Consider the following 144,179-nt stretch of genomic DNA (forward strand, 5'->3'; position numbering starts at 1 on the left):
TAGATTTATATAACGGGTATCAAGGGCACATGTGCACATCAGTATAAATATTGCTCAGTTTACCTTTTGGATGTATTATAATCAGCATGTGTCAAGTCAAAACTGTGTTCAGTACCATTATCAGGGCAGAAAAAAGCTAAATTGAAAACTGATTTTATACAAAACATGTACGGAAAATAAAGAAAGGAAAGATTGAAGTTAATATTTCCTTAGACTCTGCAATGAAATAAATCACTTTATAAAGTTAATTTGTGAATTAATTTATTCTTTTAGAGTAAAGGATAATTTGTCAGAAGCATTTACATCCGACAAATTCTGTAAGATTTATTACACAATTCAAACCCCCCCGAAGTAATGAGGATACTGTGAGGCATTATCGTGGGTATCATGATGCTCAGCCCCAATCAAGGGTATTTGGGTAGTTGCTGCTGGTGTAGTTCAGGCTTGTATCCCGTTATCTGATCCCAACCCTTCCGACAGGTCCGGACTATCCATTCATGCTCATCATCATCTGAAAGTACAGACAGACGTTTCCTTGTAATTTGTCAGATGAAAGTGAAACTTTGCCAGTAAAGTTCAGACTGCAGCATGCTGCAATTAGATTTAAATTGACTCAATCCCCGAGACCCAAACATTTGTATTTTTTGTATGTCCAATCAGGGAAGGTTCCAATAATGCACCCTTTGTTATTTTCTGACTTATGATGGGCATCATGTCAGACCAACCTCCTCCTTGTTACATCAATTACATCGGCTAACTTGCATTTTTTTGTTGGATGCAGCATTCTGCTCAGGGTGGCCATGTACTGTCTTATTATGCTGGATGATAAACATATTCCAGCTTCAGTAGAACCCTGTCGGATAATTGCAGTAGGTTTTCTGGCTAATTTGAATCAGTGCAGCTGCAACCTCTTCAGTGGTAACCCATGAAACAAGATGAACTAGGCTATTGTCATGAACAAGGCTTAAATCCTTCCCTGATTGTTCATAATTGGTGACGATGGCCTTAACAGCCACTTGACTAGCCTTTTCACACTCTACCTGGCTGTGTGGCCACCAAATTAAATCCCAGATGCCCAGGCTGATTCCTGCCAGCTGCATGGAAACTAACTACTTTCTCTTATTCTCCCTCGTCCTGTGACACTAGGTCAAACTCAAGAAACAGATTTTATCACTTTTTAAAGCGCAATTAATCCTTGTGGTTTCATTTGTACTAGCTACCAGCTAACCATAATTGCCATTTAGCTTAACTGCAATTGTTTGCATATGGTAATTAAAGCTTAAATACAATTGCTCTGCATATTCTCACCTTTTATATAATTTACTCTTTGAGACTGCAGCTACATTTTCTCCTTTTAACATAACAGAACTCTATAATCAACTGGAAATTGTTATTTGGCTGGGATTTGATCATTGGCAGGATCTTAATCTTACCATTCTATCTTTGCAAAGGAATACAAAACCATATATTCAAATGCGTTTTCCAAACATTTGGGTAAATAATGAGTCAAATATGTATTCTCTGATATAAGAGAATTTAAATATAATAAGTTGTATGATTTCCTTTTTAAATGTTGCCATAAAAATTAATTATATCATAAAATACACTCTTCATAATATATAGTCTCCCCCTCCTGTTAAAGAGCAGGACTGGGGTGAAAGCAGGCTTTTACTTTCCCGTGTAACACTCTGCTCAAATCATTTTATGATTTAACAAGTGGCAGGGTACATTATTGTAATATATCCCAAAGTTAGAACCTAAAGGTTAATTTTCTAATCTTGGTAATTTAATTTTAAGTTAATCTTAGTAATAAATAATAAGTATAATATAAGTTTTCCCTTTATGCTTTCTATCTAAAGTGGTGACATGATAAAACATAGTCATTAGTACCGACTGCAATATATATGTTTTCAATGTCTAATGCTATATTTTATATTACTGCACAATTTTTGCTAGCAGGTCTGAATTTCCACTCCCGCACCATTACATTTGGAGTTTCCCTAGGATCTCTCTTAGGGCTCCTTTCAATTTCTCATCTACACTCCTTGGTACCAGGATCCAAAACACATCAGGTTCCATATGCACTCTGTTGCTACCCAGCCCTACCACGCCATCAGTACTCTCAACCCATCCTCTGTCTCTGATTTGTTACGCTGATTGTCCGATATGTGCTATTGGATGAGCAGAGGTTTCCTCCAGCTAATTGGTGGGAATACAGAAGCCATTTCTTTTGTACCCAGCACAAACTCCATCCTTCAGCTGCTGACTCCATACCTCCCCCTGATGGCTGTTGGAAATGGAATCAGATTGTTCACAACTCTGGCAGCCTATCTGACCCGAAGATGAGCTTCTAATCATCACCAATGCCATACTTACCTCACCTCCACTTCCTCTACCCCTGCCTCAGTTCACCTGCTTCTAAAATCCTCACCCATTCCTTTGTTTCTTGTAGGCCATTATTCCAATTCTGTCCTAGCCAGCCTCTCGTTCTCTGCCCTCCATAAATTTGGGTTCATCCAAAGGTCTGGTGCCTATATCCTAATTCACAGTTAGTCCTGTGCTCACTGACTTACATTGGCTCCTGGTTAAGCAACGTCGTGATTTTAAAATTCTCATTCCTGTTTTCAAATACTTTATGGCTTTGCTCCCCTTAATCTCTATAATCTCCTTCAGTCTCCCAACCCTCTGAGATATTTGGTTTACTCTAATTCTGGCCTCCATCATTGGTGGCCTGCCTTCAGTTAGCTAGGGTCCAAGCTCTGGAATACCTTCCTGACACCTCTCTATCAAGCTCGCCTCCTAAGACACTCCTGAAATCTTTCTGGTCATCTGACCTAATATTACCATGGCTCAGTGTAAATTTTTTGTTTGATAATGCTCCTGTGAAGCATTTTGGGATGTTTTTGCTACATTAAAGGCATTATAGAAATGCAAGTTGTTGTATGAGGGCAGTTCTGCAGTACTACTGTCTACCAATTCATGCAGTATCATCTGAAAATACATGTGCCTTCTCCTTACATCACTGTGGCACAGTGCCCAAACGCAATGAAAATTGGCAGTAAAAAAGAACACTAAAAGAATTAAACACTGCCCTGGAGGAGGGTCTAAGATAAAAGCCTGCAGATGTTTTGGTTGGGTATGAAGTAAATAAGCACCATGCTATCTAGAGCACCTCTACTTGCTAATCAGGGTCTTTGGGGTAACACATAAGATCCAGCATAATATTTCCCATTGTGACATCACTTCTAGTCATGTTGCTATGCTATCATTTCACAGTGACGTGTGGAAGTGCTGCCAAAAATGACAACAAACTCAGCTGGCATAAGGTGTGCAGAACTGCTTTGTCCCTGGGCAACAAGGGGAGCACGGTAGCATTGTGGATAGCACAATTGCTTCACAGCTCCAGGGTCCCAGGTTCGATTCCAGCTTGGGTCACTGTCTGTGCGGAGTCTGCACATCCTCCCTGTGTGTGCGTGGGTTTCCTCCGGGTGCTCCGGTTTCCTCCCACAGTCCAAAGATGTGCAGGTTAGGTGGATTGGCCTTGCTAAATTGCCCTTAGTGTCCAAAATTGCCCTTAGTGTTGGGTGGGGTTACTGGGTTATGGGGATAGGGTGGAGGTGTTGACCTTGGGTAGGGTGCTCTTTCCAAGAGCCGGTGCAGACTTGATGGGCCGAATGGCCTCCTTCTGCACTGTAAATTCTATGAAGCAGTGTCTGCTGACTGCGCATTAGACTATCTTTAAGGCACCTTAGATCATTACTTCACATTCTGTTTCTCCTCCTTTATCAACGCCTTCTGCCTTAAATAAATAGAGGAAACTTTACCTGTAAAGAATGAATGAACATTCATAGAAACATGCAAATGGTTATGGCAAGCAAGTTCCGATGCATTGTCAATTTTTCACCAACTCCCACCTCACAACATACCTAACACATTTTCCCAATCTGTTTCTTGTATAAAGGGTAAAGCAACAGACAATATTGCTTTGAAAGAAAATACGTGTCACAATTCTCTGAATTGACAAACAGACAAAGGTTGTAGCACACAACATACTCTAGAACTATGGTATGTCTCACTTTGAAGCTATATGAGAGGCAGGATCCAGATCGCGACGTCTTGTGAGATCCCTTTAGGTATGTGAGAGATATAGATTGTATGTAAAGGAGGTAACTACCACTTTCACTGTTGCTATACCCAGCTGAGATATTCAAAATATGATAAACAGCCCCTTGTTTAGCAACATAGCTTATCTGGTTCTCAGTTACTACTTCTATTTATTATAGATGATAGGTGTTGGAATCAACCCAAAAAATAGCCACATTATGCAAGTGCAGATGTAAGTAATTGCTAACTCTTGATTAATTCAGAGAAAAACAGGTATCCCTCTTAAATGGGACAAATAATATATTGTTAAGGTACCGTACAATAATAAAGATCAAAAACCCTTTACAAAAAGTATATTTTCTGTAACAAAGGGCAGAGAGTCAGTGAGATTTGATAGTGTAAGCAATTTATTTCAATTATAAAATTAAGTTTCATGGTTGAATTCTCTTTGAGTTTTACACCACTAAGGTTTGTTATCCTTGGCCAGACTGGACACCGATTTGTGAAGAGGGTTTGGGTGGGGAGGAATCAGTGGAAAATTGACATAATGCATCAGAACTGTGCTTGTTGTTACCATTGATATTGCGTGGCATTAACAAAAACCACAAATCCTCTGCCTGCTGGGATGATGATGCATAGCGTACAGCAGCAATATAGGGATACTGTGTTCATGAGGGAAGAAAAGAGAATGAGCGCAAATACCATTTAAGAATATATTACTTCTAAATCTCTACTTTTGAAACATCTGGACTCAAAACTATTCTAAATTGCTTCAAATATCCTGAATGGCCTCTACTTCGCACATAAAGCTTTAGGAACTTTCAGTGATTTTAATGATAATTTACAGCAACAGTTTACAGTTGGCCAAAAATCTTCTGGAGTGGACAGTCTCACAGCATGCCCTGTTAGTTAGACTTTTCCTACAAACTTCAGATTTTCCAACAAAATTTCTGGGAGTACATGCACGCTGATAACTGTATGGCAAAGCCAGTAGGATTTCTTGGACCATGATGGGTGCAACATACAGCTTATCTCCTTAACCAATGAGATTTAACGATTGGGAAATAAACAGGGAAGGACGGTGAATTAGAGTGCCTGAGTTAATGTCAAATCAGACAAAGAGAGAGAGAAAAAAGAAAGGGAAGAAAGATTGGACTGAAGGGAAGAGAACAAAATAGGCAGAAAGGAAAAAGAAAAAACATATGTCTCTCAACAGCAAATCACTACTTGAAATATAGAAACATGGAAAATGGGAGCAAGAGTAGGCCATTTGTTCATTCTAGCCTGCTCTACCAGTCAACACGATTATGGCTGATCCTCTATCTCAATGCCATACTCCAGCGCACTCTCCATTCTCCATGACACCGTTAGTCTAGGGGAACGATTTATCAAAAAGTAAGAGTCCCGAGCCGCCCCCCCCCCCCCCCCCAACTCACCCCATCTCATAAGGGCACGTCCGGGCCCGATCCTAGGCGTGAATAAAATACCACCATGGCACTGCCAACCTGGCACCCTGGCACTGCCAACCTGGCACCTTGGCAGTGCCAACCTGGCAGTGCCAACCTGGCACCCTGGCAGTGCCAACCTGGCACCATGGCAGTGCCAACCTGGCACCCTGGCAGTGCCAACCTGGCACCCTGGCAGTGCCAACCTGGCACCCTGGCAGTGCCAGGGTGTCCAAGTGACATCAGCAGTGCCCAGACGCCAATCATCAGGGTCCTCCAATCGCCTGGGAGACCCCCAAGTGTTGTTTCGCCTGATCCCCGTTTGTGGCAACCAGTGCTAAACGGCGCCCGGCTGGGGTTTCCTCGGAGAGGCCATTAGATCCCGGGGGCTGGTTAGCGTTGGCGAACACATATTTAAGTGTGCCTAACTGAACACTTAAATATGCACATTTAGACCCCAAACATTGTGGGCAGTATCCAGATCGCGACGTCTTGTGAGATCCCTTTAGATCTCGCAAGGCACGGCGAACTGGGTAAATCTCACGAGAGCCCTCCCGCGAGATTTATCGGCCGCGTCGCATTCAGAGTCAAGCGCGACGCGGCTGTTAATTTGTGCCTTAGAAATTTAATTCCTTCTTAGATATGTTAAAGGAATGAGACTCCTCAGTTTTCATTGTTCACTTTCTGGGTAAGAGAAGTTGTTTGGCAGGCATTAATAATTATCACATTGTCACGGCGCCGAGGACCCAGGTTCAATCCCTGTCCACTGTGTGGAGTTTGCACATTCTCCCTGGGTCTGCGTGGGTCTCACCCACAACCCAAAAGGATGAGCAAGATAGGTGAATTTGCCATGCTAAATTTCCCCTTAATTGGAAAAAAAGGAATTGGATACACTAAATTTCTAAATAAAAATTTTGCACATTGTTCATAAGGTAATAATGCTATTCTATTAATTTTTTTTAATTTTCAAAAATATTCTTTCATAATTTAAAGTGCCCAATTCATTTTTACCAATTAAGGGGCAAATTAGCGTGGCCAATCCACCGACCCTGCACATCTTTGGGTTGTGGGGGCGAAACCCACGCAAACACAAGAAGAATGTTGAGTTGGAGTTTCAGCGGGAGCGGAGTGCAGAGGCTGGTGGTGGGTGAGTACTGTGATTTAAAGTAACTTACCTTACAGGAGCAGATCTTGGAGTTTCAGCGGGAGCGGAGCGCAGAGGCAGCTGGTAGGTGAGTATTTAAGTAAACACTTACCTGGTCCCGTTTTCGGTCCCTCTTTGCTGTTGTTTTTTTAAAAAAATTTATTATTTAAGGCGGGAACAGGAAGTTCGACCAGCGGACTTCTGGGAAGTCCCTCACCAATAAATTCAGGTGGAGAGGAAACCCGAGACACTACACATGTAGTGTCTCCCACCCGCCCTCCTCCTCTAACCTAATAATAAAACCCATTGGTGTGAGGTAAGTACCATATTGTATTATTATTATTATTTTTAAAAAAAAATTTAATTTAGTTGTTAGCCAGATCTTGGTAGAAAGTTAGAGGGATGGCAGGGAAGGGAGTGCAATGTTCCTCCTGCAGGATGTTTGAGGTGAGGGATGCCGTTAGTGTCCCTGCTGATTTTACCTGCAGGAAGTGCTGCCATCTCCAGCTCCTCCAAGACCGAGTTAGGGAACTGGAGCTGGAGTTGGAAGAACTTCGGATCATTCGGGAGGCAGAGGGGGTCATAGATAGCAGCTTCAGGGAATTAGTTACACCAAAGATTGGAGATAGATGGGTAACTGTAAGAGGGACTGGGAAGAAGCAGTCAGTGCAGGGATCCCCTGCGGTCGTTCCCCTGAGAAACAAGTATACCGCTTTGGATACTTGTGGGGGGGGGGACTTACCAGGGGTAAGCCATGGGGTACGGGCCTCTGGCACGGAGTCTGTCCCTGTTGCTCAGAAGGGAAGGGGGGAGAGGAGCAGAGCATTAGTAATTGGGGACTCGATAGTCAGGGGCACAGGTAGGAGATTTTGTGGGAGCGTGAGAGACTCACGTTTGGTATGTTGCCTCCCAGGTGCAAGGGTACGTGATGTCTCGGATCGTGTTTTCCGGGTCCTTAAGGGGGAGGGGGAGCAGCCCCAAGTCGTGGTCCACATTGGCACTAACGACATAGGTAGGAAAGGGGACAAGGATGTCAGGCAGGCTTTCAGGGAGCTAGGATGGAAGTTCAGAACTAGAACAAACAGAGTTGTTATCTCTGGGTTGTTGCCCGTGCCACATGATAGTGAGATGAGGAATAGGGAAAGAGAGCAATTAAACACGTGGCTACAGGGATGGTGCAGGCGGGAGGGATTCAGATTTCTGGATAACTGGGGCTCTTTCTGGGGAAGGTGGGACCTCTACAGACAGGATGGTCTACATCTGAACCTGAGGGGCACAAATATCCTGGGGGGGAGATTTGTTAGTGCTCTTTGGGGGGGGTTTAAACTAATGCAGCAGGGACATGGGAACCTGGATTGTAGTTTTAGGGTAAGGGAGAATGAGAGTATAGAGGTCAGGAGCACAGGTTTGACGTCGCAGGAGGGGGCCAGTGTTCAGGTAGGTGGTTTGAAGTGTGCCTACTTCAATGCCAGGAGTATATGAAATAAGGCAGGGGAACTGGCAGCATGGGTTGGTACCTGGGACTTCGATGTTGTGGCCATTTCGGAGACATGGATAGAGCAGGGACAGGAATGGATGTTGCAGGTTCTGGGGTTTAGGTGTTTTAGTAAGCTCAGAGAAGGAGGCAAAAGAGGGGGAGGTGTGGCGCTGCTAGTCAAGAGCAGTATTACGGTGGCGGAGAGGATGCTAGATGGGGACTCATCTTCCGAGGTAGTATGGGCTGAGGTTAGAAACAGGAAAGGAGAGGTCACCCGGTTGGGAGTTTTCTATAGGCCTCCAAATATTTCTAGGGATGTAGAGGAAAGGATGGCGAGGATGATCCTGGATAAGAGCGAAAGTAACAGGGTAGTTATTATGGGAGACTTTAACTTTCCAAATATTGACTGGAAAATATATAGTTCGAGTACATTAGATGGGTTGTTTTTTGTACACTGTGTAGAGGAGGGTTTCCTGACACAATATGTTGACAGGCCAACAAGAGGCGAGGCTACGTTGGATTTGGTTTTGGGTAATGAACCAGGCCAGGTGTTGGATTTGGAGGTAGGAGAGCACTTTGGGGACAGTGACCACAATTCGATGACGTTTATGTTAATGATGGAAAGGGATAAGTATACACCGCAGGGCAAGATTTATAGCTGGGGGAAGGGCAATTATGATGCCATTAGACGTGACTTGGGGGGGGATAGGTTGGAGAAGTAGGCTGCAAGTGTTGGGCACACTGGATAAGTGGAGCTTGTTCAAGGATCAGCTACTGCGTGTTCTTGATAAGTACGTACCGGTCAGGCAGGGAGGAAGGCGTACAGTGAGGGAACCGTGGTTTAGCAAAGAAGTGGAATCTCTTGTTAAGAGGAAGAAGGAGGCCTATGTGAAGATGAGGTGTGAAGTTTCAGTTGGGGCGATGGATAGTTACAAGGTAGCGAGGAAGGATCTAAAGAGAGAGCTAAGACGAGCAAGGAGGGGACATGAGAAGTATTTGGCAGGTAGGATCAAGGAAAACCCAAAAGCTTTCTAAGGTATGTCAGGAATAAGCGAATGACTAGGGAAAGAGTAGGACCAGTCAAGGACAGGGATGGGAAGTTGTGTGTGGAGTCTGAAGAGATAGGCGAGATACTAAATGAATATTTTTCGTCAGTATTCACTCAGGAAAAATATAATGTTGTGGAGGAGAATGCTGAGACCCAGGCTATTAGAATAGATGGCATTGAGGTACGTAGGGAAGAGGTGTTGGCAATTCTGGACAGGCTGAAAATAGATAAGTCCCCGGGGTCTGATGGGATTTATCCTAGGATTCTCTGGGAGGCCAGGGAAGAGATTGCTGGACCTTTGGCTTTGATTTTTATGTCATCATTGGCTACAGGAATAGTGCCAGAGGACTGGAGGATAGCAAATGTGGTCCCTTTGTTCAAAAAGGGGAGCAGAGACAACCCCGGCAACTATAGACCGGTGAGCCTCACGTCTGTAGCGGGTAAAGTCTTGGAGGGGATTATAAGAGACAAGATTTATAATCATCTAGATAGGAATAATATGATCAGGGATAGTCAGCATGGCTTTGTGAAGGGTAGGTCATGCCTCACAAACCTTATCGAGTTCTTCGAGAAGGTGACTGAACAGGTAGACACGAGGGTAGAGCAGTTGATGTGGTGTATATGGATTTCAGTAAAGCGTTTGACAAGGTTCCCCACGGTAGGCTATTGCAGAAAATACGGAGGCTGGGGATTGAGGGTGATTTACAGATGTGGATCAGAAATTGGCTAGCTGAAAGAAGACAGAGGGTGGTGGTTGATGGGAAATGTTCAGAATGGAGTTCAGTTACAAGTGGCGTACCACAAGGATCTGTTCTGGGGCCGTTGCTGTTTGTCATTATTATCAATGACCTAGAGGAAGGCGCAGAAGGGTGGGTGAGTAAATTTGCAGACGACACTAAAGTCGGTGGTGTTGTCGACAGTGTGGAAGGATGTAGCAGGTTACAGAGGGATATAGATAAGCTGCAGAGCTGGGCTGAGAGATGGCAAATGGAGTTTAATGTAGAGAAGTGTGAGGTGATTCACTTTGGAAGGAATAACAGGAATGCGGAATATTTGGCTAATGGTAAAGTTCTTGGAAGTGTGGATGAACAGAGGGATCTAGGTGTCCATGTACATAGATCCCTGAAAGTTGCCACCCAGGTTGATAGGGTTGTGAAGAAGGCCTATGGAGTGTTGGCCTTTATTGGTAGAGGGATTGAGTTCCGGAGTCAGGAGGTCATGTTGCAGCTGTACAAAACTCTGGTTCGGCCGCATTTGGAGTATTGCGTACAGTTCTGGTCACCGCATTATAGGAAGGACGTGGAGGCTTTGGAGCGGATGCAGAGGAGATTTATCAGGATGTTGCCTGGTATGGAGGGAAAATCTTATGAGGAAAGGCTGATGGACTTGAGGTTGTTTTCGTTGGAGAGAAGAAGGTTAAGAGGAGACTTAATAGAGGCATACAAAATGATCAGGGGGTTAGATAGGGTGGACAGTGAGAGCCTTCTCCCGCGGATGGAAATGGCTGGCACGAGGGGACATAGCTTTAAACTGAGGGGTAATAGATATAGGACAGAGGTCAGAGGTAGGTTCTTTACGCAAAGAGTAGTGAGGCCGTGGAATGCCCTACCTGCAACAGTAGTGAATTCGCCAACATTGAGGGCATTTAAAAGTTTATTGGCTAAACATATGGATGATAATGGCATAGTGTAGGTTAGATGGCTTTTGTTTTGGTGCAACATCGTGGGCCGAAGGGCCTGTACTGCGCTGTATCGTTCTATGTTCTTTGTTCTAATGTTTAAACTCCACATGGACAGTGACCCAGAGCCGGGATTGACCCTGGGACCTCGGCGCCGTGGTGCAGCAGTGCTAACCACTGCGCTACCGTGCTGCCCATGCTATGCTATTAATGAATAAACTTAGCTTTCAACTTAAAGTGGCAACTTTAAAGTACAAATGCAGCAATTTCATGAAAACCACAAGAAGGTTAAGGGCAAGATGCTGTTTCACGAAGTTGAAGACAGAGCAGTGCAAACTATCCATGAACTTGTCGGGACTTATAATTCATATCTCTCCCTTATCAAAATGTGCTGGCTAATTTGCATATTAATAATGGCATCCGCCATTCACATGCCAGTACGCTTTCAATAAATTCTGGGCCCATATGCTTGTCTCACAACATGTACTTTTATTAGTTGTAAAAGTTAAAGAGGGGGTATTCGTTAGATTTTCATTTGCATTTAAAAGTAATCACGTTCTTAAATTAGCTTCCTGCATTTGAAATAAACGTGAGGAATAAAAACTGTTCCACTTTTGATGGCGATGCTGTACATTAGAAAACTCAGCCTTTTCCTTGTCAAGAACAAATTAAGCAGAGGATTGCCAAAGGAGGGACTGTTTTACACCCTGTTTATCAGTGAACAAAACACCAGTCTCTACAGAGAATATTCAAGCACGTGGGTTAAAGGCCGAGGAACCTGTGCATCCTTTTAAGCCACTCCCAGGCCAAAGAGAGAGACAGCAACACTTTCTGCGAACCTGTCTGGTCTTTGGAGTTGAGTAAAGAGCTTCCTGAATGTTTCCTACCATCTGCTTTTGCTAGCTTCAAGCCCTGGCCAGTGTTTCCTGTCCCTTCCTGCAATGTCTACACAGAAGTAGCTCGAGGTCTGTCCCTTTTATCCCAGCCTTCTTCCTCAGTTCCTCCCGTCTGCAGCTGTTCATTTACTCTTCCTCTACAGCCCTGGCCTTCTGGCCCATACTATCTCTCTCAAGGGAGTCCAGTTCCTCTGCATATTGGATACCAGCTACCTCCCAATTGTTTTCTTTCTTGAAGGAACGTTGTTGGCATATATCTTTTGTAACACACCCTGCTGATGGGTTTGACTTTTATAAATCGAGAATGAGCTCGAGACAATTTGATGTACAAAATAAAATTCTTCTATTTTTGTGAAGACAAGAGTAGAATTAGACATGGAACATTACACAATAGTTGCTTCTGTACACGAACAAGACAGAAATGTCAGACAGGAAAACATACATCTTATTAGTCCCAGAAATAAATATTATTTAAAGTGCATAGATTGTCCATTCTGTCTGAACTCACAGTAAGAATTTGTTGAATTGTGGAGATAAGCAATAAGATTCATTTGACTTATGAAATTATGTTGATTTCAATGTACTTCAATATTATTCAATGTACTTCAGCATCCATGTAAAACAGTCAAAATGGCACTACACTTGTGGCGTGTTGTGCAAAATTCACTATTATTGCAAAAACATGAATCTGTACAGATGTTTATGATGGGTGACGACAAACAGAGAAATAAGAATGAGACAGTGTCATATGACTGATGCCTGTCAAACAATAGCACTGTGGCTTCACAGCGCCAGGGTCCCAGGTTCGATTTCCCCACTGGGACACTGTCTGTGCGGAGTCTGCACGTTCTCCCCGTGTCTGCGTGGGTTTCCTCCCACAGTCCAAAGATGTGCAGGTTAGGTGGATTGGCCATGCTAAATTGCCCTTAGTGTCCAAAAAAGGTGAGGAGGGGTTATTGGGTTACGGAGATAGGGTGGAAGTGAGGGCTTAAATGGGTTGGTGCAGACTCGATGGACCGAATGGCCTCCTTCTGCACTGTATGTTCTATGTTCTAATAGATTAAAGATTAGTACAAACAATACTGCAGATGCTGGCAATCTGAAATGAAAACAGAAATTGCTGAAAATGCTTAGCAGGTCACAGAACTGTAATCCGGAGACCCAGGGCAATTCTCTGCGGACCCGGGATATAAATCCCATCAAGGCAGGTGGTGACATTTGAATTCATGAAAATCTGAAATTTATAAAAAAGTCTGATGATGACCATGTAGCCATTGTAGATTGTCATAAAAACCCAACCTTTGAGGGAAGGGAACCTGCCTTCCTCACCCGGCCCGGCCCGCATGTGACTCCACATCCACACCAATGTGGTTGACTCTTACATGCCCTGTGAAATGGCTGAGCTGACCACTCAGTTCCATGGCAATTAGGGATGGGCAATAAATGCTAGCCCAGCACACGGCACGTCCACATCCCATAAATGAATGAAAAAAAGGTCAGGCAGCCTCTGCGGAGGGAGTAACAGAGTTATGAAATATTAAAGGTAACTGCTAAACTCCATGGTGTATTAGTAATGGAAAGGAACAGATTACCAGTTCATATTTCAAATCTGCAGATTACATTAGATTAGGAAACTTACCAGCATTACGAAGAAATTTATTGTTGTAACCAGTGATTACTCTGGTTACAGGGTTATAGAAACCATCACCACAGTCATAATGTCCTTCCGGAATTGTTCTCGGCGGATCCAGGTTTGTGAGTTGGGAACGACCTAAGCCAAATGCAGAAATATTAACAGATTACAATAACATCTATTATATATACATATCTTATGTATAGGATGTTAGATGGTTGGCAGTGAGTTCAGCACTAATGCAGTCAAACCTAATTATGTTGCAAAACATGAGAGCAAAGCTTGAATTGTTTGTGAAAAAACTTCCAAGGTCTTATATGGTTATTAACCTTTATCATGTGTTTTTTCTTTTGGGTTAATATCTTGAATATCCTGAGCATGAAATGGGTGAGGAATGGCACAATGCAACAGGAAGGGCAGAATAAACCATGTAGTAAGTATAGAATATCAGTAATTCCAGTCACATATCAAGAAATATTTTAATCCTACAAGTATACTTATTATTTATTATTTGCTCTTTTCTTTGTGAAAAATCATGGTCTCTTATAACATACCTGCTGGTTTCAATCCATTACATATTTCAGTGTAAAAGCGCCTGTCATAACTATCACAATATGTCCAGTCTTCTTCATATTCCAATCCATCTGCAAATATGTAGTCACCCTAAAATGTAAGTATAACTAATCAACAAGCGCCAACTGAGGCTGCAAACACTGCACACCCATATCAGAGAAACAGCTCCTGGAAAACATTTTTGATCAGGTGTAAAAACTTGAAAGGGTGTAAAATTGCTTACTGCACAAAGTTGTCACCTTTCTGACTAATAAACATGAAAATACGTGCAAATCAGTTTGAATTATTGTCATTCCAAACAAATTATAAAATTCTGGTACTCTTCAAAAAGATTCAAATCAGACCTCTATTATGGCTCCACTGTCCCAGGTGGCTACATATTTGCTTCCATTCGGAAAGTATAAGGTTCCTTGACCATGAAACATGCCATCTTTCATTCCTCCCTCATATCTTGTTTCTGTCGGGAGGGTATACACCCCATAGCCCTCCATCCTGAAAGAAAACAGAAAACAAGAAGGAAAGAAAGAAACAGGAAACAGAGGAGGGGGGGGGGGGGGGAGAAACGGTTGTACCATTATTGGCTGGCTTTCCACTGTGGTAGCGGTAATGAATGTGACAGAATAACAGTCCCCTCGTGATATGTCTTCTCAAATTCATTCACGTGGAACTAGGTCTCAATCGAAGTGATAATTAGATGAGCAAAAAACAAAATATGTGTCCCCCTTTGGCCTTGCACTACCAATTCTCGTGTCATTTAATCCCTCCTGCCCTCCACTCTGTCATAGATTTGCCCTCTTTCAGTTGCTTTAAACCTATTAGATCTCTAGGTCATGGAGCTGAACATTGACAGTGTTTCTCTCTCCACAGATGCTGCCTGGCCTGCAGAGTAGCATTTTCTGTTTTTATTTCAGATTTCCAACACTTGCAATATTTTGCTTTTGCATATTTGATCAGTTGAAAGGAAGGGATTTGAAGAAAATTGGCAAATAGTTCCAGAGACAACTAGATAAGTCTCTCAGAAAATATCAGGTATATCAGGCGGCACGGTAACACAGTGGTTAGCACTATTACATCACAGCACCAGGGACCCATGTTTGATTCCGGCCTTGGGTGCCTGTCTGTGTGGAATTTGCACTTTCTCCCCGTGTCTGCATGGGTTTCCTCTGAGTGCTCCGGTTTCCTCCACAGTCCAAACATGTGCAGCTAAGGTAGACTGGCTATGCTACATTGCCCCTTAGTGTCCGAAGGTTAGGTGGGGTTACGGGGATAGGGCGGGGGAGTGGGCCTAGGTTAGGGTGCTCTTTCAAAGTTCAGTGCAGACTTGATGGGCTGAATGGCCTTCTTCTGCACTGTAGGGATTCCATGATCATGGACAAGTGGTACTTGGATCAACTGTAAAAGTCAGCCCCAGATTTAAATAGTCTTTTGATCAGGAAGACTTGAAAGGGTGTGCCAATATTTACCACATTCATCAACATAGGAAAGAAAAGGGCTGGTAGGCAAGATTCACTTGACTAGAACATCATTGGGTTTTTTAACACCCTTTAGAGTTTACAGTGCTGAAAGTTTGGTGTCGACATAGTTTTCTTCAGTTGATGTCTCTGGTGCAATCGTGGAATAGTAACTTACTATACAGCCTTTTTAAGTAGAGCTAGTAGCATTCTTTACAAAAAAAAATCTGTTTTCTTGGAAATGATCAATCTACCAATAAACTCGGGAGTCTCAAAAATCATGCGTCAACATTCCACACACCGCAACATTAGCCAGGGACCAAAACAGGTCATTCTCCAGCTTCTCATTAAAAGAGGAATTTCAGACCCCAGCTACTGGCAGCAAATTGGTACTGCATCAATCATTTTTTTTAGTTAGTGTGACCCCCCATTGTTGAACAGTGCCGCCAACATTGCACAAGACATGAACTTCAATTGTTAAAAGTTAATTCAAAAACGTGAAGAAATGCTGATGTTCAAAAAAGTTGGGAATATGTAAAAAGCTCCGAGTGACTGAATTAGTTTGATTTGATTTTTCTTCATCTGAGCCAAGTATCCTGAAATGTCACATGCCTGAACTGGTTCTCGGCTCTGTGTTGTGCCCATATCATCACAATGATTTTTCACTTTGATGCGTTGGGATTGAACAGTGGTTCAGTCTCCTCGTCTAAACAGTACAGTAAGACAACGCATTCTGATTCTCTTTTTTTAAAATGCTGTTTTCGAGAGTTTGTAGTCATATTCTATGAAGCCACCGATGTCTAAGTGCTGTCAATCTATGCAGAGCATTGATTTGGGGCCAACGTATTAACAACCAAAAACAGGATAAAGTAAAGTCGCCATAGTCCCAGATGACCATAGGCTGCTTTCCCATTTGAGGGGCAGAGCTGACTGGTGCTGATTTAACCTGACGGTCACCACACCCCAGGTGAGGGGCAAGTTTGAGAAGGTGAGCCTTCATGAATAACCTCTGCAGTCATTCGATAAACTGAGAAAATATTAGCCCAGAAATTACTGTTGCAAATATTTGCGTATCAACACAATAACGCATTCATTCTCATGACATTCAACTTTTCCCTACAATGACAGAGGCATTAACCATTACAGTAAAGACCAGTTACTTTAAACTAATTTATGGAGAAATTTCTTCAAGCATGGGCACATTGGAATGATGCACAGTGAAACTAGTCTTTTTCTCCACACTGAGGTTGTGGATCTGCAGAAGCCCGTCATTCACACATACATGGAATCCAGACTAATATCATCACACAGCAAACCATTTGAAGGATCACCACTTGAGCTCCAACCTCATGGGAAAGGGTAGCCCTGAGGATAAAACTTATTGGGCGGATTTCTAACCAGGCATGGGTGATTTAATGAGTAAGTTTGGAGATGTTTGGCCAGTTAAGTTTTTTTTTGCAATGAGAAAATGTTGACAAAGTAACATTTTTAAAAACTAAATTTCGAGTACCCAATTCTTTTTTCCAATTAAGGGCAATTTAGCGTGGCCAATTCACCTACGCTGCACATCTTTTTGGGTTGTGGGGGTGAGACCCACATAGACACGGAGAGCACGTGCAAACTCCACACCGACAGTGAATTGGGGCAGGGATTGAACCCTGGTCCTCAGTGCCATGAGGCAGCAGTGCTAACCACTGTGCCACCGTGCTGCCCTAGGCAAAGCAACATTTTGAATGATTTAATTTGCTCCCTTTCCATCTTTTGCAAATTATTTGCTGGTAGATTTCTGTTGATTCTTCATGAGTGGCTTCCCTACGTAACTTCATGTCAACATCATCCACTTAACAGAGATTTATTTTCATTTTTTTTACTGAATAACATTTAATTCAATCAAAACCATAAAATGTGCTGTTGGACATGCTCATAACATCTAAATAGTGCAAGACAGCTATTTTGTATCTCTTCCCACACTGCATGGTGCACAAGGCAGACTTTCATCTGATTCCATAGCTAGTTTTTCCCCCCGGAGCAGGTCACTAGCCTGTTTCATGAGGCTTATAGCTTGAGGGACGACACTCCACATCAAACATGACTGACAAGGAGTCTCTCCTGCTCTTACCACGTGCCATTGGCATGTGTTGGTAGGTTGCAGGTAGATACTCAACCTGTTTGACCGCGATATGAATGCCATCAATCTTGGCGTGGAACTCGAACCCAGAGCTTCTGGCTCAGAAGCAGGGACACTACCCACTGCACCACAAGACCGCCATAAGGACACAATAAACAGAGCAAAAATGATGCTGGGTATTGCTAAATCAATAAGTTGAAATTTCCAGAATTATGATGGAGCTCTCGTCAGGTTGCAGCTGGAATATGGAATTCTTGCAATGTAAGATTGCAGCACGGTAGCCTTGTGGATAGCACAATTGCTTCACAGCTCCAGGGTCCCAGGTTCGATTCCCGGCTTGGGTCACTGTCTGTGCGGAGTTTGCACATCCTCCCCGTGTGCGCGTGGGTTTCCTCCGGGTGCTCTGGTTTCCTCCCACAGTCCAAAGATGTGCAGGTTCGGTGGATTGGCCATGGTAAATTGCCCTTAGTGTCCAAAATTGCCCTTAGTGTTGGGTGGGGTTACTGGGTTATGGGGATGGGATGGCGGTGTTGACCTTGGGTAGGGTGCTCTTTCCAAGAGCCGGTGCAGACTCGATGGGCCGAATGGCCTCCTTCTGCGCTGTAAATTCTAAAAAGGGGCAGCACGGTAGCATGGTGGTTAGCACAATTGCTTCACAGCTCCAGGGTCCCAGGTTCGATTCCAGCTTGGGTCACTGTCTGTGCGGAGTCTGCACATCCTCCCCGTGTGTGCGTGGGTTTCCTCCGGGTGCTCCGGTTTCCTCCCACAGTCCAAAGATGTGCAGGTTAGGTGGATTGGCCATGATAAATTGCCCTTAGTGTCCAAAATTGCCCTTAGTGTTGGTTGGGGTTTCTGGGTTATGGGGATAGGGTGGCGGTGTTGGCCTTGGGTAGGGTGCACTTTCCAAGAGCCGGTGCAGACTCGATGGGCCGAATGGCCTCCTTCTGCACTGTAAATTCTAGAAGATGGGGATTCATCTCCGGAGGGAAGCAGCATGGTTGATTCTCAGTGACCAATAGAAAAATATTATTAACTAGGGCTTCATAAGCTTAAAAAAGATACTTCATAGGATATCATAGAAGCTTAGTTACCATTGCAATTCAGGAAAAACATCTTTACTCAGAGAGAGAGGTTAGAGTATGGAACTTTCTACAGAGTGTACTTGTGGTAAATATCACAGATGAATTCAAGGGGAAGCCAGCTAAGCTTCTGGAAGACCCTTTTATTCCCACTCTTGCCTTCTGCTAGTCAGCCAATCTCTATCCATGCATGACCTTGCTCCTAACATAGGCTCTTATCTTATTTAGCAGCACCTGTACGGCACCTTGTCAAAGGCATTCTGGAAATCCAAATAGATTACAATACGTCCACTGGCTCTCCTTTGTCTAACTTCCTCGTTACCTCCTCAAAGTAGTCTAACAGATTTGTCAGGCATGATGTCCCCTTGACCGAAGCCATGCTGACTCAGCCCTATTTTACCATGCATTGCCAAGTACTCTGCAATCTCATCCTTAATAATTGACCTGCATGTATCTAAATATTTCCCCCTGCTCCAGCCCATACTTCGCTCCCAGCTCCTTCAATCCTGCAAATCGACCCCCAAGAATCAAATCTTTTTTTGTCCTAATTCTGTTCTCCTCCCATCTCTGAAAATTTCCATCCCACTTCCCAGGCTCAAATCTATGGTTCCCCTGAATCGGCATTTCCCTTAAGCCTGCCCCCAACCCAAAGTGTTGCCAAAACTGCCTCCAAATTCTCAATGAAGCTATTACGACTGGACTCCCAGAGTATTTCCCCGGGGCCTTCGGGAGCTTGTATGCTTTTTCTTTTATGCTGTCCCTGATTTCCCTTGTCAGCCATGATTGCCTCGACCTCCCCTTAGCATGTATCCTTCTCCTTGGGATGAATTAATGTTGTGCCTCCCGAATAACCCCCAAAAACCTCTGCCATTACCGTTCTTCCCCACTAGGCTCCCTTTCCAATCAACTCTGGCCAGCTCTTCCCTCATGTCTTTGTAGTTACTTTTACTCAATTGTAATACATGTTGCATCTGATTCCAGCTTCTCTCTCTGAAACTGCAAATTCTATGATATTGTGGTCACTGCCACCAAAGAGTTCCTTCACCTTAAGTTCCCTAATCACATTTCACATCACCAAATCCAGAATTGTCTGTTCCTTAATGGCCTCTACCACAAGTTGCTCAAAAAAACCCAACGCATAGACATTCCATGAATTCCTTTTGTTGGGAACTGCATCCCAGTGCATCTGCATATAGAAGTCCCCCATGATTATTATTGTCTTTTTTATATGCCTTTTTCCATCACCTCATTTATTTTCTGGCCCACATTCTGACTACTGTTTGGGTGCTTGTACATAACTCCCGTCAGGGTCTTTTTTCCTTTGTGATTCCTCAACTGTACCCCCACAGCCTTCTGAGCCTATATCACTTCTTTCTATCGCTTTAATTTATTTTCTTACTAACAAGACAACCCTGCCCCCTCTACCTATCCACCCATCCTTGGATATTTAGATCCCAGGCCTGATCCCCCTACAGCCACGTATCTTTGATGCCCACAACTTCGTACCTGCCAATTTCAGTGGGCGCTACAAGTTCATTTACCTTGTTTCGTATAGTATTTAGGTACAGCACCGTCAGTCCTGTGTTGACTGTCCCTCTTTTCATAGTGATCCCCTTATCTGATGTGCCTGTCCTCCCTCAGTACTGCACTGGAGTATATGCTCAAGTCACTGCAGTGAATCTACAAACGCACCATCTTCTGACTCAAGAGTGCTCTCTGGCAAGCACCAGGAAATAGAAAACTCGAGAAACACAAGGCACCTGAAGGGGGTAACAAAGACGGCAGGCAAAGATTTCCATTTACCCAGCAAGTGCTAATCTGTGTTCAGCTGTTGTCAACCCCCATGGTAACTTGCTGGTGAATAGGCAACCAGCTCCCCTGCTGACTGCATAATGGGCACACTCCCGAGCGAAACCAACGCCACTGCTCCAGCGCAGTACTGAGGGAAATGTGGCGTTGTCCCAGAGGTGCTGATTTCTGAGACCCCCAAATCCTATGGCTCTATTCAAAGAGCAAGATGGGGGATGGATGGGGGGGGGGGGTTAACCCTCAAACAATTCTAACCCTCAAACAATTCTAACCCTCAATGTGACATGGTATGCGTGTTAGTCTGAAACCCAGCTCCCTTCAAATATCTTTCCCAATTCCTTTACTTCCTGTTTTGTCAACCAGCTTGTTTGCCATCCTAGCTACTGTTGAGGCCCCCTTCTCCGAGGGTCAGAAACCAGCTGACTTCTCCCATACCTGCCATTTTGGTAGTCCCCAACATAGCTGCTGCCTGTGTACTCCATGGCCTGGGAGGAGGGGGGGGGGGGGGAAACAACAGCGTCACCATGGCAACGCCCTTTCACCCCTCTCCATGGAAAGAAAAAGTAGAGAGCCACAAAATCCTGATAAATTAGTTGAGCGCAGCGGAACAATCAATATTTTCAATATATACACAAATTAACGAGTTGAAAGTTGGAGGGGGAACCCTGAACGGATTTGTCATCTGAAAGTCAGCCGCGCCGAGATTCAACTAAACATGCTGGCCGGCGCTGATTGACGGTCGGATTGGCCAATCGCCCCCCGGTACTCGGCGCCGTCCGACCAGACTGGACCAATGGGTGTGAGAGGGACGGGGCTTCCTCGATCTGTCAGGTTAGGGTGCGCGGGATGGCGCATGCGCGTCGCTGTGACCTTCCTCCGGCGGTTTGGGCCTGGGGCGCCGCAGCCGCAGCTTTGTTCCCCCCCTTTTGGATGTGAGCCGGGGGGAAAAAAATGGCCGCGACCGAGCTGCCCGAACTGAAGGAGCTAAATGTGCAAGAGGTGAACGTGTCGTCGGCGGTGCTGAAGGCGGCCGCCCACCACTACGGCTCGCAGTGCGACAAGCCCAACAAGGAGTTCATGCTGTGCCGCTGGGAGGAGAAGGACCCGCGGAAATGTCTGCAGGAAGGGAGGAAGGTCAACGAGTGCGCGCTGGACTTCTTCAGGTACTGGCAGCCTCCCCAGGGCAACCCCCTTCCCTCCGACCCACAGCCAGGGGCTCGCAGCCGGCTCCTTCACCGCGCCCTCGGCCCGCCCGCTTTGCGATGAAGGCCGCAAAGCCTCGGGCTTGATGGATTTCAGCCGCCATCGAAGTGGGAGCCAACCCCACCGTTGGCTGGGGAAGTTGGCTTTCATTCGGAGCTGTTTGATAAAAGACGAGAAGAATGCCTTATTGAATGCCTTTCCTAACATTTTCAAAACGGCACCATCAATTTTGAGTTTACCGTGAATTGGTAAATGGGTTAAATGTTAAGGATAGTTCCATGCCACATCGAAACGTTGCTGGATGAAAATTCCAATTTATCAAATGTTTTGTCTATGTCATTAACTAATATTCAATTTTATTTGGTAATTTGTTTGGGCTCTATTGCCATCTTATTTCCCCTGCTACCTCTCAAAAAGCCATAATGCCCGGGATGGTAATCTGATGTACTGGGGTGTGTGTTTGTGAGTTCACCTCCAACAACACTCAAAGATCAATTCCATCCAGGGCAAAGCTACCTGCTGGATTCACATCCCTTCCACAAACATTCAATCCCTCCACTGATGAACACTGGCAGCCCTGTGTGCCATTTACAAGATGAACTGAGCAATGTTCCTCAGACCACACCTTCCAAATCTCTTCTAAGTCACTCACTATCCTGACTGCAGTGGTTCAAGACAATGGCTCACCACCACCTTCTTAAGGGACTTCAACTGTTCACATTATATATTAATGATTTTGAGGAGGGAACTAAATGTATTATCTCCAAATTTACAGATGATACAAAGTTGAGTGGGAGGGTGAGCTGTGAGGAGGATGCAGAGATGTTTCAGTGGGATTTGGGCAAGCTGAGTGAATGGGCACGTATGTTACAGATGCAGTGTAATGTGGATAAATGTGAGATTGTCCACTTGGTAGCAAAAAATGCAGATTATTATTTGAATGGTGTAAATTGAGAGCTGGGTACTCAGCGAGATCTTCATGTCCTAGTGCTTAAGATGCTGAAAGTAAGTGTGCAGGTACAGCAGGCAAATGGCCTCCACAATGAGAGGATTTGAGTAATCTTTATTAATGTCACAAGTAGGCTTACATTAACACTGCAATGAAGTTACTATGAAAATCTAATGGCGCACTCAGTCGCCTGTTTGGTATATTGAGGGAGAATTCAAAATCCAATTCACCTGACAAGCATTTCTTTCGGGACTTATGGGAGAAAACCAGAGTACCTGGAGGAAATATACCCACACCCCACACAGACAGTGGCCCAAGCCAGCAATCGAACCTGGGTAACTGGAGCTGTAAAGCAACAGTGCTAACCACTGTGCTACTGTGCCACCCACGTATAGGAATAGCGATGTTTTACAGCAATTGTATAGGGCATTGGTGAGGCCACACCTGGAGTATTGCGTGCAGTTTTGGTGACCTTATCTGAGGAAGGATGTTCTTGCTATGGAGGGAGTGCAGCGACGGTTTACCAGGCTGGTTCCTGGGGCGGTGAGACTGTTCTATGAGGAGAGTCTAAATCGGTTAGGACAATATTCATTGAAGTTTAGAAGAGTGAGAGAGGATGTCCGAAACATACTAAATTCTAACAGGATTAAACAGGGTGGATTCAGAAAGAATGTTCCCGATGGTGGGCGAGTTCAGAACTAGTGGTCATAGTTTAAGGATAAGGGGTAAACATTTTAGGACTGAGGTGAGGAGAAATTTCTTCACCCACAGTGGTGAATCTGTGGAATTCGCTACCACAGATAGTAGTCGAGGCCAAAATGTTCAAGAGGGAATTAGATATAGCTCTTGGGGCTAAAGGGATATGGGGGGAGGTAGGATCAGGGCATTGAACTTGATGATCAGCCATGTTCATAATGAATGGCGGAACAGGCTTGAATGGGCTCCTGCTTCTATTTTTTATGTAACTAGGGAAGGACCATAAATGCTGGTCTAGCCAGTGACACCCATAATCCCGTAAATTAAATTTTTTAAAAAGTAACTCGCCACCTGCCTCTCCCAGGCCTGTCCATGTTTGCAGGACACCTGTCAGGAATTTGATGGAATACTCTCCACTTCCCTGGGTGAGTGCAGTTTAGCTCCAACAACACTCCAGCTCATCACCATTCAATACAAAGTACCTAGCATAATCAACACTCCATCCACCAACTTGACCTTTTGCTCCTTCCACCAACTCATGGTGGCAGCTGCGTACCATCCAGAAAATGCCTGACGAGTTGTGACAATGCTTCTTTGGCATTATCTAAACTGGCAACTTCTCCCACATAGCAATATCAGGGCAGGAGGTGCATTGGAAGATCATTCACCAGGGCAGGAGGTACATTGGAAGACCATTCACCAGGGCAGGGGGTACATTGGAAGACCATTCACCAGGGCAGGGGGTACATTGGAAGACTATTCACCAGGGCAGGGGGTACATTGGAAGACCATTCACCAAGGCAGGAAGTACATTGGAGGGCCATCCACCAGGGCAGGAGGTACATTGGAACATCGGAAAATAGGTGGCAGGTTTAGATAAAGGATCTGGATCGGCACAGGCTGGGAGGCTGAAGGGCCTGTTCCTGTGCAGTAATTTTCTTTGTTCGTTCTTGTTCTATCACCCATCTGCATTTTACCCTTCAAGTCACATACCATCTTGACTTGGAACTGCATCACTACTTCACTGTCACTGGATCAAAATCTTCCTAACTGTTTCCCTAACAGCACTGTGGGTGCACCTAGAGCGCAGGGTTGAAGAAGATGGCTCATTGCCCATCCTAATTGTCCTTGACAAGGTGGCAATAAATGCCGACCTTGCTAGCTGTGTTTCCACCTCATCACTGTTGAATAAAGCCCTTCAGCTGTGCCGCTTAGTGTGCTTCAGGACAGCAGCTTTTGCTGCAGCAGTGATATTTTTCTATTTTCCACTGCAGCTATCCTGTGACCTCTGTGAGATTGGCAATTAGTGGCAGTTTTGTGCTCAGGGTGGATTGAGTTTAGCCAAAGTGATTTCAGGTACAGCTCTTAGAGCTAGAAGACAGGAACTTTTGTTTCACTAAATAGGATTGGACTCCGACCAGGTCTCAAGAGGTGAGAGACCAGTAGCTAACTTAATATTCTACTCAGTTTGCCATAGTGAATATTTTAAATTGTTTTTCTTCTACGTGAGACAGGTTAAAGGAAAAATTGTTCAATGACCAATCAGTGGGATTATATAACTGCTGCATGTACCTCCCAAATATAATATTTTCATGTTGAGTAGTATTTGTTTCATTTTTCAGCTTTTGACAATGTTAATTGACGCATGGGACAAAGTGAAGGTGAATCTATATCACGCTATAAGAATGTTTCAATTGACAAACATTTTAATGCTGTATAAGGCATGTGAGAATTATTTGAACCTTTATGATGGAAAGTTTAATATCTTGCCATCTTCCAGTTGTTTCTCTTGCTGTCCATAACATCACGTGTTTACTTTAATTTAATGTAGAACTGTCTTAATATAGAACATAGAACAATACAGCACAGAACAGGCCCTTCGGCCCTCGATGTTGTGCCGAGCTTTGTCCGAAACCAAGATCAAGCTATCCCACTCCCTGTCATTCTGGTGTGCTCCATGTGCCTATCCAATAACTGCTTGAAAGTTCCGACTCTTATCACAGCAGGCAGTCCATTCCACACTCTAACCGCACTGAGTAAAGAACCTACCTCGGACATCCCTCCTATATCTCCCACCCCGAACCTTATAGTTATGCCCCCTTGTAACAGCTACATCCACCCAAGGAAGTAGTCTCTGAACGTCCACTCTATCTATCCCCCTCATCATCTTATAAACCTCTATTAAGTCGCCTCTCACCCTCCTTCGCTCCAATGAGAAAAGCCCAAGCTCCCTCAACCGTTCCTCATTAGACCTCTCCTCCAATCCAGGCAGCATCCTGGTAAATCTCCGTTGCACCCTTTCCAATGCTTCCACATCCTTCCTGCACACAATACTCCAAATGTGGTCTGACCAGGGTCCTGTACAGTTGCAGCATAACCCCACGGCTCTTAAACTCAAGCCCACTGTTAATAAACGCTAACACACTATAGGCCTTCTTCTGTGGCTGATTTAGCACACTGGGCTAAATAGCTGGCTTTTAAAGCAGACCAAGGCAGGCCAGCAGCCCGGTTCAATTCCCGTACCAGCCTCCCCGAACAGGCGCCGGAATGTGGCGACTAGGGGCTTTTCACAGTAACTTCATTGAAGCCTACTTGTGACAGGCGATTTTCATTTTCATTTCATTCATGGCTCTATCCACTTGAGTGGCAACCTTCAGAGATCTGTGGACATGAACCCCAAGATCTCTCTGTTCCTCCACATTCCTCAGAACCCTGACATTGACCCTGTAATCCGCATTCAAATTTGTCCGACCAAAATGAATCACCTCTCACTTATCAGGGTTGAACTCCATCTGTTTTTCAGCCCAGCTCTGCATCCTATCAATGTCTCTTTGCAGCCTACAACAGCCCTCCACCTCATCCACTACTCCACCAATCTTGGTGTCATCAGCAAATTTACTGACCCACCCTTCAGCCCCCTCCAAGTCATTTATAAAAATCACAAATAGCAGAGGACCCAGCACTGATCCCTGTGGTACACCGCTGGTAACTGGTCCTTATGTTGACTTATTTTCATTTGAAACAGAAATGCTCATTTTTGAAATGTTTTTCTCGTGTAGGAAGGTAAAAATCCACTGCAGCGAGCCCTTCACAGAGTACTGGACATGCCTTGATTATAGCAACCTGCAAGAGCTCCGTCGATGCCGCAAGCAACAAGATGCTTTTGATAACTGTGTGCTGGACAAACTGGGCTGGGTTCGACCAGACCTAGGAGAACTCTCAAAGGTAAGGTTAATAATTTTAACTTTACCAAAAACTGAGAATTACAGACAGTTGGAGTTTTCCCCTTTATTGTGAGGAGAATGGTAGAAAGATGAACTTGAGTTTTAAAGTTCCTTGCATTGGAACATAGGAATTCGGAGCAGAAGTAGGCAATTCAGCCCTTTGAGCCTGCTCCGCCATTCAATCAGATCATGGCTAATCTCTTTCTGGTCTCAAATCCACCTCCCCACCTGTTCATATCCCTTTAACCTATTTTTTAATCCAAAATATATCTATCTCTTTTGAAAACATTTAATGACTCCGATTCCACCGCACTGTGGGGCTCAGAACAAGGTGGTTCAGAAAGTGGAAGAGGCAGTGGGGGGGGTCACAAAGAGCGGATGGCCTCGTTGAGACGGAGTTGGGGATGGTTTTGGACAGCCGGAAGAAGCTGAGAGAAATTGGAGGACCTGGAGAATCGCTCCAGGAGACCGATCTTGAGCATCGTCTGGATGCCTGAGGGCATTAAATGGAGCGGAGGCAGGGATGCTGGAGCAGTTGATGGCCCCTTGAGGTGGATGGGCCCACAGGGCTCTGAGAAGAAGGTCACAGGTGCTGGAGCACCCGAGGGCGATGGTTTTACAGCTGCATCGTTCCTTGGACAAAGAAAAGATCCTGAAATGGGTGAGACAGGCCAGGAGGTGCACCTGAGAAGGGAGTGAGTTGCAGGTCTGCCAAGACCTGGGTGCGGAGTTGGCAAAGAGGCTAGTGTTCAACAGGATAAAGGCTATCCTCTTCAAGAAGGGGGTGAAATTTGGAGTTTTGTACCCTGCCCGCTTAGAACATAGAACAATACAGCGCAGTACAGGCCCTTCGGCCCACGATGTTGCACCGAAACAAAAGCCATCTAACCTACACTATACCATTATCATCCATATGTTTATCCAATAAACTTTTAAATGCCCTTGTGGGTGACTCATCAGATGCAGGAGTTTTAGTTTGACTTGCCAGATTGGCATTGAGGGACCATGGACTGGAAGGAGTGTAAGAACTTTGGAGATACATTTTGTGCCAATGGTTAAGTGTATGGGGTGGTTATTTTACTGTTGGTTTCGACGGGGGAGCGGTGATGGTGAGTGTGCTTTTTTGTTCTTTGTTCGTTGGTGTAGGGGGGAGCTGGAGGCCTTTGTTTGAGGCCACCATGCCAGCTGGGCTGGCTAGTTAACAGAAGTAAAGCGGGGGGGGGGGGGGGTCGGCAGGAGGAATGTGGGGGGCGGGTTGGCAGAAGAAATGTGGGGGGGGGTAGATGGGGTTGATTCTTTGGGAGTGAAGGGGGGGGGTGTTGCTAACTTTCCAGTTGGTTCAATTGCTCTGTTGATTACCTTTGCTCTTGAGTCGCCAGGTATCTTTATGATACCGCCACGAGGTTCAAGTTCAATAACTCAATACACCAATTAGTAAGATTCAAATCAAAGCACATTTATTATACACAGTAATCGCTACTCATGCACAAATTCTACATCTAAGCTACTTCTACAACTAACAGGCCTATACTTAGCTTCGGACTAGCACACCAGGTCAGGGGAACAAATGGCCTTTTGTTCGGGTTCTGAGTCTGCGGGATTCGAAGTTGGTACGGATTGGTAGCTAGGAGCGCCTATCTCGTAGCGAGCGTTGAATTAAGACTTCTTTCGGTGGTCACTGCACCGGTCAAGGTTGGTTTGCGTTGCTGGGTGACCCGGGCAGGACGAAGAGACGAAGAAGAATGAGTTGCACTTGGGGGCTTAACTTTATAGTCCCCAGTGGCTTCCCACCTTTCAGGGCGGACCCTGTACCTGGTTCTAGGTGATTGGACTTTGTTCCAATCGTTTGGTTCGATTTCTCCAATACTGGAGCGGTTCCCTGATCGATGGGCGGTCTTGAGGTGTTCGTTAACCTCTTTTGTGTTGGCTCCTGCTGGCGCCGGGGAGTCTGGCTTAGTTTTGAGTGTCCCAAATGTTGCTATTGTTCCCGGGGATTGCTCATCAGTATGTAGATGGCTGCTACATTGTTATGCTGATGGTCGCTGGTATCGATGCTGTCTGGGCTTTTGCAGAGTTAAATACACAGCAAACCTGCACCTGCTGGTTTCTGCCTGTGTTGGCTGAATTTCCCATCAGCCTTTGCCGTTTGCCATTTTAAATCGGGAGTTGGCCAATTTAGGTGGCTACAGGGGGAAGAGGGTTGCTGACATGGGTCCAGTTGGTGTGGCGCAGTTGTGAAGGGAGAGATGGTGGCAGACATCCGAGGGCAGGCTCGGAGGAGTGCATAATGCAGTCCGGGGGCTGGCTCAAAAAGGAGTATGGCTGATTGGCAGGGTAAGGGGGCGGGGACCCCCCTGACCAGGCTAGTCATGAGACAAGTGAGGCTATGTGGGTCGGTTAAACAGTCATGTGTGTTCGCGCATTTGAGGAACTTGAAGACGGACATGGTGTTTTCACAGCAGACACACCTAAAGCTTGGTGATCAGATGCGGCTGAGGAAGGGATAGGTGTGATAGGTGTTTCACTCGGGGCTGGATATGAAGACGAGTGAAGTGTTGATTAACAAGTGGGTGGTGTTTGAGCTGGGGAGCACTGTGGCAGATCCGGGGGTCGATATGTGGTGGTTCGTGGGAAATTGGAAGGGATGCCGGTGGTCTTGGTAAGCGTTTATGCCCCGAATTGGGATGAAGTGCATTTTATGAGGCAGGTGTTGGGAAAGACTCCAGACATAGACACATACACCGGTTGATTATGGGGGTAGAATTCAATACTGTCCTGGACCCAAGTCTGATTGAGTCAGTGTTGGCAGTGGCTAGGGAGCTGAGGGGGTCCATGGAGTGCATTGGCGGGGGGGGGGGGGGGGGTGTGTCTATGCCCAGATCAATGTTTCATGATCGGTAAGGTGCTGCAAGCAGGCAAGGCCGACGAGGAGTACATGCCGATTTCAGACCATGTGCCGCATTGGGTGGATTTGTGGGTGGTTCAGGGGGTGGCCCAACAGCTGCAATGGAGGTTGGATATGGGGATTCTGGCAGATGAGGGGATGTGAGAGCAAACGGGGCTTCTATTCGGGGCTATGTGAATGACACGTGGGAGGTCACAGCCACCACATTGTGAGAGGCACTCAGGCTGTAGTCAGAGGGGTGTTATATTTTGATTTGTGCGCACAGGGGAGGGTGGAGCAGGAGGAGAGGGCAAGACTGGTTGAGAAGATCTTGATGGTGGATAGGAGGTGTTCAGTAGAGCTGGAGCTGAAGGAGAGACAGAGACTCCTGATGGAGTTTGGGTTATTGTCTCCGGGGGAGGGGGTGGGCAGTTGCGGAGGGCCAGTTTATGAGAACAGGGAGAAGGCTTGGGATGCTGGCCAATTGAGGGAGAAGGCTTGGGATGCTGGCCAATTGAGGAAGCAAGTGGCTAGGAGGTCTGTAGAGTGAGAGACGAGGGGGGTTATGGTGGTAATGGACGCGGAGGGGGTGAATGGGGTATTTGCGGCCTTTTTATAGGAGGCTCAGAGTCGGAGCCACTGATGGGGGAAGAGGGGATGGGGCGGTTCCTGAAGGGGTTGGGAGTTCTCCAAGGGTGAAGGGCCCGGGGGCCCCGATTGGGTTGAGGGAGGTGGTGGATGACATGGGGACAATGCAGGCGGGAAGGTCCCAGAGTCGGATTTGCTTCAGTTGAGTTTTATAAAATGTATGGGGCGGAGCTGGAGCCACTGCTGGTGAGGACCTATAACGAGGCGAGGGAGAATGTGAACTCCCCCCAACTCTATCGCAGGCATCGATCTCCCTGATCTTAAAGAATGTGGTGTAGGTTGTACCGCCTGCTATCATTACTGAATGTCAATGCCAAGTTATTGCCGACGGTGCTTGCATCGCGGATTGAGGACTGTGTGCAGGGGTGATGGGAACGACTAGACCGGTTTTGTGAAGGGAAGGCAGTTGTCGGTGAATGTGCAGAGGCTACTTACCATGATTATGATATGGGCAGGAGGTTTGAGGTGGTGGTGGCAATGGATGCGGAACAGGCATTTGACAGTGTGTAGTGGGTGTATCTGTTTTGAGGTGCGAGGGCAGTTCAGGTTCGAACAGGGGTTTGTGGATTGGGTCCGATTGCTGTACAAGATGTCGGCAGCGAAAATGAAATGGAAATCGCTTATTGTCAAAAGTAGGCTTCAAATGAAGTTACTGTGAAAAGCCCCTAGTCGCCACATTCCAGCGCCTGTTTGGGGAGGCTGGTATGGAATTGAACCGTGCTGCTGGCCTGCCTTGGTCTGCTTTCAAAGCCAGCGATTTAGCCCTGTGCTAAACCAGCCCCTTGCAGATTAACTGGGGGAGTTTGGGATATTTTGGACTTTATCACAGGACGATGCAGTGGTGCCTACTCTCCCTGATGTTGTTAGCCTTGACAATGGCACTTAGGGCGTCAAAGAATTGGAGAGGGTTGGGGGGCTGCTGAACATGGTGTTTCGCTGTTTGCGAATGACGTATATATTTCAGACCCGTTGGGCAGCATTGGGGGGGGGGGGGGGGGGGGGATGATTACGGAGATCTTGGGTGAATTTGACCAGTTCTTGGGTACAAATTGAACTTGGGACAGTGTGAGGTGTTCCCGATCAATGCCAGAGGGCAGGAGAGGAGATTAGTGGAGCTGCCGTTTAGGGTGGTGGGGACAAGTTTTAGGTACCTTGGTATTCAGGTGGCATGGAGCTGGGCCCAGTTGCATAGATTGAGCTTGGCTCGATTGGTGAAGGGGATGAAGGTGGATTTTAAGAGGTGGGTGTTTTACTGCTGTTGCTGGCTGGGTGGGTGCAGGCAGTAAAAATGCTGCCTAGTGTTTCAGAACCTCCCTGTCTTTGTCCCAAGTCTTATTTTTAGGAAAGTCAGTGGGTTGATCTCGATGGGTGGAGAAGGTCTGCGAATGAGGTGGGCTTTTTTGGATCAGTGGGAGGAGGAGGTGCTGGCATTGTTGAACTTGATAAATTATTATTGGGAGGCAAACATTGCGATGGTGAGGAAATGGGCAATGGAGGAGAGATTGGTTTGGGGGTGGGTGGATACGGCATTGTGTAGGAGAACGGGTTTGAGGGCTTTGTTGTTGGTGCTTTTGCCGTTCTCACCAGCCACGTACTCCGTGAGCCCAGTGGTGGTGTCAGCTTTGAAGTTGTGGGGACAGTGTAGGCAGCAATTGGGGTTGGAGGCTATGTGCCGATATGTGACAACCATAGGTTCGTGCCGGCGAGGCTAGGTGCAAAGTTCCGGGGGTGGCAGCAGATGGGGTTCGAGTACTTTAGGGACTTGTTTGTAGGGGGAACATTTGTGTGGCTGGAGGAGTTGGAGGGATTGTTGGAGGGATTGTATGAGTTGCCCAAGGAGAAAGGTTTTGGGTACCTGCAGGTTTGGGATTTTGTGAGGAGAGGTGCCGTCCTTCCCAGGGCTGCTGTCTCCGGTCCTGCACGGCAAGCTCTTGACGGCGGACAAATTAGGGGAAGGAAAGGTGTCGGGTATTTATAAGGAACTGATGGAGAGGTAGGGTGCCCTGGTGGAGGATGTTGAGCACAAATAGGAAGAGGTGCTGGATATGGGCTGAGTTCTTGCGGAGGGTGAATGTGTCCTCATATGCAAAGTTAAGCCATAATCATTTTAAAGTGGTACATAGGATAGATGTGGGTGGTGAGCGTGGAAGGGGGGGGCCTGCGAATCAGGTCCACAAGTTCTGGGCGTGTCTAAGACTGAGGGGTTGTTTATTGGGTTGATGTGTTCTTTTGATATTTTGTATTACTTTGTATATTTTTATTAAATGCCTTGAATAAAAATATATTTTTTAAAAATAGTGTAACTAGGGAAGAGGCTGTACTGGACTTGATGTTGAGGAATGAGTCTGGCCAGGTGGTTGAAGGGGAGCATTTTGGGAACAGTGACCATGATTCCGTAAGTTTTATTTTTTTATAAATTTAGAGTACCCAATTCATTTTTTTCCAATTAAGGGCAATTTAGCATGTTCAATCCACCTACCTTGCGCATCTTTGGATTGTGGGAGCGAAACCCACGCAAACATGTGGAGAATGTGCAAACTCCACACGGACAGTGACCCAGAGCCGGGATCGAACCTGGGACCTCAGCGCTGTGATCCGTAAGTTTTAAGGTACTTGTGGATAAGGATAAGAGTAGTCATCAGGTGAAGGTGCTAAATTTGGGGAGACTAATTACAACAATATTAGGCAGGAACTGAAGAATTTAATTTGGTGGCGGCTGTTTAAGGGTAAATCAACATCTGACATATATGGGAGTCTTTCAAACATCAGTTGATGAGAATTCAGGACTGGCATGTTCCTGTGAGGATGACTGATAAGTATGGCAAGTTTTGGGAACCTTGGATGACGAGGGATATTCTGAGCCTAGTCAAAAAGAAAAGCATTCGTAAGGTCTAGAAGGCAGAGAACAGACAAAGCCCTTGAAGAATATGAAGAAAGTAGGAAGGAACTTAACCGAAGAGTCAGGAGGGCTAAGTTCTTGGCAAACAGGATTGAGGAGAATTCCAAAGCATTCTATACGTTTTTAAAGAGAAAGGTGGCCAGGGAAAGTGTTGGCCCACTCCAGGACAAGAGGGAATCTATGCATGGAGCCAGAGCCAGAGGAAATGGGCAAGGTACTAAATGAGTACTTTGCATCACCAAAGAGAAGGACCTGGTGGATGATGAGTCTAGGGATGGGTGTGTAGATAGTCTGGGTCATGTCGATATCAAAGAGGAGGCGGTGTTGGGCGTCTTGCATTAAGGTAGATAAATCCCCAGGGCCTGGTGGGAATACTGAGGGTGGCAAAGGAGGGAATTGCTGGGGCCTTGACAGAAATCTTTGTCTCCTCATTTGCTACAGGTGAGGTTGCAGAGACTGGAGAATAGCCAATGTTTAAGAAGGGTAACCGGGATAATCCAGGAAATTATAGGCCGCCTTACGTCAGTGATAGGGAAATTATTGGAGAGGATTCTTAGCGACAGAATTTACTCACATTTGGAAACAAATGGACTTATTATTGATAGGCACATGGTTTTGTGAAGGGAGAGATCGTGTCTCATTAACTTGATCGAATTTATTTTGAGAAAGTGACGTAGATGATTGAAGGAAGGGAACGGGATGTTGCCTACATGGACCTCAGTAAAGCCTTTGTCAAGGTCCCTCATGGCAGACTGGTACAAAAGGAGACGTCACACAGGATCAGAGACGAGCTGGCAAGATGGATACAGAACTGGTTCAGTCATAGAAGACGGAGGGTAGCGGTGGAAGGGTGCTTTTCTGAATGGAAGGTTGTGGCTAGTGTTCTGCTGGGATCAGTGCTTGGGCCTTTGTTGCTTGTAGTGTATATAAATGATTTGGAGGAAGATGTAGCTGGTCTGATTAAGTTTGCGGATGACACAAAGGTTGAAGTTGATAGTGATGAGGATTGTTAGAGGATACAGCGGGATATAGATCAGTTGGAGACTTGGGCGGAGAAATGCAGATGGAGTTTAAACCCAACAAATGTGAGGTAATGCATTTTGGAAGGTTTAATAGGTGGGAATTATTCAGTAAATGGCAGAACCCTGAGGGGTATTAACAGGCAGAGAGATATGTGCATACAGGTCCATAGATCACTGAAAATGACAATGCAGGTGGATAAGGTTGTCAAGAAGGCAGACAGCATGCAGACAACAGGACGTTGAGTCTAAAAATTCGCCAGTCATGCTGCAGCTGTACAGAACCTTGGGTTACATACAATTCTGGTCGCTACACTACCAGAATGATGTGGAGGATATAGAAGAGGTTTACCAGGATGCTGCCTGGTCTGGAGGGTATTAGCCATGAAGAGAGGTTGGATAAACTCAGATTATTTTCACTGGAACGACAGAGGTTGAGGGGTGATCTGATAGCGATTTACATGAGTGGCATGGACAGATGCTTTTTACCAGGGTGGAAAAGTCAATTACTAATGGTCATAGGTTTAAGGTGCGAGGGGTAAAGTTTAAGGGACGTGTACGAGACACTCATTTTAAACAGAGGGTGGTGAGTGCCTGGAATGTGCTGCCGGGGAAGTGGGTGAAAGCAGACACTATAGTGACGTTTAAGAGGCATCTTGACAAATACATGAATAGGGTGGGACCCGGAAGTGCAGAAGGTTTTAGTTTAAACAGGTGTCATGATCGGCGCAGGCTTGGAGGGCCAAGGGACCTATGTTGTACTGTTTTTTGTAGCTTTAGTCCCATTAATTTCTCCAGTACTATTTATTTACTTGTACTAATTTCTTTAAATTCCTCACTCTCATTTAAGCTTTGGTTTCCCATTATTTTCAACATTTGTTTTTGCTTTTCTATCCAGAAAACAAGGGGTGTTTGTTTAATAATCTCTTGCCACTTCTTTATTCTCATTCATAATTTCTCCTGTTTTTGCCTGTTAAGAAACCCATGTTTTTCTTTCAATAATCTATTTTTAATACCATAGAAGCTTTTGCTACCTATTTTAATGTCTCTTTAGTTAATTCGTCTTCCATTTTCTCTCTGTCAATTTCTCGATCATCCTTTACTAAATTCTAAAATCCTTCCAGTCCTCTGGATTACTATTTGTTGGCAATGCTTTAGCCTCTTCCTTGATTTTAATGTTATCTTTAATGTCAAAGCCACGATAGGACCACCTTCCTCATGGGGGTATTTATTACTCAACAAAATTCATATTGTTTTGAGCTATGAATTAATATTTTTAAATGTTTGCACTTATCTGCCATTCTTTTCATCGAACTTCCCAATTTACCTTTGCCAGTGTGCCCCTCATACCCATGTCTTTTACTTTGTTCAGATTTAAGACCAAGTATTGGAGTTAACTAAATTGCTTGCAAATTCAATATAAAATGCATATTGTGATCATTCCACATCTGAGGCTTCTGAACTGTATGGTTAGTTTAACCCTGTCCGATTGTACAGTTTGAGATCTGAAATAGTCTGTTTCCTCGTTGGTTTCTTGGTATATTCATCCAGAAAACTGTCTTTAATGTGTTCAATTAACTCATCCTCCTCATTATTACTGCAAATTTGGTTTGCCCACTCCATATGGGGATCAAAGTCCCCCATGATTACTCCTTGTCACATGCATCTCTACTTTCAAGATTTAAACTACCCATCACTGCAACCACTGTTTAGGCTAATAAACTATTTCCACCAGAGATTTTTTTTTTTTTATTAAATATATTTTATTGAAATTTTTTTCCCCTGAGCAACATTTTTCCCGCTTACAAAACAAGCGAAACGATAACAGTAACAAAACAGAATTTTTAAAACTTTTTAACAATAATAATAATAATAATATACAAGTAACAAAACCTCATACTCTATTGACCTATACTCAACTGAGCCTCCTCCCCCCCCCCCCACCCCCCGCTGGGTTGCTGCTGCTGGTCATCCGTCTTCCCTCTAACGTTCCCCTAGGTAGTCGAGAAATGGCTGCCACCGTCTGGTGAACCCTTGAGCCGATCCTCTCAGGGCGAACTTTATCTGCTCCAGTTTAATAAACCCCGTCATATCGTTTACCCAGGCCTCCAGTCTGGGGGGTTTCGCCTCCTTCCACATGAGTAGGATCCAGCGCCGGGCTACGAGGGACGCAAAGGCCACGACATCGGCCTCTTTCGCCTCCTGCACTCCCGGCTCTTCCGCAACTCCAAATAGAGCTAACCCCCAGCCTGGTTTGACCCGGGCCTTCACCACCTGTGAAATCACTCCTGTCACTCCCTTCCAATGCCCTTCCAGTGCCGGGCACACCCAAAACATATCTGCGTGGTTTGCCGGGCTCCCGCCACACCTCCCACATTTGTCCTCCACTCCAAAGAACCTGCTCAATCTTGCCCCCGTTATGTGTGCTCTATGTAGCACCTTAAATTGAATCAGGCTAAGCCTGGCGCATGAGGAAGAGGAATTTACCCTGCTTAGGGCATCAGCCCACATACCCTCCTCTATCTCCTCCCCTAATTCTTCTTCCCACTTTCTTTTTAGTTCGCCCACCGACTCCTCCTCCCCCTCTTCCCTCATCTCACTATAAATCTCTGACACCTTGCCCTCTCCGACCCACACCCCTGAAAGTACCCTGTCCTGTATCCCCTGTGTCGGGAGCCGCGGAAATTCCCTCACCTGTTGCCTAGTAAACGCCCTCACCTGCATATATCTCAAGAAATTCCCCCGGGGTAACTTATACTTTTCCTCCAGTGCTCCCAAGCTCGCAAAAGTCCCATCTATGAATAAATCTCCCACCTTCCTAATTCCCAACTGGTACCAGCTTTGAAATCCTCCATCCATTCTTCCTGGGGCGAACCTATGGTTGTTCCTGATAGGGGACCCCACCAGAGCTCCCCGCACCCCTCTCTGTTGCCTCCACTGTCCCCATATGTTCAGTGTTGCCGCCACCACCGGGTTCGTGGTGTACTTTTTCGGTGAGAACGGTAGCAGCGCCGTCACCAGCGCCTCTAGACTCGTCCCTTTACAGGACCTTCTCTCCAGCCTTTTCCACGCCGCTCCCTCACCCTCCATCATCCATCTACGTATCATTGCCACATTGGCGGCCCAATAATAATCTCCCAAGTTCGGTAGTGCCAGTCCTCCTCTGTCCCTCCTGCGCTGAAGGAACCCCCTCCTTACTCTCGGAACTTTCCCTGCCCACACAAAGCTCGTAATGCTCCTATCTATTTTATTGAAAAAGGTCCTGGTGATTAAAATAGGGAGACATTGAAATACAAATAAGAACCTCGGGAGGACCATCATCTTAATTGCTTGCACCCTGCCCGCCAGCGATAAAGGCTGCATGTCCCACCTCTTAAAGTTCTCCATTTGTTACTACCAGCCGTGTCAGATTAAGTCTGTGCAAGGTTCCCCAGCTCCTAGCGATCTGAATCCCCAAGTATCGGAAGTTTCTTTCCACTTTCCTTAGCGGTAAGCCTTCTATCTCTCTACTCTGGTCCCCTGGATGTATCATATATAATTCACTCTTCCCCATGTTTAACCTATGCCCCGAAAATTCCCCGAACCTCCTCAAGATTCGCATAACCTCTATCATCCCCCCCGCTGGGTCTGACACGTATAGCAATAGGTCACCTGCGTATAACGAGACTCTGTGTTCTTCTCCCCCTCTAATCACCCCTCTCCATTTCCTGGAGTCTCTCAGCGCCATGGCCAGAGGTTCAATTGCCAGCGCAAACAACAATGGAGACAGCGGGCATCCCTGTCTTGTTCCCCTATATAATCGGAAATACTCCGATCTATGTCGATCCACCAGAGATTTCTAACCCTCACTGTTTCTCAGCTCCTGCCAAATCTGAATTGGCATCTTGATTTTCTGAACTCCAATCCTTTCTCTCAGCTGCCTTTATCCCATCCTTTGCGTATCAGTGATACGTCCACCACCATTTTTCTATTTTGCCTAACTCTTCTGCAAAACAAGTATCCTGAATATATTTGGTTTACAACCTTGGTCACTACAACCATATCTCTCACTGATAATTAGATCAAATCCATTTAATGCCATATCTGCTATTAATTACGAATGCTTCATACATTCAAATGCTTTTCAAATTAACTTTTTTCTGTTAATCCTTGATGTCAACTTTGTCACTTTTGTTGTTAAGCTCTTTGCCCATTCCTGACACATACAGCTTATTTTCCCCCGAATTGCTCGTTGCTGCACAGCCTTCTTGCTGCCGTTGAATTTACTCTTTCATTTGAATCCTCTCATCTGAATGTATGAAAGGCTACAGGTGTTTAAATCCCTAATATTTAATGTTCTAAGACCATATCTTGGGAAGTAAATTCTGCTGTGCACTGTTAAAGTATTTTTAAATGTCAATTTTAATTGCCATTAACCAATGGATAGATTATTTAGTGTGTAGTAATTTAGCCCCCTTAACTGCCCAATCAGTACTTGTTTGTCCACAGTGATGGTAAAGCACTGAATTTTTTTAACACGTCAGTAAAATTGCCAGAATTTTAAATTATTCTTTTCAACATGAGTATGTTAACATTTGCGGTATTTACTGTACTGACAGGCACTCAGTTATGGCTGTTTTAAATAGCACACAACTTTTCCTGTACCATTTTAAGGTGATCCGGAAGACACTTGTTCCAAACTCGTGGATTACATGAAAATAAAGATGTGTTGTATATAATGATACAAGTGATGAGTCCTGCCACTGGGTCAGTGCAAGGTTTAATCCCTGATATTTTACATCTACCACCAAGTAGTGATTTGCATTGATTACTGACCCTTTAAAAAAACTTAGAGTACCCAATTTTTTTCCAATTAAGGGACAACTTGGCGTGGCCAATCTCTCAACACTGCACACCTTTGGGTTGTGGGGGTGAGATCCATGCAGGCACGGGGAGAATGTGCAAACTACACATGGACAGTGACCCGGGGCAGGGATTAAACCCGGGTGCTCGGCGCCGTGCTAACCACTGCACCACCGTGTCGCCCTTGACGCTTTTACCTGAATGGATTTCTGAACCTTTTTTACCTGAATGGATTTCTTTTGGGGCAACTTTTTTTTAACTTGCAATGAGAAATGTTTCTCTCTTTCTGTTTTTCTCCTTTCTTTCTCCCCCCCCCCCCCCCCCCCCCCCCCCCAATCAAGATATTTTCTGTTCTTTTGATGTGTGAACTAGGAATGTTTGCTTCTTTCATACATTCTCTTTTAAATCAGTGGGCCCTGTGGCATATTGCTAGCAGACTCATGTACATCCCATTTCAGAGTGCCTCAGCTGGCTTGTCTTATCCAGCTATAAATATTTTTTGGAATTTTCAGGAACCATTTGCCAGTGCGCTCTTCCTCAGAGAACTGAACCCAATGTTAATAGTTGTGAGAAAAACAATTCTGTGCTAACATTGGGCATCAAGCCAAAGTTTTGCTTCATTTCATATTACTAGGCTTTACTATTTATATGTTTAATATTATATTTAGTGAAATTGTGACTATTTGTTATATTTAACCTGTTAAACTACAGTAACATTGAGCATGATTTGAATTTTAAGATGTACAACTAAGTTCAACACAAACTGGACCGGTTTAGCTCAGTTGGCTGGACAGCTGGTTTGTGATGCAGAGTGAGGCCAGCAGCGCGGGCTTAATTCCCGTACCCACTGAGGTTATTCATGAAGGTCCTGCTTTCTCAACCTTGCCCCTCACCAGAGTTGTGGTGATCCTCGAGCTAAATCCCCACCAGTCAGCTCTCCCCCTCAAAGGGGACAGCAGCCTATGGTCATCTGGAACTATGGCGACTTTACATTTGGTAGTAATGGTGGCATTGCTATTTTGTGTATAGTCAAACTTCTGTCCCTGATCTGTCCTTCCCTCCAAATGCTCGAAAATGGCCTGTGTGGTTACCATGAAACTTGATAAATATATACAGCTTTTTTAAGCACAAGATGGCAACTGAACTGGGAGAGAGATTTATTGAACAGAACCGTCCGGGACCAGACGTGTGAGATCACAGCAAAATTGCATGGGAAAAAGTTAGATTGCAGTTCTGGTATTATCCTTGTAAATGTGCGAAGTTAAACATGTTGAGGAAAGTTAGCAGGCTGTGTCTCTTTTTCATGAAGAGCGAAAGCTGAAGGGGGACCTTTCCACCCCCCCCCCCCCCCCCCCTCCTCTCGCTTTAACCCCATTTCTCGCTTTTCCACCCTCCTCTCGCTTTTCTCCCCCTCCTCTCTCTTTTCTCCCCCCAATTCTCACTTTTCCACCCTCCTCGCTTTCCTCTCCCTCCTCTCGCTTTCCTCCCCCTCCTCGGGCTTTCCTCCCCCTCCTCGGGCTTTCCTCCCCCTCCTCGGGCTTTCCTCCCCCTCCTCGGGCTTTCCTCCCCCTCCTCGGGCTTTCCTCCCCCTCCTCGGGCTTTCCTCCCCCTCCTCCTCGGGCTTTCCTCCCCCCCCTCCTCGGGCTTTCCTCCCCCCCCTCCTCGGGCTTTCCTCCCCCCCCTCCTCGGGCTTTCCTCCCCCCCCTCCTCGGGCTTTCCTCCCCCCCCCCTCCTCGGGCTTTCCTCCCCCCCCCCCTCCTTGGGCTTTCCTCCCCCCCCTCCTTGGGCTTTCCTCCCCCCCCTCCTTGGGCTTTCCTCCCCCCCTCCTTGGGCTTTCCTCCCCCCCTCCTCGGGCTTTCCTCCCCCCCTCCTCGGGCTTTCCTCCCCCCCTCCTCGGGATTTCCTCCCCCCCTCCTCGGGATTTCCTCCCCCCCTCCTCGGGCTTTCCTCCCCCCCCTCCTCGGGCTTCCTCCCCCCCCCCCCCCCTCTCCTCGGGCTTTCCTCCCCCCCCTCCTCGGGCTTTCCTCCCCCCCTCCTCGGGCTTTCCTCCCCCCCCCCCCCCCCCCCTCGGGCTTTCCCCCCCCCCCCCCCCTCCTCGTGCTTTCCTCCCCCCCCCCCCCTCCTCGGGCTTTCCTGCCCCCCCCTCCTCGGGCTTTCCTCCCCCCCCCCCTCCTCGGGCTTTCCTCCCCCCCCCCCCTCCTCGGGCTTTCCTCCCCCCCCCCTCCTCGGGCTTTCCTCCCCCCCCCTCCTCGCGCTTTCCTCCCCCCCCCCCCTCCTCGCGCTTTCCTCCCCCCCTCCTCGCGCTTTCCTCCCCCCCTCCTCGCGCTTTCCTCCCCCTCCTCGGGCTTTCCTCCCCCCCCCTCCTCGGGCTTCCTCCCCCCCCCCCCCTCGGGCTTTCCTCCCCCCCTCCTCGTGCTTTCCTCCCCCCCCCTCGTGCTTTCCTCCCCCCCCTCCTCGGGCTTTCCTCCCCCCCCCCCCCCCTCCTCGGGCTTTCCTCCCCCCCCCTCCTCGCGCTTTCCTCCCCCCCCCCCCTCCTCGCGCTTTCCTCCCCCCCTCCTCGCGCTTTCCTCCCCCCCTCCTCGCGCTTTCCTCCCCCTCCTCGGGCTTTCCTCCCCCCCCCTCCTCGGGCTTCCTCCCCCCCCCCCCCCCTCGGGCTTTCCTCCCCCCCTCCTCGTGCTTTCCTCCCCCCCCCTCGTGCTTTCCTCCCCCCCCTCCTCGGGCTTTCCTCCCCCCCCCCCCCCCCTCCTCGGGCTTTCCTCCCCCCCCCCCTCCTCGGGCTTTCCTCCCCCCCCCCCCCTCCTCGGGCTTTCCTCCCCCCCCCCTCCTCGGGCTTTCCTCCCCCCCCCCTCCTCGCGCTTTCCTCCCCCGCCCTCCTCGCGCTTTCCTCCCCCCCCCCTCCTCGCGCTTTCCTCCCCCCCCCCTCGCGCTTTCCTCCCCCTCCTCGCGCTTTCCTCCCCCCCCCTCGCGCTTTCCTCCCCCCCCCCTCGCGCTTTCCTCCCCCCCCCTCGTGCTTTCCTCCCCCCCCCCTCGCGCTTTCCTCCCCCCCCTCGCGCTTTCCTCCCCCCTCGCGCTTTCCTCCCCCCCCTCGCGCTTTCCTCCCCCCCCTCGCGCTTTCCTCCCCCCCCCTCGCGCTTTCCTCCCCCCCTCGCGCTTTCCTCCCCCCCCTCGCGCTTTCCTCCCCCCCTCGCGCTTTCCTCCCCCCCTCGCGCTTTCCTCCCCCCCTCGCGCTTTCCTCCCCCCCTCGCGCTTTCCTCCCCCCCTCGCGCTTTCCTCCCCCCCCCGCGCTTTCCTCCCCCCCTCGCGCTTTCCTCCCCCCCTCGCGCTTTCCTCCCCCCCCCGCGCTTTCCTCTCCCCCCCCCCTTCTCGCGCTTTCCTCTTCCCCCCCCTCGCGCTTTCCTCTCCCCCCCCCCCCTCCTCGCGCTTTCCTCTCTTCCCCCCCCCCTCCTCGCGCTTTCCTCTCTTCCCCCCCCTCGCGCTTTCCTCTCTCCCCCCCCCCCTTTCCTCTCTTCCCCCCCCCCCCCTTCGCGCTTTCCCCTCTCCCCCCTCGCGCTTTCCTCTCTCCTCTCCCCCTCCTCGCGCTTTCCTCTCCCCCTCCTCGCGCTTTCCTCTCTCCCCCCCCTCCTCGCGCTTTCCTCTCTCCCCCCCCTCGCGCTTTCCTCTCTCCTCGCGCTTTCCTCTCTCCGCCCCCCCCTCCTCGCGCTTTCCTCTCTCCCCCCCCCCCCTCGCGCTTTCCTCTCTTCCCCCCCCCTCCTCGCGCTTTCCTCTTCCCCCCCCTCCTCGCGCTTTCCTCTCTCTCCCCCCCCCCTCCTCGCGCTTTCCTCTCTTCCCCCCCCCTCGCGCTTTCCTCTCCCCCCCCCTCGCGCTTTCCTCTCTCCCCCCCTCCTCGCGCTTTCCTCTCTCTCCCCCCCCCCTCCTCGCGCTTTCCTCTCTCTTCCCCCCCCCCCCTCCTCGCGCTTTCCTCTCTCTCCCCCCCCCCCCTCCTCGCGCTTTCCTCTTCCCCCCTCCCTCCTCGCGCTTTCCTTCCCCCCCCTCGCGCTTTCCTCCCCCCCTCCCTCGTGCTTTCCTCCCCCCTCCTCCGCTCTGCTTTTTGGACTGGTCAGCAAAACGCATAACAGGTCATCAAATGAACTGTATTTTAGAAGCTATGGCAAATCTTCAGAGCTCAGAGTCATCGCTTTGACAAGGAACCAGTTTCAGAATGGTTTTACTATTTGTATTTCTAAGCGTTTCCTTTCTACTAATGTTTTAGTGAAATCTAGCAAATGATCTGTGTTATTAACTTTTAGTACTGAAGTCTTTTGTACTTTCTGAAATTCAATGTTTTCACTTGTTCTGGCCTTGCATCTGAGGCATGCAATTCAATGGGAGTGTATTTGAGGAATGGGTATATTTGAACATACAGCTTACAGACATATTAAAATCTGAAGTTTGGGCCAAGATGTGACAAATTGTACCATTCCATACTGTTTTTAGCAGTACTCGTCATCATTCACTCATAACCTGGAGTTAAGTTTGTAGTTTTCCTAATATCTACATACCTTGATGGATTGATGAATTTTCCCCAGCAGCTCTTGTAATTGTACAAATTCTCCAGGGGCTTTCTGTGGTGCAGTAAATTTGTTATTTAGCTTTAAAATAGGAGGGGTGTTGCTTCAGAAGTTCTTTCTATACTTTGGCATATGTCCATGATAGCACTTTATAAACCTATGCAAGAACTCTCATAAAAGGCATTTTACAATTGAATGAATAGTATTGATGTAAATTGGGTCTGTTATATAAAAGATATGATGACCTCTATTGTACGCTAGGTTGTAAATCAATCACTTCATGGCCCACGGGAAAAAATGTTGTGCCAGATGACTAGATTTAACATGTTTCAATGCAAGACTGGGTCAGTTTCCTAAGCAAACATCTTCCACTTGGATATAGAGTATTTTCAGTTTGCTGTAGTACAGTGCTAGTTACTGAGCTTTACAGCCTCAAATTGCCGTGTGGGTTGGGTATTAATCATTAAATGGTTCAAAAGTTGAACTGGCATATCCAAATGGCAATAACTTAATTATAAACTGTCATTGCTGGGAATTTGGTATGTGTCTTTAATCTTTGTAATGAACCTTTTGTCAGGGCTGAAGATAGGAGGGCTGGACTGTATTGTTCAACATCCTCCGGTCCTCCCCAAAAAATGAGGTGCAAGTAGTACTGGTTTTTTTTTAAGTTGCTTGCATGGGTAAACTTTAGCAATAGCCAGTGCCCTGCAATATAAAGTGATCATTCCCTGGATGCTGCTTTACATTTCAGTCAAGCATCATCAAATAACGCACAACTTTTTTTTTCTTGCAAATGATCTGTTTTCAGTAGTAACCAAGATTTGACTGACCAAGTGACCCTGTCAACACCGATATTTGACTGACCAAGTTAGTGTAGATTGATAAGTGCAGGCAATGTGGCTCTCACTAATCTTAATTCAGATTTGATCTGGTGTGAGAATTAATTGTGTGTAAGAGTGTTGCAGTAAAGGAAATTTGTGTTTGACGTGGTTTCACAGTTATTGATCTTTGTTGCAATATTGTTAAAGATTAGTTAATGCTTCCTAATAGGTGATTTCCCACATTTCATTATATTAAGGAAAAGAACACTCTTTTGTGTGACATAGGTGTATGAATTATGTGCATCTTTGTGAAGAATTTTCATCGTTGGTTCAATTTGTTGTTTGTTTTGTATTCCATAGGTTACCAAGGTGCAGACAGATCGGCCAATTCCTGAGAATGTCTATCACTCCAGGCCAAGGCCAGAGCCCAACCCAGTCATTGAAGGGGAGTTACAACCTGCCAAATATGGCAGCAGATTCTTCTTCTGGAACTGGTGAAGGATGAAGCAATGCCACACATTCAGAGACTGAAGAATTTAAATAATGTTGTGATTGCAGAAAGCCAAGTGGGTGTTAAAATACCTGGGGCTGGTTGTACCACAGGCATCCTTATCATTGATGTATACAAATAATGTTGAGAGAAATAAAAATATTTAACAATGCCTTTGAAGTTATGTTTTACTTATTGGATGTGGGCCAGCTTTTGTTGCCCATCCCTTATTGCCTTAAGTGGCTTGCTGACCATTTCAGAATCTGGAGTAACATGTAGGCCAGACCAGGTAAGGATGGCAGACTTCCTTCCCTAAAGGATATTCGTGAACCTGGTGGGGTTTTATGACAATGGTTATCATTAGACTTTTAATTTTATTGAATTCAAATTTTGCCAACTGTGGCGAGATTCAAACCCAGGACCCCAGAGCAATACTCTGGATTACTAGTGCAGTGACAATACCACTACACCACACTTCCCTACTATGATTCTCTCTTTCCACTTCCCCACCATGCATAAACTCAACAAAACCTGCTAGCATTTATATAGTAACTTTAACCTAGTCAAGTGTCCCAAGGCACTTAGCATTGTCAACCAGATTTGACACTTGAGAAACACAAGGAGATATTAGAACATGCAGTCAGAAGCAGGTTTTAAGCAATGTTTCAATAGAGGTAGAGAGGTTTATGGAGGGAATTCCAGAGCTTTCGGCTTCTGCAGCTGAAGACACGGCGACCAATAGTGGAACAATCAAAATTAGGGATGCTCAAGAGTCCAGAATTGGGGAAGGTTAAAAAGATGGGGATGCATGAGGCTATAGAGGAACTTGAAAATGAGAAAGCTCAGCATTGGCACTGAAGTTGTAAAAGCACTGTTTGAACCTTGTGTTAAGCATGTGCAAAACTAAATACATCTTTTGGACTTGGACCTGAAATACATTGGTGTTTTAGTTCTGGAAATATCAAATGAGCATTTGTATATTTCAAAAAAAGTTCATGGACAAGAGTTTAATATTTCTATTAAAATTTAAAATGGATTGAAATAATTCCATTTGAATAGGGATTTTGTATGGTGCGTATATAGAAATACATAAAACTTTTCGAAACAATTCACCTTATATATTTGTTTTTATGTAATTGTTCGATAGCAATCTCCTAAACAGAAATCTGGGCCGGGATTCTCCGCTACCCGGTGGGATGGAGTGGCGGGAACCACTCCGGCGTCGGGCCGCCCCAAAGGTGCGGATTTCTCCGCACCTGTAGGGGCCAAGCCCTCACCTTGAGGGGCAAGGCGGGGCCGAAAGGACTTCGCCGGCCAGCGTAAGTCCGCGCATGCGCGGCAGCAGGTGCTGACGTCATCCCCCGCATGTGCAGGGGGGTCACTTTCGTGCCGGCCATCGCGGAGGCCATGGCCGAGGCGGAGAGTGCCCCCACAGGCCCGCCCGTGGATCGGTGGGACCCTTTCGCGGGCCAGGCCACCGTGGGGGCCCTGCGCACCCTCCCCCCCCCCCCCCCCCCAGGACCCCGGAGCCCGCCCACGCCGCCAGTCCAGCTGGTAAGACGTGGTTTAATCCCCGCCGGCGGGACTGGCATGACAGCAGCGGGACTTCGGCCCATCGCGGGCCGGAGAGTCGCCGGGAGGGGCCTGCCGACCGGCGCAGCTCGATTCCCGCCCCCGCCGAATCTCTGGCGCCGGAGAATTCTGCGGGGGCGGGATTCACGCCGCGCCTCTCTTTCCCCCCCCCCCCCCCCGGCAATTCTCCGACCCGGCCGGAGGATCGGAGAATCCTACCCTTGATCTCTCAACTCTGCTTTGGCATTTTTGGAGCAATCTGAAATGAATCACATTTTCCATCTTTCACCCATTAGCCCTCTAACTGCAAATATTAGCCACCTTATCCTTAAAAGATGCAAATTGTGTCTAACTCACCCATTTCCTGACACACAGCACTCCACACTGTAACAACTACCTACAAAGAAATCAAACATACTTGGTGACAATCTTCATCCATGATTCCACAAGCAGATGGAATTAGTGTTAATTATTACCAAATTTAAAAATCTCCATCTTTGCTTTGGAACTAGTCACAATATTTTGAGTCTGATAATTACAGCTTCTCATTCCTGGGGCCATCCTGCTGAAGTTTTGCTCTTTGCTATCTGTAGATTTAATGTCCTTTTCATAAGTTGGGCTGGTGATGTAACCGTTTAGCTATTTCATTAATTTATACAACTCAATTCTGTTATTCTAGTCTGATTTATGAGCAAAAACACTGCAAATGTTTGACAAAGGAAACCTAAACGTTTAATGTTCCTGAATGGCACTCTTAAGAATGCGCCAGAACTCCGAACAACTCATTAGAACTGACATTCAGTATTGTCTAGCCAAGTTGATTGGATTGACTCAACAACTACACTGGTGCGCATCATTGTGCTGCAATATATTAATCAGTTTCAACTCCTGGAAACGAAAGGCAGAAATTCAGCAGTTCTAAAGTCTTCAACCCATTAATTTTTATGATAGGCTATTCTGACAATATAAGTAATGCATTAAGCTATTTATGTGAAATGTATTTACTGTCCTGTACACTTTGAGTAACGCAGCTTTGCTCATGTTATTTTTTGAAATATATTTTGGTTATGATCAGGTAAAGATGGGTCTCCCTTTTCTCATTTGACCGTATTGGTTTTTTAAAAAATGTTATGTTTGCAAATTCAGCACGTGCTGTGATTTTAAAGACACAGACAGGCTTTCTTGAGTTTTGTGAAATGAAAATTTATTGTACTTAACCTGGTTTAAGAAATATGATAATGCTCCAGTCTTCTCACACACCAATAAGTTGGTGTGGGAGGATAGAATAAATGACACTTTAAAATCCAGTAAAGATTAAAATGATATGGTTCTCGTAGGTTGGCGACTTGGGTGGATCCAGATTGGTCTTGGCTGTCCTGTTGGTTTCAGTGCCGAGGTGGTTAAAAGATGTAGATGGATGATTTGTCTGTTCTCTTGGAGACAGCAGAGTTGGAATGGGATGGTGAGTTTAAGCAGTTTTCTCCTCTGAAGGTTTTTTAAAAATTGTGGCTGGGGAAAGGTTTGTTATCGAGGTTAACAATTCAACAGCTTCAGCTGACGTAGAGTGATTGGTCATGATGCCCCTCAGGAATGGATCTCTCGGTGCAGGAGTTTAGCTTAAGGGGCATCTTGACAAATGAATAGAGGGATACGGACCCAGGAAGTGTAGAAGATTGTAGTTTTGTCGGACAGCATGGTCGGCACGGGCTTGGAGGGCCGAAGGACCTGTTCCTGTGCTGTACTTTTCTTTGTTCTTTGTGGGCGTTTGTCTGACTTGACGATCTGGAGCAGGCCTTAATTCTGCTCCTATGTCTTATGGATGGGCGCAGTCAGAGGTTGAGTTCTTCCTAATGTTCACTTGTGGGGAAAGTGGCCACATCATCTCTGGCCCATCCTTAAGTGATTGAGGATTGTCCAGATTTTCCGTGGACGGTTGAAACCTGGAACGTTATAATCGCGGGTCAGTTCCCAGGTCACAATATCCCAGAAATAATCCTCATGACTTCCTAGAGCGTGCCTATTATGTTTGTATGACGGTGCCTAAGGGACGAAAGTACCTCAATCCTATTAGGATACTAAGTGAAATAGATCGATTCAGTCCTAGTGGACCAGCACAGAGCTATCCTTAATTCTTTGTAATTTTACTTTTAAAAAAAAAAAAGTTCAGGAAATGGAAAAACTTCCAATTTTAGATAAGGGCAGTTTAATGGGATCGTTCCCCTCATCTATGGTCTGCATTTCCCCGATGTACTCTATACTATTACTGAGAGATTTCCCAACAATGATATAATTCAAGTTCAACAAAAAGTAAATTTAATCATTATTTGTTTCAGTTGGAATATAATCACTAGTAAATTGGCCTCGGTATTTAAAGTTCAGCAGAATCCCTCAATTACCTAGCTGGGCAGATAATTAAAATGGGGAAACTACGTTATTTTATGTCTTATATTATAAATTCAGGTTTAATTTAGAACACTATTAGATTTCCAAACAACCCTATCAGTCCATTTTGAATATTATGTCGACTCATATTAAACTCGCACTGGTACTTTGTGTCACATGGAGGCCAAATGTCCAACATATTCAACACCCTATGTTGGTATTAAAGGTAAAGGTGATCTCTGGCTGCACATCAACTGCTGCTGAGTATTAAAAAGTGCCGAATTTCTACGATCCCATTGCTGTGGAAGAACTGACTCCAGCCAGCAGCATAACGGATCTCGTTAGTTCTCTCCCAATTTGTCCATACGTACACAGGCCACAGAACAGCAGGCAGTGAATTTCTGCTAAACAATTATTTGGTTAAAAAAAAAGTTTTATATAAAACAATTACCTGAGCAATCTTTAAAAACAACTGAACTGCTGAAAACATTATATAGGAAGCAACTTCAAGAGGGAATTATGCGAAATGCCTATGAAAATATCCGAATGGTAAAAGGGACATTATTTTATTCGTTCAGGATATGTTTAGCCTATCCCTAATTGCCCTTGAACTGGCTTGCGAGGCCATTTCAGAAGTCAACTTGCTGTGGATCCGGTGTCTCATGCAGGCCAGACCAGGATGGCAGATTTCCTTCCCCAAAAGATATTCGTGAACTAGATGGGGTTTTACTACAATGGTCAATAGTTTCATAGTCCTCATTAGATTTGTTAATCTGCCGTGGTGGGACTCGAATCCAGGTTCCTGGGTCTGCTGAATTATTACCCTGTGGCAATACGACAGCGCCCCCCTAATCATCAGGCCAATCGTAGCAAGCAAACACTAGTCTTCAAACAGACGGAAGATGTTGCACAAGATGAGTAGGTGAGTGTGATCAAAGTTCCTGGATTGGAGTGAAGTGTCTTGATTTGGAAGTGCTCTGTTTTGCTATGATGCTCCTCTACCCTGCTGATTAAATGACTGGAGAAGGTGACATTAAAATACTCAGTTGACAGGGGCAGGCCGAGGTCAGTGAGCACGGTGGCCCACCTGTTTTCAAATGGGCAGAAAACGGCATCTGAAGTGTATCCTGGGGTTTCTCAGTAGACAATAAAGAACAAAGCAGCTGGTTTGGATTTCCTGGGAATATTTTAACAGCTTTAATAAAATGCACTGACCATGCAACATTACAGTTTGCCTGGAGGGCTTGCAGTCCAACTGAGATATCTTTACACTTTCTGTAAATCATTCTGACACTCCCACTATCACAAGAGTGGAAATACTGAACGCCATTCGTGTAGCTAGAAGTATGTTTATTAATAACGATTAAAGACACTTATCGCATATCTTTCCGAGGTAGGTCGCATATGAAGTCCTGTTTAACACTGCTGATTGATAATGTGTCGGTGTAAAGCATTTCATCATTATACAACGCAAGACTTTGGATTGAAAGTGACAGCTTGGATGCTCCTTTTTGACAAGTTCGTTTTCAAAATATTTCGTTGAGATTGTCGACGAGGTAGAATACACCATGCGTTTAAGCGTTAGGTTATCAAAGTTCCCTTTCCACATTTATTCAAACTGTTGCTGAAGCCCAGTATAATTGGATAGCTCAATTGAGGATTTGTATAAAAAAGAGACTCTGACACAATGTATATCCAGGTTTGAGACCTTCTCATTGAAGCCGAGATTGGGTCGGGGGCTGTTATGTGTTAAAATGTCCCCCCCAACCGCCCCTACTTGATTGACATGGTGCTACTTGAAGAGTTGTGGGTGGGCAGGAGAGAGTGGAGGGGGTGTTCTGTACAAAGAGTAGGGAAATTGCTATTCACAGATCTCAGAGAACATCTATCTACCACACGTGAAGGAAGAAACACTGCGAGATTTGTGAAATAACGTATATGACTCTATTGCGCGGCTTCTGATCGCTTGTTCGTCAATGAATTATGAGATAGTGCTACGCTATCTCCCTGATTTGTTATATTTTTTCTAGATGGGGAGGACCCGCTATTGTTGAGCTCTTCCAAAATCTCTGACCCCCAAAGCCTAGCTCCGCAGTGTCTCCTTCACTCCCTTGTGCAGGCTCATCGACTTTGACACCCCATCCAACAACATCAGGATTTTAAACTCCCCATGGTAACTGGACACCCTGGTGACTGGACCCCTGGTGTCTGGACGGACCGCCCCCCTCCCCCCAGGTCTGGCCTCCACCATCAGTAGTCCTGCCTTGGGATGCTGGGGCCTCACTCCTTGTTTGGGAGGCCCCATCAGTCTATTGCTTTGACAGACCTCGTGATAATCGGTCCTAATATCATCTTATGTTGGCCATGATGTTGCGTAGCCATGGCTACTACAGTGTCAGACTTTGCTGGAGAACGCTCATGTGAGCAGATTGTACTAGGTTAAAGGCGCTATTTAAATGCAAGTTACTGTTTCTAATTGTCTACTTGTGAGATGGTGCTGGTGTCTACAGGATGAGGTTTAGACTTTGTTAAGCTGCAAAGCACGGAGAATTAAGGAGCTGTGCAGAATCCATGGTATGGTAAAGGAGCTCTATCAACCCTGAGCTGTAGTCAGTAACCAAGGACTAACGAGGCCTATATTTCAAGAGGGAATTGCTGATGTTGGGCTGGTAATTTGCAGTTGATTTTCCCTCCACTGACACAGTTCTGATGAACATAGCGAAAGGAACACAGGTCAGGAGTGGACTGGAATACTCCCCACTTGTCTAGTTGAGTGCAGCTCCAACAACATTCAAGAAGCTTGACACCATCCAGGACAAAGCAGCCCTGCTTAATTGACACCCGATCCACCATCTTCAACATCCCGTCCATCCACCACTGACACACAGTGGCAGCCACGTGTACCATCTACCAGGTGCACTGCAGGAATTCACCAAGGATCTTTGAACAGAACCTTCCAAACTCACAACCACTACCATCTAGAAGGACATGGGCAGCAGATACCTGGGAACCCCACCACCTTAAAGTTCCCCTCCAAGCCACACACCATCCTGACTTGGAAATATATCGTTCCTCCACTGTTGCTGGTTGGAAATCCTGAAACTCCCTCCCTAACAGCACTGTGGGTGTACCTACGCCACATGGACTGCAGCGGTTCAAGAAGGCAGCTCACCACCACCTTCTCAGGGTAATTAGGGTCGGACAATAAATGCTGGCCTGGCCGTCACATCCACTACCTGTGGAGAAACGTTAGTTTTGTTCCTCTCTCCACAGATGCTGGGGTTTTCCAGCACTTTCTCTTTTTATCCCCAACGACTGATCAGGCCGTCACACATTTTGCAGCGCCATTCTCGACGATTGTTCGCGTGAAAATTGCCCCCTTGGCAACTGGTCTTACAAATTTAAAAAAAAACTTCTTTGTGGACAACATCCAGTACTATCAAAATCCGGTTGTAGTGAAGAATAAATTGTTTGGAGAAGCTGGTTAAAAGGGAGGCCATTGGCCCGGGACTTGCACAGCACATATCGAGAGGCTGAGTTACCTGGATTTAGAAAACAGGCGCGTTTCATTCCGATCGTCAAGCCGCATTCTGACTGAAATAGTTCGATATTTATTAATCGCAAGTGGAGAAGGAATGGAATTTGTCACAAGTCAAATGATTGGCTGATGAAAAACCAATAGAAATGAGAGTTTTGAACATTAAGTTTAGCTTTGGGAGAAAGCGAGATACCATTAAAGGGGTTGATTCAGATAAGAAAAATTTTATGCATAATTTCAGTTTCACCAGAGTGCAATTTCTCTGTCGCATATTTTGCTGCCAAATCGCTCTCCAGCAAAGGACGTAACAGTATATTCTTTAAATAGCCCTCCTCAGCAGTTCAATCAGGAGCCAGGGTCCTTTACAGATTGTTGTGGGCTACCTATATTTCTATCCTTGATAGAGGAATCGCCCCTTGGGCACTGCATCCGTCTCTCTTGCTGGGCAATGTCTTTATCCCATTGCAGAGTGCGCTCAGTTCAGGATGTCATCGTCGGCCAGGCCACCATTGATTTATAGCCATTCCTAACCACTTCAGCCATAAATTCTGCCTTATGAATAACACACATAGTTCAAATGTAACTCTTTAATTCTTTGACAACTTAATAGCCGCGGCCAAATTCCCGGTACTTGAAATATGATTGATCAAGGCCACGGATGTGCGGAGTACGTGAAAAGATGCACGCGGTTGTAGATTATCACTCGCCAAATCCCCGCACTCCCATATTCGGGGGGGGGAAACACGTTTGATTTATTTCATTACCATAAACCGAAGGGACTAATCAATAATACTTAGATTTATGCAACGGGACCCTGAAAGCTCCAGTTTAAAAAAATGTAATTAAAATGCAATTTGACTTGGTCGTTTAGTATAAAACAATACGTTTTACTGGTGACCTTGCTCTCACTAGTTTTGGCTAGCCCTTACATACGCCATTCCACATAACAACATCCTTACAATATGTTCCAAACATTCACGCCTGAGCCAAAACAATGCCTTTAAACAAAAATAAGTCTATGTAAACACGCACCTGGGCTTTGTGTCACCTTGCTGTGGAGCTCTGTGGCCTCTTAACTGAGGCACATTTTAGATTTCCCTCCCCGTTCACTACATGAACCATTGCCCCGAAATCAATCTGTTATGTAGAACAGGATACCTGGGTTGTATTAGAATCTGATTCCAAGTAATTAAAAGTGGCTAGTTACTGGGAGTTAGATTGCAACATGGCTGATTCAGTGGAGTTCAAACACTCGGGAGTGACTCCATTTCCAAGCTAGCCTCTATTGAAGTCGATGATACATTACATCACCATAAGAGACCTACTATAGTGGATTGAATTCAGTACTTTGAGGCTTTATTTATACAGTAGCTTATAGCCAAGGGTATCAAATTATCCCGTAAAGAAGTTAGGTTGGAATTTAGGGCGCTAATTTTGGTTTACATATGTATATCAAATATTTATTTGATCTTAACAGAAAACACAAGCATTTCCTTACTGATAGTATCTGGCTTTTTTAAAGAATTAGTTTGGGTTCTTGTGATAGGTTTCCGTCAGTTCTATCAGCTGTTCTATGAGGTTACCGTTAATTTGTGTTGTAGCAGTGATGGGAAACAATACATGTTCACCTGAAATACACCCGTGACTCAAGATTGTATGTAATAATACGAATCTTTATTATCACAAGTAGGCTTACATTAACACTGCAATGAAGTTACTGTGAAAAGCTCCTAGTCGCCACATTCCAGTGCCTGTTAGGGTACACAAAGGGAGAATTCAGAATGTCCCATTCACCTAACAGCACATCTTTCGGGATTTGTGGGAGGAAACCGGAGCACCAAGAAAAAAACCAGTAAAGTGACCCCTGCAAGATATGAAATTCCACTGCCCTGTGTTTCTTGAAATCTTTGATATTTCTGAAAGCTAATGCGAAAATACAGCAACAGAAGTACCAAGGCCACCAAATTGCTCCATTATGTTCTTAAGGAGCAACACAATACATTGTTAAGCGTGGAGTGAAAGAGTTGATATGGTGTCACAATGGTTAGCACTGCTACCTCACAGCGCCAGGGATACGGATTCAGTTTCGACTTTGGGTGTCTGCGTGGGTTCCCTCCGGGTGCTCTGGTTTCCTCCCACAGTTAAAGATGTACAGGTTAGGTGGATTTGCCGTGCTAGATTACCCTTTAGTCTCCAGGTTAGGTGGGGTTTTGGGGTTAGAGAGATAGGGTGGGGAAGTGGGCCTATGTAGCATGCTCTTTCAGTGTGTTGGTGTAAGCTTGATTGGCCAAATCACCTCCTTTGCACTGTAAGCATTTTATCACCTTCTGTCTGCCCTGGGGCAAGCTCTCTGCATCATTTTAAGTTGCAGAAAGACAAGATTTAGACGGAAACCGATAGAAGGCTAAAATCATGTTCAGTTATCATTTCCCTTTTACAGCTCTGGCAATGTTTCTCATATACCACAGGCATTTCTCAGATATGGTAATGATCCATCGCAAAGTGGTGTACTGAAGAAAACTTATACCCTTATGTTTCTTGATGTGCATTAGCCACACCTGGAATTGTAAATCAGCCAATTCTCATTGTGATTTTAAAAAAAAATTCAGATTGCAAATGACTAAACATTGGGATATTATTCTTTTCAGGAAACCTCGTGCAGTTGAAATTCACATTTTAATGAGGCTGCAATACATCAGGGTGTCAAACAATGAACCCATAACATAAGATTCAAAATTGTCATGGAGCCCAACAATCCTCCTGCAATTAAAGGGATAGGGGAAAGATTCACTGATTGATCAATTTTGTCATCCTATACGCTAACAATTCTGACAATGTATCAATTCGGCAGCAAGTTCATCCATTCTGCACTAGTCAGAAGACTGCACGATGGAATATGTAAGTGTTACAATTATGATCATAGAATCCCGAAAGTGCAGTTGGAGACCATTCGGCCCATCATGTCTGCACCGACCCTCTGAAGAGCACTCTATCCAGGTCCACTCCTCCGTCCACCCCTATCTCCGTATCCTGACCTGAACATCCCTGGACACTAACGGGGAATTTAGCATGGCCAATCCAGCTAACCCAACCATCTTTGGACAGCAGGAGGAAACCAGAGCACCTGGAGAAAACCCACGCAGATGCAGGGTGAACATGCAAACTCCACACAGACTGTTACCCAAGGCTGGATTTGAAAACAGGTCCCTGGTGCTATGAGGCAGCAGTGCTAACCACTGTGCCACCCACTGTGCCACCGTGCCACCCATGTGCCACTGTGGCACCCATGTGCCACCCATGTGCCACCATGCTGTCCTTTCTGGCTTTTCTTTCTAGTAACTCAATGGTTTGCTCGGCCATCTCAGAGGGCAGTTAAGAGTTAGACATATACAGGCTAGACAAGGTTTAGAATATTAGTATATTTTGGGAATGGAGCTTCAAAATCTATGGTGAATGAGCTGCTCTGACATTTGCCTGACAGTAAGCCATGGTGGGGGTTTGATTGTTAGACTTCAAAGGAGAGTTTAGATTTTTTTCACTGAGGAGAATATGCACAATGTTTATGCTTGGAGACAGTGGAGACAATGGCAGCAGTTTCTGAGCTTACCAATGAGCAGACCCTGAAATCTCGATAAAAATCCAAAAAGGTGTTATAGGTATTCCTTTTAAAAGTTATGCTAGTAGGCTGTTCATTTAATTTGATGATCAAAGGGAGTCAAGGTCATGAATAGCTAGTTGGTATTTTTGCCTAGATTCATAGTTAATGTGTTTCCCAGTGCCATGGGGAAGAAGATAGAAGAAGCCATTGTTGAGATCAGGTTACAGACTTCCCTAAATAGTCCTTCTGCAGCGTCCCCATTTCCTCAACAGCTAGCTTTGTATCATCTGCAAACTTAGCAACAATGCCCTCAGTTCCTACTTCCAGATTGTTAATGTATATTGTGAATGGTTATGGTCCCAACACTGACCCCAGTGGAACACCACTAGTTACCGGCTGCCATCCTGAAAAAGACCCCTTTATCTCCACTCACTGCCTTCTGCCAGTCAGCCAATCCTCTATCCATGCCAGTACCTTGTCCCTGACATCATGGGCTCTGATCTTATTAACCCTGTACGGCACCTTGTCGGAGGCCTTCTAGATATCCAAATAGATCATATCCACTGGCTTTCCTTTGTCTAACTTCTTCATTACCTCCTAAAAGAATTCTAACAGATTTGTCAGGCGTAGCCTCCCCTTGACTAAGCCGTGCTGACTAAGCAGTAAATATAAGTATAAGTTGCCTACAAACAGAAAATAGTGTTTAGTTAATAAATTTAGGTAATTTGATAGTGGAAGTTGAAAAAAACATGAAATCTTGTTGGGTTCTTAACAAAAGCAAAAGATAATTCTGCTATATATAAAACACTTTAAACATCATTAATGTAACTCCGTTTTCCATCACTTGGATTTTTCCTAAGATAAACTCATATGGGTTCATAATTTTCTGTCAAATTAATAGTGAGGCTATTCACACTCACTATTATGTATGCCATAGGAGAGGGTAGCATTGGCACAGTGGTTAGCACTGGGACTGTGGCACTGAGAATCCCGGCCCTGGGTCATTGTCCATGTGGAGTTTTCACAATCTCCCCATGTCTGCGCGGGTTCACCCCCACAACCCAAAGATGTGCAGGTTAGGTGGATTAAACTCGCTAAATTGCCCCTTAATTGAAGAAAAAAATAATTGGGTACTCTAAATTTAAAAGAAAAAAAAAACCCCAAATGTATGCCATAGGAGCTTCGGAGAAGGACAGATGCAATGTTAAATGCAGCAATTCAGTAGATACGTTTCTGGTTGTGGCAGTCTGCCATTCCTTCACAAAAATAAATTTCATGGGCGGCCCAGTCGCGCAGTGGTTAGCACTGTTGCCTACAATGTGGAGGACCATGTTCGATCCTGGACCTGGGTCACTGTCTGTGTGGAGTTTGCACATTCTACCCATGTGTACGGGGATTTCACCCCCACAACCCAAAGATGTGCAGGTTAGGTGGATTAGCCACATTAAATTGCCCCTTAATTGGAAAAAAATAATTGGGTACTCTAAATTTATATTTAAAAAAAATTATTGAACAGCATGGAGTTGCTGTATTTGTGTGTTGGATACAAACAAAACATGCTGCAGAAAAAAGTTTCCACTTCACTCTAATACTTCTTTAATTATGTGACAAATGTTAATTACTGCCACTCAACCTTGCTGGCGCTGACAATTAAGTACACGTGTGGAGACACATCCATTCAGATTTTAATTGTTGTTAGAGACCTTAAGAATGTAAAACTATTTTGTTTCTGTCTTAATCTAATTTATTTATCGTCTCTTTGTTTTCCTTCAATTGATTTGGGATTGAATTTGCCCATTCTAATTTACACATCCTTCTTAGCCTTTGCGCCATTTATTTTGCAATTCTTCAACCTGGTTAATGAAGGGAATATTCAGTTGTGTTATGGGCCAGGGTTTAGAGAATCCCAGAGTGTATCATGGAGTTCACCTGAGCCACAACTTTTAATAGATTGTGGTATGGGGAGCACACGGCTTACTCTATATGTATGGGACAGCAGAAAATGGACCAGTGGTTTTTAAAACAAAACAATGTTTATTCTATGAACTCAAGTTAACCTTTCTAAAACAAACAGTGAACATCTTAGCAACCAGTAAACCAAGTACACCCCCCAAAGAATACAACACTAAAGAACCTGTATGCTGTCCTTTTACCATCCAAAAGACTTAACAAACCTTCAAACAGGAGCACATTAGGGTTTACATTCAAGACTGAAAACATTGAAAATTCTTCTGAATTCACCAAATGATTAAGTGATTGGAGCACAATCACCAGAGAGGAGTTAAGGACAGGGAAAAGAGATACAGAGAGGTCTCAAAGAAGGCTGAGACAGGGAACAATGAGAGGGGCTAGGGAGAGGTCCCAAATGTGAGTCCTAGTTAAGGAACAGGGATCGGTCCCAGTTACGAAGAAAGAGACAGGAGTATTGAAAAAGGCCCCAAGCAGAAAAAAAGGACCGAATTTGGCAAACTTTAAGTAGTCGGTGCTCAGGGGAAACCCTGGAAATTAAAAAAGGCAGCAGAACGTTGGTGAATCTGTATTCCGGGCTGTTGTGACAAAGATGTGACTTTGCAGCTGTGGTATTCAGCTCAGGATGGCTGAAGAGCTGGTGTTGTGCTTGTGAGTTGGTGCTGGAGTGCAGACTTGGGAGAACGGACCTGAGATTGAATTCCTGAAAGGTAAGCTGTCGTTGGGCCATACAAGTTAGAACAACGATTGGAGAGGATTACAAGGCGAGATCTTTTAAGGTGAAGACTTAAATCTCTCAACAGACAGACAGAGTTCCAGCAACATTGGTTGACTCATGGTCTTTACTGACCTCTGGATGGGTTGCGGAGAGACCCATGGGATTTGTCTTGGTCACATCTGCGATTTAATGTGTAGTGTATTGTATTCAACCATAGTTTGCCTTTTAGTTCACATGTACTTCATATTAACCTTGAATGCTACAGTCCAAATGTCACGAACCACACTGATGTTATCTGTGAGGGTATCCCAACTTGGAACACCAGTTTGTGGGGGTGTTTAGATTTGTTTTTGGAATGGTATGAGGAGCCAAATGAAACCCGTGAGAATAAGCAGTTCAGTCATTTGTGTAACAATTATTAAAAACTATTTATTAATAAAGAAAAGGCAAAGACACACACACAGGACTACACTACAGGACAATTAAGTATATGAATGACGAAACATACACACAGTTTATGTAGAAAGTACCCCTTGTTCCAAAATATATCTATGATCCCTGAACTCCTTAAGACTTTCCTGTACCCCAAACAACATTCAAGTTAAATAGATCTATCAGTCAAATTCATCTTAGAATTACCACACAATACAAGGTTGATAATCAAGTCTGGAAACATCTTTTCCTGGTCCAGTGAAGATAGTTAAACTCCATTTACAAAGGTTTCTGCATTGCCTTAGAAGCTGTTAAATGTAAAATTAGACTTTCTGCTTCTGAGGCTGCTAGATTTAAACTGACCTCTCTTGCTTCTGGTGGTCCTGGCAATTATACCTTTGTTCATCTTTGATTCTGCCTACTGTGTATTTGACTATCTTCCCCCTAAAATTTCCTGCCTCTAGAAATTAGCATGTGTATGCCTCACTGATCTCCCAATCATGTCGATAAGCTGTTTCTACTATTAGGAGATTCACACCTGATTCTATCTGCTAACCTCATTACTGGCAATGGTGCATCTCATCCTGTATTTGTAGTTTGGCTACTGCTGTTGCTAGGCAGATTTCTACCTGTTGTTGGGTATATCACATCCTATTATGTCTTGTTAAATCCATGCTGTTACTAGGCAAATACATCATGCTGCGATAGTTATTGTAAATTGTTTTATTTCTCTGGCCTCGTATTGTAAAATGTAATTTGTTTGTTCAAAGTCATGGAAATTTGTGGCTATTCACTAAGCAACCTCTCGAACCTCAAACATTGTCTATTTTAAACAAACTGTTACTGATCCCCAAGACCCTGTGTCCAAGATCATAACAGTAAGAGTGTGAACCTTAGTAACTGACTGTATCATTAATAAAGGACAGATTAGTTTGTTGATTCTCTAGGAAAGGTTGTTCAGGGAACAATATTTCCATTAGACACAGCTGTCAACCAAAACTCTAAATGTACAAGCCAAAGAGCTATGCAGCAAACAATACCAAACTATTCTGATAATATCCAAGGAAATAGTTAAGAAACAATCGTAAGAGAAATCTCTAATATGATCCTCAAAACCAAAGAGAAAATTGAATGAGTGACATGGAGCAGAGCAGAGACCACATGTAGTCTAGTTTTTTTGAATATACATAATAAATGATGCAAAAGACGACCTTCATTGAATAAAAGCAAATGACTGCGGATGCTGGAATCTGAAACCAAAGAGAAAATGCTGGAAAATCTCAGCAGGTCTGGCAGCATCTGAAGGGAGAGAAAAGTGCTAACGTTTCGAGTCCAGATGACTCAAAAGCTTTGACAAAGGGTCATCTGGACTCGAAACGTTAGCTCTTTTCTCTCCCTACAGATGCTGCCAGACCTGCTGAGATTTTCCAGTATTTCACCTTCATAGAATGCATTGCGTACAAAGCCAGAAAAATCATTCCACGATATCACTTGGACCAAGTGCTATTTATGAAGGCACTTGCCTATCTGCATGCAGTTTTATTACCATCCTTAACCAGAATGGAGATAATTAGATACGTCTCCTATATATATATTTCAATCGCTGGCCCAGCCAAGAGCCAGCTCAACTACCTCTTTATAGCACTGTTTTGGGTGGCATGGTAGCACAGTGGTTAGCACTGTTACTTCACAATGCCAGGGTCCCAGGTTTGATTCCAGCTTGAGTCACTGTCTGTGCGGAGTCTGCACGTTCTCCCTGCATTTGCGTGGGTTTCCTCTGGGTGCTCCGATCTTCTCCCATAAGTGCCAAAGGACGTGCTTGTTAGGTGAATTGGACATTCTGAATTCTCCCTCTGTGTACCCAAACAGGCGGAGTGTGGCGACTGGGGGATTTTCACAGTAACTTCATTACAGTGTTATTGTAAGCCTACTTGTGACAATAATTAAAACATTTTTTTTTTAGAGTAGCCAATTCTTTTTTTTTCCAATTAAGGGGAAATTTAGCGTGGCCAATCCACCTATCCTGCATATCTTTGAGTTGTGGGGGCGAAACCCATGCAAACATGAGGAGAATGTGCAAACTCCACACAGACAGTGACCCAGAGCTGGGATTGAACCTGGGACCTTGGTGCCCTGAGGCAGCAGTGTACTTGTGACAATAATAAAGATTATTGTAATTACCGCATTACTGGCAATGTGTTCCAAAGGCTCACTACACAGAAAAGAAGAATCGGCTAACATCTAGTCTATTCCTACACATGCGTATATTAACTGTTAGAAATATCTGTGTTGCCCATCAACAATCCTACAGATCCCTAACAAGAATTGAAACCACAGCTATCATGCAGCAAGTTTGGGATTGATCTAGTAATATTGCCAACACTGACATAATGAGCTGAATTACCTCCTCCTGTTTTGTAAATATCTATATCTAATTCTTACAGAATAGACAAAGCCAAGTGAACTCAAATGGAAAAATGTCTTCTGTGGAATTTCGTGTCTATATAATAACTGCAAAGCACGCGAAGGGATTGATGCTACCATAAATATTAAATAAAGTGATCATACCATTTTAAATGGATGAAAATTAATGTCATACCTGAGCCATGTTAGAGAACAGATCAAAACTGCAGGAGATTAAGTTAGTAGTGGTAGGCTATCTGGGAGCAAAAGCTGAAGATACAAAATAGTTACTCAGGAATACAAGGATCTACTTCAGAGTAACATTGAATCAGAATTGATAAATAATTACCCCATTTATGCACCTCTTAGAAATACATTACATGCTGCGTGGGAATAACTAAAACAGAATTTTTTTAAATTCAGAAGTCACGGCTTATTAAAAATAAATAAACTAAATGAACTAACGGGATAGATAAATTAATTTGTAATTATTGATAAAGGGAATGGTAAATTCCAAATTTGTTTGTATCCCAGAGAACTGGACAAGCCTCTTATAAAAGGACATTTGAGATTCCAAACTCATGTAGAAGCCATGGCAATTTTTCTTTAATATAAAATATTTGAGAAAGTTAAGTCAATGCACACGTTTCTGACTAATGAAACTGGGTAAAATAAATTTTATGCAATCTTAAAGCTTTATTTTGGTTTTGATTTGGCTCTGGAAGTATATCAGAAAACCATCTCTATGATCTATGACATTCACTGAAAATGAACTCCCATTTTGGAAAATAATAAACTGAAGAAGTAAATGTGTATTTAGAGCCTTTATTTAGAACCACCTGGGGCTAGTTTAGCACTGGGCTAAATCGCTGGCTTTGAAAGCAGACCAAGGCAGGCCAGCAGCACGGTTCAATTCCCGTACCAGCCTCCCCGAACAGGCGGCAGAATGTGGCAACTAGGGGCTTTTCACAGTAACTTCATTTGAAGCCTACTTGTGACAATAAGCGATTTACTACTTTAAGCTGATATTTGTTGACAGCATAATCATTAATGAAGACATTAAGTTTGAAAAGATAAAAGTTTCAACGATTGAACGCCACCAGACAGGGGAAGAAACCGAGAGACAAATCACTACTTATAAAACTATTAGAAAAGGATAGAACTGCACTCGCAAACAGGAAGAAAGTTGGGAAACATTTACTGAGACAAGTTAACTAGTTTGGAATCTCTATGCTCCTGCATCGTAGGCAAGTTTGGGAGCCCTGCTGTTGCAAGCACACAAAGAGTGGTGAAAATCCCTTTTGCAATCATCATATGCCTTGACTTGATGCAGAGAGATGTGCACAGATCAGGGAGGAACTGTTATTTGTACATGTGAAAGAGTTCTATGCTCTTTGTGTTATTTTGGGTGACAAGACACTGACTGGTCTATTTTGAAATCTTTGAATGATTATTCCTGACAAGTACCAAGAATGCTGTTCAAGTCACAGACGCGTGTGCTGTTGACATTTGATTATGTGGGAGGGACTAAATAAAAACAAGAATGGAAAAATTGGTGAAGATATTCAACCTTGCATTAATTTGATTGAGTGGCGAGAAAGGGACTAAATGGGCAGTTAGATGCCAATGGTCAGCAGGGGGAGAAACCAGATTACTGGGCGTGTGTCCACAACTCTCAAAGGTAGGGATTGCGCACAGAATAAACAGGCAAACAAATAATGTTCTCAGGATTGTAGTAGATCGTTTACCCAGAAGATGAGTTGGACAAAGTCAGCTAGAAACATTGATGTAGTAATGAAGGCACACTGATATATCAGTCGTGGTCAGGGTTAAAGAAGTAGAGCAATCTATATACAGGGCAGCACTATGGCACAGTGGTTAGCACTGCTGCCTCAAGGCGCCGAGGTCCCAGGTTCAATCCCAACTCTGGGTCACTGTCCGTGTGGAGTTTGCACATTCTCCCCGTGTTTGCGTGGGATTCGCCCACACAACCCAAAAGATGTGCAGGGTAGGTGGATTGGCCACGCTAAATTGGCCCTTAATTCAAAAAAATGAATAGGGCACTCTAAAATTATTTTTAAAAGAGCAATCTATATACACTGTTCAGGCTTTGTTAAGGACAATTTGGATGATCGGGGTCTTATGGCTAATCTAGATACAGACTCAAAGTCAGTCGAAGGCCATGGAGCCAAGGCAAATGAAAGTGGAGACAGTACAACCCATGTGAGAATTTAGCGGGGTTCAGGTTTTACACCAGCTTGAATTTCCCACGGGACTTTCTGCTGGTGCCCGCCATCTCGGATTGGGAAACGCGTGGAGGCAAGCAGAAAACTGATTTGCATCCAGGTAATGCAATGCAGCTGAAGGCCTGACCCAAAACTATCACCTCTGCCAATTCTCCTGCCAATGACACCAGCAGGAAAACATGCTGGCCCAGAATTTGGAGCAGCATGTGTCACGATAGGGAGATATTAGGAGCTTGGATTCAGAAATGGTGTTCAGGATTTGGCAGGCAATTGAGGGGTGAAACAAATTGAGGAAAAAGACTGTTAGTAGCAGAGTCAGAGGACCTGAGTTACCTTGCCCCATTCAGATATAACCTCATTACAAAGGATGCCCCAGTTCAGCCAGAATGAGCTACTCAAGATCCATTGTCATTCAGGACAACCTTGTTTGACCAGCCATCATCCCATCACAAAATCTGATTACCTATTTCTCTGTCAATGTAAGGTTATATATGAATGACATAGCTCAGTTTTTTCTAGAAATAGGAGTGCTAAATCAGACATGCAAGTTAACGATAACGGATTCAAGTGGACACCTCAGGTGAGAACCTTTGTTTGAGTGAGTGGGTGGAGCTCAGAGAGAGAGAGAAAGAATACTGTTCTGGAAATTGACCAGAGAAGTCATGAAAGTTGCCACTGAGGCAGGCTTTGGAAAAGGGTTCTGAACGAATGTTCTTAACAGAAGACAAATTACTGTATAAATGCAAGTACTGCCTTGGCCTGCCTGTGAAAGCGTCATGAGAGTGGCATGGTTCTTTAAAGTGATGTGTAATGGGAACAAAAGAAGCATAAACAATATTTCAACTTTTATTTCAGCTCTAACACTAACAGATTACATGCAGTTTCTTAACCTTAGTGTTAGAGCTGAAGAAAAGTTTAAATATTGTTTTTGTTTCTTTTGTTTTAGTTTTTTTATAAAATAACCAAGCCGCATTTCTTATGCTGTCACTTATACTGGAATGAATTGATCTCGGGACCCTGGAACACCACAGCAGTGAGTGGGGGGAACATCTACAGGTGGAGTTTTGAGATTCAATGTCATTTAGGAGGCCCATTTTCCAGCCTCAAAATATTCCTGGAGATCCATCTTTTTCAGGAGGTCCATCTACTTTCTTCAATGATGGGTCAGTGATGTTGGGTGCCTTTTCAATATGCCACCCAGATATAATACTGGGACATGCACCATCATGGAATACGGTGCTAAACCTCTTGGTGCATAATTAATAAGGCTGGGGCTGGAAGACATGGCGTGGTTTCTCGCTGGCTTCCGCAGCAGGAAACACTCCCCATTCCTGACCACAACACGTGACTTAGTTACAGATGGGAGAATTTCACCCACGATCAAGACTTTCATGGCTCCCAAAACAAAAAATTTCAAAGTACTGTCACAATAGCAACAAAGGCGATTTCTGTTCTCATCAGTATTTAATCTGAAAGAGTGGAGTGATATTACAAAAAAAAAAATCCATTGATTTCAGATTGAAATTTATGTTTATTCCTGTACGATACAATGGAAGTTAAAAGCCCACATTAGTCACAGAAATTTATTTGAGCTCATTTCATTACGATTAGTCTAAAGTCAAATGCCTGAGAGAATCATTCAATTCAAAATAGAAATCTCCTATGCAGTTTGTTCAAAAAAGTGTTTAGCAAGTTGTTTTTTTACATTTAACAGACTTATGTCATTTTTTGAATGCATTTACTAATCTATTTTCTTTTCAAATCAGTGAGTAAGTCTGGAGTCTTTAAAAGAGATGCAGCTCCTACCGATGACCAGTGAAGGGACAGAACAGCTATGGAACAAAGTGATACCATAGTTGAGCACTGTAGTCACAAACAATTTATTTTATACAATTTTGAGGAGCTGACAAAGGGTCATTTGAAAATCTAATTGGTTGTCTACTTGTTCTACTCTTCCAATTAATGTTAATGTCGGAAGAAAAAAAGAGCATACGAGGGCTTGTGATAAGACAAATCATTGTATTTAATTGAAGAGACATCTCTGTTTCCTGGCCACATGCTGGTTATCTGGACAGGTAAAGACATTCTCTGGGATAATATGACCGACAGATTACCTGCAAAAGTGGTAAACAAAAATATTTGTAGTAAAAAATAGTCTGAAGAAACCCCAAGACCAAGTTAATAAGCAACTGGTGATTTTCTTTTTACTCCAAAAGGCAGTTTAAAATCAATTTTGTAGATTGTTTTCAAATCATTGGGAATAAACAATATACTATGAATGTGTTTTGGCCTGAAGAAAGACACAAGTCACATTTGCACTAGGATAAGTACTTTTTCTATAAAAATCATTCATTAAAAAAAACCTCCCAGTGTAAACAATAGGCATTAAAGAGTTTTCTCTATTTCTCCACGCTCTGCCATCTCTCATAAGTAAATACTGGGGATTCAATAATAGTTTTAAAAATGAACCTTCACCTGAAGTAAAGTACTTTAAAAAAAATTAATTTGCCAACTTGTTTCCAAATCGTTTGAAAAGAAAAAAATTCAAAAATCCCTTTACAGCAAAACTGCATACTGAAAAGTTCTGTGTACTGTGTATGAGATTATGAAATTCGAGGCACAGGCTCGCATTTTCAGCTGGCTGAGTGATAAGTTTCTGGGAAACATTCAACTGTAAGATAAGAGCTTTTGAGAGAGCCTGAGGGTTCGAAGTAGAAACTTTAATGAAATGCTCAAAGACAATTTTATAGGCACAGGGCTAAATCGCTGGCTTTGAAAGCAGACCAAGGCAGGCCAGCAGCACGGTTCAATTCCCGTAACAGCCTCCCTGAACAGGCGCCAGAATGTGGCGACGAGGGGCTTTTCACAGTAACTTCATTGAAGCCTACTTGTGACAATAAGCGATTTTCATTTTTCATTTCATTTTCATCATGTTTCAATGATAATGTACTTTTTATACTGTATTGCGCTAAAACAATTATTCTGATCCCTAAACGTTCATGCTTGCGGGAGATGAAAAATTGAAGGATGTTTTTGTCTTTGAAAAATCAATTTGAGCAAATTAAGTCGCATTTTTGATCACTTCTCATAGTTACTGAGTTCTGATTTGCTGCAGTTTTAAGAGTGAAATCAAGTGAAAGTGCGGCACACAGGAACTGTCACCGACAAATGGAAATGTGATGGACAAGAAGTTTAAAGTGATGAACAGGCATAAACAAATATGTTTTAATAACCATCACTAGTTGACCTTCAATAGCATTGCATATGTGGAACCACGATTCAAGTGGAGTGAGGTTAGAGAGTTGGGAGGTAATAGGACCTGATTAAACAGGTACAATTCAATCTTAGTTTAAAGTCACACATTATTCCTTATTTTTATATTATATTTTGATTTAACCTTATTATTTATTCTTATAAATGGATGTTGGAGGGAATAGCATCTCAGAGAAACTGGGAGGTAAAAAACAGTGGTGCTCCAGAATCAACACTAGCAGAAGCGTCTAATTACACCCTCCAAAAGTTACGTTGGCATTTTCCATTCTTAAATGTAGACATAACGATTTATTTTAAATATATATATTTTTATTAAGCTTTTGTCATTTTATACAAAAATACAAACAACTACAATAACTGTAAACTAAGAAAAACAATAAACTAATCTACCCAACCCCTCCCTCTCGAAACAATCACAGCCCCCCAGTATTCTCTCCTGTCCCCGCACCCGTCCACAACTCTGGCACATCCAAGACCCCAAATATAGCCGCTAAAGGACAGGGCTCCCGCTCAGTGTTCAGGATCACCAACATGCTGCTAAAAAAGAAGACCCAAAAACCTACAAGCTTGGGACAGGACCAGAACATGTGTGTGTGATTAGCGGGCCCCCTGAAGCAGTGCTTGTACCTATCCTCAACGCAAAGAAATGTCCCATTTCTGGCTTTAGCAAGGTGCCCTAAACACTATCTTGAGCTGGATCAGGCTCAGCCTCGCACACGATGAATTGGCATTCACCCTATAAAGGGCATCAGACCACATCTCTTCCTCCAATCTAGGCTCCAGCTCTACCTCCCATTTGGCCTTCATCCCCTCCACCGAGACCCTATCCTTCCCCAACATCTGTTAATATATGTCAAACATACTACCCTCTTCCTACCCCGAATAGGAAAGGATCTTCTCTAGCAAGGAAGCTGACAGCGCCACCGGGAATGCTAGTATAATCCGTCTAACAACATATTGCACCGTGAGGTAACTAAATGAGTCCGAGCCTGAATTTTTATTTAAATTCTTCAAGGCTTGCAAACCGCCCATCCAGAGATAGATCACACACACTCTCCAGCCCGCTTCCCCTTCCACACCCCAAATGTAGCATTCAACCTTGCCGGCTCGAACGGTGGTTAACGCAAATAGGGGCCAACCTTGACACTGACCCCAGCTTGAAATGTTGACGGAGTTGACTCCATATTTTTAAAATGGAGACAACAACCAGGATTGGTGAGTACTTTGCCGAAGCAAATGGAAGAAATGCCGGCAACAGCACCCTCTAACTGGATCTTCTTTATGACCTAGACTCCATACGCACCCATAACATAGAATTTACAGTGCAGAAGGAGGCGATTCGGCCCATCGAGACTGCACCAGCTCTTGGAAAGAGCACCCTACCCAAGGTCAACACCTCCACCCGATCCCCGTAACCCAGTAACCCCACCCAACACTAAGGGCAATTTTGGACACTAAGGGCAATTTATCATGGCCAATCCACCTACCCTGCACATCTTTGGACTGTGGGAGGAAACCCGAGCACCCGGAGGAAACCCACGCACACACGGGGAGGATGTGCAGACTGCGCACAGACAGTGACCAAAGCTGTAATTGAACTTGGGACCCTGGAACTGTGAAGCAATTGTGCTATCCACAATGCTACCGTGCTGCCCAGGTAGACCTCAGAACCCATCACCATCCCAACACCTTCTCCCCATAAGCGATCCAGTAATAAAATATCAAATTTGGAATTGCAAGGCCCCCTGACTGTCTATCCCTCTGTAGGACACCCCTCCAAATCTTCAGACTCCCCCCTCCCCCCCCCATATGAAATCTGATATAAACGCCTCAACCCACTGAAAAAATGATTGGGTAGAAATACCAAAAGGCACAGAAATAGGGACAGAAACTTTGGCACGGTGTTCATCTTGATTGATTGAATTCTGCCCGCCAAGGACAAGGGGAGGCTGTCCCACCTTGGCAGGTGGACATAATGATTTATAATGGAAAAAGTCGACACTATAGGGTGGCAATAACACAACAGGAAATTAAGTTTTATAAACAAGTAATGGACGCCTATTTGTAATAATTTATAGCTATTTAAATTATGTGCTGTAAATCTGGTTCACAGTCAGTTAAGTACTCAAACAGCCTGTTTGATTTCACAAACCTTTACATTGGCCTGGGGAATTGTTCTAAATGGGCCAAACTAGCTGGAAAAGGACTCGAGGAAATATAATTCAAAAGTATAAGTTTTAGGCAAGGATGTTATTTTGTTTCCAGGCTGAAGGTATTTTAGAAAAATCTTGTTATCATGGAAGGATGTAAAGTTCATTTCAAGTTGCTGACAACAAATGGCAACACAAAGTCACAGTGCTGGAACTGACTGTGCTCAAGATAAATGATTTCCATGGTGAGTTTTCCAGGTGTGGTCTTTGGCTGAGGAAGCTGCTGACAGAGAGGCCTGACCCTGGCAATGTGCAAACGGCAGGGAACTGTGGCCAGCCTGAGGCGTGGCTGCAGGGGCTCGTGGCAGTCTGTGCTCTGAGGTACACAGAGGAAAGTAGAGGTCACCATCAGTTAGCGCTGACGACCAGAGGAAGCAGATCTTGGCAAACGAAAGAGGCACAAAAGCTTTGGAACAAAAATACCGTATTTCTTTGAGACAGGAAGACAATATCTTCTCATTTGCAATTCAAATGTAAATATTTATTATTTTGCTTCCTGTAACGGTTTATTGCTTCGTGATGATAGGTGCTTGTTTTTATTAATCTCTGGTGACTCAATCAAGTTGAAATCCCTGTAGTGAATGCCGTAACTCGCTGCACTCAGACATGCTGATTCTCTGACAAGACTAATAAATGGAAACTGGAACTTTTATTGTAAGTGCACACAGCCAGTCTGTATTACAGAAAACATCAGATAGCACAAGCTAGGACTCTGTTGAAAGGTCATCACATTAAATGCTTTGGGCAAGATTGAAATTTGATGTTTTCTTACTACATTATTATTTTCAATGCAAGTGTAAATATGTAACATGTAAAAAAAAATATTTGATCAAATTTCCTCAATGCAAAAGTAATGAATCATTTTTTATCAAAGATTTTATAATTTTTTTTCTCAAACATCTGTCTTTGCAGCTCATTTGCAGTTTACAATCAGAAGCAGGCAGTGACTCTCTGCATTGACTACTTCAGTTATATTTCAATAAACAATGAGATAAAATGTCCAGGAAATGGACGTTACTCGATGATGCTGTAAAATGGGATGAATTCCACGAGGCAAATGATTGCAATGCCTCGCAGCTATGAGTGAATTGTGTCGATTTCCACTTGTAAGTGGTCATTTTCATTCCTCATCATTCAATCATCTGTCACAAATAATTTGTTTTTAGATTTGTGTGTGGGGTGTGAGCATTGTTGAGGTGGCCAGCATTTATTGCCCATTCCTAATTGCCCTCGGGAAGGTGGTGGTGGGGCTGCTGTTCTTGTGTGTAGGTATACCCACAGTCCTGCTGTCAGCTTTCATTGCAGCACGAGAAAGGATTCCAGGATTTAGACCTGGCAACAGTGACATCTGCAATGATGTAATGGCGATATAATGGCGATATAATTTGAAGTCACCAAGGTGTGTATTAATTAATAAATCCGGAATAAAAAGCTAGCTTTAGTAATGATGATCATTGTTATAAAAACCCAACTGGTTCACAAATGTCCTCCTGAGAGGGAAATCTGCCGTCCTTACATAGCCTGGCCTACAGATGACCCAGGTCCCACAGCATAATTGTCCTCTGATATCCATGATGTGGAGATGCTGCCGTTGGACTGGGGTGGGCACAGTAAGAAGACTTACAACACCGGGGGCGGGATTCTCTGATCCTGAGGCTAAGTGTTGACGCCGTCGTAAACGACGTCGCGTTTTACGACGGCGTCAACAGGCCCCCAGGAACAGCGATTCTGAGCCCTACAGGAGGCCAGCATGGGTGCCGCATGGGTGCCGCGGGTCTGCGCATGGGCACAGCGACCAGCGCGATTGCACGCATGCACGGTGGCTTCTTTCTCCGCGCCGGCCCCAATGCAACATGACGTAGGGCTACAGGGGCCGGTGCAGAACAAAGAGGCCCCCAGCCCGAGAGACAGGCCCGCCGATCGGTAGGCCCCGATTGTGGGCCAGGCCACAGTGGAGGCCCCCCCGGGGGCGGAATCCCCTCCCCCCCCCCCCACCAGGCCGTCCCCGAAAGGATGCATGCTGAGGTCACGCCGGGTAAGACCACACGTGGACAGTGCCGGCGGGACTCGGATTTCTTTTGCAGCCACTCGGCCCATCGCCGGGGGTCCATCGCCGGCGGAGAATTGCCGGGGGTCCGTGTAGAGCGGCCCCCGATCGGCGCCACAACGACCGTGCCAAGCCCGGCCCGGCGATTCTCCGATCCAGCGTGGGCTGAGAGAATCCCGCCCCAGGTTAAAGTCCAACAGGTTTACTTGGAATCACTAACTTTCAGGGCGTAGCTCCTGATGAAGGTCAATCAGGCGAGAGCACAGAGGGGTGCAGTTGTTCAGTGAAATGGGCAGGCTGGGAAGGCTTTAAACAGTGAAACTGAATATCTCCAGCCATGGCTCGATGAGAGTGTGGTGCTCACAGCACTTTTTCTGAGAATGTGCTCAGGAGATTTGCAATTTCTTGCAAGTCAGCTTATCCGCTTTGGATTTCTCTCACTTTGATCGGCACCATCCTGCTGTCAGCTTTCATTGCAGCACGGGACAGTTTAAGTGTTCTACCTTGTACTGCTGACACAAAGCACTGGCAACAATGGCAGCTGCCTTCTCCTTAGCCACCTGCCACACCACAGAGCAGAGGAAATAGACGGAGCTCTCCTGTTGGTACAGACAAGTGGATCAACGCAGGGTCTACAGCCAGAGGATCGGCTCCCTCCACACGTGTGAGCTGCAGCGCCTCAGGAAGCTCAGGCTTTCATGGAAGGCCCCTACTGACATCAGTAACCTCCCGGAACAAGACCCAATGGACTAGGTGGGCACGGATTGCCAGTGGCCATCGAGGTGTCTGCCCCCACCCCTCCGCTTCCTTTCCTGGTGTTTATGTTCTCCTCCTGCAAGGAAAGAAAACAGAGTTCTGAGTGTGAGAAATAGGAAGGGTGATTGCGAGGAAAGTGTGTGAGATTAAAGTTGAGGTGCGTGTTGGTGCTTTGGATGGGAATGTGAGGTGATGCCTGGAGAGAGTGGGATGAGCAAGCTGCAAAGTGTGTTTTTGTAAGGAGTGTTCTAGAGGACATGATATGAAATGAAAATCGCTTATTGTCACAAGTAGGCTTCAAATTAAATTACTGTGAAAAGCCCCTAGTCGCCACATTCCAGTGCCTGTTCGGGGAAGCTGGGACAGGAATTGAATCGTGCTGCTGGCCTGCCTTGGTCTGCTTTAAAAGCCAGCTATTTAGCCCTGTGCTAAACCAGGAGAATGCTGGGCAGGTCAGTGTGCCTCAGGAAGTGTTCTGCCATTCAACTTTCCTGTGCTCCTGATGTCCTTGATCCTCTGTCTCTTGGTTGAAGGGACCACAATCCTGCTGCTCATATCCTCGGCCACTTCCACCCACAGCTGCTCGGTTTCCCAGGTTGCCTACTTCCTCACGTCCTTGGGAAAGATCTCCTCGCTCCCTCAAATTCCACAACAGAGCCTCCAGCTAAGAGCCTGACACCCGGGGAGAAACCTTCCCATGTCTCCTTTCCATTCCTGGAATTGCCGATGTCTTAGGAATCAACGTGCAGTTCAGCCACCCTACCCCATTCCGGGATTCTGTGATTTGAAATCCTTCCTTTGACACATTCAGCAGGTCATTCCATCCTCCCTCTTAGAGAGTGACATCAAAGCCTGCTGACAGAACAAACAGGTTCCTCATCCACTACTGCATTCCCCACTTCCTGCGGGTCTGGAATTCCGCCCTGTATCCCTGACCTAAATTTAGACACATCCAAATGAATAACAGGTAAAAACAAAATGGGCATAGAATATGTTATAATTGTTATTTTTTTTTAAAAGTATTTTTATTAAGGTTTTGCAGAATTATTCATAATAAAACAGTAGTAACAATAATAACAAAACAAACTAGAGTGAACATTAACATAGTGCAAAAAGAGAATATACAATAACAATTAAATAGACATTACCCCACGTGACCCAGTCTTCCCACACCATCCCAATGAAGCACTCACCCCCCCCGCCCCACCCCTACGGATTGCTGCTGCTGACATTTTAATTTTCCCCGAGAAAGTCGACGAACGGCTGCCACCTCCGGGAGAACCCCAGCATTCACCCACTCAAGGCAAACTTTATTTTCTTGAGGCTGAGAAACCCAGCCATGTTGTTAACCCAAGTCTCTACACTCGGGGGCGTTGAGTCCCTCCACATTAATAAAATCCATCTCCAGGCTACTAGGGAGGCAAAGGCCAAGACGTCGGCCTCTTTCGCCCCCTGAACTCCCGGGTCTTCTGACACTCCAAAGATCGCTATCTCTGGACTCGGCACCACCTGTGTGTTAAGCACCTTGGACATTGCCCTCGCGAACCTTTGCCAGAACTCTCTAAGCTCCGGGCAGGCCCAAAACATGTGGACATAGTTTGCAGGGCTGCCCTTGCACCTCATACAACTGTCTTCTGCCCCAAAAAACTTGCTCATTCTCGCTGCCGTCATGTGCACCCGGTGGACCACCTTAAATTGAATTAGACTGAGCCTGGCACATGATGAGGAGGAATTAACCCGGCCCAGGGTCTCGGCCCACAGACCCGCTTCCAACTCCTCACCTAGCTCCTCCTCCCACTTGCCCTTGAGTTCCTCCACCAGGGCTTCCTCTGCCTCCTGTAGTTCCTGGTAGATATCTGATACATTCCCCTCCCCCACCCAGGTGCCGGAGACCACCCTGTCCTGTTTCCTCAGTGGCGGCAGCGTCGGATGGCCACTACCTGTTTTTTCAGGAAGGCTCGTACTTGCAGATATTTAAAGGCGTGACCTGGCGGCAGATTAAATTTGTCCTTTGGCGCCTTCAAACTGGGAAAGCTTCTGTCTATGAACAGATCTCCCATCCTTCTGATGCCTGCCCTCTGCCAGCTCTGGAACCCACCATCCATCCTACCCGGGACAAACCTGTGGTTGTTACATATCGGGATCCAGACCGACGCTCCGCAGTGTCGCCATCAACACCAGACTTGTGGAGTAACGGGTCGGCGAGAACGGGTAATTGTTATTTTTTTGATTATCTCACAGGGTGTGGGCATCGCTGACTCAGCCAACATTTATTGCCCATCTCTAATTGCCCTTCAGAAAAGGAAGAACTCGACTTCTGCCATATGTTAGGGGTGGGTGTCCAAACGTGTCTTCTCCCCCCCCCCCCCCCCCCCCCCCCCCCCCCACACACACACCAAAATCTGGAGCTTGAGTCCTGTTCCATTCGTTGGATTCATGTGTAAGGGGGTAAAGCAAGTCAACTCCCGCAAAGGCGCCAGTGTCACTGTTGTTCATGTCGTTTAGGGACAAATCCTCTCACAATGGGCCAGCATTCATGTCTGCAGCTCTGATAGACGACAACACCCAAAATGCACCTTCGCTGCCTCGTTTCTCTCAGTTATATATGGCACTGGATTGCCCAGGGTTTACAGATGGAGAATAATGCCCTGTTTTGTTCCCAATCGTTTAAGAAATTCTGGTATCTTAAAATTCCCAGCCAGGCAGCAACAACAACAACATTGACCTCTGGCTGAAAATCAAGTTAGGGAAAAGAATATTCTTCCTCACAGCTGCCATGAGACATTGCTGTGTGCTGGCACAATTGTTATGAGCCAGGGTTTAGAGAACCACAAAGTGTATCATGGAGTTCACCTGACCCACAACTTTTAATAGATTGTGGTATGGGGAGCACACGGCCCACTCTACAGGTGTGGTACAGCAGAAATGGAAAAGTATTTTTTAAAGCAAAACAATGTTTATTCTATGAACTCAAGTTAACCTTTTTGAAACATACAGTGAACATCTTAGCAACCATTAATTCAAATACAACCCCCAAAGAATACAACACTAAGTAATCCTTAATAACTTCCCAAACAACATCTAGAAGACAGAAGAAACACCTTTTAACAGAAGCACATCAGGTTTACATTCACTACTGAAAAAATTTATAATTCTGAATTCACCAAATGATTAAAAGATAGTATTTTCATGGCAGAGAGATCAACAATACACCTGCTTTGTCTGGTTTCAGCTCCAACACTGAAAACAAAACCAAAAAAACACAGACCCACCCAAGCTTTTCTCAAAGTGAAACTAAAAGCAGAGCCAGAGCTCAGCTCCACCCACACTCTGACATCACTGGAGTAACACGAGCAGACAGACATTTCTTAAAGTGACATTCTCATGACACAATTCAATAGGTTAGCCTCTACCCCCTTTCCGGTCTGCCAGTTTAATTTTCTCGTACCTTTCCCAATTGGCTTTGCATCCATTCCCACTCTCACACCTCTTTGCTGCCCTTTCTGTCTCAGAATGGAACTGCAATCCATACCCAGCACATCTAAAAAGCAAAGAATCCTTCAAAACCTCCCGTTAGTGTGACAAGCAACTCGCCTTCTTTCAGAAGATGCTGTCCACAAACTTGAAATTCAGGTTGCCGAGATTAAATTTACCAATGCAAGAGCATATATTTCCCCAATAATTACACCGATAACTTGCCACGGGGTGCAATTATATTACCAGCTTTTGTGAATAATTATCCCATCCTCTCTCTCTTCAGGTACCAAACACTAAGACGTTATTGGCAAGCATGGATTTGGACCATGGGTTTGCTTGGCATGGTGGTTTACCATTGCCCCCTGCAAGCTCTGACTGACCAGGAGACTCTCTCACTCTCATCACTTGCCATAGGCGTATTGGAAGGATTTGAGGGTTGATACTCAACCCGTTTGGCCACATTATGAGAACACCTTCCTTGGCCGTCAAGTCCTGGAGAGGGGTTTAAACCAAGAGCGTGTGGCTCAGAGACAGGGCCCTACCCAATGCATCACATCCCTATCATTACCGGGATAGGGACTATTAAAAGAATATAAATCTATTGTTCCTTGACGACATCCTTTCACCTGAGCACTTGTAAGAGCAGCAAATTATCCAAGCTCACTTTGATCTTCCAATTTTCAAATCTAAGCTCAGCCTCGTAATTATTAAAATGCTAAGTTTTAACCAGTACAACACTGTGATCAAAGCACAATAGGGACCGTGAGGAGGTAAAAAAGCATCTCCCATCCCTGCTACTAATTAAAACATGTAAATGAAATGTTCATGAATAAAACAAAATTAATATCTGTACCCCACATTGATTAAAACAAATCTAATTGAGGACACATCAAAATATTTGCAGGGCAATCTAGCAGCAAAAATTCATACCAATGGTTATGTTACGTTAGTGCTTTATATTTCTGACAGGGCTATTTAAGATGCATCATTTTAATTCTGTATTTTCGGTCTGAATTACACATCGAGATCAACTCAATAGGCTGCAAGGGACGATAAAATGAAATCAAGTTTTTCTCTTGAATTCATGTTAACATCTGATTGAGCTGAGCTCTGGTAACCTGAGGCTATGTAGGGATTTGACTGTCTCAACCAATTGTATGTTTGACATTGATGAGCTGGGTAATTCAAGATGCCACCCCGAGGTATGAAAGATAAGTGACACGCATCAATCTCCACAGTCACAAATTAAAACAACTACTTCTTAATTAGTGGTATGAAGGCTGTTGAAATTCATTCATTTTCTTCTAAAAGCAAAACAAAAAAATATCACAGTGCATCGATGCTTAGCACTTCGGCAATATTATGGGATTCTTTTAGTTGTGACTGAGGGGGGATTTTGAGAGGGTTAAGGCAGCAATGAACGTAAGAAATTATTACAAGTTCAAACCATTATCCCATTGGAATGGGACTCCAGTTAACTTCACTTTGGCAAAGTACCATTGACGATAACTGGCAACTATTCCATACTGCGTTTCAGTGGAATGTATAAAAAAACAAAATTGAAGTATTCAAACTAACTGAAGGGGAAAAAAATAATATGAATTCAGTCAGGCTCTCAATTTTTCATTCAAGACTGGATTTCACTTACAATCGCAAATCTATTTAGAACTACAACTATTGGCAGTTTGGTGGATAGATTTTCCTCTCTTGCTGTTTGAACATAAGAACACAAGAACTAGGAGCAGGAGTAGGCCATCTGGCCCCTCGAGCCTTCTCCGCCATTCAATGAGATCATGGCTGATCTTTTGTGGACTCAGCTCCATTTTCCAGCCCGAACACCATAACCCTTAATTCCTTTATTCTTCAAAAAACTATCTATCTTTATTTTTAAAACATTTAATGAAGGAGCCTCAACTGCTTCACTGGGCAAGGAATTCCATAGATTCACAACCCTTTGGGTGAAGAAGTTCCTCCTAAGTTCAGTCTTAAATCTACTTCCCATTATTTTGAGGCTATGCCCCCTAGTTCTGCTTTCACCCGCCAGTGGAAACAACCTGCCCGCATCTATCCTATCTATTCCCTTCATAATTGTATATGTTTCTATAAGATCCCCCCACATCCTTCTAAATTCCAACGAGTACAGTCCCAGTCTACTCAACCTCTCCTCGTAATCCAACCCTAGGTTCCCAACAGGTGCCGTTCACCCAAAGAGACATCCGATCCTGAGAGCTGTCCACATTTTCCCTCCTTGTGCCAACTTCGTGGTCTGGTTATTTTGAACGCTGTGTGATTTATTCTGTGGTCTCTCTAAGGTGAATTGGCCATCTTACTTCTGCACTACCTGTGTTTCTCAGCATTGTAAAGACCTCGATCATGTCTCTCTTCAGTGTCCATGTCCTTCCACTGTTAGCAAGTCCATCTTCATAACTTAAAACATCGAATGCCGTAGCCCCCTTTCTATTTCGCTCTTTGAATCCCATCCAGTGCGTTGGCGTCTTCTTAAAGACGGGGTGGCCAGAATTGCCCCCAAATATTCCCGCTACGACCTCACTAGGGATTTGCACATCTTGTTTAGAATTAGCCAAATATCCTTGAGATGTGGTCTGGTTCATGATTAACGTTGTTGAGACCAGTTTCACATTGACTGGAAGCTCACAGTGGATGATCAATAATCACACCCAGATCCTTTCCCGTCTCATCCCTTTAACAAGAATACACTCTTTCATCATGGACACATGTTTGCCGTTTCCTGTTCCAATATGTATTGTATTACATGTTCATCCAGACCACGCCATTCACAGATTTTAAACCAAAACACTATGCAGCAGTCTGGTGTTATCCAGAAGACATTTCGTCCTGAGTTTGCCAGCACCAGGAGGATAGACAGATGTTACCAAGATGCCACTTAATGAGCTTCTGTTGCCCACAATATTGAAGGTGCCACGAAATGCGTTGACTCGCCCATTATTTAATTAACTTTCACAGTTTCTAATTAGTGCACAATAATCAGAGTGTCTTCGTGCCCCGATTGGTTGCTCTTTGCCCTTATTTGGGGAAATGCCTAAAAAGTGTTCAATTTAAAGAAAGCTGCAACAAACGGTTACTTGTCTTAACCTGAGACTAAACGTCACTATTCTGGAGAAGTCGACCAGAACCCATGTGTGCAGGCCCAAGCTGAAAGCCAACAATTTGTGAAGGAAAGGGCGTGTAGGTGAGCTATTGGAGAGAAACAAGCCTGGCAATTCAAGTGAAAAATAATCGCAGCAACCAAGAACCATTTCATCGGAAACTTCTATTTTTGTCGCACTGTCTTCGATATTTGCCTGACAAGAAAGGTTGCAATAATAGAATGATTCATTGCAGCAATAAATCTCCGTTGCAGTTTTGAACAAAAAAGTGCTTCCTTTGTCAGAAGTATCTGTAAAGAGTTTTGTTTAAAGTTTTCGCCCTGAATGTTAAGATTAAAGTGACCGATGATATGGAATTGCATAAAATCATTGAAATGTTTATGTTTGCTTAAAACAATGGTCCTGTCCAAGAAGGGGTAAAGAAAGATGAATGTTTTTTTTAAATGACTAAACAGCGAGAAAAAGGCATCATTGTTCCTGCATTTTTTATCTTGACTCCTACAAGCCTGGAAGTCTTTTCTGTTCGAAGGTTAAACTTGTATTAAACTATAATTTGGCGATTGCAAAGTAAATTGCACAAGGTGATAAAACGAGTGTTAAAAAGTTTTAAACTACTGATAATTTGCACTATTACAAAGTAAATGACACAAGGTGAAAAAACGAGTGTTAAAAGTTTCAAACTAACTGATAATTTGAGCTATTGCGAAATAAATGGCACAACGTGAAAAAATGAGTGTTAAATGTTTTATACTAACTGATAATTTGAATTAAAAACAATCAGGTAAATCACTAAATGAACAAGAGAAACATAGTTCAAAATAAAGTTTGCTGAAAACCATCTAATTTTGTCTAGAGTCCTCGAAAATACATTTCATTTTGAAAATTGCAATTCCCCCAAATCAAAGCGTGCACAGGGAATGGAGCCAGAGAATGACACAATGCGGAAGGGAACACTTCGGCCCATTTTGTACCAGGAGGACAATGTGAGGTTGTACGTGAGGTGGGGGTCACAGGGATAGGGCAGGGGAGTGGGTCTAGGTGCAGGCACGATGGGCCGAATGGCCTCCTTGCTGCGTCGTAGAGATTCTATAACAAATACGCACGAGTGAGTTAAAGGTTCAGATTCTGTATTCACCATTTGCACTTTCCAAATGCTGTTAATCACTGTTTATTTTTTGTTGCAAGAATCTACTTTCTGCCTAACCCCTCCACTACAGCTTTTCATTTTTGTTTTGTCTCTGTGTAAATCTATGATTTGAGACCCTGGCCACAGAACACGAGACGAACGGCCCAACATGCGAACAGAGATGGCAGAACGGCGGCTCCGTGCAGTGTTATAGCAAATCGCACTCCAGATTCGGCAGAATTACATGGTAGGCTAAGAGGAATTGGACGCTGAGTCCATCGCAGACAACAGCGCTCAGACCAGAGCAAGGCGAAGGGTATTTGAATGAAAATGAAAAATGCAGGAAATATGCTACAGGTGGGCCAAAGTGTGGAAGAGACGGGCGGCTTAACCCTTCAAGCGAGCTGGCACATTTGGGTTGGAGAAGCTCCTTCGGGGGACTGACAGAAACAGATATCAAGATGCCGCAGGCTGAGAGATCGCTCATTGGTTTGATAGTTTGTAAATAGATCTTATAAATCCTGGTTAATTTGCTGAATAACCTACAGATATTTGTCACTGGAAACCCACACAAAGGCAGGACTGTGTCGGTATGACATAAATCTAGCGCCGGCAAACACAGGTTTAAGAATAATTTTTTGGCGTGTGTCCTCCACTAAGAGCCGAACATTTCGCCTTGGCCCCCATCCATCACAGGGACATTTTTTTTGTAAACATCTAAACTGACTATATGAACAATGTAGGAATACGGCGGAATTGGAATGACTACAAACAAACTACAAAGAGGAAAAATGTGGTTTCAAATTCTGGCCCTTTGATGATGTTTCTGGGCTCATATTCATAAATCCCCTGCTTCATTTAAGAAAATACATAAAATGATTACGAAACAGGGCTATTGCGTTCTCGCCAGAGTCCCTGGTTAATGTCATGTGGTCTTCGTTCCCCACCTTTTGATCCTGAAATGGGGATTTGAAAAGTGCCTGTTTGACTCACTTGTACATGCCTGAGCTTTTACAGGTACAGTTTCTTACCGAGCATATGATCGATTCTGAGTTTAAACAAATACAATTCATAATGCTCATAATAAACGTCTGTAATTAATCGTTCATACTTAATGATGCAGGGCTAAAAAAAATGTTTTCAAAAAATTCATTCAGGGGATGTGATTCAGGGGATTATTTATTGCCCATCCCTAATTGCCCTTGGACTGAATGGCTTGCTACACCATTTCAGGTGGCATTTGCACCTTCAGGTAAGAATGGCAGATTTTCTTCCCTAAAGGACATTAGTGAACCGGACGGGTTTTTATGACAATGGTTATCACTCAGTTTTTAATTCCATTAAAAAAAAAGAATTCAAATTTCACCATCTGCCATGGTGGGATTCTAACCTCGATCCCCACAGCATTACTCTGGGTCTCTGGATTTGTAATCTAGCAACAATGCCATTGGCCCATCTGGCCCATCAACTCCCGCTCCACCCCTCAATTTCTATCTGAGCTACTTCTCTGTGAATATATCCCTCTGAATTGCCCTGCTTGCTGCTTTGCAAAGTTCAATTGGGATGACTTGGAGCAGCCTCTTTGCAGAGCTTCGGAGTCTCAATGGCAATGGCCCAACAGACAACTGCCTGATATCTTATTAGACAGGGCACTGTCTACTGCTGCAGCTCTTTTCAGCTCAGCCAGAAGTACTTCTCACGGAGCGTCATTGTCGTTGCCCCTGGAGCAAGCCGGAAGCACTGACTGTGGCAGGCAGCAGTACAAACCCGGAGCAAAAGAAGTTTAAGGCTGCCTCAGCCTTCTCAATCCGAGTCTGCAGCCTCAATTACAAGGATTTATTCTGGCTTGATAGCCAGATGGAATACATTGTCTGAAACTATGAGCTCTAAAATTAAATGAGCATTATCCACTTTACATTCTACAGGAGCATCTGTATTAAATATATCCCAGCAACAGGACATTGAATCAATAACAGCAAATGTGAATTAACATGAACACACCTGTGCTGGTAACTATGCAATTATGTTTTTGATGCTGTCACAATTTCAGCCTGAAATAGTAATGTGTCATATTAGCAAATAACATGTTATCCCACTCATATAGAATCCCAATGCCAGCTATTGTAATAAAGGAGTTCATAGAATCCCTACAGTGTAGAAAGAGGCCATTCAGCCCATTGTGTCTGCACCGACCCTCCAAAAGAGCACCTCCCTAGGTCCACTCCCCTGCCCTATCCCTGTAACTCCACCTAACCTTTAGACACCAAGGGACAATTTAGCATGGCCAAACCACCAAACCTGCACAGCTTTGGAGTTAACTCATTCATTTTAAATGAGTTAATTTTTCGACCAAAGTGGCAAAGAAAGACATTTCAGCTTAATGTATGACATGCTTGCAAAATTGCTGGTCTGTTTTTTATGACGTTGCTAACCTCCCTCTCAATAAAGTACCATCGTCAAAGAATAGCTTAAATAAATCTGGTGTAGGGTGACCAAATTCTTCAAGGAGGCAAATTTTAATTTGCATTCATGAGGTTGAACATAATTCACTGGTGATGCATATTGTCGTTCTGTTCATTGAAATACAAATGACCTCCTCCGGCCAGACCTCCAAGAAAGATCCCCCTGTTTATTGTTCATTTTCAAGTGTGAGGGCCCCTTAGTTCGATAAATCATTAAATGTGTTCTCACACACAAATTATTGGGTGATATTAGAAATTGAATGAATTCTATATTCTCATATATTTATTCTATATTTTCAGTTACATTCTTTATTCTCTTTCATATATCTTATATTCTCATTCATGTATTCTATATTCTCCTACCAATATATATTCCACAATATGCATTAACAATGTAAAGAAGGAACTGAGGGCATTGTTGCTAAGTTTGCAGATGATACAAAGCTATGTAGAGGGACAGGTAGTATTGAGGAAGCAGGGGAGCTGCAGAAGGACTTGGACAGGCTAGGAGAGTGTGCAAAGAAGTGGCAGATGGAATACAATGTGGGAAAGTGTGAGGTTATGCACTTAGTTTGGAAGAATGGAGGCACAGACTATTTTCTAAATGGGAAAAGGCTTATGAAATCAGAAGCACAAAGGGATTTCGGAGCACTAGTTCAAGATTCTCTTAAGATTAATGTTCAGGTTCAGTTGGCAGTTCGGAAGGCAAATGCAATGTTAGCATTCATGTTGAGAGGGCTAGATTACAAGAGCAAGGATGTATTTCTGAGACTGTATAAGTCAGACCCCATTTAGAGTATTGTGAGCAGTTTTGGGCCCCGTATCTAAGGAAGGATGTTTCTTGGAAAGGGTCCAGAGGAGGTTCTCAAGAATGATCCCTGGAATGAAGAGCTTGTGATATGAGGAACAGTTGAGGACTCTGGATCTGTACTTGTTGGCGTTTAGAAGGATGAGGGGAGATCTTATTGAAATGTACCGGATACTGAGAGGCCTAGCTAGAGTGGATATGGAAAGGATGTTTCCACTAATAGGAAAAACTAGAACCCGAGGCTACAGCCGCAGACTGAAGGGGCAATCCTTTAAAACTGAGATGAGGAGAAATTTCTTCAGCCAGAGGACGGCGAAACTTTGCAACTCTTTGCCGCAGAAGGCTGTGGAGGCCAAATCACTGAGTGTCTTTAAGACAGACATAGATAGGTTCTTGATTAATAAAGGGATCAGGGGTTATGGGGAGAAGGCAGGAGATCCTTTACATCTTTGGACTGTGGGAGGAAACCAGAGCACCTGGAGGAAATCCACCCAGACAAAAGGAGAACAAGCAAAGTCCACGTAAACATTCTCACAAGGCTGGAATGCTACCCAGGTCCCTGGCACTGTGGGTCAGCAGTGTTAACCACTGGGCCACCTGTGATTGATGGCAGGGACTGCGATTTGAGCCCTGCTGGGGCTGTGGCAATTGAGGCGGGTGGATACCAAACATAGTGGCACCTACCTGCACATTGGTTCCCTGGATTCATCCTGCTGCCGGGCTATTTCCCAAAGGCAGGATTGGAGGTGGGGGGGGGGGGGGGGTAGAGGTGGCGGCAGCAGGGGACCACAGGCATGCAACCATTAGCCGATTGAACAAATTGAAGGAGGTTGACTGGGATTTTCCACTCAGTCTCCAGGTTCCTGGCGGTGGAATCTTTGTGGCAGACAGGGCTGGAAGGTAATCAGGGCAGTGCTTTAGGCAGATTAAGAGGACTTCCCTGCCTGGTTGCAGCAGCAGCAGATCAGACAGAAAAGGGATTCCCCTCCCCCACAGTGGCGGCCAAGATACAACGGCCATTTTGTAAGTGGTATTTTGAAAATTGAATGTCCATTTTGAAGCAGCCTCTCCTTACCTTACCTTCCAATGCAGTCTGTTGCTGCTTTCAAGCTGCATAGCCTCTGATTGACCCGTTAGTTAGAGGACCCTGCCCACTGGCCTTCAGTGGACAGCGTGCCTGTCCTATGGCTACTAATTGATTGCTCTGGTGAAAATCACAATTAGTGACTGTTTCCCACACAGTACGGGCATCTGACCCCCAGTATTTGGGCTTGACAATTCAGAATCACTTGGGGAAAATCCAGCCCCAAGTATCAAAATCATCTTTTACAAAGAATTACAGACAGCAATTTTAATGATTGCATTGCCACAGGATTTGAAACTCCTAATTAGGACATGGAGAGATGGGCAGATTTAATCTCAAACGACTGTCAGTACATTTTAATTCACAAGACACTTGGGCAGGAATTTTCCATCCTCCTTGTGGAGGATGCATACCACTGATGTGAAAATTGGTGCGGATGGTGTTGGAAACCCCACCCTTGATTTTAAAGAATTAAACATCTCTGTGACATAAGAACATGAGAAATGGGAGCAGGCATGGGGAATTTGGCCCAACGAGCTTGCTCTGCCAATCAATAAGCTCATGGTCCTAACCAGATGGCACCGTGGCACAGTGGTTAGCACTGCTGCCTCACAGCGCCAGGGACCGAGATTCAATTCTGGACTTGTGCCACTGTCTGTGTGGAGTTTGCACGTTCTTTCGTGTCTGCGTGGGTTTCCTCCGGATGTTCCGGTGTCCTCGCACAGTCTAAAGATGTGCTGGTTAGGTAGATTGGCTATGATAAATTTCCCTTAGCGTCCAAAAGGTTAGGTGGTGTTACTGGGTTACGGGGCTGGGGCATGGGCCTAGGTAGGGTGGTATTTCAGATGTGGGGTGGGAAGTTCAGACTCTATGGGCTGAATGGCCTCCTTCTGCACTATAATGATTCCAACTCCAATTTCCTGCCTGCCCCCATAATCCTTGTCGATCAAAAATCTATCTCAGCCTGGAGTACATTAAGTGGCCGAGCCTCTACTGCTCTCTGTGATAGATCATTCCAATGTTTAATAACCCATAGAGAAGAAATTCCTCTTCATCTCCATGCTAAATGGAAGACCCTTAGTTCTCGAGCCCCCCAACGAGGGGAAACACCCTCTCAGCGTCACGTCCTGCAATGATTCATACCACAGCGAATGGCAAGGTATTTATCACTCGGAGGGTGTCTAGACTCGGATGGAGGTTTGATAACGATTTGATTCGAATCAAATGTACATGGGCTGTCCCTGTGATTTTTAAATGATTGAAAGAAGAGAAACCCAAATAATTGCACAAGTAACTTGCGTTGGGGGAGCTGCCTATCCTCTACAGAAAGCCTTGAGGGGAGTTGTTGGAATGGAGATGTGCGTGCGTTGTGACAGGATGTTGGACTTGTTGCTTGCTGCCACTTCAGGTCTCATTTCTTCCACTCCATCATGGGGCTGGCAGCTGCAAGACCAGCCGGCCGCAGCTAGCCGATTAGGATCAGCTGCAAGAGAGAGAGAGAAAAAAACAATTGCAAAACATGACAGTTCGTACTTCTACAAAGGTGTTTGCGTAAAGAAACCATGTTGAGTCACTGACAGATGTTCGCGCATTGAAACAGAATCATGAAATCTTTTTCACGCAGTAGCCGCCCATTAACAATCACTGTACAATGTACAGATTCCATTTCAAGTGAAGCATAAAGCCAACACACATGACTCTGTTTGCTTAAGCTGGATATAAGTGGGTGCACAGCTGCCAGTCAAACAAAAACCTGGTGAGTTTTGTTTTAAATGTTTCTGCACCCTCCGAGAGCTAAGAGGCAGCTCACTGGCTGCCGCCTCTGCTTAAATTGTTGGCACCGCACCTTTTAAATGTGCCTCTGGCAAGAGGACTGCCTGATCCCAATTCACCTACTCCTTTACTCGGATTACTGTGAGCATGAAGGGTTTCAATATTATTAAAGTTGATCAAAATTACCACTCCATTTTGCTTAGGAGGTCTCCCCACTGGCCAAATTGGTTATCAAATTTCAAAAACACTGAAAATCCCAATTCGGTAATCTCATATTCCCATTTTTAGGAAATTGCAAATATTCGCTCAAGGGAATCAAACCCAGGGTCCGCCGGGTCTATTGTTTTTATTGTAATGGCTGGGTTTAATAAGGATTCTGATGGTGAACTTTCATTTTCTAAATGGAACATTTATCATGGTCAGATTTCTTGGGAGGTCCCCTCTGGAGAGGAAAGGCAGGGCGCTCAGTTTCACGTGGAGTATCTGTGACTCAGGGAGGGGGAAAAGGACACGCTTATTGGTCCAGTCTATCACTGATCATTTCATTCACTCACATCTTTCCAATGTTATTTCCCCCCCCCCCCCCCCCAAAAGGTGCCTCAGCAGAACAGTTGGGAGGAAATGTTGGAATCAGAGCCTCCGAGCAGAACCAGGTTTCCCCTGACTTGAGGCTTCTGATGCTATGGTGCAAAACTTGCCTCCTCCCACAGTTAAGGCTTTAAAAAAAAAACTGCAGGTTAAATATAGAAAATCTCACTGACACACCTCTGTAGTAACTCCATAAGCTGCTTCTCGACATTTGAGTAAGTAATAATGCTGCAGAAAGTGACTATTGATGCACATGTTTTGTGTCACCTTGTGTAAGGTCAGATCCAATTTATTCACATTTGGGGGAAAAGATTTTCACCAGCTCAGATACCAAATGCAAAAAGGCTGACCCTGCCTGATGGAGACCAGATAAACACTTCGCTAAAGGGGGTAGTATCCTTTTTGTCGGCGGAAAATGCTGACAGTGGGGCAAAGGTTCAATTATATTTGCGAACTCCACCCTGCCACATTGCCTTTCAGAAAGAAATAAACGAAATAATTCCATATTGTGATATCATCAACACTCACTCCTGAAATAAAACTGATTCAAAATCTTCAAGGGAAAGACGGCGATTGACAAGAAGTAAAATACAACCATGTTCCTTTAAAAAGTGATCTAACTTTTAAAAGTTCTGATGAAATCTGCCAGTGATCTTTTTGTGTGTTTCTGATTTAAAAATTGTTGGAGCTTTTATTCCCCCCTTCTTTATTTCACGTATAGAATAGCTTTAATGACGGACAATGAGTAACGAATGGTATATCCAATGCACTCTCTCTCAATTACTAACAGAAAGGTTGTAGAATAAATAAATTATTCAACAGGTACTGCCATTCCTCATGAAAAGCTAACCTCATATCCACCACGCTGTCTATACTGCATGTTAGCTCTCGGTCATGTGGCGGTAAAGAATATCAGGGCTGCTATTAAATAACCTGTAATTATAGGGGGGACCTTTTATATGTAAATGACTGGAAGCTGAAAAATGCACGCATGGGCAAAGTAAATGAAACAATATGACACCATTCAGAGGGTGCCACCAGAAAACATATCCCTTCTGTAGATCTGAAAATTATTTCAGATTCTTTTTAATTTTTATATATTTTATATCTGTGGCACCGAGTGCAAATAGCTGTTGTTATATTCCAAGCAAGACTTCGGACCTCATTTTTAAGATCTTGGACGATTTGACCTGTATGTAAATAGACATCAAGAGTGGCTCCTTGTGATCATTTTTAATTAAATATATAATTATATCTGAAAGGATTTATGTTAAGGGAAAATTGTTTATCATGGTAGCTGGAAAACTAACAGAGTTATGATCATTCCACGATGCGATCAAACCTTTTTTGGAGCATAATGTTTTTAATTTTGTCATTGTAACATTAACATGAACGTTATAATTAGAACATAAACATTATACACACTTAATGTAAAGGGGATCAAAGGATATGAGGGAAAGGGGGACTAGGCTACTGAGTTGGATGACTGGCTGTGATCATAATGAATGGCAGAGCAGGCTCGAAGGGCCGAATGGCCTCCTCCTGCTCCTATTTTCTATGCATGTTAAAAAAATTGTTAAGACTTGTGCTTCAGCTGTGATCAACACTTGTTTTTGGCACAATCAGTAGCCAAAACATGTAGAGGATGATTAACTTCAAATATATACCATGGCAGTGAGTGATCAGCATATATAGTGAACAGTGACTACAATATATTGTGGCCAGTGATGTAGCCACCTGGGTTGGCCACTTCCCGACTTAAAATGGAGATCCGCAAAGACTACAGGGAAATTCAGCCAAGTCAGGAAAAACTAGCAAGTGCAAAAATCCTGTGTATGAGAACTTGCAAAAGCCCAGACAGCACTGAAACTCACAGCCATCTGCATAATGAGCGATCCCCGGGAACAATTGAAACATGTAAGGTGAATAAGGCCAAGCCAGACTCCTCGGTGCCAGCAGGAGCCAAGACAAAGGAAGGCCAACGGACACTCAGGGACCGCCCAGCGATCAGGGAATGGCTTCAGTATTGGAGAAATCGATCCAAGTGATCAGAACGTAGTCCAATCACTTGGAACCAGATACGGGGTCCGCCCCGAACAGCGCGAAGCCCCTGGGGACTATAAAGTAGAGCCCCCAAGTTCAAATCGGTCTTCTTGGCAGGGTCACTCAGCAGCGCGAAACAACGCTTGACAGTGAACTGCCTAGCTGCCGCAACAACCAAGTAAGTCTCCAGTCAACGCACGCTACGAGACAGGCGCTCCTAGCTACCAGTCCATACCAGCTTTTGGATCCTGCAGACTCAGAATCGAACAAAAGGTCATTTGTTCCCCTGACCTGGTGGGCCAGTGCCAAGTAGTAAGTAGAGTTTTATGCATGAGTAGTGATTGACTGTGTATAATAAATGTGTTTTGATTTGAACCTAACTAATTGGTGTGTCGAGTTATTGATCAGTACTTGAACTTGAACCTCGTGGCGGTATCATAAAGATACCTGGCGACTCTAGAGCAAAGGTTATAGAAACAGAGCAAATTCAGTAAAGACCCAACAGGCAACGAATTAAGAGCCAACCAAAGTTAGCAACATTTTACTGGCGACATCCTGACGGGACCCGACTTAGAAATGGCCGAACCACTCCGGGAGAACCCAAAATTTGAATTGAGAATCCAATTGGGCACAGAAAAACCACACGTGTTCAAGCAGTTCTGATCAATCCTCATAATTCGGAAGAGTGTTAATGCATGCATAATTAACAGGGCTATAAGGTAAAACTGATAGATTTTGTTGCGAAAAACTGTCGGGAGTTTGTATTCCGGAAAATAGCAAACGCCATACCCGTGATTACAGCACCGCCTTAGTACCCCTCGTTCCAAATTTTAAAAGAGCATTCAGAGAGGAAAAATGGCAATGAAGGCAATGGAACGCCTTTTGAACCCCCAGGAATTCGAGGTCGCAGCGACCAGCAGCAGAGTAGGTCAGTGTCCCGTTTGGGAAGAAGAGATCAGAAAATATCTCAAAGGGAAAGGATGGCCCCTTTGGAGTGAATTCTGTGACAATGATGAAACAGGACCCGGGAGTATAGGACATACTTGGTGGGAGAACCTGTCAGAGATCCATAAGAAAAGCTTAGGGAAAGCTCGTAAGCCGATGGCAATCGTGTCCTGTCTGGCACAATTGCGAGTCACAGAGGAGGTTGTTCGGACGCTCCGCAAAGAGATAGAAGAGAGACATCGAATGAGCAAGGTCGATGTTAGTGAGATCGAGAGAGAGAATATAGAATTAAGAAGGAAGTTTGCAGCAAAGGACGGAGAGGTGGATGGTGCCAAGTGGGCACACCAGTCTTGTCTAGTGCATCTGAGCAGCTATCAAACCCAGTACGATAAGGCCTATCAGGACAAGCAATGTGCAGTCCTGGTAAGAGAGGAAGACGGTCCTGTTTGGCAAGAATTAAATGAAACCACGCATAGGTATGTTCAGGGAACATGAGCGCAAGGAAAGCCCCAAAAGAGAAAAGCACCCCAACCCCCCACAGAGCAGATAGGTCAGGCACCCATGAATCCAGTCACTACCCACCGCACAGTCACATCGGAAGGAGACGCAGAATTCCTTTACACCACCCCCTTAACCGTGACCCAATTACGGGACCCGTGCGAAAAGATCACACAGTTCCTCCCCACCTCAGACCCCCACCACGTCTTTGCTAGAGTAAAGCAGCAGGCGACCATGTACGGCCTGGACGAGGGTGAGCAAGTGAAGCTCACAGTTTTGACTTTAGACCCTTCGGCTGTAGCAGCCCTTCGCGACCCACAGAATGTAGGAGGAGGCACCCTTGCAGAGATGCACACAGCGATCCTAGATGCGATCGGCTACAACAGAGGTGACCCAGTAGAAGCCTGAATAAGTGCAGGCAGAAAAAGAAAGAACACCCCACAGCATTTGCTGGACGCCTATGGATCCATTTTACAGCTTCCCAAGAGGCAGAGGGAGAAATCTCAAAGGTTATTGACAGCTTATTGGAACAAGGTGTACTTAGATCGGTAGCGTCTACTAATAATGCCCCAATTTGGCCAGTGAGAAAGCCCGATGGATCATGGCGACTGACCATCGATTACAGGGAACTCAACAAAGTCACCCCCGCAGCAGCACCCACGGTAGCCACAAGTCCCGAGACCATGCTCAAACAGGGACTCAACTCACGATATTTTACGGTTATGGACGTCAGTAACGGATTCTGGTCCATTCCATTGGCAAAGGCGTGCCAGTATAAATTTGCCTTCACTTTTAAAGGTCAGCAGTACACGTGGACATGCCTTCCACAAGGATTCCACAACTCCCCCTCCATTTTCCACCGACAGCTGGCAAATGGTTTATCAAAATGTTCTCGCCCCGAATGTCTGGTCCAGTATGTGGATGACCTATTGCTGCAGACAGACACCAAGGCAGAGCACATCGAGCTTCTGGCCGAACTCCTGGAACTCCGACAGCAAATTGGATGCAAAGTAAACTCCAAGAAAGCCCAAATTTTGGAAGACAAAGTGATATATTTGGGAACGATTATCACGCGTGGTAAACGCGAGGTCGAGCATAAAAGAATTGACTCAATTGTCAAATTGCCCCTTCCCCAGAATGTTTCCGCCCTCCGGTCGTTTTTAGGACTGGTTGGCTACTGCCGAAACCACATTGACGGTTTCGCCACCAAGGCAGCACCCCTCTCGGAACTCCTAATGAAAGGAGCCCCTTGGGAATGGCTTCCGCAGCACACGGATGCCATAGATGCCTTAAAGCGTGCACTCATTGCAGCCCTCGCACTACAGGTTCCAGACCCGCTTTCCCCCTACGCTATAGAGATAGCTAGCACAAACCGCATCCTTTCGGCCGTGCTCCTCCAGGAATGGCACGAACAGTTAAGACCCACGGCTTACGCCTCCAGAGTTTTAGATCCTCTGGAGCAGGGATTTTCGGCCTGTGAAAGGCATCTGCTCGCAGTTTTCTGGGCAGTCCAATCTTTTTCATACATCACCGGACTAAACCCTATCACAATCCTCACGGAACACACCCCCACCCAACTTTTACTAGACGGACGACTTAAGGAGGGTACAGTAAGCCAGATTAGAGCAGCCAGATGGATCCTTTTGCAGGGACGGGACATCACTGTTAAAAGGACCAAGACCCACACTTTTCTAGCCGACAACCTTCAGTACCCAGGCACCCCCCACGAATGTGAAATCATCTCACCGCACCACAACACAGGCCCCTTTATCGCAACCCCCTCCCCCCAGAAAGATAGGTAGTTCACCCCAGAGCCCCCAGCCCATAGACACGTGCGCACCTTTGAGGATATATGTGGATGGTTCTTCCACTGTATTAAACGGGAAGCGCATTACAGGATGCGGCATTTATGTCGAGGACGCGCAGTGACGCGCCCTAGAAGAAATCTTCTTAAAATTACCAGGACACTTAGGCGCGCAGGCGGCAGAACTAGCAGCCATTGCGTACATTGTTGATCACCCAGATTCCTTCCCCAGCCCAGCAGAAAATACTCGGACAGCCTCTATGTCTGTAACAGTCTCACAGAATTCCTACCCCTGTGGAAAGCAAGAGAATTTGTTTCCGCGGACGGAATACCCCTCCATTCAGCCCCATTGCTCCGGCACATTTTAGACAAAGCACAGGACAGGATATTTGTCATCGTTAAAGTCCGAAGTCACCACCATTCCTCCCCACCTGGAAATGTAAAAGCCGACGCACTGGCTAAAGCAGGTTCCAGACATGGACATTTTTGGAACCCCCCCGAAAGCGCCCCAGTGAATGCAGTTCAGGTCTCACAGACTAATATCGAGGATTTAGTGCAGGCCCAGAAGCAAGGCAGTAATCTCAGGGAGATTTTAAAAGGAAACTTTCCAGCCCCATAACAATAGGTTTAAAAATGCTCTGTCCACACATGACGGTGCGGTCCTAAAACACACTCGTTATGTGGTTCCTGAACAGGACAGGAATCAGCTCATTTGTTTGTTCCATGATAGTCATGGGCATCAGGGAATTGACCCCACTACAGCCCACCTCAGGCAGCTCTGTTGGTGGCCGAATTTAAAGGACGATGTCACGCACTACGTTGAAAATTGCCTTATCTGTGCCCAAAACAATCCGGACAGATATGCAAAGAAAGCTCAGCTTAGCCACACCTGCCCCGTTAATGGCCCCTGGACTAACCTCTAGATTGATTTTATAGGACCATTGCCCCCTAGCAGGAATGGTCACAAGTATGTCTTAGTTGTGATAGACACGTTTACGAAATAGGTAGAAGCATTCCCATCTAGGACAAATGCGGCAAAGACTACAGCTAAGATTTTAACTCACCACATCTTTACGAGATGGGGACTCCCCCGCAGCATTGAATCCGACCAAGGTTCCCATTTTATGGGACGTGTCATGAAGAACGTCCTCACGATATTTAGCATTACCCAAAACTTCCACATCGCATACCACCCCCAGTCACGTGGTATCATGGAGCGAATGAATTGGACCCTAAAAGCAACCCTCAGAAAAATGGTCCAACAAAACAGCACCACTTGGGATTCAGTCCTCCCATTTGCATTAATGTTTTTACGTAACTCCGTTTCAACATCCACAGGACACACCCCACACACTCTCATGACCGGACGCCCCATGAAAGGCACAGAATTTTTATTAGGACTTGACTTGACCAGCCCCGAAGTGATGGCCCTCACACACGAGAACGCAGTCAAACAATTGCTTGAAAATGTAAAAACGGCTCAGCTAGCAGCCGCAGTAAGATTAGGCACTAGGAAGAAACAGAGCAAGGCCTGTTTCGACAAGACAGTGCATGCGACTGCGTTTGAAGTAGGACAGCAGGTCATGCTCTCCATTTACAACCCCAGCACATTCCTGTCACCGAAGTATTCGGGTCCGTACTCCATTGCGGACAAAGTAAGCCCCTCCTTGCATAAAATTAAGTACCCCAACGGGAAGACTGCGTGGTTCCATATTAACCAGCTCAAGGCATATGGCTCGTAGTCTAACCACGCACACCACGTCATGCTCGACGCAGCAGACCACACCCCGCCCACAGCCAATGTATCCCTACCCTCCCCCAACACGTCCACCCCATCCACGGACCTGGTGGGCCAGTTCCAAGCTATGTATAGGCCTTTTAGTGATAGAGATAGCCTAGTAAGTAGAGTTTTATGCGTGAGTAGTGATTGACTGTGTATAATAAATGTGTTTTGATTTGAATCTTACTAATTGGTGTGTCGAGTTATTGATCAGTACTTGAACTTGAACCTCGTGGCGGTATCATAAAGATACCTGGCGACTCTAGAGCAAAGGTTATAGAAACAGAGCAAATTCAGTAAAGACCCAACGGGCAACGAATTAAGAGCCAACCAAAGTTAGCAACAGTGATCAGTGGCCAACAAGTAGACAATATAGCAGGCACACACAGAAATCTCTAACTGTTTTAGGATCTTTGCCCCCCAAAACTTGCTCAGTGAAGTAAAATCTCTTTCAAAATAAAATGAGTGAAAAATATGTGTTTTTGTTAGATGTTATGTTCAATAGCTTTTTGTTGGATACAACTTTCATATGGATAAATATAATTAATTTATTTAAAAAACTGGACCTTTAGCAGTAATTAAGATGACCAACGTCCAGGGGTTACTTTCAAAGAATGACAACATTGAATGTTTGACTATCTGGATTGTAGCACATAACAATTCATCAGCATAGAGAGCAGAGATCCTGAGGTAGAACTTTAACCTTTAAAATGGATTGGTTTGCACTGGGTAGGACGCAAAAAGACTCAACCTCAACTTGTTCCGACCCCAAACACCCATTTCCTTTGCATGGGATCTGGTGGGGGAGATGCAGATGACCAATTCTCTTCCAGAAGGAGGGCTGGCCATTTAAATATTTTAATGAAGCTGAGTGCCTCCAGGCTTACCTCCATCTTAAATGTAACCGTGGCCCGCCAGGTATGCCAGTTCTCCAGGAACCCAGCAGCTTTAAGGAAATGGGGACTGCTGTGTGAACGAGGCAAGTGAACGAGGCAAGTGGCTTTCTAGCTCTGTCTGTGGGTCAGGATGAGCAGACATGCTTCTCCAGTCACTCAAGCAAACCTGTTTTCTATTGTACATGGCAGTGGCCTGCTGACAAAGGCCTACCGACCCGCCATCCAGTCAGCCTTTTAATCTGGCTAGCTGGAAAATAGAGACAAAAAATGGTTAACCGAGTTCAGAGTCTTGTACTCAACCTTAATCCTCAATGAAAATCTTTTAAAATTTGTACTTCAAGAAGTGTGAAATTAGCAAACGTTATTCAGTCTGAAAAATAAATACCAATCAATCCAATAAGCATGGAGAGGTTATTGCTATTAATGGTCTATACATTCTGACCCATGGAGGGCATGTGATCATAATCATAATGTCATCCATTCTAATCCTTTAATCATGTTAATTTAGCAGGACTGAAGAGATATCTTCTCCTCTAGGTTACCTGAGTGCCACAAGAAATATGGAGTTCAGTTTCAACCAGTGCACTTTAGGATGGCACAGTGGCACAGTGGTTAGCACTGCTGCCTGCAGTGCTGAGGACCCAGGTTCGATCCCGGACCCGGGTCACTTTGTGTGTGGAGTTTGCACATTCTCCCCGTGGGTCTCACCCCCACAACCCAAAGATGTCGACTAGGGGCTTTTCCCAGTAACTTCAGTGCAGTGTTAATGTAAGCCTACTTGTGGCAATAAAGATTATAAAAAAAAGATGTGCAGGGTAGGTGGAATGGCCACACTAAATTGCCCCTTAATTGGAAAGAAATAATTGGGTACTCTAAATTTATTTTTATAAAAGGAATGATGTCAATCAACGCTTTGGAAATGTGCAGAAGAGATTTGTAAGATTGACACCAGTTATATATGGAGCAATAGGAGAACCTCAGCGTTTTCTCCTTGGAGCCGAGGAGGCTAAAAGGTGAGTTGCTGAGAGTGTTCAAAATCATGAATAATTTTGATAGAGTAAAAAGTAGAAAACGAGGCTTTAGAGAGGGTGCAGAAGAGATTAACCAGGATGTTGCCTGGTTTGGAGGGCATTAGCTATGAGGAGAGGTTGAATAAACTCGGTTTGTTCTCACTGGAACGACGGAGGTTGAGGGGCGATCTGATAGAGGTCTACAAAATTACGAGGGGCGTAGACAGAGTGGACAGTCAGAGACCTTTTCCCAGGGTAGAGGGGTCAATTACTGGGGGGCATAGGTTTAAGGTGCGAGGGGCAATGTTTAGAGGAGATGTACGAGACAAGTTTTTTACACAGAGGGTAGTGGGTGCCTGGAACTCGCTACCGGAGGAGGTGGTGGAAGCAGGGACGATAGTGACATTTAAGGGGCATCTTGACAAATACATGAATAGGATGGGAATAGAGGGATACGGACCCAGGAAGTGTAGAAGATTGTAGTTTCGTCGGGCAGCATGGTCGGCACGGGCTTGGAGGGCCGAAGGGCCTGTTCCTGTGTTGTACTTTTCTTTGTTCTTTTTTGTTCTTTGTTTCCAGTGGCAGAAGGGTCAGTCACAAATTTAACATAATTGGCAACAGAACTGAAGGCATTATAGGGAAATATATTTTACAGAGTGAGTTGTTATGCTCTGAAATACAGTGCCTGAAAGAGTGGTGGAAACAGATTCAACAGAAATTTTCAAAAGAGAATTGGATAAATACTTAAGGATATTTACAGTACTTGGGGAGAGAAAGCAGGGAGTAATTATCCAGCTGTACCACAGAGCTGGCAGTGACACAATAGGTTGAATGGCCGTCTTCTGTGCTATAGCATTCTAAGATCCTATCAATTCCTCACATGTAATGCCGAGATCAGCAAGTTCCTCATAGGGGTAGCTCTTTCTGGGTCTCAATTGGTTCCACATGCCATCAGTGGAGGTAAGGCAGCCTGATTTATATACTTGCCTACTTTCAGCACTTTTATGGGCCATTCAAACCTATCGCACAGAACATGATTTTACAGTACAATAATGTCGTAAAGAAAATGAACCACTTTTGAGATCTAAAAAGCAAGATATTGCCAGAGGGCTTTGTACATAACTGAAGTTATATTCCTATGCCAGAATCTGCAGTTCAGTATTTCAGTGCTTATATAAGCAGAACATTGCTGGCTGTATTTGTTTAATTACTTTGGCTACAACACCCAAATTACATGCCTCTAATAAATGTCTCAGCAGGCAATGGTTCTCAAGCAGGCCATTTACAGGAGATTGCCAAACATTAACATATAGGACTTTCACGATGAAGCATCCTCTCTCTGCCATTTATATATGTTAAAGTAGTGCCAGAAGTTGCTATATTTAAAAATAAACCTCCGCTCATTTTTCTACAGAGGATATTTACATTAAAATGTGGTAATAATTGATCTTACAAATTTAGTTCTAAGAAGCCAATACTGTGTGACATTGTTGTAAGATATATTCTCTACTTGTCATCATTTAGATGGACAACAGCACCCTCAGCAGGACAGTCCAATAGATAGTGATATCATGTCTGATAGATATTGATACCATTTCCAATAGATAGTGATATCATGTCTGATAGATATTGATACCATTTCCAATAGATAGTGTTATCCTGTCTGAGATAGTGGTATCATCTCCAATAGATAGTGATATCATGCCCAATTGATAGTGATTTCATGTCCAATAGATAGTGATATCATGTCTGATAGGTACTGATATCATGTCTAATAGATAGTGATATCATGTCCAATAGATAGTGATTTCATGTCCGATAGATAGTGATATCATGTCCAATAGATAGTGATATCATGTCCAATAGATAGTGATTTCATATCCAATAGATAGTGATATCATGTCCAATAGATAGTGATTTCATATCCAATAGATAGTGATATCATGTCCAATAGATAGTGATTTCATGTCCGATAGATAGTGATATCACGCCCGATAGACAGTGATATCATGTCCAATAGATAGTGATTTCATGTCCAATAGATAGTGATTTCATGTCCAATAGATAATTTTTTTTTTAGAAATTATTTTATTAAGGCATTTATAATTTTAACACTTTTAAACAGAAAAATCCAACAAAGACAAAAAACCCACAATAACATAGCCATCCCCCCAAACACAGACCCCAACCAACATGGTCCATACAAACACTCCGCCACACGGCCCGCCCTCAATTGGTTTTCTTACCCTTGTTCGTCACTTCCATGCCTCTCCCTTTCCCACCCCCCCCCGCCCCCATTCCCCCCCTTGCTGACAGATTAATTTTCCTTAAAGAAGTCAATGAATGGCTGCCACCTCCGAGCGAACCCCTGTAACGAACCCCTTAAAGCAAATTTGATTTTCTCCAACCTGAGAAACACCGCCATGTTGCTTACCCATACCCCCCGACTTCGGGGGCTCCGAGTCCCTCCATCCCAGCAGAATCCATATCCAGGCCACCAGGAAAGCAAAGGCCAAAACATCGGCCTCTTTCCTCCCCCGCTGGGCTGATAGATAGTGCTATAATGTCCAATAGAAAGTGATATCATGTCTGATAGACAGTGATATCATGTCTGATGGACAGTGATATCATGTCTGATAGATAATGTCATTACATAGATACATAGAAGATAGGAGCAGTAGGAGGCCTTTTGGCCCTTTGAGCCTGCTCCGCCATTCATCACGATCATGGCTGACCATCCAACTCAATAGCCTAATCCTGCTTTCTCCCCATAGCCTTTGATCCCATTCTCCCCAAGTACTATATCCAGCTGCCTCTTGAATATATTCAAAATTCTGATAGATTGTGATGTCATGTCTGATAGATAATGTCATGTCTAATAGATAGTGATATCATGTCTGATCGATAGTGATAGCATGTCTGATAGATAGTGAAAGCATGTCTGATAGATTGTGACATCGTGTCTGATAAATAATGTCATGTCTAATAGATAGTGATATAATGTATGATAGATAGTGATAGCATGTCTGATAGATTGTGACATCATGTCTGATAGATAATGTCATGTCTGATAGATAGTGATAGCATGTCTGATAGATAGTGATAGCATATCGGATAGATAGTGATAGCATGTCTGATAGATTGTGATATCATGTCTGATAGATAAGGTCATGTCTAATAGATAGTGATATAATGTATGATAGATAGTGATAGCATGTCTGATAGATAATGTCATGTCTGATAGATAGTGATGTCATGTCTGATAGATAGTGATAGCATATCTGATAGATAGTGATAGCATATCGGATAGATAGTGATAGCATGTCTGATAGATAGTGATGTCATGTCTAATAGATAGTGATAGCATGTCTGATAGATAGTGATAGCATGTCTGATAGATAGTGATAGCATATCGGATAGATAGTGATAGCATGTCTGATAGATAGTGATGTCATGTCTGATAGATAGTGATAGCATGTCTGATAGATAGTGATAGCATATCTGATAGATAGTGATAGCATGTCTGATAGATAGTGATAGCATATCTGATAGATAGTGATAGCATGACTGATAGATAGTGATAGCATGTCTGATAGATAGTGATAGCATGTCTGATAGATAGTGATAGCATATCGGATAGATAGTGATAGCATGTCTGATAGATAGTGATGTCATGTCTGATAGATAGTGATAGCATGTCTGATAGATAGTGATAGCATATCTGATAGATAGTGATAGCATGTCTGATAGATAGTGATAGCATATCTGATAGATAGTGATAGCATGACTGATAGATAGTGATAGCATATCTGATAGATAGTGATAGCATATCTGATAGATAGTGATAGCATATCTGATAGATAGTGATAGCATATCTGATAGATAGTGATAGCATGTCTGATAGATAGTGATAGCATATCTGATAGATAGTGATAGCATGACTGATAGATAGTGATAGCATGACTGATAGATAGTGATAGCATATCTGATAGATAGTGATAGCATGACTGATAGATAGTGATAGCATATCTGATAGATAGTGATAGCATATCTGATAGATAGTGAATGTCATGTGCGATAGATAGTGATGTCATGTGCGATAGATAGTGATGTCATGTGCGATAGATAGTGATGTCATGTGCGATAGATAGTGATGTCATGTGCGATAGATAGTGATGTCATGTGCGATAGATAGTGATATCGGCCGGGATTCTCTGCCCCGCTGCGCCACATTTCTGCCCCGACCAGCCAGTGGGATTCTCCGTTCTGCCAGTCGGTCAATGGGGTTTCCCATTGTGGGGCAGCCCCACAGAAACAGGGACCCGGGTTTGATTCCTGGTTCGATTCCTGGCTTGGGTCACTGTCTGTGCGGAGTCTGCACGTTCTCTCCGTGTCTGAGTGGGCTTCCTCGCCATAGTGTGGTGACTAGGGGATTTTCGCAGTAACTTCATTGCAGTGTTAATGTAAGCCTACGTGCGACCTGAATAAAGATTATTATTACTCGATAGTGATATCATGTCTGATAGATAGTGATATCATGTCTCATAGATAGTGATTTCATGTCCGATAGATATTGATATAATGTCCAATAAATAATGATGTCATGTCTAATAGATAGCGATGTCATGTCTGACAGGTATTGATATCATGTCTGATAGATAGTGATATCTATCTGATAGATAGTGATATCTATCTGATAGATAGTGATACCATGTCCGATAGGTAGTGATTTCTTGTCTGATAGATAGTGATATAATGTCCAATAGATCGTGATACCATGTCTGATAGATAGTGATTTCATGTCTAATAGATAGTGACATCATATCTGATAGATAGTGATACCATATCTGATAATAGTGATATCATGTCCAATAGATAGTGATATCATGTGCAATAGATAGTGATATCATGTCCGATAGATAGTGATACCATATCTGATAATAGTGATATCATGTCCAATAGATAGTGATATCATGTGCAATAGATAGTGATATCATGTCCGATAGATAGTGATACCATATCTGATAATAGTGATATCATGTCCAATAGATAGTGATATCATGTGCAATAGATAGTGATATCATGTCCGATAGATAGTGATATCATATCCGATAGATAGTGATATCTTGTCCGATAGATAGTGATATCATGTCCGATATATAGTGATGTCATATCTGATAGATAGTGATATCATGTCCAATAGATAGTGATATCATATCTGATAGATAGTGATATCCTGTCCGATAGATAGTGATATCATATCTGATAGATAGTGATATCATGTACGCCGGTCAAAGTTCCTCACATGTGAAAGAAGGAGTGGAATATATCAATGGATTAACAAAGATCAATCTCCATGCCCTGGATAATTGAAAGCCAAATGTGGCATGGTGGCACATTGGTTCCAGCACCAGGAACCTGGGTTTGATCCTGAGTTTGGGTGACTGTGTGGAGTTTGTACGTTCTTCCTGTGTCTGCGTGGATTTCCTCAAGATGCCCTGGTTTCCACCCTGTAATGACTTAGACCTGGTCTTTGAGGTTGGCCAATTGGAATACGAGTTCCCTGATTAGTGGGCCAATCAGGGAACCTCTTGTTTGCATAATAACAGGGAGTGTCAGATACTCTGCACCCGCGGTGTAGATAGCAAGCTGAATGCACATTGTCATACTGTTGTTGGTTTTGTTAATAAAAGGGATTCTGGTGATGGGACTTCTGCCTCCATGGACTTATTACACTCCCACAGTCCAAAGATGTGCAAGTTAGGTGGATTGTCTATGTTAAATTGCCCTTAGGGAGGGGTTGCAGGGATGGAGCAGAGGATTGGGCCTAGGTAGGGTGGTCTTCGAAGGGTGGGTGCAGTCTCAATGGCCCGAATAGCCTCAGTCTGCGCTGTAGGGATTCAATTATGTTCTTTTCAAATGGGACTACTAGCACAGTTATGGCAAGTACATCAGTCTGTGGTGATGCCATTAAACCTCCAAATGTGACATTATAGCCGAAGATGATTCCAGTTGCATTGGGATATCAGTCTTCCCCAGTGCATCAATACTTAATTTTCATTTTTTTCCCCTTTAGTATTAACTATCTTTGCATTTTCAATTGAAGGAATGTTGATTTTCGATAATAACAGACAGATAAATCCTCCAATTCAAAGATATTCAGGCAATTATCCTGCGTTCTGTATTATGTGTAATGTTCATACGTCCACCCTCAAATCTGACTCATTAAAAAAAGAAACATCCTTTACCTTACAAACGAAAATGCTACATGCAACTCAGCCAAATGAAAAGGATAACTTTAACTATAATTCAAGGAGTATGGAGAACACACACTGTCAAAAATCCACAAGCAGACGCCTCTCTGAAAGCGAAACCCTAGGTGCTGACAGCAGGTACAAAGGAATGTTTTTCATAGGAATAGAGCTGTGATCTTCCCAAAAAGTCTGCTGTTTGCTTTGGATCATTGCCAAATCTAAAAAAACTCAGGAACTGACAACATTTGGAGCAATATATGCCTGGACGCACGGGTTTGAACATGTTTGTTTTAGAATTTATATTTTCACTGCTGTTAACAGTATTGGTCTCCACTTCAGTGGGGACAGGTATAACCAGAGTTCTGATACACCTGTTTTTTTCTGTCCGCACATTTGGGTCCATGACCTGATCTGCTATTCATCAAAATGGCCCATTTAAACTAATACTGTGATCATGCGCTGATTTGAATTCTTTATCTCACTTGAGTAACTCCTATATATTTAAGTGGTCCCTGCTGGAGCTTTACTGCATTGAAGCAAAAAACTCGAAATTACGTTTTCAGAATGCGTCCCTTGATTTTGTTAGTTGTTGTTAAAGGTAACACGAAGAACAAATAATCCAGTCTTGAAAGCTTGCCAACATCATTGAATGACAACAGTCATTGCCTGTGACTTTCGCAGCCCAGAAACACTCTCAACAAATCTGGCTTCTCTAATAGTGATTGATAGCAGCAGCAGTATCTTATTTACAGCAACAAAATTCAATTAAATTCAATCAAAACAAACACTGAGGCATGACTTTGTACAGCTCTGCATGCTTTAGAGAAACATTGACTCGGGGCGATTTGCTAGAGGTTAATAAAATAAGGTAGGGGGAGATTGTATTCATGTCATAGAGTCATAGAATTTACAGTGCAGAAGGAGGCCAATTCGGCCCATTGAGTCTGCACCGGCCCTTACAAAGAGCATCCTACTCAAGCCCACATATCTACCCTATCCCCGTAACCCCCACTTGACCTTTTTGGACACTAAGGGCAATTTAGCATGACCAATCCACCTAACCCGCACATCTTTGGACTGTGGGAGGAAACCGGAGCAACCAGAGGAAACCCACGCACACACGGGGATGTACAGACTCCGCACAGATAGTGACCCAAGCCGGGAATTGAACCTGGGACTCTGGAGCTGTGAAGCAACTGTGCTAACAACTATGCTACCGTGCTGCCCACATGTCGACAAACTATTACAACTGGTTAGATTAGGGAGGATTGGGGCAGGCTGTTTAACAGCAGGGCAAGGATTAGATGTTAGACAGTTCTTCTTTTCACAGTGAATAGTGGATAAAACGGTGTGTTTAGTTATTCATATACTTTAGTGGCGTAGTGCATATTAGTCTTTTGTCGTGCTTTTTTCTTTTCTTTTACTTTATAAATATTCTTTATTTATTGTTCACACAACAACTGGACTGGTTCCTCACTGGGCTGTACATGGTTCCTCGCAAACAGAAATACGCCACTAAGAACTAGTGTTTCAAGTTATCCTTTGGGGTTTTTTGAGACATTTCCATAGGCAACAGCTGGGTTATTAACAAAGTTTGGGAGCTGATGGGCCAGGATTTTATAAAGCATAACTCCTTTCGGGTGTCGGAGATTTCTGACTTTTTAAACGTAATGAGAGTGAGGAACACATGGAAACAAGTGAGAATGTCTGATTTAAGGAATCTGCAAAGATGCTCTTGCTCTAGCCCAGGCTTATTTGGAAGTGCACAATATACCTTTAGCACATTTGAAAGGTGTAACTAAATGTAAATTGATGGGATTTTGATTTGAATTAGAATTATCAACAGGAGCTAAGAGAGCTGCAATAATTGAAAGCATAGCAAGCCACTTAAATATACAAGCGGTGTCAGACACAGTCCTTCAAAAAGTGGGGAAATTGAATTAGCTAAAATTCAATTACAAAGGGAAATAGAAATGAAGGAATTAGAAATGCGAGAAAGAGAGAGTTTTCCAAAGGGAATTGGAAATAAAGGTAAAGTCGTCATAGTCCCAGATGGTCATAGGCTGCTTTCCCCTCTGAGGGAGAGAGCTGACTGGTGGTGATTTAACCTGAGGATCACCACACCTTAGGCGAGGGGTAAGGTTGAGAAGGTGGGTCCTTCGTGGATAACCTCAGCCAGCATGGGAATTTAACACGCGCTGCTGTCCTCACTCTGTATCATGAGCCAACTGTCCAGCCAACTGAGCTAAACCGGCCCTGCAGAAGTTAGCAATGGCAGTCAGGCAAAAGGAGAGAGAACATCAAATTAAAATGCAGAGAATTGTAGCCAGAAATGAAGAGCTGGCTGAAGAAGAAAATAGTTCCAGCCATGATCCTTGTGGGGAGATATTTAGATTTGTACAGGCACATCTAAAATGTAAAGAAAGGAACACCTAGGCATTTTTAACTCCTTTGCGAATGAAATGGTCACAAGGTATTTGGATGTTGCTCTTACAAAATAAACTTGTAGGGAGGGCTAGTGAAGTCTTGATCAGAGGAAAGATCTGAGGAATATGAGGCGGGGAAGAGAACTACACTGAATGCTTACACCAGAGGCTTACAGACAAAAGCTCAAAATATAAGAAAACAGTCTGAACAAACTTATATCGAATTTGAAAGGGCTAACCAAAGCAATTTTGATAGGTGGGTGAGTGCATTAAAAATAGCAGAAGCCCTTAGAGAAGTAATTCTATTGGAAGAATTTAAAGACTCGTTATTTACAATAATCAGGACTTGTGGAGGAATGAAGGGTTAAACTGCATGACACACAGCGTAGCTTGCTGACAATTGTGAGTTAATTCATAGGTCAAAACCTTTTGTTTGATACTTTTTAAATCTGAGAACGATAGAAAATGGGAAGGTGCGAGAAAGGACATGCAAGCAAGAGGGAGTGGTTGAAACTTCCAAAGATACTTCACCTCAAAAGAAAACAGATAATGCTGAGGAAATAAGAAACATGAGGAAAGTTAGATGGCTTCATTGTTCTAAACTGGGTCACACCAAGTCAGTGCGCAGGGATTAAATGGAAAGCCAGTTGGAGTTATAAATCTTAAAACGGCATAAATGAAATCAGAAGTTGAAGAAAAGGAGAAGCAGGTAGGATTTGTACACAGAGTAAAGGAGCAAACAATAGGAAGGAAAATGTGTGGACAAATAGTACAGGGGCAAAGTGACCCGTAGGTGGCTGATGTCTTTTAGGATTTTATGTATGACGGTTAAGTATTTCCATGTGGACAGACTAGAATGTGGAAATGTATTAAGCCAAAAATATGCAGGTTAGGTGGATTGGCAATGATAAATTTCCCCTTAGTGTCCAGGGATGTGCAGGTTAGATTATGGGTATAGGGCGGAGTAGATCGGTGCAGACTCAATGGGCTGAATGGCCTCCTTCTGCACTGTAGGAATTCTATGATTCTATGATTAAAATCTTAAGAGATACAGGTGTGAGTCAATCCCTAATGTTATGGGATAAAAATATTTGTTGTCCCGAATAGATATTGAAGGAAGAGGTATTGATCAGCAGTATTCATGGTGAAAAAATAAATATTCCTTTGGTGAAGATAAACTTAAGGAGTAGCTTGAAGATGGAAGAAGTGTTTTCTTAAATGGTTGAAACATTGCACTTCATTGTACGGAGTGATGGAGCAGGATCACAGATAGTAGTGATGCCTACTGTGTTTGACCAGCCGACAGAGAACCCAGCTACAGAGAAATTGCATACAGACATCCCAGGGGCTTGTCCTGATTGTGCAGTGATGAGATCATGGGCTAATCAGATAAGACAAGAGGGAAGAATTGTGAGCACACAGGATGAGACAAATGAGTTCAAGTTTAGTCAGCTGAATGAAGATGAAACATAACAAGGAAAAGAGACAGAGGTGTTTAATTCAGCTGAAATTACAACAGGGTGATTCTAACTTAAAACAAATCCATCAGACAGCACAGCTGAATGAAAGCAATGGCTCATAGGAAAACACAGGCTTCTAGTTTCATAGCAGGGGAACCAGACAAGCAGAAGATCTTGATAATAATGGCACAGGAAGAAGAAGAAGGGTTAAATTCTGACAATGATTTCCCTAAAATTCTTTTGGGTAATGAGGAAGTCCTGAGAAATTTAAACAGCAAGTTATATTCCAGATAAGAGCCGGAGTGAATTGAAAGAGTTACTGCAGTCCTACATGTTCTCCATGTGTCTGGGTGGGTTCCTCGGGTGCTCCGGTTTCCTCCCACAAGTCCCGAAAGACATGCTGTTAGGTCATTTGGACATTCTGAATTCTCCCTCCGCGTACCCGCACAGGTGCCGGAATGTGGCGACTAGGGGCTTTTCGCATTAACTTCATTGCCTACTTGTGACAATAAAGATTATTATTATTATTTGTGGGGATAAATTAGGTGGAACAGAGGTAGTATTCGTGATGTAGATGTGGGGGGACACAGTTCTGATAAAGCAACATCCATATAGGTTAAATCCAGAAAGGTTATCACAGGTACAGAAGGAAATTGAATATATGCTCCAAATTGACATTATTGAATTGAGTTCTATTGATTGGACTCCCCTATCTTATTAGTGCTGAAGCCGGATGCAACACAATGACCTTGTGTGGACTGCAGGAGCATGAATATTGTCACCAGGGGCGAATTTGTTTCCTATTCTACATCTGGAAGGGTGCATCGAAAGAAGTGGACAGCCTAAATTCATACAAAGATAGATTTGCTGCGGGGCTTTTGCGAGTACCTTCGATCGAGAGGCAAAAGAGATCTTTGCACTCGTAACACCAAACCATCAATTCAAACTTATGCCACCTGGGATGACGGACACAAGGGCCGGGATTCTCCGACCCGGTGCAGGGTCGGAGAATCCCCGGGGGTGGGGGGCGCGGGAATCGCGCCCTGATGCCGGCCTCCCCATTTTCTGGCGCCGTTTTCCGGGCACCGGCGGGATCGCCGCCACGCCGATCGGGGGACGTTGACAGCGGCCCCCGCAGCGATTCTCCGGGCCCCCGAGTCCCACCGGCGCGGATTACTCACCTCCCACACGGCGAGACCTGGCAGGTGAGTGTGCGGGGGCCGTCCTGGAGGGGCACGGGGCATCCAATCCTGGGGGGGGGTGGGGGGGCCCCATGGTGGCCTGGCCCGGGTGGGGGCGGGGGGGCCCACGGTGGCCTGGCCCGCGATCGGCACCTACAGATAGGCGGGTGAACTGGTTCCATGGCGGCCTAGTTTACTCCGCGCCAGGGTCGATGTAGGGCTCCGCCATATTGCCCAGGGGCCAGCGCGGAGAAGAGAACCCGCGCGCACGTACGGGAATACGCCGGCCGTTCCGCGCACGCACGGGAATACGCTCATGCGCGGAAGTACTCACGCTGGCTGTTCCCTGCTGGTTGGAGCAGCGGGGACGACTCCAGCGGCAACCTAGCCCCCTAGCAAGGTGAGAATTCCTCACTTTCAGTGGCCATTGACGCCGGAACTGTTGGCGCCGGTTTTCCCGCCAACGTGGTGACAGCCCCATTTTTAAAGAATCCCGTCCAAGTTTCCAGAGACTCACAAATAAAACTATTCAAGGTCTGAGTCCCTGTGCCGTATCTTTTAAAAGTAAATTTAGAGTACCCAATTATTATTTTCCAATTAAGGGGCAATTTAACGTGGCAAATCCACCTACCCTGCACATCTTTTTAGGTTGTGGGGGTGAGACCCCGCAGACACGGAGAGAATGTGCAAACTCCACAAGGACAGTGACCCGGGACCGGGATTGAACGCCAATCCTCATCACTGTGCAGTGTATACTGATAACTTAGTGGTGTTCAGTCAAAATTGGGAGGAACATCTCCACCATAAAAGTTGTTTGACCGCTTGAAAAGAGCCAATCTTGTCATGAATCTTAAAAACAAGCCAATTTGCTAAAGTCCAAATTTCACATGTGGGAAATGATCAAATGGCTCCATGAGATGAAAAAATACATCATTTGGGAATTTACAGAACTCACCACAAGAAAAGCGGTTTTGAGGTTTCTGGGAATGAACGGATTCTATCGCAAGTTTGTGCTGGACCTCAGCAGTGTGAAATACCACTCACAGAGCTTCAAAAAAGGAATACCACTTTAATTGGATGGGGGACTGCATAACGGCATTCAAACATTTAAAAACTGTGTTAAAAACAAAACCAGTGTTAGCCGCACCAAACTGCAACAACAGTTTAAACTGGCTGTGCATGCCAGTGACATTGGTGTGGGAACCGTATTATTCTCCAGGAAGTTGAACTTGACATTTGGAAACCTGTGGGCTATTTCTCAAGGAAATTAAATCATCAGCAGTAGAAGTATTCCACCATTGAAAAAGAGACCTTATGCTTGATACTGGTATTACAACATTTTGAAATTTACACTGCCAGTAATCCTGCAGAAACCAGCATACATGCGGACCATAATCCCCAAAAGTTTCTTGAAAAATTCCGAGATTGGAACACCAGATTATTCCGATGGAGCCTGTTGTTACAGCCGTTTAATTTACAAATTATCAATGTGGCCGGGACAGAGAAGGTAATTGCCGACGCTTTATCACAAGTATAACAGAGACTTTTGGGAACATTGGGGGAAAAATTCTCTGGGGTATAATTTTATTGTTAATGCATGCACTTAAATTCTTTGTAATGGTTGATAAGGTAGAACAGCTAAGAAATGATTGTGAAATGAAAGTGTCTTTCAAATTAAGATGTTTCATTTTTTAAAAATTGGGACGTGTCAGAAATGTCAAACGATAACGGGATTAACAGAGAACTGGAGATAAAAATAAAATAACAGAAAGGTAGCAACACTAGCAGGCACCTGGAGGAATAATGAGATGCGATTTGCCCAGTAACAAGATTAGCAGGAGTCCAGAGACATTGAGGTGCGAATGGTCTTATCAGAAACAATGTTAAACAGGGATCTGTGGGGCTATACAAATGGTAACTTCTAAAGGCAAAGAATTTGAGTGAGGTAAACAGCAGAATCCACAGAGGGGAATATCAAAGAGATTGAACAGTATAATCACTAGCACCCTCATTGGGAAGCAGGCTAGTTGTCCATCTAACAGCCAGACAGGCAGCCCCATCTATGATCCGAGCCATGGAGGCTTGCTGAAGCTAACATTTAGATCCACGGCAGATTGCAGATATTCTCCTCTAAAAGACGTGGTTTTGTGTCTTTGCGGAAACAGGAAGGGTTGGTTTTCCAGACTTGGTCTCCTAAATGGTATTGTGTGATAACTATTGACTGGATTTGACCTATAGAGTTACTAAAATAGGATGTTGCTTGAGAAAAGGGGTATCTCAGTGAGTTCAGCGAATGTGGGTATATTATGGAAACCAGAGGTAACTTCAGATAAAACAATGGGCATGATTCAACGAACACGTTGCATCCGGTGCTGGGTGTGAGCCATTCAGCTAATTTAAATATCCAGGCACCGTATTCACCCGGCGCCCGAAAATCAACGGCCGAGCCTGCGAGGCCTCAACCGGGCGCCATTTCGCAATGATTTACGCAAGTATGGACCAGGCATGATGGCACCTTGTGGGTCTCACAGGCCTTTAGAGCCCCCCCCCCCCGGTTGGATGGGAACAGGGCAGGATAGTACCCTGGCACTCCCACTGACACCCGGGCACTTTGGCACTGCCACCCAGACATCCTGGCACTGCCATCTGGGCACCTTGGTACTGCCAATCTGGCACTGACAGGGTGACTGGTTGACATTGCTCGGGGTATTGTCAGGGTGCCAGGCTGGCAGTGCCAAGGTGCCTGGGTGGCAGGTCGGCACCATAAAGGGTCGGGGCCAGGGGGGCCATGCCCATGAGAGGGTTCTAAGAGGCCTGAGGGAAAGTGGGGGGAGGTGAAGGAGGGTCCCTAAGATCAGGGGGTCCTGAAAGTGGGGGGGGGGGGGGGCTGTAGAGATCGGAGCGCCCCCCCCCCCCCCCCCCCAAATCTCCGAGGAACCGGCCCTGCTGGTGCGCTCAGCTCACCAGTGCAGGAAATCTCTCTAAGTGTGGCCTCAACGAAGAGAAACTCCCCAAGCCCCAAAAGAATGGTTAAGTGCTGTTGAATAGCGGTGTCATTCCCAGCACTGCAGCCACCAAGAAACACGCTGCCAATCACGTTCGAAATCGATATTTTATGGGTGAATCGCCCCCAATGTGTTCAGTTATTCACATACGAAAGTGTCATCATGGGGCGGCACAGTGGCGCAGTGTTTAAGATTGCTGCCTCACACCCGGGTTCCGCCCAGGGTTACTGCCCGTGTGGAGTTTGCACATTCTCCCCGTGTCTGCGTGGATCGTACCCCCACAACCCAAAAGTGTGCAGGGTAGGTGGATTGGCCATATTAAATTGCCCCTTAATAGGAATTTCTTTTTAAAAGTGTCTATGTGTATTTTAGTGTTTTGTTGTGTGTTTTTAAATTTTAATTTACTTTATGAGTATTCTTTAACAATTGCTGCCACAACGCCTTGATTGGTTCCTCATTGGGTTAGACATGGCTCCTCACATTATTCCAAACAAAAACACACCACCAAGAATCAGTGTTTCAAATTATCCTTCGGGCTTTGAGACTCAATCAACTGGGTTCTTAACAACTGGAACATGAATAACCTACACTTGGAAATAAAAAGATGGGCATAGCTGGAAGCCATGCTGGTTTCCATAGTGCCATCTTTTATGAGGAAGAACTGAATGGAATCAAATAAAGATTTGTTCCAGGTGAGAACAGGTTCAGCAATTAGGCCGTGCAATGTAGTGGCAGTGGTTGGAGTGGTTGCTCAAAATTGATTTGCAGGGTTGGCAAGATGCACGATAGCACAGAGGATAGCACTGGTGCTTCACAGCTCCAGGGTCCCAAGTTCGATTCCTGGCTTGCGTCACTGTCTGTGGGGAGTCTGCACGTTCTCCCTGTGTCTGCATGGGTTTCGTCCGGGTGCCCCGGTTTCCTCCGGGTGCTCCGGTTTCCTCCCACAAGTCCCGAAAGACGTGCTATTAGGTAATTTGGACATTCTGAATTCTCCCTCTGTGTACCCGAACAAGCGTCGGAATGTGGCGACTAGGGGCTTTTCACAGTAACGTCATTGCAGTGTTAGTGTAAGCCTACTTGTGACAATAGAGATTATTATTATGTTTTAGTGAAGGATGGGTGGATAGAGAGAATAATCACCCAATGATGACAAGAAGCCAATCTAAGGATGAGAAAACTGGACATTGTGGAAAGGTGGAACGTGTAAGAATGAGGGAAAGAGAAATAAATACAGGAGGTGAGCAAGTTTTCATAAAAATAGTGAACAGATTTTTAAGGCTGTTAAATCACTACTTTCTTCCATCCCATTCCTCTATTCCGGATAGGAGCCCATACCAAGTGAAGTGATTTCTACGAATGTGCAAGAGAAGGTGATTATTGTTTTCATCACTCCACCGAGAGACTCCTATAGCAAGCTGGCTATTTCAGAGTCTCCCACCTCCACAGCGCTGCACCCAGCCATGAGCGGGATTTTAAAAAAGATTTTTCCAATTAAGAGGCAATTTAGTGTGACCAATCCACCTAACCTGCCTATCTTTGGGTTGTGGGCGTGAAACCCACGCAGACACAGTCCCAGCCCGTAATTCCGACCCTACTCCACTTGGCATCTTTGTGGGGTCTCTTTTGGGAGACTTTGTGACCTCTATTTCAATTTTGACTGTTCCAGGTCATCTGGCTCTTTGCTCTAATTTGCTCTTTCAAACAACAAACGCTTTCCTGCTGCCAGCTATGAACTAACATACATAACTGCCAACTGCTACTTTTATTAGAAAAATAGGACAGACATTTTCTACCAACAGGTGATTGATTAAGATGTATCACCTGGAATCATTCTATCAATCCAGGTGGCAATTAGAGCATGATGTTCTCTATAACCTGTTTTTTGAAAGAAAGATTAATTTAGAATGAATAGTTGTGCTCACTAGGAATTTCAGACAGGGATGGAGGGCGATTTTGAGCCTGCACTAGCCGTGCGCGGGGATGGGCGACATGGGCCGGGGAGATTCTCTCTGGAGAGATTGAGGTTCCTGATTTTCCCCACTCCTTTCCCGCGATGTCATTTAAATAGATTTTAATGTATTTAAATATTCTTAACGGCCCCCTGCCACATGATTTCCCCCCCCCCCCTCAATAAATATTCATGCCTGTTGCGTCACATCGCAAGGTTTACACAAGGTTTGGTCAAATGAGAATAAGTCGAGGGGATCCCACTGGGGGCACAGAGGTGAGTATAACCCGGGGGAGAGAGACAAGTGCCCTGGCACTTCCCCGGCACAGTTTGGTATTGTCAGGTAGACACAGTGCGAACCTGGCAGTGCCAATCTGTGCCAGGGGCAGGCCCTAGTGGGAGCCCCATGGGGAGGTTCATTAATGCGTAGTGGGGGGAACGAGTGTGGGCACTGAGGGAGGAATTGATGACGATACTTTCGCGGTGCTGGTGGGAGGGTTGGGGGCAGAATACCGGTGATGATTGTTGGGGGGGGGGCCATGTGGCGAGCCCTTGATACTTCCATGTTGGGGCCTGGGGGCTGTTATGTCAAACTGCTGATTGGGTGCCCTTTAAAGATGGCACACCGATATCTGTGGAGCCTGTTGCCAGCTGTATCAGGCCCCGCTCTGCCAGCCAGTGTGACGGCTTAAACATTTTTTTCTTTAAAGAAGGCTCAGTATCCGGAAAGAAAACTGGTCTGTGCAACTGGAGAGTTACATACCAGTTTTCAGTCTGAGCCGGACACTTTTCCAAATTCTGCTAAGATTCCACCCATCGTATAGAAAGATTGCTATAGTATAATTGTGGTGCTCACTGGTAATGCCAGCGGACATAGTTTATAAAAGATATACTGAGCGGGATTTATCCATTGTAGTGATATCATGGTTATGTTGTAAAACACCAACTGACAATAGGAGTCTCAATAGTATATAAGTGAATGTTAGAGTCAGGTGACCTCAGACTGACTAGGGTGATGGGAGAGAGCTTGCTTGTGCATGTTCATACTGTTATTCATCTGCTGTTTTGTATACATTTGATCCACAGCTAATGTTAATAAATAATTTCTAGTTTTAGCTACAAGTGCACAAGATGGCGCTGGAGCGAGGCGACTCTCTGCAAGCTCTCCCTAACAGTTCCACTTTTTACTTAACTTACAATCGTTCTAATCTTTTAAAACTTAATTCTAAGACTAACATTATTACTAACCTCTCTCTTTTATCTTTTCTTGCAGGCTTGAACATCCTCCGAGGCCCGTGAAGACCTTTTGACCCCACCCGACCTGACCTCCACGACCTGGAAGCGGAACGAGCCCAAACCGGAAGTGATGCCCCCACCTTGATTTGGAGCTGACCCGGACCTCGGAGTACCCAACCCAGCCTAACAACTGACTCCAGCCCCCAGATCAGCCGGCCCAGTCCCCGGAGCTTCCGACCCAACCCCCGACGAGGACACCCGGCCCAACTCGATCCTGAGAGGCCCGCCCAGCAACCCGGCCTACCTTGAGATGGAAGAAAGAAAAATCTAGGTGGAGGCCGACCGGGCCAACTTCAAGACCCGACCCCAGGAGCGCCCAGGGATGGAACAGACCACGGGACCCAGCCCAACCTGCCTCTGGAAGCCCCTGCCCACAGCCCAGGACCCCCAAAATGGCAGAGGCCCCACGCGAGGACCCGAATGCGCTGCAAGGTGTTCCCGTGCCCGCAGAACGCCGGGACCCATCCGGACCGCAAACATGCCCCCCCAGCAACCCCTTGTAGCCAAATGGCCAACTCCCGATTCAAAATGGCGAACGGCAAAGGCTGATGGGAAAGTCAGCCAACAGGACAAAAACGAGCAGCTGCAGGTTGGCTGTGTATTTACCTCTGGAAAGGCCAGACATGATCGATACCAGCAACCATCAGCATAACAAAACACCAGCCATCTGCATACGAATGAGCAATCCCCGGGAACAATAAGCAACATTTAGACACACAAAGCAAAACCTGACTCTTCGGCACCAGCAGAAGCCTACACAAAAGGAGGTGAACGACCACCTCAAGTCTGCCCATCGATCAGGGAACCGCTCCAGCATTGGAGAAAATCGAACCAAGTGATTGGGACAAAGTCCAATCACTTGGGACCAGGTACAGGGTCTGCCCTGAAAGGCGGGAAGCCCCTGGGGACTATAAGAATTGAGCCCCAAGATCAAGGCCCTCTCTTCCAGCTCTCTTCCAGCTCTCGTCTCTCTTCAGCAGCCGATCAAACCTGTAAGTCTTACTTCAACGCTCGCTACGAGATAGGCACTCCTAGCTACCAATCTGTACCAACTTCGAATTCCGCAGGCTCAGAACCCGAACGAAAGGCCATTTGTTTCCCTGACCTGGTGGGCCAGTTCCAAGTTAAGTATAGGCCTGTTAGTTGTAGAAGTAGCTTAGACGTAGAATTTATGCATGAGTAGTGATTACTGTGTATAATAAATGTGCTTTGATTTAAATCTTACTAATCGGTGTATTGGATTATTGATCATTACTCGGACTTGAACCACGTGGCGGTATCATAAAGATACCTGGCGACTCAAGAGCAAAGGTGATAAAACAGAGCAATTAAACCAAGGAGCGAATTAGCACCATTATTTGGCGACATCCTGACGGGACCCGATCTAGAAATGGAAAACCACTCCGGGAGAACCCAGAATTTGAATTAGAGATCCAATTGGAAACAGAAAACCACAAGTGTTCAAGCAGTAATTCGGAAGTGTGTGTATGCATGCGTAACTAACAGGGCAATAAGGTAAAACTGTCGGAAGTTTGTATATCGGAAAGTAGCGAAAGCCGTACCCCTATTTACAGCACCGCCTTAATACCCCTGTCCCAAATTTGAAGAGCAGCATTCGGATTAATACCCCTGTCCCAAATTTGAAGAGCAGCATTCGGATTGGAAAGATGGCAATGCAGGCAATGCAGCGCCCAATGAACCCAGAGGAATTTGCGGTCGCAGCGACCAGCAGCAGTAGAGTGGGACAATCTCCCATTGAGAGGAAGAGATCAGGAAATATCTCAAAGTGAAAGGATCGCCCCTTTGGAATGAATTCTGTGACAACGAGGAATCAGGTCCCGGGAGTATAGGACATACTTGGTGGGAGAACCTGAGTGAGATCCACAAAAAGAGCTTAGGGAAAGCTTGCAAGCCGATGGCAATTGTGTCCTGCTTGGCACAATTGCGAGGCACAGAGGAGGTCGTTAGGACGCTCCGGATAGAAGTTGAGGGCATACATCTAATGAGTAAGGTCGATGTAAGCGAGGTAGAAAAGGAGAATTTAGAATTGAGAAGGAAACTGGCAGCAAAAGATGTAGAGGTGGAGGATGCCAAAGAGCTCACCAGTCTTGTCTGGCGCACTTAAGCAGCTTCCAGTCTCAATACGAAAAGGCCTATCAGGACAGGCAACGTGCAGTCCTGGTACGTGAAGAAACGGAAAAGCATTACAGAAACAGTGTAGTGACCTCAAGGCAGCATTAAGAGCACTCCATGCTGGCACCACAGAACAAAGACAAAGCACGCTAGATCACGCAAAGTGCCGGAAGCAGATTGCAGAGCTGCAATCGCTGCTTTCAGTTCAGAAAGGTTTCCAGGAAACCTTTGGAGAAAAATTAGAAGACGGCCTTGATTGGGAAGAATTGAACGAACCAGCGCAGAGGTATGTTCAGGGAACATGTGCACAGGGAAAGCCACAAAAAAGGAAAGTGCCCCAACCCCCCACACAGCAGATAGATCAAGCTCCAATGAACCCAGTAACCACCCACCGCACAGCCACATCGGACGATGAGGAATTTCTATATTCCACCCCCTTAACAGTGACCCAATTACGGGACGCGTGCGATAAGATCACACCGTTCCTCCCCACCTCAGACCCCCACCATTTCTTTGCCACAGTAAAGCATCAGGCGACCATGTACGGCCTGGATGAGCGAGAGCATGTAAAGCTCACAGTTTTAAGTTTAGATCCTTCAGTAGCAGCAGCCCTTCCCGACCCACAGAATGTAGGAGGAGGCACCCTTGCAGAAATGCATACCGCGATCCTGGATGCGATCGGGTATAACCAGGGTGACCCCGTAGATGGCCTCAACAAATGTAGGCAAAAGAAATCCGACCACCCCACAGCGTTTGCTGGATACCTGTGGATCCACTTTGCAGCAGTCTTTGGAGACTTTGACCGCGCCCATTTGTCCCCAGACAACATGGCCAAATGGACCCGCACCCTTATCTCCCATGCCACAGAAACAGGGCAGAAAGCTTGCACGAGTTATGATCCCTCAGAGAAGGCCCATAACGAGAAGTGGGTAGTGAAAAGATTGTCCTGCGCTTGGGAGCAATCTATACAAAGCAAACCCGCAGTCAAGAATCCCGAGGAAAAGCAGGCCACCGCAGATATACAGGCAATTACAACACACCACAACCCCGCATAGGTGAATGAAGGAAAGAACAGCCCCCCCACCCAAGTCACAGGAGTGTTACAACTGTGGACAGTTGGGACACTTTGCAAGGGAATGCAATGTCCCTAGAAAGCCACAGAGAGCCCAGCAGACGGGCACTCTGAGTAAGAAAAAGACAGAGCCCATTCATAGCGTTAGCACACGTTCAGATCAGACGGACTTGACCGGAACGGACTGACGGTGTTCGGGCTCCCCCAGTTGGGCCTGCGACACCCTTTGGGATAGGTCCGGATAACCGGTAGTTGCAGCGAAAATTCGGGGACAGCCCATCGAGTTTCTATGGGACACAGGAGGGTCCCGCACCACAATAAATTCCTCCACCCTGTTTCAAAAAGACACGTGGCCCACTACAGCCACTATCACCCTCAGCGGCTTTACAGGCCACTCACAGCAGGGACACATCACAGCCCCTGTACTCATTCAAATCGGTAACATTACCACCAAGCACCCTGTAGTTTTAGTTGACCTGCCCCACACAGCAGAACACATTTTGGGAATCGATTTCATGAATTCCCATAATTTTTCATTCGATCCAGTCAACCAGTGTGTCTGGAAGATGGCAAAATCTGCACGAGCCCCCGCAACGCTCAACATAGGAGAGTATGCGAACAAAATTAGCGCCGTAGGCGAATTTTGGTTCAACCCGACCACGCTTAGTACGGACAAGCAGGTTAGGGCCGTTCTGCAAAAGAACAGGGCAGCATTCACATCCCACAAGCACGACTGTGGACGGATGACTGGCTCCATACAAGTACCATGACCTGACCCTAGACCCCAAAAACAGGACGGATTTCCCCAAAAGGCAGAGGGAGAAATCTAAAAGGTAATAGAAAGTCTATTAGAACAGGGCGTACTTAGATAAGTAGCCTCCACTAATAATGCCCCGATTTGGCCAGTGAGAAAGCCCGATGGATCATGGCGACTGACCATCGATTACCGGGAACTCAACAAAGTCACCCCCGCAGCAGCCCCCACAGTAACAACAAGCCCCGAGACCATGCTCAAGCAGGGACTCAATTCCCGATTTTTTACGGTTTTGGACGTCTGTAATGGATTCTGGTCCATTCCATTGGCAAAGGCGTGCCAGGACAAATTTGCCTTCACCTTTAAAGCACAGCAGTACACGTGGACATGCCTTCCACAAGGCTTCCACAACTCCCCCTCCATTTTCCACCGACAGCTGGCAAATGGTTTAGCCAAATTCTCTCGCCCCGAATGTCTGGTTCAGTCCGTAGACGATCTACTACTGCAGACAGACACCATGAAAGAGCACATCGAGCTTCTGTCCGAACTCCTGGAACTATTACACTCAATTGGTTGTAAAGTCAACCCCAAAAAGGCCCAGATTTTGGAAGATAAAGTGATATATTTGGGTACAATTATCACACATGGTAAACGCGAGATCGAGCACAAAAGGATTGACTCGATTGCTAAATTGCCTCTTGCCCAGAACGTTTCAGCCCTCCGGTCATTTTTAGGACTGGTTGGCTACTGCCGAAACCACATTGACGGTTTCGCCAGCAAGGCAGCACCCCTCTCAGACCTCCTAAAGAAAGGAGCCCCCTGGAAATGGCTTCCGCAGCATACTGTGGACTCTTTACAACAGGCACTCATAGCAGCCCCCGCACTTCAAGTTCTAGACCCGCTTTCCCCTTATGCCATAGAGGTAGTGACCACAGACCGCAGCCTTTCGGCCGTGCTCCTCCAGGAACGGCACGACCAGTTAAGGCCCGTGGCTTACGCCTCCAGAATTTTAGATGCTGTGGAGCAGGGATTTTCAGCCTGTGAGAGGCACCTGCTCGCAGTATTTTGGGCAGTGCAGTATTTTTCATATATTACCGGACTGAACCCCATCACAATTCTCCCCGAACACATCCCCACCCAACTTTTACTGGACGGACGACTCAAGGACGGCACAGTAAGCCAGATTAGAGCAGCGAGATGGACCCTTCTCTTGCAGGGACGGGACTTCACTGTGAAAAGGACAAAGACGCACACCTTTTTATCCGACAACTTACAGCACCCCGGAACCCCCAATGAATGTGAAATTATCTCTCCACACCACAACACAGGCCCCTTTATTGCTAAAACTGCCCCCCAGAAAGATAGGTAGTTCATCCCAGAGCCCCCAGCACACAGACACGTGTGAGCCCATAAAGATCTATGTGGATGGATCTTCCACAGTCTTGGATGGGAAGTGCATAACAGGTTGCGGTATATATGTTGAGGACGCGCAGGGACGCGCCCTCGAGGAAATATCGTTAAAACTTCCAGGCCACTTAGGCGCGCAGGCAGCAGAGCTCGCGGCTGTCGCATATATAGTGGAACACCCAGATTCCTTCCCCAGCCCAGCAGACATATACTCGGACAGCCTCTATGTCTGCAACAGCCGCACGGAATTTCTGCACCTGTGGAAAGCAAGAGGATTTGTTTCCGCTGACGGAAAACCCCTCCCCTCAGCCCCATTGCTCCGTCACATTTTAGAGCGAGCCCAGAACAGGACTTTTGGGATAATCAAAGTCCGCAGTCACCATCGTTCCTCCCCCCCTGGAAATGTGAAAGCCGATGCACTGGCCAAAGCAGGTTCCAGGCATGAACATTTTTGGACACCCCCCAAAAGCGCTCCAGTGAGTGCAGTTCAGGTCTCACAGACAAAGATCGAGGATCTAGTGGAGGCCCAGAAGCAGGACAGCAATCTCAAGGAGATTGTAAAAGGACAATATCCAGCACCCTATGAGAGATTCAAAAATGCACTGACCACACATGACGGTGTGGTGTTAAAAGACACCCTTTATGTGGTTCCTGAACAGGACAGAAATCAACTGATTTGTTTGTTCCATGATGGTCATGGACATCAGGGAATCAATCCCACTACAGCCCATCTCAAGAAGCTTTGTTGGTGGCCGAATTTAAAGGAAGATGTAAACCATTACATCGAGAATTGTCTTATCTGCGCCCAGAATAATCCGGACAGATATGCCAAAAAGGCTCAACTCAGCCACACCCGACCCGTTAATGGCCCCTGGACTAACCTCCAGATTGACTCTAAAGGACCATTGCCCCCTTGCAGGAATGGCTATAAATATGTACTTGTGGTAATTGACACATTTACAAAATGGGTGGAAGCATTCCCAGCCCACACAAACACTGCAAAAACCACAGCCAAGATTTTGACCCACCACATCTTTACAAGATGGGGACTCCCCCGCAGCATTGATTCCGACCAAGGCTCCCATTTTACTGGACGTGTCATGCAGAACGTCCTCACGATATTTGGCATCACCCAAAAATTCCACATAGCATACCACCCACAGTCGTGTGGTATCATGGAGCGCATGAATCGGACCCTAAAATCCACCCTCAGAAAAATGGTCCAGCAGAACAACACCACTTGGGACTCAGTCCTCCCTTTTGCGCTGATGTTTTTGGGTAACACAATTTCTACTTCCACAGGTTACACCCCACACACTCTCATGACCGGACGCCCCATGAAAGGCACAGAATTTTTATTAGGTTTGGACTTGACCAGCCCCGAAGTGACGGCCCTCACACACGAGAAAGCAGTACAGCAATTAGTTGAAAATGTTAAAATGGCTCAGCTAGCAGCCGCAGTAAAATTGGGCACCAGAAAGAAACAGAGCAAGGCTTGTTTCGACAAGACAGTGCATGCGACTGAGTACAGTATAGGACAGCAAGTTATGCTCTCTGTATATAACCCCAGCACATTCCTGTCACCAAAATACTCGGGTCCGTATTCCATTGCGGATAAAGTAAGCCCTTCCGTGTATAAAATAAAGTACCCCAATGGTAAGACTGCGTGGTTCCATATCAACCAGCTGAAGGCATTTGGAACACAGTCAAACCACGCACACCACGTCATGCTCGACGCAGCACACCACGCCCTGCCCACAGCCAACATAATCCTACCCTCCCCCAACACGTCCAGCCCAGCCACGGACTCGACCCCGACTCCACCACCGCAATATATACTCCGCCCCGGAACACCCACAGACTGCAGCAGCAGAGACAGCGACTGTGACTCGGACGATAGCCACAGCACGCCTCCCTACTATCCCCATGCAACCGGACCCACGCCCAGCGATTCCGACTACGATCCAAGTGATCCCTTCATGATCACTTTCCTGAACAAACCCCACCACCGACCACTGAACTACACTGACGATCCCGATTCTGTCCCCATACAGCTAGACACCAATTATTGGCACCGAGATAACTCGTTCCGACTCGTCCGCAACAACGAGAGCGACCCCACCTCACACCATGCAGCCCTTTTAGCCCTAATACATTCAAGAGTTTGGCACCCGGGAGAAGATGACGACCTTGGGTCTGACTCCCAAACCGAGAACCCCTTTGCGACCCTGTTCGCAACCGAGAACTGAGGTGTCCAGATGATGTTTTAGAGGAACCGCTTGGGAGAAGTGGTGTCCTTTCTGATGGAACCTGCAGAATGTTTTATGTTGTTTGTAAGTTTGTTACATGTTGTATGTCCGGCAGGAGAATTTTTTTTCTCACTGCCCCACGCCTATTCGGCCGAAACCTCTGAGAACTTGTCCGCACGCCTTTTCAGCAGAAACCTCTGAGGACTTGCCTACAGAGACTCACTATTGCCAGACACTAGTTCAGCGGAACTAGCTTGTCTGCAGAGACTGGTTAAGGTACCAGACGCCCGTTCGTAACTGCCCTTCTGGTTCTAAGGTAGAACCACTACGGCAGCCCCACCACGATGACTACATTTCTTGCCCGTTCTTGTCGGTTGCTCAGGCAGTGGAGAAACGGCTTGGAACCCGCCCTGCCTGGGAACCCCGCTCTGGTCAACTACGCTCGGGTAGGAGAGACACGGCATTGGTAGCCGTCCTACCCGGGGACTCCATCCAACTCTAACCCGCTGCGGCTCATACGCACCTCATTTTGGCACTTTTCGTTCAAAAAGTTTTGTTTAGGTAACCTTTTGGTTGCCAACCACATGCTATGTACATCCTGAAACATTTGGATGGTAAATTGCACAGTCTGCGAGACGGCTCGCACTGGTTCATTATTGGGAAGTGTGTCTTGTCCTAAAATTCGATTTTTGGAAAAAATGAGGGAGTCACACAAAGTGACCAATTATAAAGGGACTAATTGGCACTACAGGACAGACAGACTATCGTACGAGATATTAAACAAAGATAGTTACAGACACTATGCTTGTTTCCACAGAACTCCAGAAGCTCCAGGACCGGAGAAGAAAAGAAAAGGAAAGAGAAGAGCCACGATGACTTCCTTCACATAGATCAGCATCACCTTTATGCACATTTGTTTGCACGTGAACGCGAACCTCATGACTTCAAGCCCCCAGCCGTTAATGTTTCACCTCCCCGCAGTACCCAGAGCCCAGTCACCAGCGACACCACATCATCTTGGTGTGCCAGGTTTATAACCTGGTACTCCCTGTCCTATGTAATAGAAACCTCACTGGTATTAGCGATACTCTGCTGCATCGTGCAGACTATGCGTCTACGGAAATGGAGAAGGAGAGCCTACCGCACTCGAACCCCGGTATATAGGATCAGATCCCCTATTTTCGGATATGACCAGACCCCCGCGATCTATAATAAAGAGCATTCACTTGCGTTTTATTGTAAATAAAGAAATGGAAAGAACTGTTCATGAGCAATTGTACGATCCTGAGCTTGACTGCCATGCCAGGAAACATATGTATAGACTGCTATGATCTTGTTGTATGGTTGAGGAAGTTAGGATAATGAAATGTTTAAGTGAGTGTAGTGTGTTAAGGATAGTTAGAGGTTCCCAGTTTATTGTTTTGTAATGCATGTCCCTGTTTGACATAGCGCCCTTAGAATTGTTCGTTAAATTTTTTTTGCATAGTTATGGTCAGTGCAGAGGCCATGAAGGAAGTGCCCCCCCCCCCCCCCAACCAGGTCAGGGAATGGAGAGCAACATAGTTATGTGATCCTTCACGCTTCGCGTTAGGATTACAAGGAGGGTATGTAGCCACTTAAAATGGCCAACTCCCGATTCAAAATGGCGAATGGCAAAGGCTGATGGGAAAGTCAGCCAACAGGACAAAAATGAGCTGCAGCAGGTTGGCTGTGTATTTACCTCTGGAAAGACCAGACAAGATCGATTCCAGCAACCATCAGCATAACAAAACACCAGCCATCTGCATACTAATGAGCAATCCCCGGGAACAATAAGCAACATTTAGACACACAAAGCAAAACCAGACTCTTCGCCACCAGCAGAAGCCTACACAAAAGGAGGTGAACGACCACCTCAAGATCGCCCATCGATCAGGGAACCGCTCCACCATCGGAGAAAATCGAACCAAGTGATTGGGACAAAGTCCAATCACTTGGGACCAGGTACAGGGTCCGCCCCGAAAGGCGGGAAGCCCCTGGGGACTATAAGAATTGAGCCCCAACTTCAAGGCGCTCTCTTCCAACTCTCTTCCAGCTCTCGTCTCTCTTCAGCAGCCGATCGAACCTGTAAGTCTTACTTCAACGCTTGCTACGAGATAGGCGCTCCTAGCTATCAATCTGTACCAACTTCGAATCCCGCAGGCTCAGAACCCGAACGAAAGGCCATTTGTTTCCCTGACCTGGTGGGCGAGTTCCAAGTTAAGTATAGGCCTGTTAGTTGTAGAAGTAGCTTAAACGTAGAATTTATGCATGAGTAGCGATTACTGTGTATAATAAATGTGCTTTGATTTAAATCTTACTAATCGGTGTATTGGATTATTGATCATTACTCGGACTTGTACCACGTGGCGGTATCATAAAGATACCTGGCGACTCAAGAGCAAAGGGGATAAAACAGAGCAATTAAACCAAGGAGAAAATTAGCAACACCCTCTACCTTAACCAGTGCGCGGGATCCTGCCAGACGCGACCCCGGAAACCTAACCAGCGCCCTGGTCCCCGCCAGCGCCCTGGTCCCCGCCAGACGCAACCACCTACCTTCCACAAGGTCAGACTTCTCCCATCGGATCCTGGGACCATCCAGCCGCAGCCGCCGACTGAGGAAGGGAGGGAAATGCGGTGGTCTGCAGGTTAGACTGAAGCAACGTGATTTCAAGACCCCTCTCCCCAGCATACTTCTGGCAAACTTCCAAGCGATTGAAAACAAGCTGGATGAACTTAACGCTAGACTTACTGCTCACAGGGAAGTAAGAGACTGCTGTGTGCTCTGTTTCACAGAGATATGGCTCATCCCCACCTCACCGGACTGTGCCATACAACCTGAAGGCTTCTCAATTCACTGGGCGGACCGCACGGCATCATCAGGCAAAGCAAAGGGTGGAGGGGTGTGCCTCCTCATCAACTCCTCCTGGTGCTTGGATGTGGCGACCCTGGTGACTTACTGCTCTCCGGACCTGGAATACCTGACCATGAAGTGCCGCCCATACTATCTTCCACGTGAGTTCACTTCAGCCATTATCACTGCGGTCTACATCCCACCCCAGGCAGAAGTGAGGAAGGCGCTGGCCGAACTGCACACAGTTATAAACTACGTGGCCGGAGACTTCAACAAGGCCAACCTCAAGAGTGTACTGCCAAAATTCCACCAGCACATCTCCTGTCCCACCAGGGGCGACAACACTCTTGACCACTGCTACTCAAAAATCAAGGACGCTTACCGTTCCATCCCCCGACCGCACTTTGGGAAATCAGACCATAAGACGGTGCTCCTTCTCCCAGCATACAAGCAGAAACTCAAGCGGGAGAATCCAGCTAAGAAGATTGTACAGTGCTGGTCCGAGGAAACAAGAAGAGCTCCAATGTGTCTGCTTAGAGACAGTGGACTGGTCCATATTTAAGAACTCAGCAACCAACTTAAATGAGTATGCCACCACCGTCACAGACTTCATCAGCAAATATTTGGACAACTACGTGCCAAAGAAAGCAGTACGTATGTTCCCCAACCGGAAACCATGACTCCCTACTGAAGGACAGGTCTGAGATGTTCAAGTCAGACGTCCCTGACCTATACAAGAAATCTAGGTACGACCTTCGCAAAGCCATCCGAGATTCCTAGAGAGAATATCAAACCAAGCTAGAGTCACAGACAGACTCTCGCCGGTTGTGGCAAGGACTAAACAACATAAGCGGCTACAAAGCGAAGCCGAGCAGCATCTCCGGCAGCAGCACACCACTCTCCGATGAACTCAATGCATTCGATGCTCAGTTCGAGCAGGAAACCAACAATCCGCTGTTGAGTGCTCCAGCAGCCCATAACGCACCCATACCCACCATCACTGCTTCCAAAGTCAGATTGGCCTTCCTGAAAGTGAACTCTCGGAAGGCGACAGGCCCGCACGGGTTCCCTGGTTGTGCACTCAGAGCCTGCGCGGACCAGCTGGCAGAGGTATTCACGGACATCTTTAACCTGCCCCTACTCCACTCCGAGGCCCCACCTGCTTCAAGAACACAACCATCATACCGATGCCAAAGAAGAACCAGGCAACATGCCTCAATGACTACCGTCCAGTGGCCCTGACTTCAGTCGTAATGAAGTGCTTCGAGAGATTGGACATGAAGCGCATCACTCCATACTCCCAGAACGCCTTGATCCACTGCAATTCGCATACCGCCGCAACTGGTCCACAGCAGACGCCATTCCCCTGGCCCTACACTCATCCCTAGAGCATCTCAACACCAAGGACTCCTACATCAGACTCCTATTTATTGACTACAGCTCCGCCTTCAACACCATAATCCCAGCCAAGCTCATATCAAAGCTCCAAAACCTAGGACTTGGCTCCTCACTCTGCAACTGGATCCTCGACTTTCTGACCCACAGACCACAATCAGTAAGAATGAACAACAACACCTCCTCCACAATAGTCCTCAACACCGGCGCCACGCAAGGCTGTGTACTTAGCCCCCTACTCTACTCCCTGTACACGCACGACTGCGTGGCAAAACTTGCTTCCAACTCCATCTACAAGTTTGCTGACGATACGACCATAGTGGGCCGGATCTCGAATAACGATGAGTCCGAATACAGGCGGGAGATAGAGAACCTAGTGGAGTGGTGTAGCGACAACAATCTCTCCCTCAATGCCAGCAAAACTAAAGAGCTGGTAATTGACTTGAGGAAGCAAAGTACTGTACACACCCCTGTCAGCATCAATGGGGCCGAGGTGGAGATGGTTAGCAGTTTCAAATTCCTTGGGGTGCACATGTCCAAAAATCTGTCCTGGTCCACCCACGTCGACGCTACCACCAAGAAAGCACAACAGCGCCTATACTTCCTCAGGAAACTAAGGAAATTTGGCATGTCCCCATTAACTCTGACCAACTTTTACAGATGCACCATAGAAAGCATCTTATCTGGCTGCATCACAGCCTGGTATGGCAGCTGCTCGGCCCAGGACCGCAAAAAACTTCAGAGAGTCGTGAACACCGCCCAGTCCATCACACAAACCTGCCTCCCATCCACTGACTCCACCTACATCTCCTGCTGCCTGGGGAAAGCGGGCAGCATAATCAAAGATCCCTCCCACCCGGCTTACTCAGTCTTCCAACTTCTTCCATCGGGCAGGAGATACAGAAGTCTGAGAACACGCACGAACAGACTCAAAAACAGCTTCTTCCCCGCTGTTACCAGACTCCTAAACGACCCTCTTATGGAGTGACCTGATTAACACGACACCACTGTATGCTTCATCCGATGCCGGTGCTTATGTAGTTACATTGTGTACCTTGTGTTGCCCTCTAATGTATTTTCTATTATTTCCTTTTCATTTCATGTACTTAATGATCTGTTGAGCTGCTCGCAGAAAAATACTTTTCACTGTACCTCAGTACACGTGACAATAAACAAATCCAATCCAAGTGTTCTCTTAATATGAATCAGGCCATCCGACAAGAACATTACACCCATCCCACTCTTATAATAGGAAGATAGGAATAGCTAGCTCTTGGAAAATGACCCGAGCTGAGCACTATTAGGTCAGGAGAGTTGGTCAATGTATCTGCACTGTTTTGCCTCTCCAGGACCTGATTATGGTGCTTGGATTTTTCTCTCCCGGACTATTTGTTTCTGGTCATCTTGTGTATTGCCCGCTTTGAAGTCAAGGAAATGAACGTTTGCCATGGAAGTTCTCTTTGACTGCCAATTAGGTTCTATAGTGATACACAATGTGGTTCACTCTTAAATGCCCTCAGGGATGGACAATAAATTCTGGCTCAGCCAGCGATGCCCACATCCCATGAACAAAAAAAAAATAACCATGGAATGCCTCCGTGTATACATGACCCCACTGACTGTGAGGAAACAAATGCACCCTATGCCCTCCCATCTCACATTTAGTTCTACCCTCCAAGATCAGATTTTCATATCTGGCTTTTGTTGATATGCTCAGTTCGAGTGGTCCCGATTATTTATTTACTCGTGTGTTTCCCCTTTAAGGGGAAATACTTGCCATGGGTCAGAAGAACTGGTCAACAAACCATCTTATTTCAGCAACCCAGCTCTATACAGAACCAATCCACAAGTGACAGGCAGAGAGAAGGCAAGTAAATCTGTGGATGTGTCAAATTATAACGGAATAAGGTCAACCAAAATAAAAGTTTTTTTTGGACAAATATTGCTTTTGCATTTCAATTTTATTTTTAATTAGCTTGTGGATGTTATTAAAATGAAATTTCCTGATGCATATGTATGACAGCATTGTTGACTAGTGCCTAGAATGCAGTGGATGGGAAAATAATTGCAACACTACCAGTTTATTTCTCTATGATCAAACACGCAAAGGAGTATGTTTCTACAATAAACTGCTGATATTGTGAAACAAAAACAGGTACTGAGTTTTCCTTTTCAAGGAGCGGACACATCAACAGTTCTGTAGAACTGTTGGAGGATCGTGGTCAGTTATATGTTTGTTCTATCTGCTTAATACAATGCATCAATATGGGAATACTTGGGTGACAATAGTGGCAACCCTTGAAGAGAATATGTCCAAAATGTAAATCTTCAAACAATTCCCTTCTGGTTATAAAATGGCTGGCTCATGTATATAGAACCATATGGTGCTAATAAATATTACAAAATGGCTGCCTGAAATGTGGAACAATTTGGAAAAAGGTACAACATCACTGAATCGTGGGCACTTTTTAAAAGTAAATATCCTGGGCTGTATTTGTGCTGGTTCATCCTGTTTACCTGCCAGATTACAACAAAAAAAAAAGCTTATTGCAAAAAAGCATTCTCTGATTATTTTCAAATCCTAACTTTGTGGTGTCCAATTCATTTCATTAATTTTTGTGTCATTCAATTTTCTCTCCCATTTCCAGGTTTTGACATTCTCAAATGTTTAATTTGTACTAAGACAATCTACTTTATGGTTCGTGTACGTGACGTGTGTTATAGCTTCCAGATTTTCCTTGCAGCGATGTCATCCATGTGTGCACAAAGAAGGCAGGCATTTGAATTCCAGGAAATGTGGTGACGTGGTGAGGTCTTGTTAATGGCGGAATTTGTTTGCATTGCAGGCCCGCCTTGACGTTAACAAGAGATCAATGTCCTTCACTCAGGGATGGAATGAAGTGCTGGTGGGTGTTTTACCATAATTTTAAACAGGAAATCACAACAGCATCATAAACAGTTGCAGAGAAGTCAACAGAGGCAATTGCATCACACCCATTTAAGCCAACACCACTGTCTTTATGATGATGTTTCGATTCCTCTTTCTCATTATTGTGAGGTTGTCCTCATTTACTGAATATTAATTTAACTCTTGGCCTGGTTTAAAAAGGCAGGTCAAACCCTGTATTCCAAAAGGACATTTTACTTGTTTTAACGTGTCATTATTATACACAGGAACAAGGTGCTCAATTTGCTCCCCAATACATTATTGAGTCTACTGTAGGTATCAAAGCATCAATTGTATAACTTAAGAGATACAAAAAGAGGTGTCAAATCTAAACCAAATTTCAAATGGTAGGGGAATAATTGGAAATGACAGATACAACGAGGCAGTAAGCTCAGAGTCTTACTGACATAATCAGTCATTGCAAGTGTACATAACTTATTTGAGCCGTGAGATGAGACTACAAACATGAAACAACTTGCTGTGTAATATCTCTCTTCTTGTTATTCATTCATGGATATGGGCATGCTAGCAAAGCCAGGGGCTGTTGCCCATCTTAATTGCTTCTGAACTGATTGGCTTGCTAGGCCATTTCTGAGGGGCAGTTAAGAACCAATCACATTATTGTAGGTAACAAATGTTGGCCCAGCCAGCGATGCCCACATCACATAAGTTTTTTTTTAAAAATCAGAGCAAGAGAGACTTTTTTGCTTAACCTGCGGGTGCAGGGGTACCTGGCGGATATTCTTCAGCTACGAATTTCACAACTCAGACAAAAACAGGCAAATTAAAACACCAGTCTAGCACACAGAGATCAGGGTTGTTCTCCCGTGTGTTCCTGGAAGGTGAGAAACATAAAACATGTATTTTTCCCAGGACTGCTTTCTTTCAATTCACATTATACCCACAGTCTGGGACATAACTCACAGGAGATGGTTTCTGCTGAGATGGTAATCAGCCTTCATTTTTCCTGCAGGAAATTACAATTCAGTTTTTGCATTGCATCTCTTTCTTCAGAGTCTCTGTCTCCTTACCTGAGTTTCTGAATTATTTTTTAAGCAGGCTGATTAGTTTTAAGCAAGCCTTTAAACCTAATTAACTCACCAGGCAGCATTAGATTGCTTAGCTGAGAAAAATTTCAATTGCTATTGTGACTGGGGGGCATAAATTAAATTGTACCCAATTGCAGGCCTAAAATGGGAGTAACAATACTAAAAGTTGAAGGCTGCAACAGGATCTGAATGGGCATTCAGGTTTCCGCAAACTTTGTAACGATACGTATTTAGTTGGCGGTGTTGGCCACCGACAATGAATGGGATTTTCCCACTCTTCCTGCCCTCAGCCAATGGCAAGCTGCCTCTGCCACTGGAAAGCACGCGGAGGTGGGGGGGGGGGGGGTGGGAACACTACACTTCAATATTGAAATGAGTCTCCTGCACTCATTTCCACTCCAGATTCATGAATTATATTTGTCGCAAGGTCTGATAGGTATTACCAGGCATTGACAATCCTTATAGGAACTACTGGAAGCATCTTATTGATGGTCCCTAAACTTTCAGAGACACCATTGTTTTGTAGAGTCAGAAGCAGCAGTATAGCTTCTTCTTTCTCCAAACAACAATTGCAGGTCACTGCCAAGCAGTCCAAAACTGGTTAAGTTGTATGAACAAATAGATCTCTAAAAACTGTACTGCAGTGATGTTCATAGAATTTACAGTGCAGAAGGAGGCCATTCGGCCCATCGAGTCTGCACCGGCTCTTGGAATGAGCACCCTACCCAAGGTCCACACCTCCACCCTATCCCCATAACCCAGCAACCCCACCCAACACTAAGGGCAATTTTGGACACTATGGGCAATTTAGCATGGCCAATCCACCTAACCCGCACATCTTTGGACTGTGGGAGGAAACCGGAGCACCCGGAGGAAACCCACGCACACACGGGGAGGATGTGCAGACTCCGCACAGACAGTGACCCAAGCCGGAATCGAACCTGGGACCCTGGAGCTGTGAAGCATTTGTGCTATCCACAATGCTACCGTGCTGCCCTCTCTAAAAACTGTACTGCAGTGATGTAGACTGCCAACAATTATTCCTTTCCAGCCTGGCAGTGCCACCCAGGTGCCCTGGCAGTGACAGGTTGACACATCCAGATGCCCAGGTGGCAGTGCCAGGCTGGCAATGCCAAGGTGCCCAGGTGCCAGCGGGAGAGACAGGATACCACCCTGGCCAATGCCTGACCACCCGGAGCTCTCCAATGGCCTGGGAGACCCACCTTGTGCCATTAAAACTGGCCCATATTTGTACTAAATGGCACTCTGGTGAGGTCTCCCAGGTCCATCCAGTGAAGCCAGGGCCCTGGAAGAATTCAGCAAATGCCTATTTAATGAGCCTAACATCTGGATCTCATCCAAGCTAGAGTAAAATCTAGATTGTGAAGTCTCGCGCAACTCCGTTAAATCTCGCAAGACGTTTCGAGCGTCACGAGGAGGCCTCTCATGAGATTTAACAGCCTTGTCCTGAAACCAAGTCGGGCGCGCCGAGACCGTTGAATCGCGCCCATGGATATTATCCATAGAATTACACAGAGCCAGCAATGAAAAACGGCTGCGTTTTCAACAATTCAGACAATTAATGCCACTCATCCAAATCAACAAATACAGGCCTTTGTTTAACCCATTTCAGGAGATTTCTTTCCTACAGAAAATAAATGAAAAAAAAAATCGCCCTCAATGCTTTGTGTTGTAGCAAAATCTCTGGTATGACTGGTACGGAAAGAATCAGATCAGGCCAAGAACATGTGCGTATTTGTTGAAGAAATGTTCTTCACAGAAATAGTCCAACTATTGAGAAAGCAACTGTAACAAAATCACAGCAAGATGATTTAGATTAAGAGCGCTCCAAGCCACTCACCATCCTGGCTTTCAAGAATATCACTGTTCCTTCACTGTCGCTGGGTTCAATCCTGGAACTCCCTCCCTAACAGCACTGTGGGTGCACCTACATCACAGGGACTGCAGAGGTTCAAGAAGGCAGCTCACCACCACCTTCTCGAGGGCAATTAGGGATGGGCAAGAAATACTGGCCTAGCCAATGGCCCCCACATCCTGTAAATTAATTTTAAAAAGGCTTATTTTTTTCTTTAAATAAACGAGGAGCCAACAAGGGAAAGTTTTTGAAATCAATGCAGAGAGGAAAAGAATAAAGGCAAAACAGAGAAAAGAGTGACAGAAATAGTTCCAGTGGAAAAGAAACAGTAAAAAGAGAGAAAACATTATTCTACTCTTGTCGATGAACAGTGTCATGGGAGATGAACTGATGTTTATAAAATATACAGCGAAGATTGTGGTGGAGGGTTTTATTTAGCTCTGATTTTGCTTTGCCAGCAGAGGTTGTCTTGATGGACATAGTTGACCACTTCCCTCCATATGGTTAATAATATGCATCTGCAGTGACATTCATCCTGAAAGAATGATGGTTACTTCACAAACTTCCAGTGATTTCTTGATCATCAGCAGATCCCAGAAAATAATGACGTTAGTATATATTATGATGTACAAGGTTTGTGCATATTATAAGCTAAAATCTCTTCTTCACAACTTATGACCATAAGAGCGCACTTTCAAACAAAAAAAAAAATCTTTAAATACCGTAGCTTGATCTGCAGATGGTTTACACAGATCAAACTTCTGGCTTGAATTCCGAAACTCGCTCTTTGTTCTTTCAGAGCCATTGTTAGATTGGTACAGCTCTATATAGTTGTTACAGTTCCCAGAATGTGACAAGAAACTATTGCATTTCAATTCACAATGGAAGCAAATTAAATACCTGGTCACTCGTCCACAGATGCTTATTATTTAATCACATATGCTGTGCTTAATAGAATAGCTTTCATATTGTTTTTTTTTATTGATAAGACCTTAAGCAATACATAACTTTAATGCAAAGACTGTATAAAAATTCCAATAAATATTTAATGTATAAAAAGCATAGGAAACAAATATTAAATAACTACAAACAATAATAAACATGTAGGGACTTTATACTGTGATGGGATTTTAGTTTACTATAAAACATGTTTCTTAATAGTGCTAAAGTGTTCTGCGCACTTTAAATAAACAACAGTGATTTTAGCATAGAGGGACATGAAAGAATGCGGAGTTGTGGTACTTGGAGCACATATGTCAGCAATTTTACTGCCTTGTGTATTTTGGCTTTTATAAAAGCATTTCAAAGTAAACGAATGAAGGAAAATCTTATCCTCCTGGCAGCTGCGTTTCCAAGCAAATTGCTTTCAGCTGATCCACAGCGTTTTCAAACTTGGTTGAAAAATGTCAACAGATGCATTTTAGTCTTGTGCAAAAAGCAGAACAAACCCTGGAGGTTTGGATGAAAATTTGCTCCTTTTATTACTTCTTCCAGCTTTTCGGTTTGCTTGCAATAAACTTTAGATTTGATTTGATCTGGGAAATGTGTTGGTGAAACCCACTGAATTACATCTCCGGGAGGGGGTGGGGGTGGGTGCTGTGAGTTATCTCCACTCTTTGTTGAGTTCCACATTTGAATTGTAACATGTTTCTGTTAGAGAGAAATCCTTTTATAATAAGCTCACTCGTGGACTAAACTCCTTTAATTCCAGGGAGATGACTTTTAACTGTTAAATGAAGCAGGCCAAATGAGCAAAATGGCATCCGGCATTACTTAGTTTGTACCAACAGTAAATCTGTACCACTTGAGTAGTTGTGTGCCACGTGACAATCTGTTGCCTTTTCATTTGCGTTGACGTCATTAAATAGACGTGACCTCCAAATTTGCATTGATTGTAACGATTCCAAAGGATTTTGTGCGGATACCACACTGCCTTGGCATGAACTGAATTGAGAACAGAAGCTTGTGAGGTCGAAGGAATGTATCATGCGGTTGAATCCAGGCACAAGATGAGCCAATCGCATCGTTGTTGCTGGCAAGTTATCTGTCCCGGTAATTATAAATAGTTATTGATCATCCAGCATTCATCTACCACGTACCATGTACATTTTCAGGACTCGCATTGCCAGTTCAGTAGCTCAATGTGCTGCGCAAACAATGCAACTAGCAGTGAGGTCCCTAATATACTGAGAAGACAATCACACGTTGTTCCAATTCTGCCAATTGTCGCTCACCATCAGCAATTCACACCTGTATTGTGTACTTCTGTACAAAATATTGTGAAAATTAATTGTGCAATTAATAGTATTATAACTCCCAAACCAATCTGAATCAGAAATAATCAGACATTTTACATAAAGGAAGGTCAAGTGTTTTCACCCCCTGTAAATATATTCAAACCATTTGGAAAGAAATGGCTTTTATAAAGGTGTTAACCTGTATGAATAAAACGAGTAAGAATACAGCCTTTATGTTACTGGTTTTCATTTCACTTTAACAATGACATTCTAGGTAAATGCTGGCACTGCTGAATGCTTTGGAATTTGGTGTGAATTATTCACTGAGGAACATGATTCTGACAGTTCCCATTATTAGTTTTGACAGAATAATTTCTAGAAAATTTAAACTCCGCTCCACTTTGTGATTTAACATTTTACCGCATTGCTTTACAATTGGCTGGACTGCTCAACATTATGACAATCATTCAGTAACATTTTACATATCATAAATTAAATATAGCAAAACAAATGTATATATTTAAGAGGGTCACGGGAGCATAGTGGTTGTGTAACTGGAGTTAAAGTTCCACTGCGGAAGCAGCTGGGGAATTTAAATTCAGTTAATTACATAAAATCGGGACTTTAAAAAAACATTAGCAGTAATGGTGAGCATGAAACTATCAGGCTGTCATAAAAATAATGAATAATCTTTATTGTCACAAGTAGGCTTACATTAATACTGCAATGAAGTTACTGTGAAAAGCCCCTAATCGCCACATTCAGCGCCTGTTCGGGTACACAGAGAGCATTCAGAATGTCCAAAATACTTAAGTCTTTTGGGACTTGCGGGAAGAAACCGGAGCACCCGGAGGAAACCCATGCAGACAGGGGGAGAACGTGCAGACTCCGCACAGTCACCCAAGCCGGGAATTGAACCTGGGACCCTGGAGCTGTGAAGCAACAGTGCTACCCACTGTGCTCCTGTGCTGTATGTGGCTTGAGGAAATCTGACATCCTTAATCATCTGGCCTATATGTGAGTCCAGATCCAGAGTCAAGTGATTGGATTGGATTTGTTTATTGTCACGTGTACTGAGGTACAGTGAAAAGTATTTTTCTGCGAGCAACTCAACAGATCATTAAGTACATGGGAAGAAAAAGGAAGAAAAGAAAATACACAATAGGGAGTCTTAGAATTAAATTTGAAAAGATTAGAACGAGTATAAGTTAAGTAAAAAGTGGATCTGTTGGGGAGAGCTCGCAGAGAGTCGCCTCGCTCCGGCGCCATCTTCTGGTAGATTGACTCTTAACTGCCCTCTGAAATGGCCAGCAAGCCATTCCGATGTGCGCAAGAGGGTGGAACCATCTCGATTAGGCAATTAGGGGTGGGCAATAAATGCTGACTTTGCCAGTGTCATCTATATCTCACAAATGCAATAGAAATCATAATTTTGGACTTTAGAACATAGAACATAGGAAGAAATTTGCTGCAATCAAAAGTAAACCAATAAGGAACTAATGCCAACTCGGAATTGTTTATGTTTTATGCACGAGACTTATAAACAGTTACTTAATCAGCCCAACTCCATCTATTTCACTTAAAGCAGCACTGCCCTGCACTGGAAAACCACTGAGGAAAGATGAACAACGTTGGAGCCAAAAAATGAAAGCTCTCAAAACTAATAGGCCATAACGAAATTTGAAGCACAATTTCATTCCTCTGCCAGCTATTTCTTGAATTTGAACTGGATCAAGGCCTAACATCCTGAGCCTGTGTGAATTCAAATTGCCCATCAGAATGCAGGAACCTAGTGCATAAAATTGAGTTTTGAAATCTTGGATCCCGGAACTGAATTGTGATGCCCCGAATTCCGGAACTGGAAAGAAAATGGTGAGAACTGCTGAATGATTTCCTTGGGGCAGCGAGGATCAGGTTGGAGTTCAATAGAGAAGCGGAGAGTGCACGGTAACTAACAGCTTTTCCACATGGAAGGAAATGACACATTTATTATAAATAATTGGATCTGGATGTATCATGTTGAAGAATCTGCTTTAGTTTTAGACACCAATGCAAAATCTCATCCTCTCCTGTGATCGCACTGACTCTGAAAGTGGCAAGAAGCTGCCACTATGGGGCAGTACGGTGGCGCAGTGGTTAGCACTGCAAGCCTCACGGCGCCGAGGTCCCAGGTTCGGTCCTGGCCCTGGGTCACTGTCCGTGTGGAGTTTGCACATTCTCCCCGTGTTTGCGTGGGTTTCGCCGCCACAACCCAAAGATGTGCAGGTAGGTGGATTGACCATGCTAAATTGCCCCTTAATTGGAAAAAATGAATTGGGTACTCTAAATTTATTTAAAAAAAGAAGCTGCCACTATGGTTTCTTGTGGCTATAATGCGAATTCATGGAGACGGCTAGATGGGATGGGTGGGGAGACAAGAGGAGGACGGGGGGGGGGGGGGGGGGAGAGAGAGAGTGTCAAGTGCACCAAATAGGTTAGAAAAATAATACGAAGAACAATCTTACCTGAAATATTTTGCAACCACCTGGAATTGGTGGTAAACATTGTCAAACTTAGCAGCCAGTTCAGTTTGTGGAAAAAAAATCTGACTGAACTGAAATGTAAACAGCAACTGACACGACATGGAAGATTCAGGCAGACATCAGCACAAGTCTCAAATATTTCCTGCTGTACTTTTTTTCCTGGAATGAAGTTTTCAATAATTCCAGCAGGTGTTAAGTAGGCTTGCTTACTTTCCATTATTAATTTTCTGCTTTTTGTTTTTGGTCTAAAAATCCTGTAATTACTTTGAAATGCCTTGTTTATCGTGTCTAAATAACATAATATCCACTTTTAGTCATCAGTGCCCAGGGAGTTCTGCAAATCTTTAGTCCAGAGTAAATTGGAAAAGCCCCTCAGATTTCTCAGCCTTACTCTTCAAGTGTCTATTATATTGCATTCGCTTATTCAAAGAAGCTAGTGTAAATGTTCTCTGTCTCCACACTCAACACCCCATGGAGGGGGGGGGGCGGGGGGGGGGGGGGGTAGATTTTCCCCTCCTCACTGATGGAATTCGGGTTCAATTCCGGGCAGGGAGTGGGATTATTTTGCGGGGAATGACCCGTGGAGGCAGATCTGCTGCCGAAGCAGTGGTAATGTGGCAATGGGTGTGGACACCAAGATAGCAGTCTTATTGCCGCGGAAGACCATTCGCACAGTCATGTTTTAGGAGGAAAGGATGCCAGAGTTCACATTTCCCCACATTCCAGAGGGCAGCAGGAAGACCTGCAAAGCGGGAGAGGGTAGACTGCTGGAGCGCTTTCCAGGTCAGTGGGTTTTGCGATGCTCTCCGTTCTATCCCAACTCTGGCCCCGTTGAGTCTACTCTGTGCCCTTCATGATTATTAGAATTTAATTAGAATTGCCCCGCCGTAAGGTCACGTTATTGATCCGAGGTCAAGTTATTCTTCAGTGATTTAAAAAAAGGTCAATCGTTAAATGTGGCTAATTACATTTTTAAATGTTATCAAGGACTTTGAGAGGGCTGGACTTCGAGGTTAATGAATTAAAACAGAGACAGTGTGAATGTTAGCCATTGATTTTACAGTTTAGCTTTTGCCTGTTCCCTATTAACTATCCAGCCAGTACCTGAAAGGATGCAATTGAGAAACTTCAAAATGAATTAAATTTGTTGGGTGCTGTTCAACTAAAACATATTTATTCCGGTTTTGGGCACATTTAGCGGAGTGTGCAGTGCCGAGAAAGACCCTGCTATTCAACGGCCCCTGGCACGGGCAGCCTGGCACCACTGCCAGCCTGACACCTTGGCAGTGCCACCCAGGCGGCAGTGCTATGGTGCCTGGCTGGCAGGGCCAAGGTGCCCTGGTGCCAGCAGGAATGCCAGGGTACCGCCCTGCCCAGTGCCCAATCACCCGGGGGTCTCCAAAGAGGGCGAGATCCAGATTGCGACATCTCGCTCGACTCCATTAAATCCCGCAAGACATTTCGAGCATCGCAAATCTCACGGTCTCATCCCAACACCAAGTTGGGCGCGATAAGGCCGCTGAATCGCGCCCAACATGAAATGTTTCTGAAAAATGAAAGAATTGGATTGCTGCAGAAATGTTACTGTTTCTGACTAACACAATTAAACTTGCTTCAGGTTCATTGAAATTCAGAATTACACAAGCCAAGGAAAGAATGAGTCACGATCTGCCCATTGATACGCTGAAGGCATGATCAAACTTTTGAACAGAACGTAATCTTTTTACATGACTTTGTAGCTGGGATAATAATATCACTGTTAAAATCTCGGACCAGACTCAACGTTTGTCAGAATACCGAACAAGAACCTCAAACACTAAATAAAAGATCAAATTGTGAGCAAAGGATACTTCACTCCAGGAGTGATTCCATTGGCCGATAGGTATCTTTCTTTCTTATTCACACAGGATTAAGCATATTGACATCACAGAAAACAGCTTTACCATTAACAGTTAACTAAAAATAAAAGGGAAATCCTTTTAACTACTAACTTATACCTTCTCTATCTCCAATTAAGCAAAGCCCATCACAGGTCAAAAGCCACCTATAAAGAAAGTTGGCAGAAACAGGGGGCCAGATTCTCCGACCCCCCACCGGACCGGAGAATCGCTGGGGGCTGGCGTGAATCCCGCCCCCGCCGGTTGCCGAATTCTCCGGCATTGGATATTCGGCGGGGGCGGGAATTGTGCCGGTTGGCGGCCCCCCCCCCCGGCAATTCTCCTGCCCGGATGGGCCGAAGTCCCGCTGCTAAAATGCCTGTCCGACAGCGTGGATTAAACCACCTCTCTTACCGGCGGAACAAGGCCGGGGGGGGGGGGGCGCAGGGCGATCTGGCCCCGGGGAGCGCCACCACGGTGGCCTGGCCTGCGATCGGGGCCCACTGATCCACGGGCGGGCCTGTGCCATGGGAGCACTCTTTTCCTTCCGCCTTCGCCATGGTCTCCACCATGGCGGAGGCGGAGTTGACTCCCTCCACTGCACATGCCGGGGGATGCCGTGAGCGGCCGCTGACGCTCCTGCGCATGCGCCGTCCGGCAATGTCATTTCCGCGCCAGCTGGCGGGGCACCAAAGGCCTTTCCCGCCAGCTGGCGGGGCGGACATCAGTCCGGCACGGGCCTAGCCCCTCAAGGTTAGGGCTTGGCCGCTCAAGGGGCGATGCCGGACTGATTCGCGCCGTTTTTGGCGCCGGTCGGCGGACATCGCGCCGATTACGGAGAATTTCGCCCAGGGTTTCTTGCTGTGCACTTGCATAGATTTCTTGGAAATACTGCTTGAAGAAAGAGAGAGCTCCTGGGCGAGATTCTCCGACCCCCCGCCGGGTCGGAGAATCGCCGGGGGCTGGCGTGAATCCCGCCCCCGCCGGTTGCCGAATACTCTGGCACCGGAGATTCTTAGATCCAAGAAAGAGGCTGGCGTGGCGCTAAAGGCCTTCGTCGCCGGTCGGCGGGGCGCCAACCACTCCGGCGCGGGTCTAGCCCCTCAAGGTGAGGGCTTGGCCCCTAAAGATGCAGAGAAATCCACACCTTTGGGGCGGCCCGACGCCGGAGTGGTTCACGCCACTCCCTCCCGCCGCGACCCCCTGCCCCGCCGGGTAGGGGAGAATCCCGGCCCAGTAGTGGGGATAATGCTAGAGTCCATTATAATAGCCGAGCACTTGGAAAACAGTGGCAGAATTGGACAGAGCCAGAATGGATTTATGAAGGGGAAATCATGCTTGACAAAGCTTCTGAAATTCTTTGAAGATGTAACTAGTAGAGTTGATGAAGGGGATGCAGTGGATGTAGTTTATTTGGACTTTTAGAGGGCTCTCCTTAAGGTCCCATGGCTTTCGATAAGGTCCCACACAAGACATTAGCATGTAAAATTAAAGTGCATGCGATTGCGGGTATATATTGAGATGAGTAGAAACCTTGTTGGCAGACAGGGAACAAAGAGTAAGAATTAATGGGTCTTTTTCCAAGTGGCAGGCAGTGACTAGTGGTGTATTGCAGGATCAGTGCTAAGACCCCAGCTATTCACAATGTATATTAATGATTTAGACGAGGGAACAAAATGTAATATTTCCAAATTTGCAGATGACACAAAGCTGAGTGGGAGGGTGAGCTGTGGGGAAGATGCAGAGATGCTTCAGTGTGATTTTAACAAGCTGAGTGAGTGGGAAATGCATGGCACATGCAGTATAATGTGGATAAATGTGAGGTTATCACTTTGGTAGCAAAAATAGGGGGCGCAATTCTCCCATCGGGAGACCCTGGGCGTGTTTCTCTGCTCCCGCGCCATTTCAGAGAATCGCCTGGGTCGCCAAATTTTCCCTCGACGCCGGTCCGACACCCTCCCGCGATTCACGGAAGCGACCAGATCGACACAATCGCGTTTTGCGCGGCGCGGTCCAGTGAATCGCCCGAGACAGCCAAAGTGGCAATTCACCGGTACCCCCGTGATTCTCAGTGCCGGATGGGCCGAGCGGCCTGCCCAAAACGGCGGGTTCCTCCCGGCGCCGTCCACACATGGTCGCTGCTGGCGGGAACAGCGCGGGAACGCTGGGGGGGGGGGGTGGTCTGCGGGGAGGGGAGGGGGTATCCTGCACCGGGGGGGGGCCTCAATTGGGGTCTGGCCCTCGATCGGTGCCACTGATCGTCGGGCCGGCCTCTCTGAAGGAGGACCTCCTTTCTTCCGCAGCCCCGCAAGATGCGTCGGACATCTTCTTGCGGGGCGGACTCGGGGAGGACGGCAACCACGCATGCACGGGTGACGCCAGTTATGCGGCGCCGCCTTTACGCGGCGCCAAGGCCTGGCGCGCGCCAATAACGCGGCGCCGCTCCTTGCCCATTTTCGGGCCCTGAATCGGTCGGGATAGGGGCCGTTTCTCGCCATCGTGAACCTCGACAGCGTTCACAATGGCACGAACACTCTGTCTCTATTTCAGATAATCGCGCCCTAAGTCCCGACGCCGGAGTGAAAACTGGAGTGTTTCACTCAGCGATGCCCGACTGATTTGCGCCGTTTTGGGCGCCAGTCGGTGGACATCGCGCTGTTTCCGGAAAATTTCGCCCCACACCTGGAATATTGGGTGTCTCTTTTTCTGAGCAAGGATGTTCTTGCTCTGGAGGGAGTGCAGTGAAGGTTTACCAGACTGATTCCAGGGATGGCAGGGCTGATGTATGAAGAGAGATGGAGATTAGAAGAATATGGGGAAAAGCTCATAGAAACCTATAAAATTCAAACAAGACTAGACAAGGATGTTCCGGATAGAAGGGGGGTGGTATTCTCCCCCCACCCCCGGGTGGGAGAATCATCGGGGCGCCGCACGAATCGCGCCACGCCGCCCCGACCCCCGCACGCGATTCTCCCACCCCCCGAAACCAGCGCCACGCGAATCGTGCCGGGCCGCTCGGAGAATCGCCGCAAACGGCGAGCAACAATTCTCCAGCCCAGATGGGCCGAGCGCCCACGCGTAAACGGCCTAGTCCTGCCGCCGCCATCCACAACTGGCGGGTACTCGTCGCGAAGGCTTGGGGGCGGCCTGTGGGGGAGGGGGGGCTTCATTCCCGGGGGGGGGGGGCCTCCGGAGTGGCCTGGTACGCGATCGGGTCCAACCGATCGGCGGGCCGGCCTCTCTGTTGGCGGGCTTCCTTTCTTCCGCCGGCGAGCCTGGATCCATCCGCCATGTTTGTGCGGGGCGGCCTGGGGGAGGACGGCCACCGCGCATGCGCAAGTTGGCGCCGGCCCAACTGCCCATGCGCGGGACCCAAGGCGTCTTTTACACGGCGCCGGGTCTCTGGCACCGCGCCGAGGCCCCGCCCCCGTAAATCACGCGACACCCCTACTAGCCCCACAGAGCGGGGAGAATAGGGATCTGGGAACGGGCGCCGACACCGGAGTAAAACACTCCGGTTTTTACTCCGGCGTAGGCACTTAGACTCCTATTGGGAGAAGGCTCCCCCAATCGCTGGCAAGGCCCCTCCCCAATCCATGCGCTGGCAACATCCCCATCCCAATCACTGGCAAGGCTCCCCCAATCACTGACAAGGCCCCCCCATCAGAATAACTGGCATGCCCTCCCCCAATCACTGTCAATTCCCTTCACAATCATTGACAAGGCCCCCCCCCCCCCACCAAGTGAGCAACACCCTTCTATGAATTCACCAGACTCCCCCCGCCCCGCCAAGGGCCCCGATTCAGGCCCCTCAGTCCCTTCAGGCCTGCATTCTCTCGGTTCCCCCCTTCAGGTCCTGTAAAGGTGTCGGGGGCAGCACACTGCAAGTGCACCTGGACTTTCTAGGAAACACTTCAGAACAGAGGAAACCAAAGCAGAAAAAACTGCTTAAAAAAACACTTTTGGAAGCAACTGAGAACAAAGAAATTGCCTCTATGAAAAAATTATGGTTAGAACCAATACCTGCTCAAAGGAGAATGCACTTCAGAGTTACTGGGCTGTGATGAGCTGAAAAAACAAACAAAGCCACACCCTCCTTTGAAATAGCCTGGACCTGTCAATCAAGAGACTGATTGAACCGTGAAATTGAATGTAAACAATGCAGTTCAAAGCATCTCAGCAAGCCCAGAGGTTTGAAAGAGTTGCAGCAGAATGAAATTATATATGGGAAAAAAAAACATTTCAAAAGCTTCCAACACGTCAAATGGATGACTTTTACCTTCATCTGACAGATCATGGATATTAACATGCTGGAAAAGACATCAAAGGTTTGAAGGCTACCGAGGGAAGGTGTGCCGCATGACCCCTGGTCTGGGCCCCTCCAGCCCAGCCCAAGCACCCCCCAACCCCCACCGCCCCTGAGGGACACCCCTTGGCACCCTGGAGGTAAGTGTAGAGAGGGTACTCAACCCCTTCCTCCTCCTCGGTGTCCCTGGTACCTGGTCCCCACTTTTAGGCTCCAGTAGTGATTTGCACCCATGGGACTTCCAGTGGGAGGGGCAGGAGCTCCTAGGAGGCCATTGCATTAACTTTAATCTCACTAATGAAATTAAAATGAATACAAATGAGTTGTGGTCAGGTTCTTGTCCTTTCTGGGCACGATCTTGATTAGGCCAGCTGGAGCGGGCCTGGGGAATGGGAAGCACAATCCCTGTTTTGGGATGTCCCGCAATTCTCCCAACATAACCGGGATTTGCGCCAAGTACAACAAGGTTACAGAATCATCCTCCAAGTGTGCTTTCCAACAAGTTGGTGTATTTTCAAAACATTTTTCTTTTCCTGAGGAAAGTCTTGTATTCCATTGAAACAACGTGACATCTGGGGCGAAATTCTCCGTTATCGGCGGAAAGTCCGCCGATCGGCGCAAAAAATGGCGCAAATCCCACTTGCGTCACGTCATAAAAATGGGCCGATAGTCTCCGGCCCGAAATGGGCTAGCAGCGACGTGACTGGATCCGCGCTTGCGCAGTGGTTCACGCCGTGCAGCGTCATACGCGCTGCACGGCGTGACGGCTCATAAGGCCGCGCAGCTATCCCCCCACCCGACCGGAACACCCGACCGCAACACCCGACTGGATGGCTGGCCGTCGCTCAGCCCCGAGGTTCGAGTCACGCGATGTGGAGGCGCTCCTGGACGCGGTGGAGCAGAGGAGGGACGCCCTGTATCCCGGGCACGGCCGCAGAGTTGCCCCACGGCACAGCCGGCGTCTGTGGAGGGAAGTGGCAGAGGCCGTCACCGCTGTGGCCCTAACACCACGGACAGGCACCCAGTGCCACAAGAAGGTGAACGACCTCGTCAGAGCAGGCAGGGTGAGCCTCCCCCATATCCCCCATATCCCCCCCTCCCCATATCCCCCCTCCCCCATATCCCCCATATCCCCCCTCCCCCATACCACCCTCCCCCATATCCCCCCCTCCCCCATATCCCCCTCCCCCATATCCCCAAGTGAATCCAGCCCTAACCTTAACCTCTGCAATGCACGCGCAACCGATGGCGTGCATTCATATACCTGCCTAACACTGTTCCCTTTTACCCCTGCCACCCCCCCCCCCCCACAGGAGAAGCGCGCACACAACAATAGGGAGCATGTGAGGGCTGGAGGAGGGCCCGCTGATGAGAGGCCACTGACCGTACACGAGGAAAGGGCCCTGGAACTGGCTGGCGGACCTGAGGACCGGGAGGTTGCTGATGCAGAGGTCGGGGCCCCACGAGCAAGCGAGCCACCAACAGCCCGTCCCCATATCCCCCCCCCTCCCCTATATCCCCCTCCCCCGTATCACCTGATCACTGCCTGATGTCTAACCATGCATGCTTCATTGTGTATCGCAGGACCAAACGTCCAGGCACCCATCCCCGCAGATGCAGACCGCCCGCAGGATGCCCCTCGGAGACCACGGGAGACGGAGAGACCCGAACCCTCCAGCATGCGACGCCCGCAGGATGCCCCTCGGAGACCACGGGAGACGGAGAGACCCGGACCCTCCAGCATGCGACGCCCGCAGGATGCCCCTCGGAGACCACGGGAGACGGAGAGACCCGGACCCTCCAGCATGCGATGCCCGCAGGATGCCCCTTGGAGACCACGGGAGACGGAGAGACCCGGACCCTCCAGCATGCGACGCCCGCAGGATGCCCCTCGCACACCACGGGAGACGGAGAGACCTGGAGCAACAGGGAGACGACACCCCCGTCACGTGCGGGAGCGACCACCCAGCGATGAGGGGGGCAGCCACAGGCCCCCGTCACATCCGAGCCAGGACACCACTACCCAGGACACCACTATCCAGGACACCCCTACCCGGGACACCACTACCCAGGACACCCCTACCCGGGACACCACTACCCAGGACACCCCTACCCGGGAAGACGAAATACCGGACAGTGACTCAGAGTGGATGGGTGGAGACGAACCCCCACCCCAAAGTGCCATGGACTCAGAGTGGGACGAAGAGCACGACACAACGCCACTGCTGTCACCAACACCCTCCACCATCGCAGAAACACTCACCACGGTTGGGCACTTTAGTGATGAGGCGTCTGGTACACTCACTGGTGCGCACAACACAGCCGTCCCGGTACAGCAGGTGGAGGTAGGAGCAGCAGAGGGACCGGGCTTCGGAGGGCAGCCCAGGCCAAGCGAACATCTGCCGCCCAGATGGATCCCGGGTTCCTGCAGTTACCACACCCACACATAGATCTGATGCAACCACCGACACGGAGACGAGCGAATAGGGTGACGGGTGGCTTGCGGCGGCTGCGGTCGCAGGTGGAGGAGTCCACCCGCGTCCAGGAGCTGGGAGTGGTGCCGGTCATGCATGCCACCCAGGCTGACACCGCACGGGTGGCGTCCGCGGTGGAGGCAATGGGTGCGACGGTGTCAGACATGGGGAACGGTTTGCGAGG

At 45.6% G+C, this 144,179-nt stretch overlaps 2 protein-coding genes across 2 annotated transcripts; one reads left to right on the forward strand and one right to left on the reverse strand.

The window, feature by feature from the left end:
* Nucleotides 1-235: 235 nt before the first annotated feature.
* Nucleotides 236-21,163, reverse strand: morn5 (MORN repeat containing 5). The gene is made up of 5 exons (XM_072488387.1): nucleotides 20,901-21,163; nucleotides 14,343-14,490; nucleotides 13,980-14,088; nucleotides 13,432-13,563; nucleotides 236-511 (listed from the first exon to the last, which is right to left on the reverse strand). Exons 1-5 carry the CDS (start codon nucleotides 20,945-20,947, stop codon nucleotides 405-407), a joined length of 543 nt encoding a protein of 180 aa, XP_072344488.1. The 5' UTR covers nucleotides 20,948-21,163; the 3' UTR covers nucleotides 236-404.
* Nucleotides 21,164-21,310: 147 nt separating this feature from the next.
* ndufa8 (NADH:ubiquinone oxidoreductase subunit A8) lies at nucleotides 21,311-44,859 on the forward strand. The gene is made up of 3 exons (XM_072488388.1): nucleotides 21,311-21,628; nucleotides 26,373-26,538; nucleotides 44,558-44,859. The coding sequence occupies exons 1-3, from the start codon at nucleotides 21,417-21,419 to the stop codon at nucleotides 44,693-44,695; spliced, it is 516 nt and encodes a 171-aa protein (XP_072344489.1). The 5' UTR covers nucleotides 21,311-21,416; the 3' UTR covers nucleotides 44,696-44,859.
* The last annotated feature ends 99,320 nt before the right edge of the window (nucleotides 44,860-144,179 follow it).

This window comes from Scyliorhinus torazame, chromosome 22 (genome assembly GCF_047496885.1).
Source record: "Scyliorhinus torazame isolate Kashiwa2021f chromosome 22, sScyTor2.1, whole genome shotgun sequence".
In the NCBI taxonomy this organism is placed as follows: Eukaryota; Metazoa; Chordata; class Chondrichthyes; order Carcharhiniformes; family Scyliorhinidae; genus Scyliorhinus; species Scyliorhinus torazame.

Coding starts and splice junctions, on each gene's coding strand:
- morn5 (XM_072488387.1), bottom strand. CDS start 20,947: ATGGAGTACACAGGCAGCAGCTATGTTGGGGACTACCAAAATGGCAG. Junction 14,491..20,900: donor GGGGACTACCAAAATGGCAG/GTATGGGAGAAG, acceptor GTTTTCTTTCAG/GATGGAGGGCTATGGGGTGT. Junction 13,564..13,979: donor TAATGGATTGAAACCAGCAG/GTATGTTATAAG, acceptor CATTTGGCTTAG/GTCGTTCCCAACTCACAAAC.
- ndufa8 (XM_072488388.1), top strand. CDS start 21,417: ATGGCCGCGACCGAGCTGCCCGAACTGAAGGAGCTAAATGTGCAAGAG. Junction 21,629..26,372: donor TGCGCGCTGGACTTCTTCAG/GTACTGGCAGCC, acceptor TTTCTCGTGTAG/GAAGGTAAAAATCCACTGCA. Junction 26,539..44,557: donor ACCTAGGAGAACTCTCAAAG/GTAAGGTTAATA, acceptor TGTATTCCATAG/GTTACCAAGGTGCAGACAGA.